This window comes from Sarcophilus harrisii, chromosome 2 (assembly GCF_902635505.1).
Source record: "Sarcophilus harrisii chromosome 2, mSarHar1.11, whole genome shotgun sequence".
Classification (NCBI taxonomy): Eukaryota; Metazoa; Chordata; class Mammalia; order Dasyuromorphia; family Dasyuridae; genus Sarcophilus; species Sarcophilus harrisii.
In genome coordinates this window covers 347,390,033-347,534,211 of record NC_045427.1, presented here as the reverse complement: position 1 = coordinate 347,534,211, position 144,179 = coordinate 347,390,033, and the positions used below count along the sequence as shown (strand labels likewise).

General features: G+C 39.0%; 1 protein-coding gene across 4 annotated transcripts; it reads left to right on the top strand.

Moving 5' to 3' along the window:
- The first annotated feature begins 26,516 nt into the window (after positions 1 to 26,516).
- On the top strand, positions 26,517 to 142,226 carry TCF7 (transcription factor 7). 4 transcript variants are annotated; one of them, XM_031953059.1, is made up of 13 exons: positions 26,517 to 27,495; positions 27,844 to 27,910; positions 28,540 to 28,736; positions 113,329 to 113,437; positions 116,967 to 117,057; positions 126,184 to 126,273; positions 127,658 to 127,771; positions 128,965 to 129,127; positions 129,607 to 129,714; positions 130,880 to 130,928; positions 132,757 to 132,852; positions 136,729 to 136,801; positions 141,711 to 142,226. In XM_031953059.1, the coding sequence occupies exons 1-13, from the start codon at positions 27,280 to 27,282 to the stop codon at positions 141,961 to 141,963; spliced, it is 1,626 nt and encodes a 541-aa protein (XP_031808919.1). In that variant the 5' UTR covers positions 26,517 to 27,279; the 3' UTR covers positions 141,964 to 142,226. The 4 variants fall into 4 exon arrangements, with proteins under 4 accessions (XP_031808919.1, XP_031808916.1, XP_031808917.1 ...); XM_031953056.1 differs by lacking the exon at positions 136,729 to 136,801 and having other exon boundaries at positions 26,621 to 27,495; positions 141,711 to 141,876; XM_031953057.1 differs by lacking the exons at positions 126,184 to 126,273; positions 136,729 to 136,801 and having other exon boundaries at positions 26,623 to 27,495; positions 141,711 to 141,876.
- Positions 142,227 to 144,179: the final 1,953 nt, after the last annotated feature.

The window sequence follows — 144,179 nt, the reverse complement described above, 5'->3', positions numbered from 1 at the left end:
GATGACTTCACCCTTCAGCTATTTCTCTAATAGGTATCAACAAGGGACAGTTCAAAATTTCTAAAAGTTTGATAGACTGAATCCCTGCCCCTCATTCACCAATTCCCTACACTCTGTGACCCACTAGCATCAGTAACAATTAGATTTCACCTTCTGAGCAGAGCCCAGAGAGGCATCAGACTTTTTATGAAGCTCCCATGATATATCACAATAGAACAAGACAAAACTACTAGTGAAATTTGAGTGGGAGGTTGGAACATCCCAGCAGCTCTCCAGGCAAATACTGATGTCCAAGCAAAAATATACTCTAGAGATGATGGGAAGAGATGCTCATTTAGAGGGCACAGGATTATAATAACACTCCCTCTATAAGAGTCTTTAGATGTGGCTCCTGAATTAGCATTTATTAAGCGCTTACTAGGTATCAGGCAATCTGCTAAGCATCCCAAATACAAATATAAGCAGAAAGACAGGCCCTGCCCTAAAAGAGCTTACATTCTATGGGGGAAAGATAACACATAAAAGGGAGCAGAAAAATGGTAGAAAGGGAGTACCCAGATGAAAGTATTTGCTGGAGTCATGGTATGAGGAAGTCCAGAAAGTCCAGAAAAGTACAGCCAGGAGAAGAATGAATACAGTTGACCTGGACCTCCTCCCTAAAATGGAGGTTCTTGAAGGAATCAGTTGATCAAAGGGAGAAGCCTCAGAAGCAGAGAGTACTTCCAGTATGAGAAATAGTCCAAGAATGGAGTGAACTTCAGAATGCAGAGATTTCTATGACATGACAGAGGAAGTCTGGGGAGATAACTCAGAAGTGCAACTGGGAGATGAATGAAGACCAATGGGTTGGTAAGAAAAGACTGAGGTCAGGCTATGGAACAGCTAATAAAACTGTTGGTAGGGCATTCAGAACCCAAGCAGGAAGTGTTCTTCCTCCCCACTTAAGACTATTACATCCCTGAGAGCCCTTAGCCCATTTGGATATAGGGGACAGCCTGACATTATTAGGTAACTATCATTAAGATCCATAACAAATCCCATCATGGAGAGGTTTGGGGGCTATAAAACTGAATAAATTGGAAGCATGAGCTCTTATGACTCATCAGTACATCTAATAGGTGCTTAGAGCAATTTTTATGCCAGGTATTATACATTGGGACCAAATGGAAATTCTTGGAACTGCCCTAAGCCATCTTAAATAGGTAAAACCAAATTATACCAGATACCCAGACATGGAAAGAGATATTTCCTCTGTGGTAATGGAAATGAAGGAGGCCAGACTTTGCTACACTAAATTTCCTTATAAAAACTTATGATGAAGGCAGGTGGTATTTAAGGTTTACAATGAACATCAGTGAGCTGAACAAAGTTATCATACCAATTAGTGTTACCATTCTTGGCCTTGTCAATGTAGTGAACCATATAGCCTAGAGCACCTGGTGTATTGTAGAAAGTTGTTGATTTTACTAATTTTTTTGGTCTGTTTTGTGATTGAAACTAGTCAAGAGATATTCACTTTCTTTTATTTTCTTTTTCTATTTAATAGTATTTTATTTTTTTCCTATTACATATGAAGATAGTTTTAAACATTCATTTTTGAAAGAGTTGAGTTCCAATTTTTTCTTTCTCCTCTTCTTTCCCCCCTCCTCAAGATAGCAAGTAATCTGATATAGGTTATACATGTACAATTATGTTAAACATATTTCCATATTAGTCATACTGTGAAAGAAAATTCAAAACAAAAGGGAAAAACAAGAAAGAAAAAAAGTGGAAATTGTATGCTTCAATCTACATTTAGTTTTCTTAGTTCTTTCTCAGGATGTAGACTGAATTTTGTGACCACCTTGTGACCAGGGTAATGACAACTTCTGTATTAAGCACAGACATCCTTTGGATCATAACTGCAAACATATTGGCTATCCCATCTCTAGAGGAAGGCATGCAACTATAATGAGAGCTTCAGAATCATCTGGAGCTTCAAACAAATTATCTTCCAGTTGGCTAGCTCAGTGATTAAGAGGGAAATAAGAGTTGATGATCATTAGACATTACTGTGGTCTTTATCACCTGGCAAGGAATGATTCTGTGCATTTTTATAATTTAAAATAATGTGGACTTTCTCACAAAATTTAAGTTATTTATTTCCTTTTAACTTTTATGCAAAACATTTTCTTAATATTTCTAGTTAGACTTCTTAACAAGTCTATTGGAATTGTCTTGGAACACTGTATTGCTAAGAAAACTAAATCTATTATAGTTGATCATCACACAATGTTGCTGTTATTTAGTACAATATTCTCCTGGTTCTGCTCACTTCATTCAGTCTTTCCAGGTTTTTCTGAAATTCACATGTTCATCATTTCTTATAGAACAATATATTCTATTAAATTCATATACCATAACTTGTTCAGTTATTCCTCATTTGATGCATATTCCCTCAATTTCCAATTCCTTGTCACCACAAAAAGAGCTACTACAAATATTTTTGTACATGTGAGCCCTTTTCCCTTTGTTATGGAATGGAGACCTAATAATATTTGCTGGACCTAATAAATTTGCTGGATCAAAGGATAGTTTTATAGTCCTTTTAGCAAAGTTCCAGATTAAGAAGTCTTTCACTTTCATTTGGGAAGGAGACCTTCACTACTTAAGGAGTAATTTGGGAAGGAGACTACTTCACTATCTTCACTACTCTGCCTCAGAGATATATGAGTTTTACTTCATATTGCCATAGTCTACTATGTAGATACCTGAAAGAAGTCCCCCTTTCTGAAACCATTGATGTATATACTACAATATCAATGACAGAATGTTGATTATATCAGACAGTGCCATGATAATAAGAGTCATGTCAAAATTCACCTGAAAGCCCATCAGTGTAATAATAAGTTATATACCCTGAGCGTAGGAAGTTCTGTCAAGTCCATTTAGTAGATGCATGTGGTCCCCTTAACTAAAGAGGTAGATACTTCTATTTAATAGTACTTCTCATAGTAATTAGTATACATACTTTTAAAATACTATTAATAATAATAATAATATAAATGATGATAGCTAACATTTATATATTACTTACTATGTACCAGGAATTATGTTAAATGCTTTACAAGTATTATTTCATTTCATTCTCATAACAACTCTGGGAGGTATGCTCTATAATTACACCCATTTTCCAGATGAGAAAACTGATGCAAACCAAAGTCAAATGACTTGCCTATGGCTATACAGTCAGCAAGTATCTGAGACTGGATTTGAACTAAGGCCTTCCTGACTCCAAGCCCAGTACTCTATCCAATGTGTCACCAATTACAGACCTTCAGACCACCTGATTAACAAAATGGCAGACTAGACATTTTCTCTAATCCTCAAAACCACTCAAACCTTTTCAAATTAGAAATTTTGCATCAGATAAAGCAATTTCAGTTGTTTCTATTGTCTAGAACAACAAAAAACAAATAAGGTAACAACTAAATGAATGAGAAAAAGGGAATTGCTAGCCTCTAATATACTTAACACTCACTATGTTTGGGCATCAGGATTTCAAAACCAAGTTCCTAGACTTGCAAGAGAACTCAATCTTTCATACAAACTGACTCTCATCTCTAAGGGTCACCAAAAAAGACAGAACTTTGCTCAGATTGAGACAACAGTTTAGCAGTGTTCAATCTGAGAACTGAGGAAGAAAAGGAACTGGGGTAGCACAACTGCATAGCTGCACAGTATTCTACTAAACCCAAGAGAAAGAACCCAACATTCAGCTGAGACCAGCCCTGTCTTTCCAGATGTCACTTGGACAAAGGACTGAGGCCGTGAGCTGTGTTCAGCTTTAAAAAGACTGAGAAGGCTTTAAGATCCTGCCTCTAAAGAAAACATACTTAAAAGGGGAAAGAGTAAAAAAATGAGCAATAAGGGATTATAAGGGTGAGGGGAACACTGGAATTACCAAAGATGTTAGGAAAAAGAAAATTCCATTAAAGAAGCATATGTAGATAAATCTTCAAGTAAGATATTAATGACAGAAGGGAATATGGCCTTTTCCTAAAGATTAGAAAAAAAAAGTACAGAAACCTATGAATTAATATTATAAAAAAAGGAAATTAATCAATATGTAATGAGCCAGAGGACCCTATGAAACTCCAAGGAAGCATGGAATCACAATAGGATATCCCTTAATGGTTTAAAAGAAAAATAGGATTTGTGAAAGCAAAATTATAGCCTGCATATCAGAAATAATTGGCAGAATAGAAAAACTTGATTCTGTAGCAGCAAGTCCAACAAAAGAAATTATTTACGTGTATGTGCGCGTGTGTGTGTGTGTATTTGGTCCTCATGCATTCAAAACATAAAAAATGTTAATCTTGAAGACAGAATATGTAGAGACAACTTAAGATTCTCAGAAGAATACAAATCAAAATAATCTGAATACCATAATGCAAGAAATAATTCATGAATGGTATGATCTTGAACATTTTCATCAAAGTTTGAGGATCTCTCTCAGAATCTAAGATGAATCCTTTTCACCCTAAGAAGAGAAAAAGTTCTCTAGTCCATTAGATTTTTTTGATATGACTTTTAAGAAGACTTAACCAATAACTTTGTATTTTTTTTTTTACACATAATTCCAGTTGATCTTCTTCAGTCTGTTTTTATTCTGTCTCAGGTACAGAGTTGCCTGATCTGTAGGTTCTTGACCCTTTAGAGGGCTCCATATAGCCAGAGAAATATTTTAGTATCGCTTCAATCTACAGGTCTCCTTTCTCCCCTACAAAGGTTTGGGCAAGTCATTTTCCAGAAAGATTGCACCAAGAGTAGAATTTTTGGGAAGTGTCTTGTTTTCCAATAACACTGAGTAGAAAAACTGTTTCTTCCTAATTATGGTGAATGTGAATTTACTTTGAAAGGATTCCTTAGATAACTTGGCAGGTACTTTTGAGTCCTTGAGCAAAAGTAAGGCAGAATCCTTACCTGACTTCCTCAAAAGAAAAGGCCAATTATTCAACAGAAATTTCTAAAGTGTCAAAGATTTAGTATAACACCCCTCCCACCCCCTCAAATCCTACTTCAGTGGGGCTTCCAAAGAGAAGGAAGTCCTAGCTGGTGATCTGGGGAATCGGAGCTGGTGAGCTGATGATCTGATTGGTTGGTGGTACAAAGTGAATCTTGGTATCAACCCTAGTACCCAGAAAAACTGGGGGAAATGACCTCTTAGTTACTTTACCATGGATAGTTCTGATCCATGATAAGAATCACTGATTATGCTAGAGGCATCATCATTTTCACTGTAGTCCAGATGCTCCCAGCACAACTTGCTTTTACCATCAATACTTTTCATCAGTGAACTATAAAATTTGATATCATCTACCATATGGACAAAATCATTAAGATCCAAGACTTGACATTTTTTAAAAGGGGAGGCAAAAGTTGAGATTTTGGGGTTTTGTTTTCCTTCACATTCAATCTGATTTATATTCTTTTCTGGGGGTCATTACATTTCTTGTCTGTTTTTTTTTTTTTCTTGTTCTATGCTTCTTCTTGAGTTCTTCCTTCACAAGCTTTTTACATAGCTGAAGTCATGGCTATCCAGAAAAGGATCTAAGGCCACTGAAGTGATGTTTTGGGCCTGAACCAGAATAATCTAAGATCTCTTCCTCTCATACTCCTTCCATCTTCTGATACTAGTTGAAAAATAAATTCTCCTAAAAACATGATATCTCTTGGCATCCCATTCACAGCTGGCTGCCTCTTCTTTTACACTTCTTGATACACAAGAATAGATGTTAACAAATCTACTCATTTGCTCCCAATATTCACTTTGGGATTTTTTTAAACTACTACCACTTTTAATCCTTAAAAGTATATTCCCTCCAAAACCTTTTTTAAAGTTTATTCCATTCTGTCCAGATCCTGGTTGCTACTAAATATGAAGCTTCAAATTATTCCTCATCAATCTGTTCAGTATAGTTTATTATTGTCTGTTCTGTTCTGTAAGCTTATTACTGATTCTAAGCCTTTTCTCCTTTACATACTTTGGCTTCCTTGTTCCTCAACTTCTTCAGTTTTGATTACCTCCATTTCTAATCCATTTCAAATATAAACTTTAATAGTCACCTATCTCTGGCCAACCATCCATCTCCACTCAGATGAATTTGATCCAAGTGCCAAAAAAGGAGTTTGAACTTTATTCCAAAGGCAATAGGAAGCCACTAAAGGCCTTTGAAACAGGAGTATAGTGACTAGGTTAGATGCCCATATATGAGGAAGATTAATCTGGTAACAATATAAAGAATGTATTGGAGTGGAGACTAGATGAAAGCTGGATAGAGCTGGTTCCTCACAAAGATCACTTTGACCTGTAGCTTCAGGGACAAAGTTGTCAGGAACTGTGTGACCCAGATATCTCAGAAGGAAAAAGACAGAAGTGGGAAAGAGAGAAGCAGGATCTGGCTATATAAGCTTCCTTTCTCTCAAAATGAAGGAGAGGAAAAAAGGATACATAGGGAAATCACCTCATTTCCCCTACACATTACATATGCAGGGTTACATTTTTTCCATTTTTAAATGTTTCATTGTTTTATTGTCACTTTCCATTGTCCTCCCCCCTCCTTTATAACAAAGAAGTTTAGTGAAGCAAAATAAATCACCACATTGCCTGTGTCTGACAGTGTATGACTCATTCTCCACCACTTTTCTGCTCTGAGGCAATGAGGCATGTTTCACAATTAGTCATATAAGATGACAACTGGTCACTGAATTGATCAAAGTTCTGTTGTCTTCCAAAGTTGTTTTCCTTCACGTTTCTGTGCATGTCATGAAAATTGTTTTCCTTACTGTATTTACTTTGCCCTCTATCAATTCATACAAATCTTCCCACATTTATCTGAATTCTTCATATTTATAATTTCTTATACTCATCCATTTATTTTTCTACATCCATTGTTTCATTTGTTTCCTTCATGAAAGGAAAAGAGGGATTATACTTATTTACAGAAAAATTTCAAAGCTCAAACTTCTAAAAGATCTCCAATACATTGTATAGACTCTATTGGAAGATCCATGAGAGGAAAATAACATATAAAATGAGAAGACACTAATGGGTTGAGGTCTGAATTTATGAAAAGAACCCAATTTACAAGATCACCAGTAAGACACATTTAATTTTGAAAGAATTTGAAGAAGAGGAAACTCCTCATCTCATTCCGAACCCCAGGATGTTGCACAAACCCCATTCCTCATTTCCAACTGCCTAATCCCTTACTTTCATTTTCCTCATTCTTGGGAAATAACCCCAACAATGTCCAACTCCATATCTATAGGCTCTTTCCACTGTGTTCTCTAGAATGCAAGTTTCATGATTAACAAACTTGTTTTCATCTTAATTTTTTTCTTTTCATCCCTTCCTTTTGCCACTTATACTTGAATTTCTTCCAATTACACTCTATACCTAGGCACTCATTTCAGTATTCATTATACTTTCACTCATATCTTCAACTCTCTGTTTGAAGTAGGAAAATTTTAATACCTCTTCCTAGTCACTGTCATTTCCAAACTCTCCTTCTTTCACCATCACTTAGCAACCTCTCTTTGTTTGAAATTTATTTTATCCAAATTTATCGTGCAATCAAGATTCTGGCACCTACCTATCACCAATTCATTTTCCTTTCTTCTTCAGTGGTTCACAGTCTTTCTTTCCACCCCAAATCCTGCCTTCACACTAGATTTCAACAAAAATGTTGCTACTCCCTCAAATATCCTAATTTTTCAGACTTCAATCTACTCAGTCCCAATGACCTCTTGTACCACAGCCACACAAAGAAATGGTTATAACCATGATTGTGCCTTTGCCCATAAATGTATCATTTCCATGTTCATTAACTCTAAAATTCCTTTATCTCTTCATAAACTCTTATTACATTTTCCCCTTTGCCTTATGACTTCTAACCCTATTCCTCATTCTCACTGTGATATCCAACCCCTCTAACACTCAATTCTATCTCTGATCACTATCCCTGAACTGGCTACTCTTTCCTCTCTTCACTCTCTCACTCCCTTGGCAAAAGAGTTAAACTCTGTACTATCCTCTACACGTGCATCTCTTTCCCCTTGTCCTATGATCAATCATGCCTTTATGACATCTTGCCATTCATTACCTTCACTCCTATTCATGTGATTCTAGAGAAAACTTCATGCTTACCACTTACTACATCAACTATTCAAAACTACTTCATCTCCTCACAAATTTCCAGTGACTGCCTGTTGCCAAAACATCCCCATTGAGGCTTTGTGTCATAATTTATTGAAAAAATTGAGACCATTCACTAAGAGATTCCTCTTCTCCTCTGGTCATTTCACATTAAAATCCCAGAGGTTTTCCTTACAGTGTTCTACACTAACTTACTATCTTTCAAGAAGATACAATCAAGATGCCTTGCCAAAACAAACTCCTTTGCATGAATCTTTAATTCCATTCCATCCTGTCTTTTCCCGTATTCTAACCTTTCTCTCATTCCTACTTTGTCACTAATCTTCTCTCCCTATTTGCTAATTTTTTCTGTTGTCTACAAAATTTCTATGTCTCCTCTATCCTTAAAATACTATAACTTGATTCAGTCATTACTGATAAGCTGTTTACTTATATCTCTCTACCTTTCAGAGCTAAATTCCTTAAGAAATCTATCTATAAACTAAAAACCATTACATTGAATTCCCAATCCCTATATTTATGCCCACCTGCATTTTTTATTTCCTTCACAAGCTAATTGTACAATATTTCAGAGTCTGATTCTTTTTGTACAGCAAAATAACGGTTTGGTCATGTATACTTATTGTGTATCTAATTTATATTTTAATATATTTAATATCTACTGGTCATCCTACCATCTGGGGGAGAAGGTGGGGGGTAAGAGGTGAAAAATTGGAACAAGAGGTTTGGCAATTGTTAATGCTGTAAAGTTACCCATACATATAACCTGTAAATAAAAGGCTATTAAATTAAAAAAAAAAGAAAAGAAAAGAAAATAAATCTATCTATACTCTGTATCTTCACTTCCTCTACTTTACTCCATTCTAAGCTTCTACAATCTGATTCCTGACCACATCATGCAATCAGAAGAGTTCTCTCCAAAGTTATCAGTGATCTATTAATTTCCAGATCTAATGGGTTTTTCTCAAATCTCATCATCTTGACCTCTTTGCAGTCTATTATAATATTGGTCATACTCTTCTCCTAGATAACTTTCTTTTTGTGACACAATTTTCTTTTACTGTTCCTGTATTTCTCCATTCCTTCTCAATCTTCTTTGTTGGATCTCGCCCACTAACCATTGGTGTCCCCAAAGGATATGTCCTGGGTTATTTCCTTTTCTCCTTCTTTATTAGCTTTATTGGTGTTCAGTAGCTATAGAGTCAATTCTTATCATTATGTTGATCTATTTACACTCTTTTCTTGAGCTCTGGTTTTACATTACCACCTACCTTGAACTGCATTCCTAAAAACATCTCAAATTTGACAGATTCCAAATTGGGTTGCATTATTTTTCCCTTATTATTATTGAAGGCACCACCATTCTACCAATTATTTAAGCTCAAAAGATTGATGTCATTCTTGACTAATCACTAATTTCTTTCTTACATCTAGTCTATTATCAATTTTGATAATTTCTACTGTCACAGTATATCTCATATATGTCTCCTCTGTATTCATAAAACTTACTCTAGTTCTAATCCAAGGCCTAAGGTTTTCTTCTCTGTAAAATGAAGGGGTTGAACCAGATGACCTCTGAGGTTCCTTAGATTTAGGAGTTTATGAACCTCACATACCTTTAGGGCCCCTCCAACCCACATTCCCTATGAGCTATAAGGGCCAGAATGAAAAATTCAGAGGAAGTGACCAACTTAAGGTAAAACTCCCTTTTTTTCCACTAAAAGGCTAATTGATATTCTTGCTAAGAACAACCTTGAGGAAATTAGGTGGCGCAATGTATAAGCATTCTGGAATCAGGAAGACCTGTGTTCAAATCCTGCCTCAGACACTTACTGGATGTGTAACCCTGAGCAAGTCATTAACCTTCCCTCAATCTTAGTTTCCTCACATGTAAAATAGGGATAATAATAGCACTGTCTCATAGGATTGTTGTGAGGATAAAATGAAATAATATGTATAGCAAATTGGAATGAACCGTGCGTCATCAGTCAGAACTCTTCAGAAGCTTTAGCTTTGTTATTTTCCTGAAGGAGAACAAGATTCTCCCCTATGAGTAAATGTCTGAAGAAAAAGACGACAGTGAAAAGCACTAGATTTTGAAAAAGAGAACCTAATTGGGGTGGGTGGGGGGTGGGGAGGGGAGTGGTTAAACCCTGTTACTACTTTGTGTGCCCTTGAGCAAGTTATTTTAAAAATTAGATCTCATGATTCAGGCCAATTCCAATGATCTTATGATGAAGAGAGCTATCTACGCCCAGAGAGAGGACTATAGGAACTGAGTGTGGATCATAACATAACATTTTCACTCTTTTTGTTGTTGTTTACTTGCATTGAGACATCCCTTCATTTTCTTCCCTCTGATAAGTTCCCTCCTTGTCCACTGCAGTCTTTGGCAACAGAAGTTGGAGATCAATAGGAGAAGGATATCAGGGGGTTTACTGTTTAAAAAAAAAAATACAAAGTCACAATAATGAGCAGGAGGTCACACAAGGGGAAGTCATCTCAGTGCAAAATTTCCAGAGGAGGAATGAGTTCCAGTGGTTAGTCTAAAAATCTTAGACAATTTGCTGGACTGGAAGCAAGCAAGTCCTGACTTCAAATGTCATTTCTGGGAATGATTTACTATTTAATCTCAGCAAGATACCTAACTTCTAGGAACCTGGATTCCCTTATTTAAAAAAAGGTGGTGGGGGTGGGGGGTGCAATAGAATATGTAAATTACCTTAGGTAAAATTTTTATTTTTATTATGCTGGCCCTCCCTACCATAAATAATTAGTATTTCTCCAACTATTTAAATCTGATTTTATTTGTATGAAAGTTTTTTTTGAAATCTGATTTATTTGTATGAAAGTTTTTTTTGAAATCTGATTTTATTTGTATGAAAATTTTTTTTGAAATAACTTTGTTTATATAATCCCTGAGTTTATTTCAGAGTGTATTCCCAGGTATTTTATGCTATCTAGAGCTATTTTTAAATGGAATAAATAAATAAATAATGAGAAAAAAGAAGAGGTTGGACCAGGGTGGTCATTCAGGAACTTTTCAGCTCTAAGCCTTTGTCCCTATTAATCCTTATACCCTGAGGAATCTTCATTCCTCCCACTTCATCTGCTTCCAAATTCTCTACTCTTTACAATTCACTCTTTCTTAATTCATTCAAAGGTCTTTCTCCCCTGGTCATCATCCAAATCTTTACTACTGAAGAGTTGACCATCCAACAGTACTATTATAGAAGAGAGTCCTATTCAGTTTTTGGATTAAATGATCTATTAGGTTTCTACCAAGTCTGAGATTCTATGATGGAGTAAGGGATTGGGAGAATGTTATAGAAATAGAAGGCTAGAATCCTTTGGTCATGGGTTTCTATGACCATTACTGTCATCATCAAACAGCTGTTCAGGGAACTTAGAAGCTCCCACTACCACAACTTCCTCATTTCTGATTCTGTTACTCCCAAGAGACTCAGCAACTTCATAAAATTTAGAACTAGGGAGGGACCTTAGCATAACTCCTCATTTTACAGATGAGAAAATTGAAGTATTAAGAGTCATTCATGACAAAGGTCTGATCCAAGATTTGAACTCAGATCTTTTGACTTGAAAAATCCAGGATTTTTCTCATTTTCTTAGACTATCTTCCATTCCTAATACTTTGTTCTGAAACTCAGGCTTCTAAGGTCTCAGTTTCATTTTCTTTTCTCATGGGACTTTGAAGAGGACTTTCATCAGAAAGTCATTTTGAGAGTCACTGTTTAAGAAGAGCCATAGAAGAATAGAATGTTAGAGCTGGAAGACTTTAACTATTATCTGGACCAACCCAGATTCTTACAAAATTGGGAGAATAAGTTCCAGAGAGATGAAAATACATGCCCAGGGTTGTATGATGATGAACGGAGTTTAAGATCTAGATCTCTTGACTGCCAATACAGGATTCTTCTCACAGCCATACAATGTTTCTCTTTCAGCTAAGATCTAGGCTATAGACTATGGTAGAGGAAGGGGGAAAGGAAAGCCATTAGGAGGAACTTTTATGTATACATGTGAACAATAAAAGTAAAGACAGCCATATAAAACACATCATCACTTCATCATGAGGCAGGACCCAGCCCAATATTTCTCCAGCTCAGAAGACCCCACAGTCAGGATTACTCAGTGTGGTAACAGGGCTGCAATTTGTAACCTGAGAAATATATAAAAATGTTCCAAAGAATTAGTCATCAATAACATCATCCTCACCAAGGGAAAGGAGGGAATGTGGAAACAAGTTCTGATTTGAGGGGGAAGCATCTCCCTCCAGAGTCTGTTCTGTGATTTGATTTGAGAAGTTAACTAGGAGTGGGGAAGAAGGAAGAAGAAGAAAAGGAGAAGAAGGAGAAGGAAGAGGAGGAAATGGAAGAAAAAGAAAATGGAGAAGGAGACGGGAGAGAAAGAAGAGGAAGAAAAAATGGAGAGGATACAGGAGATGGAAGAGCAGAAAGATGGAGAAAAGGAAGAGGGAAAAGAGGAAGAAGAAGCAAAGGAAAAAGCAAAGAAAGAGAAAGACTTCCGAGAAAGAAGAGGTGGAAGAAAAGATGGAAAAGGAGAAGGAGGAAGAAAAGGATGAACTAGAAGAGAATATGAAAGACAAGGAGGAGAAGGAAATGGAGGGAGTGAAAGAGGAAGATGAGGAGAAAATGTAGAAGAAGGAGGAAAAGAAAAAGAAGGCAATGGACATGAAAATGGAAAAAAAGGAAGAAAAGGAGGTGAATGAAGAGTAGAAAATAGAACAGGAGAGATGAAGTACCCAGATCTACCTTGCGGTCTATGGCTTTTTCCATTACACCACATTGTCAGGAAAAGGTAAAAGTCAAAGTCTGTCCCAGGATAAAGCCAAAAAAAAAAAAAAAATCATTAGACAAGACGATTTCTAAGATCCTTTCCCACCTTAGAAGTCAAAGAATCCCTATGTAACATCTTAGTATCCATTTAAAGAATTTCCATTTGAAGGGCTGGAGGAAAATTTTCCTTCTGTGTTATGGTTCTTTCTACCTCCTTTCCTTGTGACAGAGAGGAAAGAAAAAGGGAGAAAGAGACAGAAAGAGAAAGAGAGAGAGACAGAGAGAGAGAGAGAGAGAGAGAGAGAGAGAGAGAGAGAGAGAGAGAGAGAGAGAAAGATCTTAATTGAGTGATTACTACAAGTAAAGCATCAAATGCTTCTACCAAAGAGGGCTGCCTTATTGGTTGAGTAGGATTGTAGAAAGTGCCATTTTGTTAAGAAGATAGACCACTGTATATAGAACTGAATAGTACACTCAAGAAAATTCAAACTAGCCTCCTCATTTTAGGGATGAGATTTTGCTAAAGTCACATAAGCAGTAAAGAATGAAGCCAGAAATCAAATCCAATATTGTTTCTGTGACATAAATCTGTAAACTCCAAGCCTAAAAGATTACACAACAAGGCAGACTTGGGAGAACTGTGATTAAAATAATTTAGAAAGCTTAGGTACATCTACTTTGAGTTTGAATTATTTTCTTTTAATACTCTGCTAATCACTTTCTGTATTATTTCTGAATTTACAGATTCTTAGTTCTTTTGTAAATTAAACCTAGTAAACTCCCTCTAAGTCTTTACAATGCATATTAGGCAGGGACATCAGAATTAAGTGTTTGATAATGATAGTATGATTAGAAATTGAATGTAATTGATTATTTAACCCAGTTTAGGGGCCCAGAAGGTCAAGGAAAGTTGGTGCTTCAGTATGTACAAATATAAACCATTCAGTGAGCATTCATAGATCAATTTGGTTAATGGGAACTTAGAGGACAATCCCCAAGTTTATAGATTTAAAAAACAGGTGCAGAGAGATTAAGTGACCTAGAACCTTTGGCTACAAATTCAGTGCCCTTTTCACTATTCCCTTCTTTTCTCTACTCTTTTACTCCTTGGGCAGTCAGTCCCAGGGACTAAGTGAAGAAGACTAACATTTAGGCTATCTCATTTCTTTCAAGGAAAATTGTTCCATGCTTCTACTAAGTAATTCTGACTTCAGAAAAGAGTAAGTCTAAATACCTAGAGGAGTATTGAATTTATAGAAAGAGCACTGCAGCTAACTTTAACTGGCTTCAGCTGGCTGACTCCTGATCTCTTGAAGGGAACACAAACTATCTTGCTCTGACCATTGAAGTTACCTTGGCTGGCCCTGGGGATCAAAGATATGTCTTAGGGATCAACCACATATTTTAGTTCAGAAAATCCCATTTCATTGGAGGATAACCACAAACCACAAAAACAAAGCTATCTTTTGGAAGAAATTTAGGAAACAACCTGATGGCAGACTCTCCAAAATTTAAGGTCCATTTATATTTCCATTCTTATCTCCTATACTTCTTCCACATAAAATTTTCCAGATAGCTTGTTCTGCTCATTGTTTCCTACAGCAGTGCATAATAGTCTGACCCCTCCTTCCCACATTCCTATTTATTCTTCAAGATCTCAAGCACTAGCTTCTCCAAGAAACCTTCCTGGTTTATTACAGCCTACAGTGATCTCTCCTATTCTTTGAGCTTCTCTAGTACTATCTCTGCTACTCACTCACTTTTTATGCATTAATTTTTTTTCAGTTACATGTAAACCATATATGACTAAAAAAATAAAATAAAAATTAAATGAAAAAATTTTAACATTTAAAAAAAATCGAGTTCCAAATTCTCTCTCTTCCCCTCTTTCTCCTCTTTGAGAAGGTAAGCAGTTTAATATAGATTATACATATTTAGTCATGTGAAACATTTCCATTTCCATGCTGCAAAAGAAAAACATAAACCAAAAAAAATAAGAATAATAAAGAAAAAATTTCAAAGTATATTTTAATTTTTATCTGGATGTTATCAGTTTTTTTCTCTGAAAGTAGATAACATTTTTCATCATAAGTCCTTCAGAGTTATTTTGGATCATTGTTTTGCTGAAAATAACTAAGTAATACTCAACTGATCATCATACAATGTTATTATATACAATGCTACTGTGTTCAGTGTTCTTCTGGTTCTGCTCATTTCACTTTGCTACTCACTCACATTTACACACTACTTTCACAGCATTACAGATTTAGAATTGGAAGGGAACTGAGAAAACATCTAGACTAAGCCCCTCTTTTTACAGATTAGGAAACTGAGTCATTGAAACATGAAGTGACTTTCCCAGCAACATATGAGGCAGAGACGAGGTTGGAAGCAGGGTTCTCTGACTCCAATTCCTACATGATTTATAGTGTATGGTATTTTCTCCTCAACTATGCTTGAATATATGAATGAACAGAGGAAAAGGAAGCAAAGGGGAAAGAAAGATATAAGACGAGAGATCTAAGTTCAGGCATATAGAAAAGTCTAGTGATGAGGGTTCTGTCTGCACTAAACAGAATGTGGCAACATCCCAAATCAAACAGGGATAGTATGAAGAAAGCCTGACTTCTCCATATTTTGTGGAAGGACCTTTCTGAGCAAATTTTTCATTTGTAGCTACCCACAATTACAGAGAAGTGTGGCTTTCCTGTCATTCTGCTAGTAAAGGCAACGGGATTAGGAGGTCTCATGATCTTCTTTCTCTTCCTGATCCAAGCCTATGATAATGTCAGTATAGCCTAGAACTATATCTTCAAGTCCTATACCTGCAATGGCCTCCTAGAAGCACAGTATGTAAAGCAGAAGAGGTGCTTAAGGATGCCTTGGAACACCCCTCAGAGAGTTTAAAAGATTTGCTCCAGATCAACTAGAGAGAAAGTAGCAAGAGTTTGAACTTAAACTCCGGTTCTTTGACTTTGAAACAGTGTTTTCTCCTTATCCAAATTCTTCCCATCCTTCAGTACTCATTTCTATTATCTCTCCTTCAGGAACTCTTCCTGATTACCCCAGTCTATACTGTTCTCTGTAGTGAAATATATAGAGTATCAGACATAAAGGCAGGAAGACTCATCTTCCTGAATTCAAATTCAGCTTCAGATACTTCCTAATTGTGTGACCCTGGACAAGTCACTTGATCCTGTTTTCCTCAGTTTCCTTATCTGTAAAATGAACTGGAAAAGAAAAGGGAAAACCACTCCAGTGTTTTTGCCAAGAAAACTCCAAATAAGGTCAAAGAAGAGTTGGACATGACTGAAATGAATTAGCAACAATAACAACACAATGATCTCTCCTTCCTTTGAGTTCCTATATCATTTATGGTCTGTACTGTTCTTTTGGCATTTTATTCTCTTTTATTCCTTTTATATTCTAAAATAGGAAAGCAATATGACTAGAATGATAAGAAATGACTGAAGATAACTTTAAGTTAAGGGTCAAAAGTTTTGTATTTTACTCTAGAGGCAATGGGAAATCATATAGTCAGCTCATTGTTTCAGGAACAATATTTACAAAAATGAATTATATTGATATATTTTGTTTTTACATCACCTACATTTTCCTGTATTTCTGTCCCTCTCAGACAGCTATTTCATATAACAAATATTATTTTGATAGCTGTGTGGAAGATAGATTTGAAAGGACAGAATCTGGAGGAGAGGAAACTAATCAAAAAACTATAACAATAGTCTAGGTAAAAAGTAATGAAGATCTGAATTAGGAGAGAGACTATGTAAACAAAAATAAAGGAACAGACAAAACATTGTGGAGATGAGTTGAGAAGATTTAGTAAACTGATTAAATATGATTAAGGGGGAGGTAAGAGCTAAAGTTTCCTATTAAGGTGACTAAAGGGATGGTAGTGCCTTCAACAGAAATAGGAAAGTTTGTAAGTAGTGGTGGGTTTGATCTGCCAATGTTTGTAGATTGTAGAGAAAGAATAGATAAGAAAGCATTGAAGTAAGTTTCAGAGTAGACAAGGGGGAGTGGTATCAACAACATAAATGAAGGTGTTTTTTCTTGTCAACAAAAGAAATCTATTCAACAGAGACAAAGGAGGATAAAATTATGGGTGATTCAAGAGAAATGAAGTTTTAAATAAAAGAGAGAAAGAAAGGGGGGAGAGGAGAGACAGACACAGAGAGAAGAGAGGGGTGTCCAAAAGCTATAAAAACAAAAATAAAACATTTCTTGACCTCAAGGAGCTCGCTTTCTATTGGAGAAGACAACTATTCAAAAGAAAAAGTCTCTCAAATAAAACCTACAGCAATTTTTTCTCCTGATGCAATTAGGGTTAAGTGACTTGCCCAGGGCCACACAGCCAGGACGTGTTAAGTGTCTGAGACCAGATTTGAGCTCAGGTCATCCTAATTTCACCACCGGTGCTCTATCCACTGCACCACTTAGCTGCCCCAGCAATCTTTTTAAGTAAACCTAAATTTCTTGTATCAAATTAGTGAACTTTTGTATAGGGATTTTTTCCCCTTGTTTTTATTTTTTTCCTATACATTTGACAGGAATTAAAATTTCGGCTCTCAGACTCTAAACTCATCATCTACAAAAGGCCAGGTCAGAAGAACACAGACCACTTGGAAGAGCCCAGAGGACTGCAGAGTGACTGGGGGAGGGGCAGAGGACGACTCAGATTCTGCTTCTGCAAGCTGTAATTTACCAACTCCATCTGGTGGGCCTCCCAGCAGCTCTCTGGGCTCCACGCATTTCAAGGGTCCTCTTGTTAGAAAAGGTCAAAGAGTTAGCCTGGTCCTTTCATTTGGAAAGAACTTGAAAGAAAAAGAAAGGAAGTTTATATTTTCAGCTCTAGCCATGATTAAGTGAAAATGTTAAGGAAGTTCCATGAAGTAACTTTTATGCACAATCGACCTATCCTAGACTCTTCCTGCTCTAATAGCTATGAGAAGATAAATCTTGGGAGAGATATCCAAGGGCAGCTCTGCATTCCCTGTCCTCACTCACCACCCTGCTCAAGAGGAGAGAGTCTAGGCTCCAGTAATTTTCATAAAGATAAAAGTATCTCATTAAAAGAGCTGGGCCCTGAGCCTCTTAAGGAAGTTCTATTATCCTCCTCTTTTGTCAAGTATGATGCAGGGATTTGTGCTCCAGAATATTGTCCCAAGGTACTTTAATTCTGAAACACTTGCAATTTGTGATGCAAAGGAAAGAGCATAGGAGGAGAAAATAGAGGCAGTGGATTTTAATCTTATAGGATCATAATGACAGATCTGGAAGGGGCCTTAAAGAGTGTCTAGTCCTGGCTTCTTAACTATTTTTTCATCATGAACTCTTTGTCAGTGTGGTGTAGCCTATAGATCCCTTCTCAGAATAATGAATAAAAATAAAATACACAGGATTACAAATGAAACCAATTATATTGAAATATAGTTGTCCAGATTTTTAAAAGGAATTTTCAACCTCTCTGAATTCTGTGTGAACTCCAAATCAAAAAAAAAAAAAAAAAAGTCAAGATCTGGTACAGAAAGGTGATGGGTCACACAGATAGTAAGTAACTGGTCTGAGAGTCACATTCTCTGACCCTAAATCTATCATTCTTTCCATTATACCACACCACTTACACCACTAGCTTTGTTTTAAAAGAAAAAAGTTCATCTTCATAGTCACTTGAAATTTTATAATCTAATCCAAATCAACAATCTTAATTAAGCATCTACTAAAGTCAAGGAATTGTGCTAGGTCCTGGGGATATAAAGATGAAATAAAAAACAATCCCTCAGCCTCCATGATATGGGGGTTGGGGAGGGGTGTAATAGAGTTGGAGGGAAAGGAGACAAATATTAATGAGTATATAGAGTATAATTTCACAAGGAAAGAAATTGTATTAATGAATATGGAAAGATTTCTTGTAACAGATAAATCTTTGAAAGATTCTAAGAGGAATAAAGATAAGTCACTTTGTTTTCAAGAACCAAGGAACTTCAAGCAAAGTGAAATACACTATGTACAAATAGCAACGTTATGGGATGATCAGCTATGAATGACTTTTCTATTTTCAACAATATAATGATCCAAGACTACTCTGAAGGACTTATGATGAAAAATGCTATCCATACCCAAAGAGGGAACTGATTGCATCTGAATACAGACTAAATGTACTATTTTTTTTTTTATAACTTTTTATTGACAGAACCCATGCCTGGGTAATTTTTTACATTATCCCTTGCATTCACTTCTGTTCTGACTTTTCCCTTCCCTTCCTCCACCCCCTCCCCTAGATGACAAGCAGTCCTATACATGTTAAATATGTCACAGTATATCCTAGATACGATATATGTGTGCAGAACCGAACAGTTCTCTTGTTGCACAGGAAGAATTGGATTCAGAAGGTAAAAATAACCTGGGAAGAAGAACAAAACTGCAAACTGTTTACATTCATTTCCCAGTGTTCTTTCTTTGGGTGTAGCTCTAAATGTACTTAAAAAAAAACTTTTTGGAGCGTTTTTTTGGACAGAGATCTGTTTCCTTTTACAACATGACTTTAATGGAAATGTTTTGCATAACTTCATATATACCTTCTCAATGTCGAGGGGAGAAAGAAGAGAGTCTGGAATTCAAAGTTTTAAAAACACAAATGTAAAAAATTGTTTTGCATGTAACTAGGAAAAATACAAGTATTAAAACATGAAAGAAAAAAAGAACCTATAAGCTACCCAATGGAAGTATTATTACCTTAATTTTATGACCTATGTAACAGGGTTGCAGTGGGGATCAAATTAAATAATATATGTAACATGCTTTGCAAATCTTAAAGTCTAGATAAATGTAAGCTATAATAATTTACATTTGTGTAGTGATTTAAGGTTTATAAAATGCTTTACATGTATGATCTTATTTGGCAGCATCATTATCCTCATTTTACACATGAAATGACTTGCCTACAGCAATAAATCTTGTGAATGCTAAAAGCTGGCATTTGAACCTTGGTTGCCTTGTGTCAAGTTCAATACCCATAAAGGTAAAATCCTCTCTGTGGGCATTTTAAAACTATAAAGCACTATAAGATTATAGCTATTATTATTATTCTGACTCCTTTGGTACATTTGTGAAGTGGGGAAGCTGCAGATGGAGGAGTAAAACCAAAGAAGAACCAGTCAGAATGCACAGAAACTTTCAACAGAAGTTCAAATCCAATTTGGGTCAGTGATCATAGCTGCTCTTGAGGCATGAAAACATGGGAGTGATATGACTCTGGTTACAGACTGATTCTTTCACTAGAAAATTCATAAGGGATATGGAGAGTAAGCTGGTAGTCCTTTATGCCTGAAAGATGGGTTTCTTCAAGAGCCCAAGGAATCCATTAAAAGCTATATTCTCCTTGACTGGATTGAAGTCTTTTAAGTTTTTTTTGTTTTGTTTTGGTTTTTTTCTGGCTAACCTGAGACTAGCCAGCAACTAACTCTCTTTCCTGAAATTCAGGACTTTAGTTGTTTACAATTCTCAGCCACACCTATTGGAGGGAGGACCCTCACACATTTTAAAGACATAGCTTCCACAGATCATGACTGAGAAAGCAGTGCAAAAGCAAGAAAGCTGAACTGAGAATCAAGAGTTTTTTGCCAGGAGACCCTGGGTACATCAAAACATGTTTCTGGATGTTTTCCCTTCTCTCAAAATAAGAAGTTTGGATCAGTTCTGAATTTGGTTTGAGCAGATTATTGGATGTTAATTGTTATTCAATTGAATATTATTGAATTAGACTGGAATCACACATTAAAAAACCTTCATTCAATCAGCAAACCCTTAAGCACTTTGCTATGGACAGAGCATTTAGCTAGGTTAATTAACTCCATATCTTTCCATTTGAGTTCTATCAACTCTGCTCCTGCTCCCATCTTCACTATCTAGCCTCTTGTTTGTAGATCTCACATTAAAGGAATATTCGAAAGCAACTTTGGCACCAGTTTCTTGGCATTGGAGATGTGCTGAGGGTTGGAACAGTAATGAGTAGATCCTGGTCTTGATTAACAAGCATGACAATTTCAGTGTAATGTATACTATAAGAAGAGGTGAATACAGAGAAACATGGAAAGATCCACTTGAACTGAAATAAGCAAAGGTAAGAAAACATACACAATAACTACAAGATTGTGAATGGAAAGAACTACACATACACACATGCACAAATCAAAAGTGAGAAATGCAAAATTATAAAGAACAAGCATGAATTGAAAGAAGAGATAAAAGGAGAAACTTCCATCCCATCCCTTTGTAGAGGTAAGAAGTGTAAAAGTCCTGCATAGTACACATATTTTTTTGATATATTGATCAATTTTGCTGATTTTTTCCTCTTCCATATTTTTAGCTTTTAAAAATATTATTTTTGATATGAGATAGTTCTCTGAGAGAAAGAGAAAGGAAGCTGTACTGAAGGAAAGTGATGACTTTTTTTAAAGAAAAGATATCAAAATATATTAAAAATACAATTTCAAAATCTGAGAAAGTGTTAAAGTTCTGTGTATGTGGGGAGAAAGGAAGAAGCTGGGAGCTGATGCTGCTTCCTTTTTCTTCTTTAAAATTCACCATTTTCAAGAAGTTCTTCCTGAATCATCTTACTTAGCTTGGATCACTCCATTATTTTGTTTGTACCAGGATACTTAGATGGTTTTGTGCAAACTGAATTCTGTCAGTCTCTCTTCTATACTAATAATACTTCATCTTTGTTTATCACATTAAAGTTTCCAACAGGCAGGACATACAGGAAAGAGGACTTTGCTTGGAAGAGGCCCAAAGCCTGGAAGTTCAAGTCTTGCTTCTAATATATATTGGCTAAGTGACCATAGACAAGCCACTTAATCTCTTAGTTAACCCCTAGCCAACTTCCTAAAATCATAAATTATAAACTGTTACTAAACTGTATCAGTAGGAGTGTCCAAGGAGTCCCCCACTCCCACCATGCTGATAAAAATATAAGACTGAATAAAATGTTTTCTAAGACTTTTCATAATATACTTGACCCTTATAAGAACCCTCTGAGAGAGATGGGATAAATTATTATTCCCATTTTAAAGATGAAGAAAATGAGATGAAGAGCAGTTTAAATGACTTGCCCAAAGTCTTCTGGTAGTAACTATCTTTTTTCACTTCACCACACAACTATGGGGTTGTTACTATCTTTTTCCTAGTTCTGTGAGTCCTATCTCCCTGGATCTTACTCTATCTAGCATCCTGAGCAGAGACTTTTATCTCTTTGATCTTTCCCCATAGCCTTGTCCAGAGTTGGACACATGCTGCCTTCATCACTGTTAAGTCTCAAGGGACTGAATTCATAGGATCATAGATATAGAGTTGGAAAAATCTTAAAAACAACGGATTATTACTCCTCCTACCTGGTTTTGCAGATAAAGAAGTAGAGGCTCAGAATTAAGTGTCTTCTCTGAAGTCACATAACTAGTATCTGAGATAGGACTTGAATCTTTGTTCTCTATATTCCAAGCCCAAAGACCTTCTTAAAACCAAGCTCCTCCTGCCAAAGGGTAGAAATATTTAATTGTTTTCTGAAATAAACTTATTATGGACACCCTGAAAAGGTGAAATATTTATTAAGGTCCTTCCCTGGGATTAGGTGGGGATAACTTGGGAATTCATTGTTGTCAGGCCTTTCCTTGTGGTTGAACATACATAGAATGTCCCTTCTCTTCCTTTTCCACTATCCCTGCCTCCCAACAAGCCTGCCAACAGCAAATATGTGCTCCTACACATCTCTAATTTAATTGAAAGGTTTTCTCTGTATACAAAATTTCCAAACAACAATCCAAGTTGACCTTCCCACTTTCACTACAGCCCTGCTGGGCTTTTACTGAGCCTTTTTGGAGACCTTGAAGAAAGGAAGGAAGAATTCCCAGGGGAGTTTCTCAGATTCTCAAATCCTTCCTACATATAAAAGAATATTTTTAGCTCTAGGGTAATGTGGAATTTTAAAATTCAGCTTCATCTATAAATCAACTAATAAGCATTTATTAAGTATCTACTATGTGCCTAGCATCATTTCTGATGCTGATGATAAAGAGACAGAAATGAAAATCCCTGACCTTAAGGTATTTCCATTCTATGGGGGGGATAACATGGACACATATAAGTAAGCATAGACATATATGAGAAAAAAATAAAGGCATAATTCCTGCAGGTTCTAGGTTCTTCCTCAAGTTTCCAGATGCAAAATAATCTGTATCCCTCAGATACTTTTCTTTTTCTATAAGACTTATTTGGCAGCAGTTGTCTGAGGAAAGCTTAAAAGACTCTCTTGGAAGTGTGGTCTCTTCATGCTAGACCCTGGTCTTACAAGAAAATGTTTGGCTTCATTATCTTCATGTGAAAGAATTTACTTCATTCTCCTCAATGATAAAGATTGAGGCTGGGAAAGAGAAAAATGGCTGGGAAAGAATATTAAAGGCATGTAACTTGCTAACCCTAAGGTCTCCCAGGAGTTCAGGAAACCCTTTCTGTTGACCCAGGCAAAATTTATAAAGCTTAGCCTTACCCTAATAGGCCAAGCAGGTCACCCCACCCCACTCCCAGCTCAGTTGTTAGCTTTAGTAGAATGCCCATCAATGCAGCTATCTTCATGAACATCTGTGAAAGGGATGCAAGCAACATCTGGACTCCATGGTCTGGGGTCCTGGAAATAGGGAGAAGTGAAGTGAAACAGGACATGTCTCCCACTTCCACTTCATCCCAATCCAGCTGAATCTGGAATCTGGAAGGATCATGGGAGCTTGCATGCAGCCCTATGCAGGAAGCCCACGACCCAGGTGGCAACCTCTTAGTGCTGGACCTCCAAGGCTAGGGGAAAGGAAGGGCAATCCTTAGCTAGCAAAACAACAGCTCTCTTTTCAATACAAGTTTCCGACTGCTTAGAGGCTCTAGGTTGGGGATTGTAGGGCCAAGAAAGGACAGACCTCAGCCTTTATCTCTGGAATTCTTCCTCATCCAGTTCATACTTTCTTCTGGGTTTCTGGGGCCAGGAATTGAGAACCTTTCAGTGGCCCACCCTGCCCCCTTCCAAAGTTCAGGCATAGTCCTGGATGCATAGCCCTCCCCTCCCAGATACCCCATTTCCCCTTAGCACATTTGGTCAGCACCTCTGACTCCCGGGAACTGAACCTGAAAGGGAGAGGTTCTGGGTTAGTGCCTAGGGACCAAACCTTTCCCAGGCCTCTTTGATCTGAGGCCAGAACAAAAGGAGAGGGGGTGCCCTGGGGCTGGGGGAAGGAGGCGTTGTCCCTTTCCGGTTTTGACTAGTGTTTCTAACTGTGAAACAGAGTTGAGCGACTAGATTTGATTAGGAGTCGGGATCCTCTCTCTCCCCTGCCAAACCATGCTGGGCTCTGTCTGCATTGGGATCAAAATGTGCATTTAAAATAAAAAGATTGAGTTTTTATGGAGGCAGATTGAAGGAAGGAGTTTTTGTTTGTTTGTTTGTAAACAGGATCTATCGATGGAAATGCATGAGTGTAGACACAAAGGATATAAAGTGTAGGCGCTCCACCCTAGTGAAGTTTTCACCCGATATTTCAAAGAAAATTGAAAATACATAAAAATAATAATAGAAATATTAGTCTGAAGAGTTGAAAAGTACTTTAGAGATCATCCAACTTAACTCTTTCATTTTTTGGTGGTTATTTTTTCCACAAGATGCCAAGACTAAAGAATTTGTCATCTAGAGACCATCCTACTGATCTGAAGCCTTTCCATATTTTGCTTCAGACCAACTTCTTTCAGAGCACTAGCTGGTCGCTGGAATCATAATCGAAGCTTATGAAGTACAATAGATAGAACCCACTTCTATATCATGAGTCATAAGATCTTTGGAATCTGAGGTCCAGTGAAGGGAAGACTGCCATCACATGTGGCGATTGTCTCACAGCGATAATACTGTATAGAGTGCTCCCACAACATCATACTTCAGAGTCCCCACTTTAAAGAAGAGACTAGGGCTCCTGGAAGACTCTGGCTCTTACCCTGCTGTTTTGCACATCTCTAATCCTCCCACAGTTTCCACTTCTATACACCCCTTCTCTCACGTCCCTTACACACCCATACCCACTCCCATGGTTCCCGAGCTGGGAAGAACAAGTGGGTACCACAGCTGCAGGAAGTAGTCTCTAAGGATACTTTTCTAGGGATCCTGAGGTTTATTTTTATTTTTGATGATATGTAAGGGGAGGAGGAAGCATTTTCCTAAATCCCTCTTTCTCCCTCGTACTCCTTAGCTGGATTTGAGCCCTAGCAGCCAAGCGGAGGCACGGGGTGGGGAAAAGATGCGCATATCTGCTAGCCTTTCATTTTTTCCTCTCAAACGCTCGGGTCCGCGTCGCAAGTCTGTGTCCGGTCCTCGGATGGGAAAGGTCTAGGGTCACTGCCCAGGCGTGGATCACCAAAACTTAGGAAAGGCTAAGGGGAGCAAGCCCAGCCCCTAAGCCTACGCCCCAGCGTTGGCGGGTTTCTTTAAATAGAAACCTATACTTTGCTCCTCACTCGCCCAGGGCGAAGGAAGCCGGGACTAAGCTTTTATGAAGGTTTAAATGCAAATTGACGAATGAGTGACTGCGCGGCAACCAACATCAAAGGCTCCCTAGAGTCTCCGCATTAATGAGCCTCTTTGTTTCCCCCGGCGAGATTACAACAGGTTTCCCTCTCTCAGCCAGGGTTTTATCTCTGTTCTGGCGGGCGCTAAATCTCTGGCCCAGCTTTTCACCAGCAAACTCTGTTACAGCTCCCACGAGCCCAGGCCCAAAGCACCTACACAAGGTCACACGCACACACACCCAGATGCAGTCCCGGCGCGCTAGAGGTGGGTGGTCTTGAGGCAGCCGCCCCCAGAATGCTGGGGCACAGGAGGCCGAGCAAGCGCTGCCTAGCGGTCCATAAACCCTCCTGCCCCCGCCAGCACCTCGAGAATCCGGGCACGCAAGCCTTAGTACGAAGCCTTGCAGGCACGGGCCGTGCGGGGGAAACGGGGGGGGGGGGGGGAGAGAAGAAAAGGTGCCCGAAGGTACTTATTCCCACGTTTCGGGGGCGGGGAGCGGCCAGAAGACCCGAGTACTTTCTGCTGGCCCGAGAGCCGGAGCGCAGCGGGGACTGGGCGGAGGCTGGGCGGGGCCGAGCCCTGACTGGACCATTGGACCGAAGTCCCCAACAGATTGCTAGAGAAGGACGGCGATTTCAGGAGCCTGGGTCTTAAACCGTTACAAATTGGCGCCGTCTCTGCCGTCACCCCCGCCCCCGCGCCGCGCTGTGATTACGGGGCCCTAGTCCCCACCGGATCGCCGGGATGCTCAAGACCTTTTCGCAGCCTCCAGGTTCCGCGCGCGCGCACACGCACACACACACACACACACACACACACTCTCTCTCTCTCTCTCTCTCTCTCACACACACACACACACACACACACCCGTACTCATGACCCCCACGCACAGAAGGTTCGAGTAAGTGTCTGCATCTGACTCGCAGACACTCTGGTTCTGGAAGTCACTGCCTTCCCACCCACCTTTTTTCCAGTCCCTCATTAAGGCACAATCTCCCCCTCCATCCCGGGAGTGAGGAAAACTCTCAGAATTTTGGGAGGAGAGAGAGGTACTCAACTAGGGCAGAACTTGCCCCTAACGGTGGTCCCCTTCCCTCCCCAGCACACCTCCCACACATAGCCACTCCCAATCTCTCCGAAACCTCTCCAATTAGACGCTCTGGGAGCACTGGCCCTTTAAGGCTACTCCTCCCTTCCACCTTCTTTGAGTTAGTGTCCGGGGCCCTGGCCCCGCCCCTTCCCCTCGTGCCCCGCCCCACCTCTGTCAATCATCGGCGGCGCCTTTGATGTCTGGAGCTTCGAGCTCTCCAGGAGCTCCAGCAGCACTCCGAGCCTCCCGCGCCTCCAGCTGCTACCGCACCTCCAGCCCCTAGTCTGTCCAATCCTCCCGCTTCCTCGCTCGCAGAGTCCCCACTTCTTAGTTCTTTTAACCCTCCCCCAGCCCCGGGGGAGTCGGGCGCCGGCGTGGGCTAGACACGGGTCAACCTGGGCCCTCCCGGGCAGAGGAGCAGAGAAAGGAGCCTCCGCGCTACCCTCGCCCCGCAGGCCCGGAGAGTGCCCCAGAAGTTTTCCGCAGGCATTTCAGAGTGGAAAAGTGAGCCCGAGAGCAGAGGGACCGGGAGCCAGAGCCCCGCGGCTCCAGCCGGATCATGCCCCAGCTGGGCGGAGGCGGAGGCAGCGGGGACGACCTGGGCGCTACCGACGAGATGCTAGCCTTCAAGGATGAGGGCGAGCAGGAGGAGAAGATTCCCCAGGGAGGTTTCCCCGAGCGGGATCTGGCTGACCTCAAGTCCTCGCTGGTCAACGAGTCCGAAGGCGCGGGCAGCGGCAGCGGCCAAGCCGGGAGTGGTCCGGGTCAGACAGAGGTGAGAGGGAAGCCGAGGCGGGGGCTGCCGGGGAGCTGGGGGCTACCGAGAGTGCCTTTACGCCTCCTGAGCAGTCCTGGATGCTCCTCCGGAGTCCTTCTCCCCTCTTCCCCCCCCCCCCCCCCCCCGTTTCTCTCTCGACTTCTCTTATTCTTCTTGTCTCCCTCCCCAAGACAGTATTGGCTGTCTTTCCGTCTCATATGTGTGTATCAATTTCTTCTTTCCTTTCTCTTTCCCTGTCTTTCTGTCTCCTTTTACTCTGAATCCGTCTCTTTTCCTGTGTCCTTTTCTCTGAATCTCTCTTTCCCTTGGTGATTATCCTTCGCAATTTCTGCCCTTTTCTCACAGGTGCTCCGGAGAGCTCAGAACTCCCAGAGGCTGTACCAGGACAAAATCCCAGATGCCTTGGAAGAAGGTGAGTATGCGGACCATTCAGGCCTACCCCCTGACTCTCAAGTGATTGCCACCATCATCAACCGCAGCGCTTCTGGGCCCCTGGGAGGGGGCGGGGACCGCCGGAGGGATGTAGGAGAGCAGTGGCTCCTTCCCCCAAAATCAAAGTGGAGAGTTGTCAGAGAGGCTTAGATGGGGGACTGTTGGAGGCGGGCTTTCAGTCCTCAGGGCAGGCTCCCCCCTCGACCGAGTCATTTCCTGTCCACTGGCCTTTCTTAAGAATAAACAGACCCACTCCCCCCCAACCTCCACCTCAGGTGACTTGAAAGGCTGAGGTGCTTCTGGGGAAAAAAGTTGGAGACACGGTAGCTGGCCAGGGAGGGGATTGGGGATGGGTGATTAACTTGGGGATCCAAGTCTTCAGAGTTGGGTGATTTTTTGGGCTCCCCAAGACAGACATTTTATTCCTGGCAGAGTTCCCTCCCTTCTATCCTTCTGTTTCCACCAACTCCACACACCCCAAGAATCCACATGGCTGCTTCTTTTAAAAATATTTTTATCTTAAGAAAAGGCAGAAAGATCCCCTTCTTCCCTCCTTTCCCCTGACCACTTTCAGAGGAGCAGTGTGTCTTACAACCTCTGGTTTCTCAGGCCTCAAGGCCCAGGACAGCAGCAGCGTCGGGATGTACAAAGAGTCAGTGTATTCTGGCTACAATCTGCTGGTGCACTACCCAGGCAACGGAGTAAGTGCTGGAGCTGGAGCCGGAGCTGGAGCCGGAGCTGGGACAGGAGCTGGAGCAGGAGCCGGGACTGGAGCTGGAGTAGTCACTGGGGCTGGACAGTCACTGGTGAGTCTTGTCCTCTCCTCTCCTCTACTGCTTTGAGGTTCTTTGGCTAACTATGTTGACAGGTGGAGAACACTTGCTCACTGAAGGAAAGAGGGGAAAAAAAGCTTCCAAGAAGGGTCTTAAGTCCAAATTGGACTGGGAGCCTGAGGCACTTCTCCGTGCTGAGAACCAAGGCCAGTTTTCTGTGGGCTTTCTCAAATCCTATTTCCAGCAGAGGACTCATGGAGACAAGGAGCAGAAGAGAAAATTGTATCCCCAACCAGAGGACTTCTCCTATCCGCTATATATATATATATGTCCTATTTCTAGTGAGAGCATTGGAGTTAAACAAAATCAGAGAACTTTACCTCAGTATTAAATTCAAAATCTATCAAACCCTTTAAAGGTTTGAACAGAGCTGAAGGGTTGTGCCAAGAAAGGTGATTAAAAATTCCTCTAAAGAATTCTTTCCTAGCTCCACTCAGAAGGATCAGAATTAAAACTGGGAGTTACTTCTATCGTTTTTGAAACTAAAAAGGCTATATAAATTACAATTTATAGACTTTGAGGAATTTTACATTCTGGGAAACTTAGCTTTCCTATGGGGTCACTTTTGATAAATTTGGAGAGTGGAGCTGGAGAAGGATGGGAGCAGTTCTTGCTATGTCTGTGCAGGCATTAGTACTTACAGTGGAATCTTTGATTTGAGTAGAGCTTCAGAGATGTGCAAAACAGCAGGGTAAGAGCCAGAGTCTTCCAGGAGCCCAGCTATTATGGCAGAAGGCCTCTGCCAAGAACACACCCTTTTCCCTCAGAGTTAGGGCACCCAGGCTCATCCAGCTGCCAGCTGTTTGGGGAAACCTGGGAAATAGACCATATATGCCCAGCCAGTAAGATATATGTGTATGTATATGTTTCTATGTCTGTCAGCGTGAGGGACCCTTCTGAGAGAAATTTAATTTTCCCTGTCTTCTATTACTGTTCATTCCTTGGTATCTGGATTCTTTTTGGGGGAGGGACAACTAATTTGTGAAAAATCCAGCCCCCTTCCCATTTTCTAATCCCTATGTAGAATCTAGAAATTGGGTCTCTTCTGCTGGGATGGATTGAGCAAATTTGTTTGTTACTTTTAAGGTCTTTGGTATCACTAAGTGGAATACTTGTACTGTCATGCTGGACTCTGATATTTACTACTCTTTACTTGAGACAAGTCACTTGGGTTTTAGTTTTCTCATTTGCAAAAATAGAGGGTTAGACTAGAAGATTATCTCTAAAATGTCTTTACCTTATGAACTCGTATATATATACATGAGCTTATCTTGGTATAATGTATATATTTCTGCAATTTGTCTATAAATTTAATTTTCATAAATTGATTCCTGTTTATAGTGTACCAAAGAAGCTTATTATTTAAAGGAATTTGGCAGCAGGTCCTTTAATAACTAGGAATCTTCAGAAAAATTCTTAGATCATCTCCTAATTTTTGAACAATCAGGTTGCCATAAATCTTATTTTCTTAAAGTGGATATGTGCTCAATTGTCACATAATACCATAAAATCTCATTAATTCAGACTCCACTAATTTGGAATTAGTCATTCAGAAGAGCTTGATGTGACTTTCACTTTTCTTTATCCTAGATAGGGCATTATCTTGACAGAGAAATGTCAATAAACATTTTTTCCCTGAGGCAATTGGGGTTAAGTAATTGCCCAGGGTCACACAGGTAGGAAGTGTTAAGTATCTGAAGTCAGATTTGAAAAACATTTATTTTTAAACAGGCAAAAAATTCTCTTTGCTCTCAAGAATCTCACAGACTGTTGGGGGAAAAGATATGCTAACAAGTGTATACAAAGAGACAAATACAGTGCAGGATAAATTGAAGATCATCAACAAGGAAGAGGTGTTAAGGGATAGTAAAAGACTTTTTGTAAAAGTTGGAATCTTAGCTGGGATTTGAAAGAAATCACAGAAACAGAGAAAGAATTGAAGAGGGAGAGAATTCCAAGCAATAGGGACAACCAATGAAAATGCCCAGGGCTGGGAAATGGAGTGTTTTGTGTGAGAAGCAGCAAAGAAGTCAATATTAATGGATTTCAGGGTATAGAGTGGAGAGAAGAGGGTATACTGTATAAAAATACTGGGAAGATAGGGAGCCAGATTACAAAGGGCTTTGAAAACCAGAGGATTTTATATGTATGTGATCTTGAAGTAATTGATAACACAACTGAAGTTACAGGGAAGAATGTTTAAACTATTATAATTTCAATCCAAGGAACCACCAAATGATGATTATACATAAAGCCAGGACTCTGCTAGCGGATAACAATACAAGGACACCATCAGGAAGCATTTTATAAACACTATTTGCTTATAAACTACAGAATATCATTTTCTAATCCTTAAGGTGGTTACAATACCAGTAACCTAGTTTGAGCTAAATATAATTGAAAGAATATTATATTTATACACCTATATATAATTGTATGTATGTATGTGCTAGAGACATTTACATATACATATATACTATATAACCTGCTCAGGTAGCTGCGTGGTACAGTGGATAGATTGCTGGAGTAAAGAAGAGCTGAGTTCAAATTTAACCCACAACACTAGCTTCTGTGACCATGGACAAATCATGTTAACCTTATTTACTCTGTTTCATTTGTGAAATGAGCTGGAGAAAGAAATGGCAAACCACTCTAATTTCTTTGCCCAGAAAACCCCATGGATGGCATCTCTACTCCTTCAACCATTCTGTATTGTATGAATCTATGGAAGATAAATGTCTTTATATAAAACTTAGTCATAAGTAGCTACAAAGCAAAGTTCTGATTTAGAAAAGTTGGCGTAAACCCAGTACATTAGATAGATCATTTAAGAGGAGGTATGGAAGAACATGAGAAGAGGATAGTGTTGCGCACTTGAAAGAACTGTGGACCTAGAGTGAGGTGAGACCTTCAGAGTCCATCTCTAATCAGGTGAGATCACTGGCAAATCACTTGATCTCTCTGAGCCTGTTTTGTAATCTGTAAGATGGGTGATGAGTAATAACCATAGTCCTGACCTGACAGAACTATGCAGAACTACTACATGTGAAATGCTTTACAAACTTTAAAGAGCTATATAAATGTCTGCAATTATTTTAAGAATCAAAGAATGAGAAGGGTGATTTTGCCACTGGAAACACTGCTAAAATAGATAACTGAAGTCAAGACCTCTTAAAGGATTTTAGATTAGAACACTGAGTAGCAATTGTGCTACCTGGATGAGGATGAAAGCCAAGCGCAAGCCTTTAGGAAAGAATGTAATTCTTGGCTGTAGAGTCAGAGTTCAATCATAGGATCATAGATTTAGAGCCAGAATTGACCTCAGAAATCACCTAATCCAAACTCTTAATTTTCTAAATGATAAAATTGAGGTCTAGAAAAATCCCTTACATTTACCAAGGTGTTCTTGTTGTTCCATCATGTCTGACTCCTCATGACCCCGTTTGGGGTTGTCATGGCCTCTTCCAGCTCATTTTACATATGAGGAAACTAAGGCAAGAAGAGTTATTAGATGTCTTGCCCAGGGTCATGCAGCTTCTAGGTATTTGAGGCCAGATTTGAACTTGGGAAGAAGAATCTTCCATTCTCTAAGCCTGGCACTCTACCCACTGCACCTCCTAGCTCCCCATTACCTAAAGATAACAGAAGTTAAGGGGCAGAGTCCAGATTTTCTGAAGCTAATGTCAGCCAAATTCATCTCTTGCTATGCTTAGGAAATTGAAGTTGTCCACTCTTCCCACATCCAATGTTCTGGTAATGCCATTTAAACATAGTGCCTCTAATGAAAGTACTTCTTTGGAAGGGGCCCCCTAATGTGGATTCACACACTATACACAGACATATTTTATTGATCTCATCAGCAGCACAGAGTCTAATCTAGGGAACCAGGATGAGTTTAATCAACTTTTTCTGAAAATAACTTAGCCCACAGTGCCCTGGATTTGGATTACAATATTGCCCATGTAACCTTGGACCTAAACTTTCTGGGTCTCACTTTCCTCATCTTCAAAAAGACAAAGTTATATAAATATCTTCAAAGAGTCTTTCCATCTCTCAATTTGTGCTTCTATGAACTCATGGTCTCTCGAGTCTGACTGTGAACACATTAGAAAAGGCACAGTGGGGAAGTAAATAGAGCACTGGCATAGAGTGAGTAAGCCCCTAAGTTCAACTCCAGACTTGGATACTTAATAACTGTGTGACCCTGGGCAAGTTATTTAATTTCTCCTTGTCTTAGTTTCTTCAACTGTAATTGGGGAGAATAATAGCACCTACTTCCAGGGGTGTTGTGAGGATAAAATGAGATATTTTTAAAGTACTTAGCATAACATCTGGCAGTAGTCAGTATTATATAGATGCTAGCTATCATCATCATCACCATTATTAAGACTGAACCTGAAATACACTAGCATATATGAATGGGTTCGTTGGTCAGTAGTACCAATGGCTAGTGGGCTTACTCTATCTTTGATGGTCTGAAAAATATATTCCTTTGGCTATTGTCCCTATAATTATACTTTCTTCGCCTGAAATTGGGTCCTTGTGATCTCAGTGGGGGGAAGGGGGGGGGGGGCAAACAATGGAAGAGAAGAGATTTAAAGTATGGCTTCCTTCTGCTAGCTTTCTCCATTCTCATTTGTCTTTTAAATAAGACATATTTTCAGAATATCTATCAGCAGATGCCTCCCCCACTCTAGTGCTTCCCTATATCCTCTTGCAGAGATAAGTAGGTGACACCTCCTTTACTACAAAATTCTTATCAGCTTCTTTCCTCTACCTGCTCATTAATGCTATCAAGGAAAGGAGGAAGAGCTAGGGGCTTCTTGTCTGAGATCTTGAAAGTGGACAGGCATCTGGCTAAGAACTGAAGGAGGTCACCATAAGAAGCTGGGCAAAAAGTGAAAAAGGAATAATGTGTGAAGGAGGGATAGGGAGAACATAGGGTGAGCAAACCTTAATATAATAATGCTTAATTAAGTAAACCATAACACATTAAAATGCACATACCCTTGAAAAGCAAATTGAGTGGCTAGCTGATTATCTTAGGCCCTATTTAAATGGAACAGAAATTTTTCAAAAGTACTAGCTTCTTATTAGTCCATTAGTATTGCGAGGCAGCTAGGGAACTCAGTGGATAAAGCACTATGCCTGGAGTTGGGAAGACTAGAGTTCAAATCCAGCCTTAGAAGCTTACCAGCTGTGTGGTCCCTGTAAGTCATCATAATTACTGTTTGGTTTGGTTTCCTGGGCTGTAAAATGGTGTTAATAAACAACAGTACCTGCTATGCATAGTTTTTTTGAGGATCAAATGAAATGATATTTGTAAAGTGCTAAGGACAGCATTAGGCATATAATAGTATATGTTTATTCCTTCCCCTCCTCCTTCCAAAAAAGATAGGGAATTCAGAATCAAAAAAATTTTTTTTTTATATATACTACTTGAGTCTCATTTAGATATAGTAAAATAAATTTGCAAAAAGTAACTAGCTGAGACTAGTAACCATGTCTTAATGTTTTTCAACCTGACTGTGACCTAGGAAGAGAACTAGGACAGGTAAAGACAATTGTCACTTTGATCACTGGGACACGTTGATCTGTTATGAAGGAAAACCTTCCATTTATCTGGTAGGGGATTCTCATAGTTAAATTAAGACATCTGGAGACATTAGATGGAGACTGATTTTAGGAGAGGAGCTCTCTACATACTTTATTTGCTGTCAGGAAACTTAGCACTTTGTATTAAAAGTAAATTTCTTGATATTTGTAAGGTGATCATGCAGATAGAGGCCTCAAGTTCACACAGTATTCTGGGTAGCTGTGATCAACTGAAAAGAAAAGATACTCAATTATCTGATTTAAAGAGAATATTTCATATCTGTATGTTAGATTTTCTCCCACTCTATTTCATTTTCTCCCCATCTATCAACTATTTTCTGATTGCCTGCAAACATGTGCAGTTCTGCTCCATTCATTATGAAAAGAAAAAATAAACCTTTTTGCTCAACTTTGCATTACCCTCATACTAACATTCTATATCTCTTTTCCCTTTTCAAGCCAAACTTATAAAAAGAATCCTCTATATTTGCCCCTCACTTCCTTATCCCCTCCCCACTTAATTCTCAGCCCCTTGTAATCTGCTTCTCTACTTACCGAAACTGTTCGCTTCAGGGTTGTCAAAATCTTTTATTTATTGCTATATTTTGTTTTTTAATAGCACCAGAATTTCTCCCAGTATTCCTCCCCTTCCTTTTCCTTCTTCCAGAGAGCTATATACTATGTAATAAATAATATCTCAAAATTGAAATTGGGGGAAAACTCAGCAAAACTAACAATAAATTTAAAAAGTTTGAAAATATATGCAGTATGGGGCAGCTAGGTGGCACAATGGATAGAGCACCAGCCTGAAGTCATGCTCACTCTTTATTATATTTCAGCATTTACTTTTCTGATTTTGTTTGTTCTTTCCATTTACATTGTTCTAGTCATGCTGTTTTCTTGGCTCTGTTTACTTCAGTTTTCATCAGTTCGCTTAGGTCTTTCCATGCTTCTTGGTATTCACTATATTTTTCATATCTTACACTACAGTAACATTCCATTACATTCATATATACTTGCAGTTTGTTTTTGTTTCCAATTCTTTGTTACCATAAAAAGTGCTACTATAAATATTTTGATGTGCAGGAAGACTTTCTTATTATCAATAACCTTTTTGATGATTAAGCCTGGTAGTACTTTGGGTTAAAGTATTTTGGCATTTTAATTATTTTAGTTGTATAATTCTTATTTGCTTTTTAGAATTGTTGTAGTGATTAATATTCTTCCAACTTCACCATTGTCTTGTTTTACTTCTTTCCCTCTTAATGATGTGGAATATTTTTTCATATGGTTGTTAATAACTGAAAATTCTTCTTTTGAGAATCATCTTTGTCCATCATCCTTTGACCTATTATCTATTAGAAAATTGCTTTTAGTATTCAGTATATTTGTTTGTTGTCTATATAGCGTCAATACTAAAACTTTATCTGAAAAAATGAAACAAAGTTTTTCCCCCTATTGGACCACTTACTTTTTTAACAGAAAGCTTTTTTAGGTTTCACTTAATCAAAGTTATATGTTTTATCTTTTATAATTGCCTTTATCTGTTGTTTGGTTAAAAATACATCTCCTTTCCATAGTTATAAAAGATATATGAACTGCTTCTCTTCTAATTTTTTATGGTATGATTTTTAATATTAAGGCTATGTATCCATTTAGACTTCACTGTAGAATATTGCCTTAAATGTTGGTCTGTGCCTAATTTTGCTATACTGCTTTCTAGTTTTCCTAACAGTTTTTATCAGACAGTTCTTTTCTAAGTAATTTATGTTTTCCAACTTATTGAACATTGGGTTATTAAAGTCCATGGTTTCTGGTTCTCCCTTGTCTAGTTCATTTTATCGAACTATTTCTCTGCTCTTCAACTGGTACCAAGTGGTTTTGATGCCTGCTATTTTGTAATATAATTTGAAGTCTGGAAGTATTTTCTATTTCATTCCTACCTTTTTTCATGATTTCTCTCAATTGTCAAAATCTTTTGTTTCTCTAGATGAATTTTATTACTATATTTAATCAAGTTTTATAAAGTAGCCCTTTGATAGTTTGATTGTTATAGCGTTAAAACTGCAAATTAAGTTTGTTAGTTTTGGGGCAGCTAGATGGCACAGTGTATGGAGCACTAGCTCTGGAGTCAGAAGGACCTGAGTTGACATTTACTGGCTGTGTGAGTTTGTGCAAGTCACTTAACCCCAATTACCTTGCCCCCCAAACCGAAACAAACAGAAAACGTTGGTAGTGTTGATATATTGTTTTGGTATAACCCAGCTATGAGCAATGAATATTATTATAGCTATGTAAGTTGTTCTTTCTTTCTTAAAGGAACATTTAATAATTTAATCTGTACAAGTATTTTGTGTCCTTTGGTAGATTGAGCCTCAAATATTTTATACATGTAGTAGCTGTTTTAAATGGAATTTTCCTCTCTATCATTGGCTCTTAAATTTTGTTCTTATATAATGACTTAATTTTGTTGAGGCTTTGTTTTATAGCCTGTAACTTTACTTAAGCTTTTAATTGCTTCAATATCTTTCTGATTCATGAAAATTCTCTGCATAAACCGTGTTGTCAAAAAAAAAAAAGTAAGGATAATTTCATCTCCCCTTTCCCTATCTTTACATTTTTAAGTTCTTTCTCTAGTTTTAATGCTAATGCCGTCATTTCTAAAATCAAATAATAGTGGGGAAATTGAGTATTCTTACTCTACTTTTATGCTTACTGGGAAAGTTACCCCCATTGCATATGGTGCTTGCTTTTGGTTTTAGATAGGTACTGTTTATAATATATAAAAGTTCTACCATATATACCAATATATAAAAGTTCTTTGTAGGGTTTTTAACATAAATGAATGTGGTACTTTGTCAAATACTTTTTTCTGCATCTATTGAGATAACTGTAGTTTTGTGTGCTTCTTTTTTTTTTTTTTAACACAAATAATTCATAGTGTTGATTGGTTCCCTAATGTCAACCATTCTTGCATCTCTCATATAAAATCAAATTAAACTGGACATGGTATAGTTTTTGTTGTTGTTCAGATATTTCAGTCATGTCCGACTGGGCATAGTGGCATGCTGATAATCCCTGCTGCCAAGGAAATCTAGTCTGGTAGATTGTTTGCATTCAAGTAGTAGGGCTAAAGCTGATTGTGTGTCCACACTAATTCCAATAAACAATATAATAAGCCCTTCTGAAGTGGGGGGTACATAGGGCTATCATAGGAGAGTGAACTGTCCCTACTTGGGGGAGATTGAGATCCAGTCTCAAACATTTGATGAATCAGTCTGACTATAATGAATAAGACATATACACACAGGGTAGAAGTAGTGTATATATGATAAGTGCAAAAACAGTGTTATGGGAACTCAAAGGATCTTCTCACATTCTTACTAGAAAGATCAGAGGCAACTTCATGGAGAAGGCAGGAGTTGAGCTGGGGAGGGATCTTCAAGATTGGGTAGATTTGGGACAGACAGAAATGAGGGAGGGAAAACCAACAGAAGATGTTGTTAATCAGTTAAACAGTTTTACATCATCATACTCCCATAACTCAAAAAATGTGATTTACATAATCCATAACATATTTCATGAATGTCTTCATTTCCTTGGCTACAAAGAGCTTTGAAGAATCTAGCTAAATACTCAGTCGGAGGTTACATTATGATCTAAGGAGCATTCAAGCTTATTTCATACAAATTCCCAGGTAGTCAAGTCAAGTTAACAAGCCTTTATTAAGCTCTTTCTGTGTTCCAGAAACTATGCTAAGCTCCTGGGTAATGAAAAAAGGTAGGGAGGGGGAAAAGTTCTTGCTTTAAAGAACTCATTCTTATGGGGAAGAAAAATGCAAATAACTAGGTACATACAATTATACATACAATTATGTGTTCATAGTAGTTGGAAGGAAATAAGAGAAAATACAGTGTGGGGGAGATTAGAAAAAGTCTTTCACAGAAGGTGGAATTTGAGATGGTATTTGAATGAAGAAAGAGAAAAATTAAGAGATGAGGAGAGAGATCATTCCAGACCTGGAAACAGCCAATGCAAAAGCAAAGAAGGGAGATGAAGTATCATGTGTAGCAGAATGATTAGTCTGCATTCATCATATGAAAAGTCAAACAATTCTTCATCTGGCACTGGGGACTTTTGGGAAGTGGAGTTGGAAAGATGAGCTAAAAGAGGTAAGGCAAGAGCTTTTATAGATGATATTGCATGTTCAGTCAAGTCTCCACCCTAGCTAGACTACCAGGATCTTAGAAATGGACATCTACAATGGAAATTCTAGGTAACTCTTCTGTGGGGCCAACTTAGTTAATTAGATCTTACTCTGCAATAACTAAGTCACCCATCTTCATCCAGTGGTTATATAGAAGAAAGGAGTATTTTCTTTTCCACTCAGCACAACCTATTGGTTGAGCAACTTTTTAATATTAAAAAAATTGAAATGCAAAACAAATTATATTCAACAGGAAACAATAACCAAAACAATCAGGATCTAACCTAAAGGTATTTATCAGATTTTTCCAGGGCAAAAGAAGAGGTCCCTGGTCCTCTAAGATATACTTTTATCTTCTGACTCAAGCTTGCTTCCCATCTTAAATTGAATAAAAACTATACTTGGAGTCAGGAAAGAAACCAAGCTTGAATCCTCATTCTGATGGTTACTATTTTGAGACAATTCAAAAATCACTTCACTTTTGAGATTTAGAGATAATAATATTCAATTTAACTATGTTGAAACTTTGTAATGACCTTAGCCCTGCTATGTGAAGGTGAATTATTGCATTATTTTCCTTATTATTTTTCTCTCAAAGGAAATAATCGTGGCCAAAAACAAAATAATACAAAAACGTGAGAAAGATTTTTAAGAGTTCTGTAGATCTCAGTATCTCCCTTCCTACAATTCTTTCTTTCTTTTCTTTTTCTTCCCTCAATAGTATTTTATTTTTCTAATTACGTGTAAAGATAGTTTTAAACATTCATTTTTGTCAGATTTTGATTCCACATTTTTTCTCCTTCTCTTACTTCTTTCTTTCCTTCCCAAGACAGCAAGCAATATGATACAATTCTTTCAATATAAATTTAGGTCATTTTTACTTTGCTCTTTTGGATGGTGCTATGGGGGAATTAGTCATATTAAACTGCTGCTGGTGACACTGCCTTTCTATCCAATGTTTCTATATGATATCCCAAGAACCATAAAACTATTTAGACCTTTCTAATCCATTATTATGCCCATTTATCTCATTTTAAATATGTGCAAACTGAAGTACAAGGAGATGCTAGGAGAAGGAGTGCAGATTTAATGGGGGAATAAGGTATAGCCCACCGCTCTGCTGTTTGATAGAAGAAGTAGCAGCTGTGTCTGCTTGCCTCTCTCTCACACAGTCACTTTTCTCCTACTCTTGCTAGCCTTATGTGTCTGGCACAATTCTAAATGTTTTACAAATATTATCTCATTTGTGGTCTTGACAGAAGCTTTGCAATGTAGTTCGTAAATTATTCCCACATTATGGTTGAAGAAACTGAGGCAAACATCAGTTAAGTGACTTATCCAGAGTCATAGAGCTAGTAAGTGTCTGAAGCCATATTTGAACTCAGTTCTTCCTGACTCCAAATCCAGCACTCTAACCAGTATACCACCTATATGACTAAATACTCCAGAGTTCCCCTGATACCAATGCCATTTTACCTCCCCATTTCCAGATAGGACTGTCTGCCAAGTCAGCTGCAGTCACATTCATATAGTATGGAAAAGTTAAGAAGCAAAGGCTCCTGAGACCCTGGACCCTAAGAGAAGAGATGGATGGCAGGTCTATAGAATCCCTTTAAGATTCAGGAACACGTCATCAAAGGAAACAGTTTTCCTATCTCTATATGACCTGCAGTAGATAGAAAGGATCCTGTGTAGTTGCCAGTCTTACTATGAAGCCAGGGATTAAAATATAGTGTCTTCTGGCTATCTAGGTGGCCTTCCTCACTGAGACTATTTTAATACGAAGATCCAAATCTGCTCCCAAGCTGTTCATCCTAAGACAGCTCACCACAGACACAAGGGAGATGAAAGATGGAAAATTTATCTCAGGAAGACTCAGACCCAAAGCACATTTGCTCGGAAAAGAGTCTTTCCCTGTTTTTTGTCAAGAGTTGTAGAAAGAATTTGAGGCCTTCATTTTTGTTTCAATAAATAAGTATCCCTGTACAAACGTGATGCTAGAATATATGCTATATACATCCTGCTCTCAAGGAGCTTATAGGATAATAGAAGGACAGATATTCACAAATTATTATGATATCAAAGAAAGTGAGCTAAGTGCAAAGGAGATGTCCAGGCAAGGCACGTGAGACATTTGAGGGAGGGGATTCTGATCAGGGATTCAAGCAGTGTGTCACAGTGGTTAGCACAGTGGGTCTGGAATCAGGAAAACTTGGGTTCAAATTCTCCCTGAAACTTCTAATATCTGTGTAATCCCGGGCAGGGCACCTAACATTTCTGAGTATCCTTGTTTGTAAAGTGAGGAGAATATAACACTTCCCTTGTAGGGTTAGCTGGAGGATCAAAAGAGATAATGTATATAAATTGCCTTATAAACTTTAAGGTGCTATTTGTAAATGTCATTGTTAAGTGATAGTACCAAACAGAGATGGGGAGAGGCAAAAGAGTTCTTTTATTGTTGTTCTTGTTGTTCTGTCATATTCAATCCTTTGTGACCCCATTTGGGGTTTCCTTGGCAATTATATAGGGGGATTTTTTTTTTTTTTTTATGGAGAACTCACACATGTCAAGCCCTCACAAGATAATCGGAAAAAGTGATACAAGGACACTCTCAAAGTCCCTCTTAAGAATTTTAGAATTGATTGTATGACATGGGACACACTGACACAGGATCGCCCAGCTTGGTGCTCTCGTCAAAGAAGCTACTGTGCTCTATGAGCAAAGTTAATAGAGTCTACCCCAAATGTTCATAGGGACATGTGTCTGACCTATGACAGCATTCTGAGCTCCTATTGGTCTGATCAGTCATAGTCGGACACACTTGACTCTAACATAGTGAAGTCATTTTGGTCCTCTTCGAGAACAGGATAACAAACAATCAACCAATGAGTAAGGGAATGGAAATAGGAGACCATGAGAGAAGAAGAATAAGAGAATTAATTAATTTGACTAGAACATAGATTATATGAAGCAGAATAGCATGAAGAAGACTGGAAAGACAGAGAGGGGCCAGACTGTAAAAAGTCTTGAATATAAGGATCTGGGATTTATTCTTTATTTTGTAGATATTGAGGACCTACTGAATGATTTTGAATAAAGAGGCAATATGTTTTGAGCAGTGTATTAGAAAGATTATCCAGATATCTTTATGGTCGAAAGAATAGAAAGAAAGCAAGATTAAAAACAGGATGACCAATCAGAAATTTATTGTAATAGTGTATTACACTATTAATATTATACTAATAATCCTAATTAATACACTATTAATGTTATACTAATATTGTAATAGGTGGCAATGTGAAGATAAAGGAAAGGATGAATTTAAGAGATGCTACAGAGGTATATTTAATAGGATTTGGCAATTGATTAGATGTAGGCGATGATGCATATGAAAGAGTTTAAGATGATAATGGGATTTTTGAGTCTGGCTCTTTGAGAAAATAATGTTAACTATTTAACAAATTTCACTGTTCCCCAGTGAAATGAGGAAATTGGGGGACTAGAAGGCAAATTTTAAATAAAAATTGATGCACACTGAAATTTTTGGGGGGCACACTGAATTAGAAATGTGGGTGGGAATAATAGGATATTTCTAGCAGGCAGCTGGCAATATCCAAGTGGATAGCAAAGAAAGCAAGTCTTGAGGCTCAGTTTCCTCATCTATAAAATGATCTGAAAAAGTCCTTTCTCTTAAAAGATTGTTGTTGAGGAGCAAATGCCAGAAAGTATGAAAAAAATATTTTTCAAACCTTCAAAGTCCTTATAACTACTAGCACTACCTTTTCTGGAGCTCAGCACTTCCATCTGAAAAATGAAGTTCTCTTTAAACTCTGAATCTATGGTGTTTATTTGGAAGTTATTTACATAGAGATGTTGCTGAAGTCAGAAAAATAGATGCAGTTGCCAAGGAGGAAAAGTAAAGAAAAGGGTCAAAGACAGACCACTGGGAAACATAACACAGTTAATCAGTGAAAACAGAAGGATAGGATGACTGGAAAACCCTAAGAGATTAGAACATACAAGTAATGAAGAGAACATTGAAAAGGGAGTCAGCAATGTCAAATATTGTTAAATCATTAGGGAGAAAGTGGACATTAAAAGCCATTGAATTTAACCTTTAGTCACCTCAGAAATCTGCATAGAATGATGGGATTGGAAGCCAAATTGTTAGGAGTACATGAATGAATGGATGGTGAGGAAAGAGACAGCAAATTTAAACTTTGTGGAAGGTTATGATGGAAAAGGAAGGAGAATAAAAGGATGGTATATTGAAAGTTATGGAAGGTCAAGGGGAGGGCTATTTTGTTTTGTTTCTAGGACTAGAGGGAACAGGGCATGTTTGTAGAAAGAGGGAAAGGAGTCAAAAGCAAGGGAGATTGACACTACACAGGACCTAAGGGATCAATGCTAGAGTGACTTTGCAAAACAGACAGAAGGCGATGAGATTAAGAAAGCAAGTGGAAGTGTTAACCTTGCTAAGCAAGAGGGTCCCTCCTTTCAGAAAAAAAGTGGACACTGTAAGATTTAAAGAAGTAAAGGAACTATTCATCTTTTCTGAGCCTCAATTTCCTCATCTATCAAATAGAGAGATTGATCCTTGCCCAGTGTACTTCACAAGAAGGTTCAAATAAAATAATTGATGTAAAAGTCTACAAATGTAATGGGTGATATTATTTATCCCATTGCTTGAGTCCACTCACAAAATCAGAGTTGGCTGACTTGCCTTTTCCTTGGCCTATGTCTGTGCTGGGAATGACTTCCATGCTTGTTTTTTGCTTTTTTGACTTCAGCTACAGGGGGATGGAAGGTAGATGGGTAGGAAATAGTGCCAACGTTAGGATCTTTAGGTCACATTTAGAGAGAATCCCAGATAAGGGAAAGTCCCATAACTTCAAGACATCCACCTGCTGAAGCTGAAGTTCTGAAGTCTTTCCCCAGTAATAATTAAAAGAGTAATGACATTCTTCTAAAGAGAAGTTTTAGGTGAGGGGTAAAACATGTCTCCAATGTCAAAGTAATTATTGGATAAAAGATGTAACTAATTGACTGGATCAGAGTAGCCTCAAGAGAATGGGCTGGCAGTTCTCCTTCAGTAGCATGGGACACTACAGGTCCTTATAATTGTCCGGAAATTTCTCTTTGTCCCTAAAGCTATAAAATATCCTTTGTGATTATGGGTGTCCTGGGAAAAGTTTGCAATTAAGACATTTGTTTTTGAAAGCAGATGCTTTATCTGGTTACATTGTAATCACTGCAAAAATTTGCTTCTCAGTCCCACAGATCCACAGAATTTGGGAGCTAACAGGGGCCTTAGAGAGCATTTAATCTAACATCCCTCCTAGTACAAATGAGGAACCAGAAAGGCAAAGAGATAAAAAGACTTGCCTAAGTTACACAGTAATTGGTAAGACTAAGTCTTGAAATAAGGCCTCAAACTACCCATACAGTGCTTCTTTTACTATATAGCTCACTGCTTTTCAATGCTGTCATTTTACAGAGAGGTAAACCAAGATCTAGAAAAGGGAAGAGAGATGTTCAAAGTTACACAGGGGTAGAGTTAGAACAACTCCCAGTGAAACATATTGTTATTTCCTCTCAAGAACTCTGAGAGATAGGTTATTTCCATTTTAAAGCTGAGAAAACTCAGTCTCAGGAAGGGGAAAGATTACAGAATGGTAAGTGGCAGAGCCAGGAATAGAGAAGCCATTCATATCTTCTAAGTCTTGGTCTGGGGTTCTTTTCAATATTGTTTGGTCCCACATTTTCTAAAAACAAGGAAGGATACATATCTAAACCTCTGAGGCCAGAAATAAATTGAGGAAGGCAACCTTTTAAGTAAACTCAATATATTAAAATCCAAACGGCAACATTAGGGGATGTTACAAAGTATGGGGACCCTGAGTTCTTTGAAACAAGCCCTTCTCCCTTAAGGCAAGGTCTACAAGGGCCCCAAAGTCACCCACAGAGTTACCTCACATCTTTGGAGCTCTTCATGAGCAGGTACTATATCTCATTTCCACATACACACATATGGCTGCTGCTCTTCTCCCCTAGCCAGTGCTTCGTAAAAGCATGTTGATTAGTGCATATGGTCTGGCTGGGGAAACAGGATTTGAAAATGCTAAAGTCAAATGTCAGGTAAAAATAAAAAATGATGAATTCTGAGCAAAGACTATAAGTTTGGGTCCAAAAGAGGTTATAGGTACCCTTTGAGAGAACTGCCTCAATTAAGTAAAGGAATCAAAGGTTTGAAACAGGAAGTAGTAGCCGGGGGAAGCAATAGATTCAGACTCTATCCTCAAGAGGAAAGAAAAATGGGATAGTAGTGAGGCGCTAACAAGGTCAAATGGAGTTTCTTAAGATAGATTATTTGCAGATAAAGAGAAGCATCTGGTACAGAAAACTATTCTGTACTTTTCAAAGAGTTGTCACAGACATCTTATCTGATCCTTGCCACAGTTCCATGATATTGTTATATATCATTATTCCCATTTTACAGATGAAGGAATTGAGACCTACAAAGATGATAATTTTCCAAAGATCATGGAGCAACTTAATCACAGCACCATGTTTAAAACCCAGAACTCTGGAATAGTCGGTAGATGCTCGTTGAGGAACAGTATCTACACTTTTATTTCTGCTATTTCCTATAAGGATTTCAAACCCAAGCAGCAATTGAAACCTACTGAGGCTCCAGGAGCCCAAGTTGGGAGCTAATATCAAGGTCCAAAACAGAAACAAGGATAAAGAGAAGAGAGTAGTAAACAATATCCCAGACATCTTGTTCGAAGCAGAGCCAGTAGCTTAAGTCAGAATACATAACTAGTTTACCAATTGGAACTCAATTAAAATTCAACCAACACTTAAAGAACAACTGGTGTGTATTGCACACAATGTTGGGTGCCAGGTTTGGATTAGATGAAGTCCCTCCCCATGTATGACACACAAAGACTCAGAGTAATATATGTTCAGTACATTAGTAATACAGAGCAAAGACTCAGGTCTGGGGGGTGAGGAGGTTGTTGTTACCAATTAGAAACTGAGGAAGGTTTCAAAAGGAGGAATAGTATTTGGATGAGACTTTAAAGAACAACTAGGAATCTAGTAGGCAGAGAAAGAAGGAGGTCATTTTAAGCAAAGAAAATAGCATGAGCAAAGGCGATGAAATCACTAGTCCAGGTTTTTTGGATGAGAACAATATGAATTATGACCAGGCAGGTTTAGCAGTCCAGGTGAGGCCATATGAGGAAACTATAGGGATTTCTGTGGGTGGGTGAGGGTATGAGAACAAATATGACTAGGAGGCAAGGGATCATGTCAGGTTAATCCTAGTGAGTGTTGAAAAATCAGGTCTGGGATAACTAGGTGGCACAGTGGATAGAGCACTGGGGTCAGGAGGATTCTGAGTTCAAATCTGGCCTCAGACACTTACTATCTGTGTAACCCTGGATGAGACATTTAACCCCAATTGCTTCCTCCCTCAAAGAAAAAGTCAGGTTGATTTTTCTCATTCATTTTGGGAGGGCAATACTGTTGTTTTGCTTTTGCATTCTTTTTTGTATATATATTGGGGAAAGGAGTATTATGTACCCCTTTAGACACCAATGTTTTGGATCATTAACATATTTATCATATCATCATGTATTTTAGTTGTATATCACATTCCTGTGCTAGACTGTTTGCTCTCCATATAGGGAGGGGGTCATATTTTATCTAAACTTGGTCTATCTCTTGGAACCCAGCATAATGGATATATGTGTGTGTTCTAGGACTCTAAATGGCCTAAAGACTGGAAAAGTTTTAAGATCAATTTATAAAAATTTTATTTATACATAAAAATTTTTTGGTACATTTTGTTTTGAAACATCATTCACTTTCTAACAACAAAACCACCTCTCACCATCATTCTTTCCTAGAAAAAAGTTAAGCAAACATGCCCAATAGAGTGATTTGGGCTAACACTTTTGAAATGTTTTCTTGCTCTTTTTTTTACATTACTTACTTCCCACTGACTTTCTTTTTTTTTTGAAATTAGATATTCTTTTTTTTCTTTTATCTCATAGCTTTTTATTTACAAGTTATATGTATGGGTAATTTTACAACATTGACAATTGCCAAACCTTTTGTTCCAATTTTTCCCCTCCTTCTTCCCACCCCTTCCCCTAGATGGCAGGATGACCAGTAGATGTTAATATATTCAAGTATAAATTAGATACACAATAAGTATACATGACCAAACTGTTATTTTGCAGTACAAAAAAATAGGACTCTGAAATATTGTACAGTTAGCCTGTGAAGGAAATCCAAAATAGAGGCAGGCAAAAATATAGGGATTGGGAATTCAATGTAATGGTTCTTAGTCATCTCTCAGAGTTCTTTCACTGGGTGTAGCTGGTTCAGTTCATTACTGGTCCATTGGAACTGATTTGGTTCATCTCATTGCTGAAGATGGCCAGGTCCATCAGAATTGATCATCCGATAGTATTGTTGTTGAAGTATATAAGGATCTCCTGGTCCTACTCGTTTCACTCAGCATCAGTTCATGTAAGTCTCTCCAGGCCTTTCTGAAATCATCCTGTTGGTCATTTCTTACCAAACAATAATATTCCATTAATATTCATATACCACAATTTATTCGGCCATTCTCCAATTGATGGGTATCGATTCAGTTTCCAGTTTCTGGCCACTACAAAGAGGGCTACCACAGTCCCTTTCCCTTCTTTAAAATCTCTTTGGGATATAAGTCCAGTAGTAACATTGCTGGATCAAAGGGTATGCACAGTTTGATAATGTTTTGAGCATAGTTCCAAATTGTTCTCCAGAATGGTTAGATGTATTCACAATTCCACCAACAATGTATCAGTGTCCCTGTTTTCCCACATCCCCTCCAACATTCCGCATTATCTTTCCCTGTCATTCTAGCCAGTCTGACAGATATGTAGTGGTATCTCAGAATTGTCTTAATTTGCATTTCTCTGATTAATAATGACTTGGAACATCTTTTCATATGGCTAGAAATAGTTTCAATTTCTTCGTCTGAGAATTGTCTGTTCGTATCCTTTGACCATTTATCAATTGGAGAATGGCTTGATTTCTTATAGAGTCAATTCTCTATATATTTTGGAAATGAGGCCTTTATCAGAATCTTTGACTGTAAAAATATTTTCCCAGTTTATTGTTTCCCTTCTAATATTTTCTGCATTAGTTTTGTTTGTACAAAAGCTAATTTTCTATTTTGTGATCAGTAATGATCTTTAGTTCTTCTTTGGTCATAAATTCTTTCCTCTTCTACAGGTCTGAGAGGTAAACTATTCTGTGTTCCTCTAATTTATTTATAATCTCATTCTTTATGCCTAGATCATGAACTCATTTTGACCTTATCTTGGTGTACGGTGTTAAGTGTAGGTCGATGCCTAGTTTCTGCCATACTAGTTTCCAATTTTCCCAGCAATTTTTGTCAAACAGTAAGTTCTTATCCCAAAAGCTGGGGTCTCTGGTTCCCACTGACTTTCTGTCTCTCATCCCCTACTCCTCCCCATAGCCCACAAATACCTCCTTTTTAATAAATAAAAACAGTTAAGAAAAACAAATCAATGTATTAGTCCCATCTGACAAAGCATCTTCTTTCTGTACATAGAGTCTTCCAGGTATTTGCCAAGATTTGGGAGGCACACTCCACCATCAGTCTTCCAAATCATGATTGGTCTATGCATAAATGAAAATTCTAGTCTTTCTATTTTGTTTTCCTTTATATTATTTTACTCCTGATACTGAATATCTTACTCTGCTCATACAAATCTCCCCAGTTGTTCTCTTGGTTCTAAATATTTTATTCTGCTCATTTTTCAACTCTCTGAATCTTCATATTCATCCATTTTTACAGAGCAGTGATATTCCATTACCTTTCTTCAATTAATGGACATGCACTTTGCTTCTAGTTCTTTACTAAGTGTTGCTATAAATATTTTTGTACATATGAGATCTTTCTTCTGTATCTGATCTTGGAGTAGTGCTGTCAAAGAAAGGTATATATACCATTTATACACATGTATTTTCAAGAATACTTCTATTACAGGTAAAGCTACCTGCCTCAAATAGCTTTAGTGCTCTTAGAACTCTGAGCATAATTGAAAATATTTTCACCCCTTAATATCAAAAAGCTATGTGATGGTTAATTAGAAATGATCCTACTATTGACTACCTATGTGCCCTTAAGCAAGCCTTTTCTCCTCTCTGAAACTCATTTTCCTCTTCTGCAAAATGAGCATAGTGGTCTTAATGATGATGAGGATAGGGATACAAAACAGACTTGGGGATAGGGAATCTCCACCAATGCTAGTCATTACCTTCTCTGCAACTTTCAACTTTAGAAACCAGATTTACCCAAGGTTGCATACCTACTTAAAGGTGACATGACAGAAAAATCCTTACAAGTCCTTGGGTTGATGCAGAATCTATGAATATTTCCTTTGCAGGTTACAGTTAGGGCTGTCCTACAGTGGTGATGTTTTGGATCTAATTGCAACTGTGGTTTTCTCTTGTCCTGAAAAATGGTAGGTTTTTGGATAGTCTCATTGAAGGATATCTGGCTAGTTCTTTCTCTAAAACAATGTATAAAATTGTTTTGTTATAAGACCTAATCCAGAAGTTGGCAATTAAAAGTAGAGAGATTTATGACACCAATCCCCCCTTCCCCCACATACACATATACACGCACACACACACACACACACTCACCCATCTAATATAAACATCTCAAGATTTGGGGTCATAGATTTAAAGTAGAAAGCATGTTGTAGTTTATTTTGTCCAACTTTTTTATTTTACAGATGAAGAAATAAATATCCAGAGAAGAGACACAACTGAAAGGGTCATAATTCAAATTCAAGTCTTCATATTCTTAATCCATTTCTTTTCTCACTGTATACTTCACTGCTACTTCTTATCTTATTTTTAATAAGGAAAATTCCTCTTCTTGTTTCTGGAGTCATTGGTACCTAAACAGCCCAGAAAATATTTTTTCATTTGCCTGAGGCTGTGGATAGAACCCTAAAGGCTCATATGTTGTCCTTATAGATTTCCCATAGAAAGTTCTTCTATGCCACAAAGGATGAGTGTTTGTGTTTAGCCTGCCAAATGGGTGACTCTTGAGAAGAAATCCAGGAGTCAGTTATATAAGATCAGCCTTAATTGAGCTAATTAACACCATGATCTTAGGTAGATCAGTTTTCAATCTCTACAATGAAGCAGTTGAATTAAATGATCTCTAAGGTTCCTTCCAACTTTGATATTCTGTGACTTTGTGAAACCCTTACCAGCTCTGAAGGGCTATTAGTAAGTTCAAATTTATGAAAATGTCTTCAGCCCTTTCACAATTTCTCCAGCCCATCCTAATATCAAGATTATCAACACAATTTGTATCCAGTTAATTCCATCCATATAGACTATTATTGTAGCTCAGTGGATAGATTGCCTGGAATCAGGAATCCAGCCATAGACAAATCAAATTTCCTTCCTAACTGTATAACCCTGGGAAAGTCATTTAACCCTGTTTGCTTCAGTTTCCTTATCTGTAAAATATACTGGAGAAGGAAATGGCAAACCACTCTAGTATCTTTGCTAAGAAAATTCCAAATGGAGTCAGGAAAAGTTGAATATGACTGAACAACAACAGACCATTAAACCAAACCGTTTGGCCCAGGGGTCTGGGGACACTGCTTGAGCTTCCTTCTGGCCTGGGTGATACCAGCTGAGTTGTGAGCCTAGCCCCCTCTCATCCTGATCACGGGCCCCTTCCTTTTCAGAGAGAACTACCTGGAAACTGGAGGTGGGAGACATTCAACATTTCCAAATAAGGCCCTCAACCATCTCCTAGGGCAATTGAAGTTCATTTGTTCAGTGTCTTTATTGTTTTTAGCTTCAATGTCTAGAATAGCACATGTTTCTATCCAGTGAGATCATTTGTGGAAAAAGCATCAGTGAATAGAAAGTGTAGTGGCCCAGCACAGAGAATGGGAGAGGAGGTTGGTTGACACAACCCCTCTATGGAAAAGCCTTCCTTATGAGGGTCTCCTTGGGATGGGAGGACAAAGAGGAACATGGTTCAAGGCTGAATGTCTGGTGGCCTCCACTCTCTGTTAGCACAGTGTGTTTATTTGTTTATTTGGCAAATACTGATTACATTTTGATGATGATAAACATTGCTTCCCAGAAAACTCCCATTTCCTACTGAGAACTGTTTTTTAGTATATTTCATACCCCGCTCCTCTCCTACCCCCAGTGCTTCCCTGCCAGGGGGTTGAAGTTCAACATGGTATAGTGGGACCAGGAGTCTGAATGTCCAGCTTGGCCACCAAATAAAGCTTAACCTTGCTGAGCATCAGTTTCCTCATCTGTGAAATGGTCATTATTATTTCCGCTCCTCTGGTGATCTGGATGTGAAAGTGTGTTGGCAAATATAGATCAGTATGAAAATATCAGGAATTATTGTTATTATATCATTGCTATTATTTGGCTGTTTGGAGAGAGCTAATCCCTCAGAATTATCTCTTATGGATAGTTGGATTGGAAGAAAGAGTCAAAGGTGTCATAGTAAAGCAAAAATGATAAAACTGTATCCTAACTTTTATACTTAATATCTTTGTGCTTGTAACTAAGTATTCTAACCTCTCTTAGCCTCAATTTCTATAAAATGGGGATGATAATATTTTGGAGTACTGATCACACAGATTTGATGTGATGATCAAATGAATGTTAACTGTTGCTGTTGTTGTTTGATCTTTATCCTCAAAAAGAACCCAAATGACATCATGACTTGTATTTGGTAAAACTTTAAAACACTATATAAATGTCAACTAGTGTTTTTTAATCTAATGCAGTACCTATCCAAACTGAAATCCCCAAGGGGCCTTATAATAGATCTCCAATGACTAGAAAATAGTGGGTTGCCTATGTAGGCAACCTGTTTCATTTGTGGACAGCTCCAACCAATTGTGAGGTGGCTCTAAATCCACTTCTGCAATTCTAATTTCCTAATTCTACGGTGTGTGAAATAAGAACAAATCTAATCCTTCTTTGCCATGATGTCCCTTTAAATACTTGAAGGAAGCTCTGGGATCAACAATTCCCCACCAAGAGTTGGTACTCTTCTGCCCTGGGTTCCTTCCACTTCTGCTTGGATGTCATGCATCCGGGTTGCCCTCCTCTGTACACAGGCCAGGTTGTCAGTGTGTACCCAAACTGGATTAAAAAATTCCAGATATTGTCTAATCAGGACAAAGGGCAGTAGGCCTTTCACCTCCATCCCGGAAGATCATGTCAATTTTTTTTTTTTTTTTTTTTTGGCTGTTGTATCAGACTCTGAAACTCAAAACTTTCCCTTTAAAGTGGAAGAAACTGAGGTCCAGAGTGATTTGCCCAAAGTCACACCCAGAGCAGTAGGCTAAGAACTTGAACCCAGGCCTCCTGACTCCCATTTCAGGGCTTTTGCTCCTTTCATGGTGTTTCCTCCAAAACCTCTTTTTTCCTGTCATTGCTCCGCCTTAACTTTAGCCCCAAAGTTATTTCACCAGGACTCCACACACCATATGAAACACATTATAAATGCCTTTATAAAATCCACATCATGTAACCACATGAAAGGTTGTAGCCTAAAAATAGTTGTTCACAGAGCACACAGGGCAGGAGTAATTTTGCTGGCCATGAAATGATTCTGTGGAGACATATGTACCCTCCCCCCTACTCACTCTCTCTCTGTCTCTCTGTCTCTCTCTCTGTCTCTCTCTCCCCCCCCCCCCCCCACTCCCAACAAAGACCTCAATGATTCTGCTGACTGAGAGACATTTTCACAAAAATTTTCCCTGACATTTTCCCAGCAGCTTTCTCAGTCCTACTCTTATCTCTCTGTCTGTGTCTCTCCCTCCTGTCCTTCTCTCTTTCTCCCTTTCCCTTTCTCCTCTCTTCTCCCACTTTTCTTCTCGTCTCTCATTTCCTGGGCCCTCCTCTCTGTTCCTCCTTCCTTCCCTCCTTTCTCTCCCTCTCTCTTCTCCATCTCTCCCCCTTTCTCCCTTCCCTTTGTTCTTCTCACTCCCTCTTCCTTTCTCCTTCTCTTCTTTCATCTTCTCTTTCCTCTCCTCTGTCTTTCTCTCTCCCTCTCCACCCTCTTCTCTCTCTCCTCTTTCCTCTCCTCTATTCTTTTTCTTCTTCTCCCCTTCCCTTCCTTTACTACTCCCCTTCCCTCTTTCCATTCTTTCCTCTCTTTCTCCCTCCCTCCCTCTCTCTTCATCTCCCTTCTTTCTAACCCTCCTCTCTTTTCTTCTCTTCCCTCCACTTTCTTCTTCTCTCTCCTTTTCCCCAATTCTCTCTCTCTTTCATCTTACACACCCTAGCCAGAAAAACTAAAGAATAGAGAAGCTGTCTTTTTCCTCCTTTCCAAAGAGGCATCCGTTGACTGTTCCTCTCATGGCCCAATTATGAAAAGCAGCAGAGGTTCTATCTCCCAGCATTAAAAAGCTGAATGGAATTTTGAGGACACCTCCTTCATTCCTCTACCTTTGGTCTCTATCCTCTATAAATTCCTATAGCTAGAAGATGCTTTGGAGATTAATATCTTCACTATAGAGGAGGAAACTAGGGCCTAGGGAGAAGTTACTTGTCTGAGCTTATGCAGTGGATTCTGTTGATTAAAGAGACTAATGCTGAGCTCGTCAGGTTGATGCCTATATATATATAAGAGCCTGCCCTTCCATTTCCTCAATTACTCCTTTCTATGCTTTACAATAATAATTTTTGACAGAATCTGTGATTTCATCTGTATAGGAAACTTCCAGTAAGTAAATATCCTCTACTAATACAGACCAGCACCTTACAACTCAACTTGCCTACCGCCCTCAAATTGAGCGATTACCCTGGATTGTTACACTGGCAGTATATTGTTGCAGTATAGGTGTTGAAGTTGGGTCTTCCAAACTCTGAGGTCAGCTCTCTGTCTTCTCTACATGACAGCCTCTACTACTACTGTCTGACATGTATATGTTTGTGGTTTATAAAACTTGAATAGTGATTTCTATCATTATCTCCATTTTACAAGTGAAAAAACTGAAATTTAGAGAGGTTAGATAACTAAAGCCACTCAACTAGTAAAGATCTGAAGCTAGATTTGAACCTGTGTTAAATCCATTGATCTCTCAATCAACAAGCATTTATTAAGTACTTACTATGTGCTTAGCACTGTGCTAAATCCTTGGGATCCAACATACAAAAAGATACGCATTCAGTGTAAATGGGAAAGCACTTGGGAGAACTTGGGCCTTAAGGCTTCCTGCAGAAAGTGGGATTTGGGATGAGTCTTGAAGGAAGCCAAGAGATGAGGAGAGTGAGCATTTTAAGCCTAGAGGACAGCTAATAAAAAGGCACCAAGTTGCCAGGTAGAGTCTTGTATGCTAGAAATAGAAGGAAGGCTGGTTTCACTGGATTGGGGTGGGAAGTCAATGTAGGAAGACTAAAAAGGATAAGAAGGATTTTAAAAATCTGAGTTTTATATATTTGATCCTGGAGAGGGAGCCACTGGCATTGAGGGAGGTAAGAGCAGGTGACATGTTCAGAACTGTACTTTAAGAAGAATTTTTTGGCAGATGGATGGATTGGAGTGGGACCAAAAAGCTATTTCAACCATCCAGGCAAGAGGTGGTGAAGATATGTACCAGAGTGACAGATGTTTGAGTGCAGAGAAAGTCATGTATGAGAGCAGCACTATGAAGGTAGAAACACATATTCACTAACCCAAGAATTGTAGCCAATTCATTCTTAAGGGTAAATCCTTCCTATTTAAACCAATCTCTTGACTAGTACTGGAATTAGTTGGTTTCTACCTTTTGTTACCTTGCTCTTTTCTAGGACATATTTTATGAGGTTGTTTACCTATCCCTAGCAAACTAAATTGATTACAACCATTTTTACAGGGTATGAATACATATGTTCATTTTTTCCTCCCCCAAATAGGGTTCTTTTATTGACTGTTTTGATTTCGTTCATTCATTCAGAAAGATTTTCTCTAAACTACACTCAGAAGGCTCCAAACGTCTGAGAAGGAAAATAGGAGAAAAGACCCTGTCTTTGAGGAATTTGACATGTAGTTGAAAATATAAAGTTAACACAGAAATAGAATGATTCAAAGGTATCATACAGGCTTGTCTAAGTTTATGTGGCAGATTCTTTAAAGTCTGTGGGAATTTAAAGAGAGGAAGAAGCTCTAATAAGGTTTTTTGTGAGCATAGCCGGGGTATGATTCAGGTTAGACGCATGATTTGGGCTTCAGATGCAGAAGAGGAAGACAGACAGATACATAACATATAGAAATGCTTGTAAACAAAAACAGTTTGGCCTAGGCCACCCAGAGAGTTCCTCCAGCACCTCTGCTGTTAGGGTCTGGGTCATCTAAGATGACCTTGCCTCAATTTCCAGGACAGGCTCCTAACTATCATTTCTATGTCCCTTCACAGTTTCTCAAGCCAACTGGAAACCACTCTTTTCCCTAAAAATAAGTTTGCTTATGGGATTGAGGGAAGCTTTGTAGCTATCAAAGAAAATAACAGGGTGTTTAAGAAAATTACATTTCATTTTAAATAACTGGCATGAAGGTCATTAAATTTGAAGTTTCATTTGAATCAGATGGGACTGTGGTTTCCGTGGCACAAATACCCCATCTTGGGGAAGCAGCATGTTGAGGGCTTTGCTGAATGATTTTGATTCTTTTCAGATGGATTTTGAAGGTTTGGGAGAATCTTGCTACACACACAGCTGTAGCATTCCAGCCTTTTAATCAGGTCATTGAGTAAATTTCAGGATGGGCTCTCAGAGACTTTGAAGTCTGGAGTGAGGTCACAAACAGTGACCCCATTGCTCTTGGTCAAGGGCATGAAGTCTCCCAGGGCTAAAGCTTCTTCAGTTTGTGTGTCCTTGGCAGAGTTGTAACTAGCGTTTCTATGCTCCCACAGGCAAGCAGCATGAAAAGCACCCTCAAATCAACTTTTAGGGTAAAATTATTTTAGACAAAAAGGGTTTGGAAGAGAAAGAGAGAGAGAGACAAAGACAAAGAGAGACAGATGGAAACAGAAACACAGACCCAAGAACATAGTGAAATTGTTGCAAAGGATAGGAAAGGCCCTCAAGTGCCTTTCTATTACAACTAATTAATCTTGTTTACTGGCATAACTGGAAATAAAGCAGTCTTAGAATCAGGAAGAACTGGGTTCAAATCCTGACTCATACATATCGTACTGGCTTTTTTTCAATAATGATGAATGTGTAAATTATTTAAGTCAACATAACAAAATTTTAAGCCACTTTGAAGTTCATTCAAGCAATTTTTTTCCTGGATTGTTATACCAAATGGATTCTAATCCTTCACCCATTGTGATAATTCTTTTTTTAATTCAATAGTATTTTATTTTTCCAGTTACATGCAAAGATAATGTTCAATATTCATTTTTGAAAGACTGGAATTTTGGGAATTAGTCTGAAGGTGAGTCATCTTTTCTTCACCACCTTGAACAGGAACTGTGCTCCAGTTCCTCTCTCCAGAGATAGGCTAGCTTGTGTCTAGGAAGCTAGGATCCTTCCATAGAAAGGATTTTGTCCAACCATTGAAATAGACCAGATACCTTGTTGTAGCTTTTTCATGTTGTGGCTTTTATTTTCTTCTCATGACCAATCCCGAATTGAAAAATAAGCTAAACATTTGGTGTCACTGAAAGGGTGATTTTCCTGCTGTCTAGCCATGCTGTTCACTGGTCACTAGAAAGTATCTTTCTTAGAACATTTCCCTGAGAAAGAAACAACTCTACTTATTTTCCACTAACAAGATTGCTGGATCACAGATGTCAAGCACTGAAAGGGAACTTAGAAATCCAGTCACCTACTATATCCAGCCTTCTCATTTTATAGATGTAGAAACTGAGTCTCAGAGACGGGGAGGAATTTGCCCATAATCACACAAGTAGTTCAATAGCAGAAGCTAGGATTCAAACTTGGGTTCTGTCTTCATATCCAGTACTCTATTCGTTAAATCATACTAGTATTGTCTTTTTCCTGAAGGGACAGGAAGGTCTGGGAACACTGGAATATATCTGGGAGGGTCATTTGGAGCATAAAAGACAAAAATAACTGTACAGAAGCCTAGCAACATGGCATCTCAGAATTACTTTAGACTTTAGAGAACTCTCAATCCATTATCATTTAAATTTTATTCCCTTTTTATTTGAAAAGATTTTTATTAATATCTTATTTTAAGATTACTTAGATTTTTTCCATGGGTGTGATAGAATCAAAACCAGAAAGCTGATTGTTAAATTTTCAGGGTGAGCTCTTACACCTTAAAAATTTGCAAATATTATAAATCAGAGCTTGATTTGTTGTTGTTTTTATTTATTATTTAAGAAAATAATGGAGATTTTAATCTTATTTTTCTTGCGTGGCATGACAAATATGGAAATACGTTTAGAATTGCACGTGTTTAACCTATATTGGATTGCTTGCTGTCTTGGGGAGGGAGAAAAATTTGGAACAGAATGTTTTGCAAAGGTAAATGTTAAAAACTATCTTTGCATATATTTGGAAAAAATTTAATACTACTTTTAAAAAAGAAAGCAATGAAGAATATGTTAATAATAAAAATTAAATTTAAAGTTCTGTTCTGCATATGTTTTCATACATTTTTTTTTTCCTGGAGAGCTAGTTGTTAAATATTTACTAGCATACTTCTTTCCTCTTCCTCCCAGAGAGCCACCCCTTATAACAAAGAATTTTGTTTGTGTGTGTGTGTGTGTGTGTGTGTGAAAAATATTTATTTCAAAGGTATAGAAAGAATGAAATGTTAACATTCATCCCAGTCTCTAGAGGGAAGAAGGATTAGGTTCACAGCTTATTTTTTTCTTACATAGCACCAAATTCTATCTCAGTTCATCTTTTGACACCCTGGCTTCTCCAGGTGGTTGATTTCCATCAACATTGCTTGCTTTCCTGGTTTTTCTCTTTGTGTAAGTTCATGTAAGTCTGTGCCTCTGTGTTCATACAATTCACAGTTTCTCAACGCAACATATTCATTCTCGTTCCAGGACTTGTTTACCTATTTCCCAATCAATCTAAAGTTCTTTAATTTTACAGATGGCAAAACTGAGGCTTAGAATGGAAGAGATTTGTCCAGGTTTGGGTAACTTTAGCTTGCAACTTTAAATATTGTGATGTTGAGGTTTTGTTTGTTTATTTGTTTTGTAATATTTAAGAATCCCTTCTCCTTCCATGAGTCTGAGAGCTCTCAGAGAGCAGGAAACAGATTTCTTCCTCTTCTTACTCCTTTCTGTCTCTCCCAAAGTTCAGCTGTGAGAGCCTTCTTGTTTATGCTCCAGAAGCTCAGGATAGTGCTAGGCTTAGTAAAACAAAACAAAACAAAACAAACAAACAAACAAACAACAACAACAACAACAAAAAACCAACACCTTGTTAATCCTATTCAATTCATCTTCAGGGGTCCTCAACCAGATGCGGCAGCTGAGGACGATTATCCCCCTCACCCAGGGCTATAAAGTTTCTTTATTAAAGGCCCACAAAACAAAGTTTTTGTTTTTACTATGGTCCGGCCCTCCCACAATCTGAGGGACAGTGAACTAGCCCCTTATTTTAAAAGTTTGAGGACCCCTGCCTAGGGGATATATTAAGTGGCCTTCAGTCAGTCAATCACCCAAGCACTTTTAAGTTTCAGGAACTGTGTTGGTGCTGGGAGAAATAAATAAAAATGTGAAAATCTCTTACTCACAAGGAGCTTATTGGGGAGACTGAATATGCATGTAGAAGCATATACAGAATATATTAAAAGTGAATACAGGCTCATTTAGGGAGGAGGGTGTACTAGTTGCTGAAAATGGAGATCAGGAAAGGCTTCCTGTTAAGGTGGGGCATGGATTGAGCTTTGAAGGATGTCAAGAATTCCAAGAAGTGGAGGTAAGGAGGGAGGGGATTCCCAGCCCAGAAGATAGCCAGTGCAAAAGCACAGACGTGTAAATTGGACTTTGTGATGATCAACAGTTGGGCCATTATAGCTGGACAAGATAAAAGAGTGCATGGGGGAGGGGGGGGGAAGTAATATGTAAAATGAATGGAAAGGTTGGAAGAGGCCAGTTTGTTTGCCCTCCTTGTGGAGAGCATGGTCTATCTTGCTTTTCTTTTTGTATCCCTGGCACTTAACACAGTGTTTTGTACATAGTAGAAGGTTGATAAGTTCTTTTTCATTCAAGCATCCCAATAGAAGTTAGGAGTCAGTTTTATAGGACACACACATGTTTAACATGTGTCCATGAGTCACTTACCAGGTCCTTTCCCCACGGATAGTGGCAAGGGGATACCAGCACTGTGGGCACTCATCCCAAACTTCTGGATATGTCACTTAAATTCCCTGCTACCCAGGGGAGACCTGCTGGTCTTGGAAACCTTTTCTCAAACAGCTGTCTCTGGGAAATTGGATTTGTTTAATGCTGTGAAAAACTAGTCTATTACTCACACTAACTTAGGGCTGCAGCAGGGAAGGTGCCAGTAGCAAGGATTTGCACATTGGGAGGAAGTGCTAATGCTGAATTGATCTATCTAAACCTTCATTCAAGCTCTTGGGAGGGGTCTGGGGAATTCTCCAGATGGCTTTTGCTGTTGTGTTTAAGTGTGTTTTACTGACACCTTTTATGTATATATATGTCAGAATCATTCCCAAATATGAAAGCTCACCTTCCTATACCTCTTCTTATAACAAAGAAAAACAATTACGGAAAAACAATGAATACAATGGCCAAGTCTGAAATGCAGTTCCTTGCCCCTTTCCAAGACTAGGAAGGCATGTTTCCTTACCTGATCTCCAAGGCATTATTGTTTCTTTTTTTTCTTTTTTTTTTAGTATTTTATTTTTCCAAATACATGCAAAGATCATTTTCAACATTCACTTTTGCAAAAATTTGTGTTTTAAATTTTTCTTCTCTCTTTCCTCCTTTTCCTTCCCTAAAACAGCAAGCAATTTGGTATAAATTAAACATGTGTAATTCTTCTAAATATAAATATTGGCTCTTTTAGTTAATCAGTTCTATTTAATTTTTTTATTTCCAGTCATATTGCAATTGTTGTCATTGTGTATATTATTCTGCTTCTGATCATTTTACTCTGCATTGATTCACACAAATCATACCAATTCTCTCTAAATTCTTCAAATTCATCTTTTTTTACTGAATAGTAGTAATATTTCATTCCATGCACATTACCATTCTGTAGTCAACATGCACTTATTTTGTTTCTAGTTCTTTGCTATTGTGAGAAGTTTTGCTATGAATATTTTGGTATATAATGGACCTTATTTATGTCTTGAACCTACTTGAGTACATATACAATGGTGGGATCAATGGACCAAAGAATATGAATAGTTTACAGTCACTTTCCTTGTACCCAAAGGGAACTAGGGGAGTAAAATTTATTTCTGGGTAGAAAATGTATTAGTTTATTCATTTATTCATTTCATACATAGTGAGGAGGCAGCATTCATGGAATAGTAAAAAGGAGTCCAAATATCAGGGTTCTTCCATCTGTAAATGAGGTAGTTGGACTCAGATTCAAGGGTTCTAGGGTCCTTTCCAGTTTTTAGATTCTGTAATTATCCTTGATTTATATTTTGTGTTTTGTTTAGAAATTTTCCTATGTTACTGAAGAAAATGTTATCCCAAAGTGCCAGGCAAGATCATAAACATTTAGAATGTTTAAGAAGGATGCTTGGGGATCAGCCCCTTTATTTTACAGATGGAGAAGTTGAGTCTCAGAGAAGATAAGAAATTTGCCCAAAGTTATATGATAAGTCAGTGGCAGAACCAGAACAAAAAACCAAAACTTCTGACTCTGAAGCCATTGCTCATAGCAGTACATGGCTCATCATCTTTTCCCCAAACCCAGATAAAGGGCCCAAGAGGAAAAGATGATAGCTGGAATGGGTCAGGACTTATTTTCTTTCATCAGTGATCTCCTGATATTCTAACAGATCTTTATTGAGTGGTGGACTCACATTTTTAATAATGCTTTTAGATTTACAAAATGCTTTCTTTAAACAACTCATGAACTATATAGTATGAATATTATCCCATCTTCCAAAGAAGAAATTGAGCCTGAGATATTTTAATTGATTTGCCCAGGGTGACATAGCTAGCAAATAGTAGAGCCACGTGAACAAATTGCTTTTCTCCTCTCTAGGCCTCAGTATCTTGGTACCAGGTCTCCTAACTCCTAACTTCCACCTTGCTGTTCTATTAAACTTTCTCAACACTGGCACCATTGTCTTACCCCAGTTTCTCCTCTCAAATTTAACTAGCCAACAAGAATTTATCAGTGAATGTTGATTTCCCCAGTTAGACATGAACCTCCCTGCCTTTGGGCCGCAATCTGAGAGTGAAAGAGAAGTCTTTAAGGAGTTCACCTTATAGGTAAGATTAGCTTTATTAAGCATCTTCTTTACACTTGCCACCCTACCCAGAGGCATCATCATCTCTTGGCCTGGACTACTGCAATAGTCTCCTAATTGATCCCTCAGCTTCTGGCTACTCCCCCCTCCAATTTATCTTCCATATACCGGCCACATTAATATTCTAAAGACACAAGTCTGACATTGTCACTCCCTCATTCATCTTCCGCAGTTATTAGGATAAACCAGAAATGCCTCCATCTGATATTTCAAGTTTTATAGATTTACTGCTATGCATTCCTCCCATTCATGAACACTACAGTTCATTCAGAATGACCACTCTCTCTCTCTCATCCCCATGCTTTGCACAGGCTTTCACCATATTTGAAAGTCATTTCCTGTTAACTTTTACCTCTTTTCTGATTAAAAGCTCAGGTCAAATGTACTTTCCTATAGGAAGCTATTTCTAATCTGTAAACTTCCCACACTTTAATACTGTCTCCTATAAGTTATTTTGTACTTACTTCATTCTTTACTTTTTGAATCTCTTTTCACCCCAACCTCCATCCCTGGAAGCTTCCTTTGCCAATAATGTTCCCTTCGTCATCCCATCCCAAATTGCCATTACCTAGCACAAAGTCTTCCTTGAATATTGTAAGTGCATAGTAATTATTTGTTGAATAGAATTGAACGGGAGAGGATAAAGTCAAGCAGTGTCAGAAGTGACAGACAATGTATGTAATTGTATGCTCTGTGAGGTCTATAGAATATTGAAAAGATTGGTGTGAACACTCAGAAAACTTCTTTGTCTCTCCGGCATCCCTTCTTGCTGTAGGAGGAGGATAGCTCTCAGGGAGCAACTTATTGTATGGGGAACGTACAGACATGGGAGTCAGGAGTCAGACATTCTAATCTTGTTTTTTTTTCATTCATTGTCTGGCTGACTATGGGAAAGACCTTTCCTTTATCTGAGACAATTTCTCAGGTCTCTTATTGCTCTAATGATCTATGATTCTTCAAAAGAAATTAGTAGGATTCTTGGGTTTCTCTGACCTAGAAATTGCTCTGGGTTTGTGGAAATGACTGTTCCAGAGAAAACACTCACCCTCAATTTTGTGAGGTTCATGCTTCCAGTATTTACTAGGCCTCTGGCTCAAGGGGTACAGAGAAGGAAGGGCAGGAGAGCAGCCACAGCCTGAATTTTCTCTTATCTTGTGAAAAAGCCTTTTTGGAAATTTGGGAACTTCAGAGCCCATTTTTCATGTTTTGCTTCACTGGGATACTTCAGTTACATTTTGTTCAGCTGAATGGATTACCATCAATTTCAGCCTTTCTAGCTCCCCGCTCTCAGTTCCCTCTTCTCTCCCCTCCCCTCCCTTGTCTCTGGAGTTCAGGCTACTTAACATTCCAAGTAGCCATCAAAACTTTGGAACTGGTCAACACATAACTGACCCATTAGGATCCTCATGTACACTTCAGCCACACAGACCAACACTGGCCAGGTGTTCACAGTCTTGAAAATCAGACACTTTCGATTCCAATAAACTTGTGATGGACAGAGCCATCTGCATCTAGAGAGAGGACTATGGGGACTGAATATGAGTGACAACATAGTATTTTCACCTTTTTTAATGTTGTTTGCTTGTTTTTTTTTCTTTCTCATTTTTTCCCTTTTTGATCTGGTTTTTCTTGTACAGCAAGATAAATGTGGAAATATGTTTGGAAGAATTGCATATGTTTAATATATACTGGATTGCTTGCTGTCTAGAGAAGGGAGAAGAGTTTGGAACACAAAGTTTTACAGAAGTGAATGTAGACAATATCTTTGCATAAATTTTGAAAATAAAAATCTATTACAAAAAAATTTTAAAAGAGAAAATTAAAAAAAAAAATCAGACATTTGGTGGTGCAGAAAAGAAGGTATTGGCTATGGAGTTAGGAGGGCCTGAGTTCAAATCCACTCTCAGATGCTTACTAGCATCTGCGCAAGTCATTTAACCCCAATTGCCTCCAAGAGGAAAAAAAAAAAGTTTTGGTTTAAGAAAAATTAACTACCTATGCACTTTCTAACTCTCTATTTACAGATGCAAGGGAATCAACTTTTTATGTTATATTTTGTCCTAGCTATGAAAAAGTAGTTCACTGTTTTAAGGCTACTTTTATGAAAATCGAGGAGAGATTAATTTTATTTATGAAAATATTTAGTTTTAAAACTTAAATTTATATATGAAACTATTCCAGAGGGAAAACCCACCTGCACTTACACTGCATAACTTGCATTTTGTGCATTTGTTTGTTGATTCAAAACTTAAAGAGCACCTTCTATGTGTAGGAGCCTGTGGGGCAAAGTTCTTCCCTTCAGGAAGTTCACCTCTACCCCAGGACAAGACACTGTAAACATAGAACCTGTACATGAGGTAAAATACAGTAAAATAACATAAAGAAATACAAATCAGACGCTTTGGGGATTCCGAGAAAAGAGAGATCACAGTTTTCTTCATGGATAATTTCTCCTGGAAGCCTATATGGGGTGGGAGTATTGACTACAACCAGTGTGGGAGTATTGACTACAACCAGTGTCCATACCTTTGGAGTGGAAGGAAATAATGAGGGGAAACTGAGGAATGTGGTTTCATCAGTAGTAGGATCTTGTTTTAAAAAACATTTTAAAATCACTACTGGTAGCTAGCTTCACTTAGATCCCAGTTTCTTGATCAATTGCCTATCCTTGATCAGTACTGAAGGTTTTATTCCTCTTCTTGAATCTGGAGTTAGTGATAGCTTATCTTTCTCCCTCATCCTTCCCAAAATTAGTTTTCTCTTCCTTTCTCTCTGCCTGATCTAACTTTGGTAGCCTCAGACCATTCTGCAGGAGAAGAGAAGGCCCTTTCAGCCACTCCAGTTTCCTGCTTCATAGGTTTCTTTTATCATATTGACTAGAGAGTGAAGACATGGGTAAGTTGATTTTCTCAGAACATTCTCACCTTTTCCTCACCTGTAAATTGGGGATATTAATAATGGCAATAGCTATCCTTAAGGCTCAAATGAGACATGAGTAAAGTGCTTTTTATATGAGTAAATATGAGTATATGTGAGTAAAGTCCTAAGTAGATCAGCTATTATTACTTCAAAACATTCCACCAGACCCTAAATCTGAAGTAAATTTTCTTTCTTAATTCTTTTTACCTCTTCTACTATCCAGTCCCCCAAGACCCAGGACTCTTGGGGGCCAGAAACAGTGTTTGATGCCTTGATGTGTTGGGAACTGAGTACACAGTCCCACTTATTCAAGAACTTTTCATCTTAAAAGTGTAGCCTATATGTATTTTTAAAGACTTTACAGTTCCAATAGATTTGTGATAGAAAGAGCCATCCATATCCAAAGACATAATTATAGAAACTGAATGTGGATCAAAACATAGTATTTTCATATTTTTTGTTGTTGTCTGTTTGCTTGGTTTTTTCTTTTTTCTTTTCTTTTTCCTTTTTGATCTGATTTTTCTTGTGTAGCATGAAAAATATGGAAAAATGCTCAGAAGAATTGCACATGATAATCCTAAGTCAGATTGTTTGCTATCTAAGGGAGGAGGAAAGGTGAATGGAAGGAAGAACAAATTGGAACACAAGGTTTTGCAACGGTGAATACTGAAAATTATCTTTGCATGTATTTGGAAAAATAAAAAGCTACTTTAAAAAAAAAAGGTAGCTAAGCAGTTGTGATGCTAGAACTTTGAGAAAATTAGGAGGGTGCTAAGTATCTCAAAATTCCCAGAAATTACACACAGTCAAAACAGTATCTGGTCAACAATAGCACTAGGTTGTAAGTCAAGAAGATAAAGATGAGGGATTGCTGATGAAGGGAGGGCAGGAGGGGGCTAGCAAATGTTTAATCTGCATAATTAACAATAAAACAATCAAACCCTGATTCTTCCCCTAAAAAAATAAATTTTAAAAATATCTTAGGGAACATCTTTTGCAACTGTGGCATCAGGTAAAGAGTGACTCTGGAGTCAATCAGTCAGTAATTATTTAGTAAGCCTCTGCTCTATGCCAGACACTAGCCCTTAGACTCACATCTCATCTTCATGAGATTTTGGCCAAACCACTTTGCTTCTTCAGTTTCCTGATCTGTAAAATCAGGTTGGAGTGCATTCAATGGCCACTGAAGTCCCTTCCAGCTCTACGTTTCTAAACGCTCTCATTTTATAAATGAAGAACCTAAGGCTCAGAGTGGAAAAAGTTGTTTTGTTTAGTTGTTTTTCAATCATATCTGACTATTTGTGAATCCACTGTGGATTTTCTTAGCAAAGATACCAATGGGGTTTTTTCTATTTCCTTCTCCATTTCATTTTACTGATGAGGAAACTGAGGCATGTGGGGTTAAGTGACTTGCCTAGGGTCAAACAGCTAATAGATGTCTGAGGGCAGATTTAAATTTAAGAAGATAAATCTTCCTTACTCCAGACCTATTGCTCTACCCACTGTGCCATCTGACTACCCAGAGTAGAAAAAGGGACTTTTTAAATAATGGGAATAGTAGAGACAGGACTAGATGGTAGTGGTTAACTGATAAAGATTATAGTTCAGAATCTGACCCTGGGCTTTGATTTGGGTTTGCTCAGCTCCACACAACAAACACATCTTTAGAACTAACAGAATCATTTTCCCTTCTAAACTGGTCAACATGAAAGGGTACTCATTGATCAGAGCAGCATTTAACGACTTTGTAATCAGGATGAACTAAAGCAACTCCTCACACCTTTACCCCACACCAGAGTAAAGGAAAACTAAAGTACCCATTGAAGTGGTAACTATGAACATCTTCTGGTTTTTATGTTGATAATTTAACACTGATAACAACATTTGCTTTGCTTGAGGGATACTCTTTAGAGGTAAGTTTGGCCTGAAAACTCCAGTGCTAATCAGTGACTGTTTACTCTGATCTCTTTTATTTGAGGGAAGGGTCATAACTAACACCACCAGACTTCACACCTGAGTTCTTGGTATTAGGGAAATTGTTCATTGTAATTGATTTTGATGGGAGAGTTAAAAAACCAAAAACCAAAGACTTGACTCCTGCTTACTTTTGAATAGCTGCAAAGCTAAGGACCAGATAGAAGTCTTCTTTATGAACCTGTTCTTGATTCTTGAATAGCTTTAAGAAGCTCAGGGGTAGCTAGATGGTGCTGTGAATAGAGCATTGGCCCTAGAGATAGGAGGACCAGTTCAAATGTGGCCTCAGTCATTTAACATATTTACTTAGCTGTGTGACCTTGGGCAAGTCACTTAATCCCAATTTACACACAAACACACACAAACAGCTCAGCTTTTTTGCTTCAAACAAAAAAAGTTACAGGTAACTATCTCTGAAAGACACTAGAATATTGGTCCTTGCCCAATTCTTAGGAGGCTTAAGGGTAAATTAGGATCCTCTTTTATTCAGTCCATTATCATCTTAGTCTGAGGTGCTATAATGTGGCCTACAACCACCTGCTTCTCTACTGTTCCAGTTACCCTCTATCTTCTTAAATTTGTGTAACATAGTAGAAAGAGCTGTGGACTTGGAATCAGGAGGTCTGAGTTGCTAGAGATGTTCCATGTTTCTTTAACTGCATGGAGCTTTAGTTTTAGTTTTTGTTTTTGCATATGAGGAGTGAAAACAGTTGCCCTGAGGGTAGTGTGGTATAGTGAAGAGACTTTCTAGAAAATCTGTTCAGGCCCTGCCTTTGTAACCCTGGGCAAATGTCAATTCAATCATTTAATCAATCAACATTGGTGAGGCTCCTATTATGTGTGCCACGTTAGGTACTAATGAAATAGTGCCATGATTGACATTTTTAAGTTGCAGAATAAATTCCAACTTGCAGTGGTGGAAGAAATACCTCCCTCCTAATACCAATGAAATTGTGGGAAGGGAAGGGGGGAATTGTCATTATTATAGTCTCTTTGAAAAGCAGTATCTTTTGGGCTCCCAGATGGCTTGCTGATCTCCCTAAATAAAAACTGCTAGCTTGGTATAGTGGTGGTTGTTTTTCCTACGTTCTCAAAGAGGGCAATAATATCAGGGAGGTAATGCCATGACATGCAAGTGAACTGCACTTAAGTGAGGGAGAGCTGTGCAAAATGACCTACCTAACTTTTCCCTCCAGAGCCATCTGGGTCCAGTGACAAGATACAGATCAAGAGGAAGCAGGTGGTTTTAGGCCATAGTATAGAATCTCACACCAAGATGATAATGGACTGAATAGAAGAGGGTCTGATTTTGGATCCTTACTCCCATCTCTAAAATGGGAGTGGTAATAATTGTATTTCCTATCTCTATAGGCTGTAGCAAGGCTCAAATGAGATAATGTATGTAAAGTACTTTGCAGAAAGAGCTATATAAGTAAATATAATTACTCTAATTTCCAAGAAAATTCTCCCTAGTGTTTCTTGCCTTGCTCTCCATTATTTCAATACAGTTCAATTCAGTAAATATTTTTAAGGGCCTAATACAGATGGGAGGGAGCCTTGAGGCTATGAATTGTTTATTCCCTGGTTCCTCTGAGCTTCTTGGGACTGGAGGAAAGGCAAGGAAATTTGAGGCAGGGTATTTGCCCTCAAGGAGGTCACAATCTAGTTGGAAAAAGAGGTGACTTGTGAAACTTTTAGAGAATGCAGAATAAGTACCATTGACTCTCATTGGAAGGAGATATCTCAGGAATTAAGAAAGGTTTTTTTGAAGACAAGGGCATTTAAGATGAATCTTAAAGGATAGGTAGAATTTTGACTGTTAAGGCAAAGAAGGGTCCAGGTGCAAAAAAAATTTATGTAGAAAGACAAAGGCAGGAAAGAGCCTGTAGCATGAGGTGTCAGGGAAGAGATCAGCTGGGTTGCAAGCTGTAGGGGGAAGGAAGAGGAGTGGAGAAGGTCCTTTGGGCAATACATAAGCAAATACATACATAAGCAAAGGGAGTGGAAAACAATAGCATAGAAAGTGGGCTTTGCACACCCAGAGTTAGAAACCTTAGCTTTTTATTACAATGGGTTGTCAAAGTTGGAAACCTTCCTCCAGGGTCTAAGAGGGGAGGATAACAATGAAGAAAGGTGCTTTTATCGGCACATGTTTGATATGGACCATGCACTGGAGAAACTTATTACCGATCATGAGAAAGCCATATTGAAGAAGAAAGAATTCCTCTCCAAGAAAAACCTTGAAGCATACAAAACACTAAAGATCACAGCAGAGAAGTTCTTGTCCTGGAGTGGCTATTCGGAAGTGTGTCTCAGCAAACTCTTCTCAGATTGCACTGTGAAGCCCTTTAGGGAATCCCAGAATCGATGAGAGAGTAGTTAACAAATCATTTTGTCAGAACCTCCTGGGCACTCATGTCAGGAACCCTTCAAGGCCTCTACTCACCCCATGGGAAGATTTCTCTCCTTTTCTCCCTAGAGATTTCTGAGCAAGAAATTTCTGACGGGGAGGAATTTCTCTTAGGGAAACACCACTTGATATTTAGGAGGCCCCAGACTACAGCCCCTGGGATGTAGTACACACTGAGGACTCTCATGCCCTACTCTCTCCCAGTGCTGGAAACCTAATCATTAAAGCTTCAGTGCTTTGGTCTCAGCACGACAGTCTCACTCTTTTGTTGTAATGCAATTTCTCTACCCGGAAACATTTGAGTCAGGTCTTCAGGAAGGTTGTAAGAGAGCAGAGGTATAGAGCTTAGAGGGTTCTGAGGTACTGTATAGTTTAACTCCCTTATTTTCTAGATGAGAAAATTGAGATCCAAGGAGAATGTGATTAATTTATGCAAGATCACAATGAAAGTAAGTGTCAGAAGAAGTATTTGAACCTATTTGAAGACTCCTGAGACATTTAGAATGATGAGTTTTCTTAGGTTTGGAAAAGACTTTAGGGAATAAATGAGCTTTTACTTAGCATATAATTAAAGATGACCTTAAAGTAATAAAAGTCAGGCAGTCTTAATTCCTACCCCCAACTAGTAGTAATTTCCCTCCTCATATTTTATATATACTTACATGTAAATATCTCCCCCTGATTGAATGTAAATTCCTTGAATCCAGGGCTTTTAAAACTTTTTTTTTTTTTTTAAAGTCCAGACGCCTAGCACAGAGTCTGGCATATAGTAATAGATACTCAATACTTAATATATAATTGTTGATAGTGTAAATGATAAAATATAATCTGTTATAACAACTTTCAAATTATTTTAACAGCTAGGTAATGATGTGAATAATTAATCCTGCTGAAATGGTTGTGTTACTTTATTCATACTTTATATTTCCACTGGACTAGAACACAATTATAGGATCTAATAGTTTGAAGACTACTTTTGTGGGATTCATTATGCTCCCTTATTGGGATCGAGTTGTAGCTGTGTTTACTGTTGATCTCCTGATTCCTCCTCATGATGTAAGAGTAACCTTGGGCTCTTCAAGGTTCAGCCAAAGGAATCTTGAAAGTCTTGAAAGCTAAATGTGCTGAGATAGACTGTTTGATCTTTTTTCTTTGCATTTCCAATACCCATCAAAGTTCCTGGAGCCCTTAATAAATGCTGTTTGATTGACTCAGTTATCTACTGTGGGCCTACCATCATAGAAGACCTGCCTAAGTTTGGAAAGACTTGCTACTCTCAGGTTGGCCACCGGATGATAAAATTTGGGGGCACAGCCACTCACGTATGCTGCCCAAGAAGGTGTGGAAAAGCTATCATCTGTGTCAATGGAGGCTGCCCCCACACTGATGTAATCTCACAGCTTTAAAGTCTTGCAGTAAAATTAGAGACATGCCTCTAGCATAAGGAAAGATGGCACACACTCCTGTTCAACTAGGAAAAGATTGCACTACTAGGAGTGTGACCACCCACAGAGTCTCCACCCACCCTCGTTAGAAAGAGGGTAGCCACAAGTCAAGTATTTGGGTGGTTTGGGTTTTTATTATGAAGATAATTCTACTCACTTCAATGCTGGGTATGAAGGGAAGGGAGCAATTTGAATTGATACCTTAGTTGTGTCTCCTTCGGGCCCTGGGTGAAATGACATGGGATGGCTGAAAAAAGGCAAGTACCCATTCTGGGGCAGGAAGGAATAAAGATTCAAGAGAACAGTATAAAGGTTTAGATGGATAAAACATCCCAGCTGCAAGGAAACAGAGCCCCTTTCAAGGCAGGAATCCTGCCAAGTACACCGTGGAATTCCCCATGCACAGTCTTCAGCTGCAATTTGCTACCTACTTACTCAGTCTTTACTATAAGTCTGTCAGTCAGTCAATCAATAACTGTGCTAGGAAAATAAAGACACAAGAAAGGGAGAAGGTGTCAAAGGGAAGGTTCAGCTGAAAAACCCCAAGGAGTGCCAGAGAGGTTGAGAACCACTTGGTCCAATCCCCTCGTTCTATTTATATTTAAATGCTTTTGATGCTTTTTACTTTAATATCACAATCATTTCCCATCGCTATCCTTAGACTGACAATCCTCCCTTGTGACAGAGAAACAACTAACACAAAACATCTAGCAATGTCAATCCTAGTGTCCTCTGCTATTCAAGGAAGTGTTTTGTTGCCCCCTCCAGTCAATTCCTTCATTTGATTCAAGCCCAGAAAGGGGAAGATACTTCCTCAAAGTCACACTGTACATGAAGATCAAAAACAAGGCTGGATTATTCTATTATTCTGGTTCTCACTTAGTGATCTTTTCATATCCCTAAGTAATGTTGGTTAACTGCCTGAAGGATAGTATATGTCTGTGTTGTATTTCTTCTCCATGACTAAGCTTCTTGAAGCCAGAGTCCAATTCTACTCATCTGAGTTTCTGCCATAGTCCAGTAAGTGTTTTTCAAAATAATGAATGAATGAGTGGATAAAAGAAGAGAAAACAGAGTTTCTTAAAGACAAAGGAACTTCAACTTCTTAAGTTTGCCCCAAGTCTAGTTCTTCAGAGGTTGGCTCTTCTGGATGTGATTCCTACTCCCTAAATAAGATCTTGACCTTAGTTGGCAGAAGAAATAAAATGTTATATCTATCTTAGGCTCTTCTGCGAGGTCTATGCTGGTCCCCACCCTGCAACAGTAATATAATCTCTACAGAATCTCTACAGAAGTTCATATTTTCCTCTGAAAACATCCTATACTGAGGAAAAAGCAGGCAAAAAAAAAAAAAAAATAGACCAAAACCAAAACACATCCTCACTTCCGCCTCCCCACTATCACCAGAGAGGGTGATTCCCGCAGCAGCCCAGGATAGATATTGTGACTTCGCCTACTGGAGCATGTGGTTTGCCAAACTCCTCATACAGTAACCTCATCATCCATCAACAGGCGTGTGAAAGGGAGAACGAATGTGAAGCTGGTGGGCTGTGGGTGAAGTACCCTTCTTATCTGATCTCATGTACAGTTGGTGACAACATAATGTGGATGGGGAACAGTCAAAGGGTTTATAACCACATGCACACCTGGCACATCTCACAACAACATGGGCAAACAGTCCTTCCCTGGGGTCCCTTTCTTCTTGAAATATATGGTTCCATCAATTGCCTCTCATGTGTAAGATGATTTAAGACTCAGTGCTCATTTGGAACTATGCTCAAAAAGTTATCAAACTGTGCATATCCTTTGATCCAGCAGTGTTACTACTGGGCTTATATCCCAAAGAGATCTTAAAGAAGGGAAAGGGACCTGTATGTGCATGAATGTTTGTGGCAGCCCTCTTTGTAGTGGCCAGAAACTGGAAACTGAGTGGATGCCCATCAGTTGGAGAATGGCTGAATAAATTATGATATATGAATGTTATGGAATATTATTATTCTGTAAGAAATGACCAGCAGGATGAATACAGAGAGCCTTGGAGAGACTTACATGAACTGATGCTAAGTGAAATGACCAGAACCAAGAGATCATTATACACTTCAACAACAATATTAAATGATGATCAATTCTGATGGTCATGTCTCTCTTCAACAATGAGATGATCCAATTCAGTTCCAATTGTTCAGTAATGAAGGGAACCAGCTACACCACTGGGAAAGAACTATAGGAAATGACTGTGGACCACAACATAGCATTTATACTCTTTCTGTTATTTGTCTGCTTCATTTTTGTTTTCCTTCTAAGGTTATTTTTACCTTCTTTCTAAATCCAATTTTTCTTGTGCAGCAAGATAACTGTATAAATATGTACACATATATTGTATTTAACATATACTTTAACATACTTAACATGTATTAGACTACCTGCCATCTAGGGAAGGGGGTAGAGGGAAGGAGAGGAAAAGTTGGAACAGAAGGTTTTGCAATGTTGAAAAATTACCTATGCATATGTTTTGTAAATAAAAAGCTATTTAAAAAAAAGACTCAGTGCTCAATCTCAAGGAATTTATAGCTCACAGGGATGCACAGGGAATGATCCAATATATACACAAACAAATATAATAAAAGATAGAATGAAAAAGAGAACCAGGCAAAGTACTATGAGACATTTAAAAAGGAAGAGATCTCATTTATCCAGAGAAAGAAAGACTGTAGGGAAGGATTGTAGAAACTTCTGAGTTGAGCTTTGAAGGAAGAGAAAGACTTCAATCAGAGATAGAGAGGATATGCTCCTCTCTTGCTTTTTTTTTTTTTTTTTTTTGGTTTGTTTTGGTTTTGTTTTGTTTTGTTTTGCTAAGGCAATTGGACTTAAATGACTTGCCCAGGTTACACAGCTAGGAAATGTTAAGTGTCTGAGTCCTCATTTGAACTCAGGTCCTCCTGACTTTATGGCTGGTGCTCTATCCATTGCACCATCTAGCTGCCCCTCCTCTCTTTTTTAAAACAGCTTTTTCCAAATACATGAAAAGATAGTTTTCAACATTCATATTTATTGTGTTCCAAGTTTTTCTCCTTCCCTCTCCCCCTCCCTCAGGCAGCAAGCAATCCAATATAGGTTAAACATGTGTAATTCTTCTAAACATATTTTCATAATTATTATGCTGTGCAAGAAAAATCAGATCAAAAGGGGAAAAAACATGAGAAAGGGGAAAAAATGCAACAACAACAAAAGGTGAAAATACTATGCTTTGATTCACATTTGGTCTCCATAATTCTCTCTATGGATGTGGATTGAAATTTCCTTAAATGAAGATACTCTTCTAAGTTTAGAAAATATTGTTAAAAAAAAAAAAAAAAAAAAAAAGCTCAGAGAGGGAGAACAACATAAGAACTGGGAATGGCAAATTTGACTGGGACTTAAAATCTCTAAAGGCTGAATAGAGAAGGAAGGCAATGAGGAAACAATGAATTCACAAGTATTATTATCTACTTGCAATGAGCTAGGCCTTGTGCTAAGTCTGAAGATATAAATGTCACCTGCCTTTAAGGAGGCTATATGCTGTTGGAGGAAATTACATACATATGTAATTATATACAAAATATATACAAGTTAAATATAAGGTAATTTGGTGGGAGGAAGACATAAGCAGCTGGGAGGAGGGGCAAATTAGGCCTGATATAGGAGATGGAAGTTGAGTTGAAGAAGTTAAGACTCCTAAAAGGCAGTGAGAAGGGAGTACATTCCAGGAATTGGAGGGTGGGGGGGTAGGGAATTGAGGTAAGGCAGAACCTATCTCTGCACAGATGAGAGATGGAATATAAGGTGGAAGTTCAAAAGGTCAGATGGAGCATACCATACAAGGAGTCAATCAGAAAACTTGCATTCTGGTGCTGGTTCTGCCATTGGTTTGGTGGAAGTGTCTGTGTGGGTGCGTGTGTGTGGGGAGGAGTATATGGGGGGAGAGAGAGAGTGAGACTTTGAACAAACCACTTCACTTTTGTGCCTCACTTTCCTCCTCTGAAAAATAAAATGCTTAAACCAGCCCTGCAATTCTTTGATTCTGTGGTTCTGTAAGGTCAGGACAGTCCTGTACTAGGTAGTGTCTAGAGGCACAAGGTATTCTTTGAGTCATGGTGAATTAGCAAGAGCACTCCATGTGACTGGTGGGTAGGGATCAGTGTGGTCAACTTAAGAAGTTCCATGGGGCTTGATGACCATTTCCTCCAGACAATTTGAGCAGCACTGGAGGCTGTATGCCAGCAAACTTTTTAAAAGGGCTCCCACATGTTTGTTCGGCCAGTTGAGCTCTGTGTTCTCTAAGGAATAAGGAAGCAAATGCAGTGGGGAAGTAAAAGACAGATACCCTATGTAGCAAATCAACTCCAGGAAAAGACTCCTCTTTTTCTTCCTGATGCACCTCCACGTTCCACTTCTTTAAAAAAAAAAAAAAAATCCACTATATATTTCTTCTTATGCATGCCTTCAAGTGGGTTCCTAAAACATTGGGAATAAAAATCTTGCAAATTCAGTTACATTTTAATTGCCCTGGGAGCTCATTACATAATTAACAACAACAGTTAATAGTAACACTTATCTCACATGTTTTTTTTGGGGGGGGAATCAAGTGAGATGATATTTGTTTAGGGAAAAAAAGCCCTAAGCACAGTTCCTGGCATTTTTAGCAGGCAGTATATAATTGCAGTCTCCCTTCTCTTTGCCCTCCTTTTATTAGTTGAGGAATATAAAGTGAATAATCCTAGAATCACTGAGTTAGAAGAAATTTCTGAGCCTATCATCTATCTGGTCTAATAAGACCCTATATAAGAATTTCTTCAGAATCAATACTCTTCCTGCCATCTCTGGGAAACACAGCTTTAGTGAAAAGGAACTCCTTTTACCTGAGAGAGCCCATTTTACTCTTGGACAGCAAGAATTATTAAAGAACTTTTTCCCTTACGCTGAGTCAGAACCTGCTTCTTCCAGTTCTTAGACTGAGCAAATAGAATTTCTTACCATTAAAAAAAATAGTTTTTGAATGAAGGAATGAATCTAGATTTCTATATAATGAACTTGCTTAAAATGAGGTCCACTTATTCTACAGCAACCTGAGACTTACAGGTACAGAGCTTGAGACAAGGCCCTGGAATGAAATATACAGTTTCTACATTTGAAAAAGAGGAGCAAAGAAAAGATGATTAACAAACAGTAGCTCTCACAGGTTGAGAGATATGTCCATGATATACCACCTTAGGATTTGTAAGTAACTAGGAGTATTTAGACTTCACAATTACTCTTTATAGGTAAACACTAAAGAAAAAGGTATTATTATTCCCATTTTTCAGATATGAAAGTTGAGATTTAGGAAAGATGAATTTACCCATGGTCAGCTCTCTTTTGCTTCCCAAGCCTCTCTTTCTCTTCACTATGCCATATTGCTTATGCCCAAAGCAATGAAGCTCTTAAAGTAAAATAATAGGTATTGTAGCACCTGAATGAAGATATATTTGGGATGATTGAGTCTCTTAGGACCTCCCACATACATCACCCTACATAGGTAGCCATACAGCTGGCCCGGCCCAGAGGTTGGCTCAAAGCATACCGAGATGGAATTGGACATTCAGATTTATTATTGCTTAATGGGTTCTATAATTGGGCCTAGCCATCAGGCAAGATTCAAGAACCAGGCTTTGGTGGAGATAGTGTCCATAAGTTCTGGCTCTGACATTATTCCAGGCTCATTTGGAAACCAAGTGAAGTTCTGTACTCAGGGATGCCATGTGCTATGTCTTTTTTCCTCCCCAGGTGAATTTTGAAATTGAGTCAGGCCTAGGAGAAGTGGGGAAAGAAAAAGGGGGAAAAAGAGGTCACCTTGGCAGAAGGCTGAGATCCAAGGAAGTGAGATTTAGGTCCTAATTCAGATTGTCTGAATTAGACAATGTTTCTGCTGTTTTATCCCTCGATGTCCCTATCATGATGCAGGAATAACAACTCTTGTTTCTCCTTGCCTCTTAGGGAGGTTGTAAAGAATAATAAGATACAGGAGGGGCAGAATTCTTAGTTATATACACGGTGTGGTTGGATAAGAATATATGAAAATATAAGAATGAATTAGGACATAGTGAGGCCATGTATTCCAGGTATTGGAAAGAATGCCATACTAGAAATTAGACATTATTTCAACCCTTTGTCGTCTTTCAACTGGGCTATTGCCATAGCCTTCCATTGGTTACCCTGCCTCAAGTCTCTTCAGATGTCAATGAATACTTCAAACAGCCAGATGGATTTTCCTAAAGTACAAATCAGCTCCCTAATACCTCCAGGATTAAATATAAATTCCTGTTTTCCATTTAAAGCCCTTCCTATGCTGGCTTTAATTTACCTTTCCAGACTTTAGTCCAGTCAAGCTGGTCTTATTCTTCATGCATGGCTGTTTGTCTCTACTCTTTGCTCCCCTCCTCCAAACCCTTCCCACCAAGTGTGTGTGTGTGTGTGTGTCTCTCTCTCTCAGACTCCTTAATTCCCTTCAAAGCTCAGTTTTCATCTACATGAGGCTTTTCCTGATTCTCACCCTGCTTTCATCTTCAATATCACCAGATGCCAGTGCCTCCCCACCAAAATTACTTCAAATCCATTTTATTCCCACCTATATATGTACATGTTGTCTTCCCTTGCTATATGAACTTAAGGGCACAGACTATTTTAATTATGAACTAGAGTGAGAACAATCTCACTTTCCTCCCTGTCCCTAAAATACCCAATCATTCAAGCCTTATTGAGGGATAATCTTGAATAACTTGAGGTAAAAGGAAAGTTGATAGATCCCAGGATAAGTTGGACTATTCTTTCCCATTATCTGAAAAGACCACAGAACAGAACACTTTGAAGACAGCAGGGTAGACTGAAAGACGTCTAACTATTTCATCTGATTTCTTCTGAGATGACAGTGCATGGAATGTTGAACTTAAAGTGAAGAGAGCCTAGGTTCACCTCTCACCTATGACACTAGCTATGTAAGTCAAGGGGCAAGATACTTAGCCTTTCTAAGCCTCAATTTCTTTTTTTTTTTTTTTTTTTTTTTTTAATTTTTTATTTAATAGCCTTTAATTTACAGGATATATACATGGGTAACTTTACAGCATTAACAATTGCCAAACCTCTTGTTCCAATTTTTTCACCTCTTACCCCCCCCCACCCCCTCTCCTAAATGGCAGGATGACCAGTAGATGTTAAATATATTAAAATATAACTTAGATACACAATAAGTATACATGACCAAAACATTATTTTGCTGTACAAAAAGAATCAGACTCTGAATTATTGTACAATTAGCTTGTGAAGGAAATCAAAGATGCAGGTGTGCATAAATATAGGGACTGGGAATTCAATGTAATGGTTTTTTAGTCATCTCCCAGAGTTCTTTTTCTGGGTATAGCTAGTTCAGTTCATTACTGCTCCATTAGAAATGATTTGGTTGATCTCGTTGCTGAGGATGGCCTGATCCATCAGAACTGGTCATCATCTAGTATTGTTGTTGAAGTATATAATGATCTCGGTCCTGCTCATTTCACTCAGCATCAGTTCGTGTAAGTCTCTCCAGGCCTTTCTGAAATCATCCTGTTGGTCATTTCTTACAGAACAGTAATATTCCATAATTTTCATATACCACAATTTATTCAGCCATTCTCCAACTGATGGACATCCATTCAGTTTCCAGTTTCTAGCCACTACAAAAAGGGCTGCCACAAACATTCGTGCACATACAGGTCCCTTTCCCTTCTTTATAATCTCTTTGGGATATAATCCCAGTAGTAACACTGCTGGATCAAAGGGTATGCACAGTTTGATAACTTTTTGAGCATAGTTCCAAACTACTCTCCAAAATGGTTGGATTCGTTCACAACTCCACCAACAATGCATCAATGTCCCAGTTTTCCCACATCCCCTCCAACAATCATCATTATTTTTTCCTGTCATCTTAGCCAATCTGACAGGTGTGTAGTGGTATCTTAGAGTTGTCTTAATTTGCATTTCTCTGATTAATAATGACTTGGAGCATCTTTTCATATGACTAGAAATAGTTTCAATTTCTTCATCTGAGAATTGTCTGTTCATATCCTTTGACCATTTTTCAATTGGAGAATGGCTTGATTTTTTATAAATTAGAGTTAATTCTCTATATATTTTGGAAATGAGCCTCAATTTCTTTATCTATGAAATGGGAATAATAATGCCACCCACCTCACAGGAGATAATTATGCAAAGCCTTTGGAAAATCTTCAAGTTTTCTATGAATGTCAGTTTGTTTTTTTGTTTGTTTTTGACCTCTCACATTTAACTTTGGCCATGCCTTCTTACTAACTCTTTCCCCACTGAATTCTGCCTTCTCAGTGGCTTTCACATGGACCTCTGGGGAGTGCAGTGCTAAGCCTCACCTAGTGGCTGAAGTGTCTCATACATCAGACTGGCTTCAAGGCTGGACAGTGCAGGCAAAAAGGTTTTTAGCCCTCAGCAAGAATTAAAAATACCAGATGGAACCTAAAAGAAGGGCAGCTAGGTGGCACAAAGGATAGAGTGCTGGTCCTAGAATCACACAAAGATTCCTCTTTCTGAGTTCTAATCTGGCTTCAAATATTCACTAGCTGTGTGATTCTGGGCAAGACACTTAACCCTGTTCGCCTCAGTTTCCTTACCTGTAAAATGAGCTCAAGAAGGAAATGACAGAACATACCAAGAAAAGAAAACCCCAGATGGGGTCATGAAGAGTCAGATGCAACTGAAAAAATGACTGAACTAAATCTATTTAGAAACCAACATCCCAAGAGTGCCTCCTTTCTCCATGAACATCTCCATAGACCTAATACAGAGTTTTACTTTGGAAGCCTGGGGAAAGCCTAGGGAGTCCTCATAATAATATTCTTAAATTAATAAAAAGATTATTTTCAAAGAAACAAAAAATTAGTGAAAATAAAGATGTATAACAATAAAAAATTGGATTCCTCCCCCGACTCCAAGTTCTCTGTCTCTGAAACCTATCCATAGGCTCCACATTAAGAACCTTTGATTTTGAGGAAATGCCAGATATTGGATTGAGGGTTTTTTTTGGCGGGGAGAGGGCCTGATCTCATTTGAATCCAAGTGACTATGGGGACTTGCTTTTCTGCTGATGTTCCCAGCTGTAAAATGAGAAGCAGGCCTCTCCTTAGACTCTGTTAATTACTGGTTATAAAGCAGTTTGGGATGGGCAGTTGAGAAATTCTCTAGCACTTGGTATCTCTCTTCAGGAGATCTTCAGAATTTATTAGTATTTGATTAGCAATTCAAAGTCTGCAATTTGTTAAAAATCTAAGTCAGGGGAGGGTGGGTAGTGGAGAAGGGAACAGAGAGATAAACCAAATAACTAACTAGATTATCAGCTCTTTCATTGGGAAAAATTGGTTATCTCTCTTTGATCCTGTCTGGAAAAGTTATCTTTGGGGAAGAATGCTGGGTTTTAGACATTCAGTTGAGACATTCAATGTGGAAAATTGATGATCGTGGGGTGTACATGTTAGGAAAAATATAGGGAAATCTAGGCCTTGAATCTTAACCTATGTGATATATACCCAATCTTCCTAGGGGAACTATTGTCTAGGAGGCTTTAAGATAAAGTGAAGAGAAGCTGGTACTGGAAGAGAAGGAAAGTTAATTGCTTTCTATTTTCTACAAGATTTATCTTCTTTCTATTTCACTGTAGAAAGAGCTCTGAGCCAAAAAAAAAAATTGGGGTCTAATTCTCTCTGACTCTTAACACTAAGATAAATCGCTTTCCTTGTCTGACATTCATTTTCTTTACCTGGAAAATGAGAACATAATACTTGTGCCACCTGCTTCACAGGGTTGTTCTGAGAAAAGTGTTTCTTGAATAACTCTCAAGTACTTTGGAAATAAAAGTGATTCTCACTGTTAATAATAGTAATGGAATCTCTGCTTATTTCTATCTCTTGGAAACTGAAACCAATTTGGTGATCCGAGTTGAAAGGTTGCAAGACTTGAATTTTGCGAGGGATTGAGTAGCCTATCTCTAACCGTCTCTCCATCAGTCCTACCCAACATGGGCTATTCTGATACTCATTAGCATTTAGCCTCCAGAGCTGTTTGGCATCTCAGCCCCTGGTTGAAGGGGAGGTAATGATAACTTGGTGCAGTCGTGGCAGGCAGGCAAGCCCCATAAATAGTAGTTACCAGGTTTGCCTGGAATGTAGGAGGGCTGGGTAGAAGCGCCTGACTTTTTCTTCCCTCCCTTTATGTTACTCACAGTTGCTGCTGAGGGGGGTTATAGTTGCTTGGGAAAAGTTGACTTAGGAGCAATGGAGAGATGGGGGTGGAGAAGTTGGAAAACATCCCAGCCATAGCCTAGTCCATGGGATGGTGATGGTATTACAGGCTTCTTATGCTGACAACTGCAAGTGTTGGAATGGGAAGACAAGAAGAATTGGGAACACACTTTCTATATATTGTAGCAGGCTCTTCTAAAAGACTCCTACAGTGATACAGTCTGATACATCTTTCCCTAACTCCCAGCCCTTCTCTGTGACTTATTACTATTTATTTGGGGAGAGGGAAGAGAGATTCCCCAAAGAGCAATGAAAGTTTTAAAGGAGCAAATACGAGATTGATATAAGAAAGACTTCCTAACAATTGCAACTATCTAACAAATAGAATGAACTTTCTTATATGGTAGGGAATGCCCCATTAATGTAGATGGCTAAGCAGTGGCTAGATGGCTATTGTCAGGGATTCTGGAAAAGTACATTTCTGTACTCCCTAGGTATGAAATAGAGGAATCTCTTGTTATATAGCAGATACTTTTTCATTCTAGGATCCTATGATTATCTGTCTCCATGGGGAATTTGGCCTTTTCTGAGGGAAAAAAAAAAAAGCAGCAGCGTCCTCAGTTCCTAAATCCTCTGCTCTTTGACCTCTCTTCCTGGTGAAAGATCCAAATGAAAAAGAGGATTTCTTATTGGTTAATTAGAGGGCATGCTGAGAATAGGACATGGACTTCAAAACAGCCTGCCATCTTCCTCCTTATCATTGGCTTGGAGTTTGACGAGAGATCTTTATCTTTCCCCTAACTCCCAGCCCTTCTCTGTGGCTTATTACTATTTAGCAACTTAATCATGCATCACCCTGTTAAGATCTCAAAGCAGTGACATGCAAGGGTCGGTTGAAGGAAATGGGGGTGGCTGCCTTCCAATAAATGAAGTTGTCACGTGAGAAATGGATTACATTGTGCCTTCCAATAAATGAAGTTGTCACGTGAGAAATGGATTACATTGTGCCTTCCAATAAATGAAGTTGTCATGTGAGAAATGGATTACATTTGTTCTGCTTGGATCCAGAGGATAGAACTTGGAATAGTGGGTATAAGATACAGAGAGGCAGATTTCAGCTTGAGACAAATACTACCATATAGTGAGTTCCCCATCCCTGGAAGTAAACAGGCAGAAGCTGAATAATCCCTTGTTAAGGATATCATTGAAAAGATTCCTATTGAAATATAGGTTGTGCCCTTGGAAGTCCTTTCTGACTCTTGATAATTCTGTTATTTATGGGGGGGGGGGGGGGGGCTCTTTCTGGCCTCTGGGCTAAGGAGAGATCAGTTGCCTACAGGCCTTCAAACAAGGCTGTGGTGAGAAACTTGAACTTTCTTCTCTGAAAGTGTTTGAGGTATGTTTTTTTATTGTTGTTGTTGCCACCCCCGTCAAGCAGTTTGGGAGTGTTAAGGTTTTAACGGTAAAAGCCAAGCAAAGTAGAGTCAGGGGGGCGTTTCTGAGGGCTGTAGGTGGAAGATACAGTGATGCAGACTAGCCCGCTGTGGTTTGCTGGGGAAAATGCAGGCTGTGTTTATTTTTCACCTGGGCCACATACACACTGAAGGGAGGGGTGCTAGAGACCAAGTATCACCCAGAAAGAACAATGTGTGACACCAAAACAAGAGGAAATCCATTGAGGTTTTCTTCGCTCATCTCACTGCTACTTGCTTCATTCTAGAACCTCTACCATTGCCTTCAGGAAAAAGCATTATTAAGAGGGCGTCTGGGGCTAGTCAAGCCCAATTCTTTGCAATGACTGCTCATAACCTTGATCCATTCTCCTACAAAGTGATAAACTAAGACGGAAAGGCCAAGTGACACTGGTAGGCTAGATTAGTCCAGTAGGAATAGACACAGGCAGAAGCAAACATCCAAAGGCTAGAGATTAAGAAAAATATTGTCCTTAAGCCATAAACCTTAGACCTTAGAATTTAGCTAGTCTAACACACTTGGTTTATAGGAAAGAAAACTCAGAACCCATTTAATCTTCTCACCTAACTTTGACAGTGGTAGAACCCCAGCATCTGAGCCTCTAGTGTGATTGTCTGCTTTCATTTCACTTGACCACTCTTTCTACCACTTCTTCATGTTTCTCCTATGAAGAGCCACCTTTTTACTCACAGAAAGATTATGGATCTAGTTTCTCACTCTTTTAGTCTCATTAGATTTGAACCTGATGTTCCTTCATAGTCTTAACTTAGCTTTGGGAAAAGGTCAAAGATGAAAGCCCTTTCTCTGCAGAAAACCTTGAGCTGGGATATCCAGTGTCTGTCCCACTGGTGGAGGTGAGAAAGAGAGACAGGATTGTCAGGGATAGATAATTTCTGAAAAGAGAGAGTAGACTTTAACATGGCTAAGCTTTGTTCTTTGTCTTGCCTCCAGCTACCACCAGGCTCCTATAGACAGAAAAGTTCAAAATTCTATCAAGTATAAGGAGTAATATCATCAGATAGAACATCCAAATTCAATCTTGCCATTTGTCAGCTGTGAGCAAGTTACTTCCCTCTCTGGTTCTCTGAACTTCCTCATCTGTATGAGGCCGACATTGGACTGGATAGATTCAAAGCTACTTGCCTTGCAGCAGGAATAGCCTGTGAATCTGATTCCAGTTCAGTACCATAAATCCTTGCTGAGCATAAGTGCCCAGGTAAGGACTGGGCTGTGGGGGGAAAAAGGAAGAGAGGTTGCTGATCCTGCTCTTGAAGGACTCACATAAGCCAGAAATCAAAATAAGACAAGTTGATAAGCAAGTGATACAATATAAGCTACAGTTAAGAGGTATTCTGGGCAGATAGGAAGGGAGAAGTCTTGTGAACTAGGGAGGGAGAATTGTGCAGGGCTGGTGGAATCTAAGTTGAGCCTTGAAGAATAAGCAGGTTTTGGAAGGGAGAAAAATATCTCTGTAGATCTGGTTTCCCTTGGGGCTTATTAATTCTGCTGGGATTGTAGTATATTCCAGGTTCTGATATAAAGGATTCTTCTGGAAAACTAGTACACATCCAGGCCCCTGTGTTCCCCTACATATATATACATTTATGTTCTGGACTGTATCTTGTAGCAGCAGGCAAGCTTGTTGCTTCCGCTGGCTGACCACAGTCCCTAAATGATAGACCCAGAGACTGGTGCCAGTCTCACTCAACCCTCTTGCCAACCTCTAAGAAAATTGTCAGCTCATATTAGCAGCTTAAAGGGCAAAAACATGAAGGGAAACTGCCAGAGCTTAGCAAGTCAAACCCAAAAGTTCCCTCTTGTCTTCCTAGGGTGATGCTGGTGTTAGGACCTTCATACTGGCTTCTGAGGGAACTGTGATACTCCCTTTTTATCTGGACCCCAAAAATACCCTTCCCCACAGTAGTAGTCTGTTGTGGCCTTTGCAGTGGCAGGGATAGGAGAGGAGGAGGCAGAAGCAGTTCAAAGATGGTGGGGATCTACATGTGTGCATGATGGGGAAGTTGAGAAGATATATTTATAGGATTATAATTATTAAAGCAGATGTATCTGTAGCTATTAAATAAGATGTGCCGATTCAATATCCACGCACCAAACCCTTGTTCCCTAATATGAATGATGCCAATCTGGTGTTTTAAAAGTTGCCATTGTCCAAAGAAATCCCTTTGGCTGGTAAGCTCAGAAATTGGAATGTTGGTCAATCCTAGGACATTTTTAGGAACTGGAGGTGATACCTGGCCCTGGCCATTCTCCTCTGTAACAATGATAAAATTCTTCTGTCTGTATTAGGGCAGAAGATAACTCTGCTTGGGGATGGGGAAGAAATGGGCTATGTCCTTAAAGGGGGACTTTCTTATTTTACTATCCCCTGAAAAGGAGCAGAGACATTCTGGTTATTACCAATTCCATAGTGAGAGACCAGTCACTACTTTGAATTCACTTTGCAGGGCAGTGTGGTCTAAAGGAAAGAGCCCTGTAAGTGACATCAGGAGGGTTTGCCATGGTGCAAACTGACTGGGCAAGTCATTAACCCTAATTCTCAAGTTCACTATCAATAAAATGATGAAACTGAATTAGGTTGAAGTAGATGGTCTCTAAGCATCCTTGCAGTCCTTAATTTGCAATCCCAGTATCTTATAAATTCAAGACAACTTGAGGTAGTACAGAGAATTGGCTTTGGAATTGTAGGTTCAAATTCAAGCTCTGCCATTTATCTTGCCAAACTCTTGTCAAATCCTGCCTATAAATTATTGCAAAGGGCCCATAGGGTTCAGGGATTAATCTCGCGATTTTTAATGACTTCTCCATCTCTTCTGCTAGAATATTCCACTTAGGGAAATGACAGAATACTGAGGAAATGATTTAGCCATAAGGCTGTGATAAATATGAAACATTTGGAAAGGGAGGGGATTGGAGACACTTAAGACCAAGCACAGGGCCAAGTCTTGGAAGAACAAACAATTATGTACCATGATTATGTTGACATTAGCTCCATAAAAGACCTGTAATTATCAATTATTTGTACTACAGGTTGTGTGAGTGAAACCTCTCTGTACCCAAAACTGAGTACATACTCCTGGAATGCTTCAACAATAGTGGGCCCCCACTGATAGGTGATGTCTTCATGGGGCCCCAGTGCACTTATCCTCATCTGGCTTCCAAGAGAACAAAGCTTGTGTCTCCCTCTAGTTTTTCCTTTTCTCTCTTTCTTCCTATATCCAGAAGAACATTTTAGAGAGAGAACTCTTTGGAAGTAAGCTAAAGACACAGAACAGAGAAATGCCTTTTGCTAAACCTCTTTGCAGAGAGCCACTCCCAATGCTCATTCTTTTAGATCCAGAGGGCAAGGTAGTAGATGTGTGCCTCAAGAAAAGGAAGGTGCCCAAGTTCCTGAAAGAAATGACCGAGGCAGGCCCCCTCTTTCTTCTTCTCCTGCTGCCCTCCTTTGTTCTATCCAGTATAGGCAAAGGTGACTGTTTCTTGTTTAACCACCCAAGCGGAAGACATGGTTACTTCTGGTCGTTGTTTGTCTGGGTAACCACAAGTTTACATTACAGATAAGAGAAATATAAACAAGACTGTTGGCCTCTAACTGTGGATCCTACAGCTCAGAGAGTTGGAACCCAGTCCTTGCTATAGTCCTAGCAATCTCACTGAGGGGGATTGATTGGCCAGGCCATCTCCTTCATACAAAGCAAGGGGGTGGAACATGGGTGGATAATGTGTAAAGATGGAGCACAGCCTTCCTTGTGGCTTTGGGACAGTGCCTACCAGGTAGAAGAATGCAAGATTTGAGAGTCCAGTGTCTGTCCTAGGGCCCTTATAACTGCAAAACAATGCCTTCCTATCCTTTCCAGTCCAAATCAAATGCTACCCTCCCCAGGAAACTTCCATTGATTCCTTCTCTCCAGCCAAAAGGAATCACTTCCTTCTGAACCTCCATAGCACTCCCCTCAGGGAGTTTACAGGGTAGTAGAAGTGATAGAAGATATGCACAAATAACACTATAATATAAAATAAAGTCTAATAAGAACAGAGGAGAGATACTGTGTTTTATATATTTATGTCTCAGCATGGGACTCTGAACATAGCAGGTATTCAATAAATATTTGATGAATGAATAAATGAATGATTGCCAACTAATTCTCTGCCCCCCTACTTCCCACTGACCCTCTCAAGCTCCAGCTTGTGGGTTGCATCTTCAGACAAATAAGCAGATATTTATAGCACAGAGGCAGCAAATATTACTTACATTTTCATGACCAAAAGATTGGGTCTCCTGTGTACCAAGCTCACCAGATATCTTCAGCTCTGATATCACTATTAAAAACCATTTTAACTTATTATTTATTTATTTTAACACCTTTTTATTTTTCAATTTTGTGTTCCAAATTCTTCTATTCTTCTCCCACATCCACTGAGAAGGCAAACAATATAATACCAGTAACACATGTGAAATCATGTAAAACACTTCTATATTAGCCATATTTTGTATTTCAATTTGCAATCAGAATTCATTAATTCTGTTTCTGTAGGTGGATAGTACTTTTTCTTCATGAGTTCTTTGGAATTGTCTAGTTATATTGATCAGAGTAACCAAATCTTTCAGAATTGATCATCATTACAACATTGCTGATACTATACACAATGATCTTTCAGTTCTGCTCTCTTCACTTTGTATCAGTTAAGTTAGGCCTTTTATGTTTTTCTGAAACTATCCCCCTTGTCATTTCAAGTAGCATAATAGTATTCCATCATAATCATGTGCTGCAACTTACTCATCCATTCCTTGATTAACAAGCATCTACTTGATTTTTAATTCTTTGCCACCACAAAAAGAATTGCTGTAAATATTTTTGTACACATAGGTCTTTTTTCTTTTCTCTTTCATGTTTAGACCTAGAAGTGGTATTGATGGGTCAAAGGAAACGTACAGTTTTATAGCTCTTTGGGCATAGTTCCAATTTGTTCAGAATGGTGGGAGGCACAGTACCTTAAAATTGTTTTAATTTGCATTTCTCTAATCAATAGTGAGTTAAAGCATTTTTTTTTCATGGGAATATAGATAGCTTTAATTTCTTCTTCTGAAAACTGCCTGTTTATATCCTTTGATCATTTATCAGTGGCTAAATGGCTTTTATTTTTATAAATGTGACTCAGTTCAATACTCAGTATATTTGAGAAATGAAATCTTTATCAGAAAAACTTGCTGTAAATTTTTTTGATAATTATCTCTTTTAATTAGATTTATTTTTGCATTTGCTTTGTCTGAGATCATGATTGCTCCATGAATACATTTTCAAATGTCTGATAAACTTATTCTGCCTTAAAGTGTGAAGTGTTAAGACAAACTATTTGTTGATATTCTCTGAGTGGTTTTAAGGGACTTTGGCAGATCAAAAAGGTTTTGCAATATCTTTGTATTATTTCTTTAATTTTATCTTTATTACTTTATTATAAAGAATTATATCTTTAATACTAGACTTTTGGAGGTATATGAAAGGAAAGTGGAAGGGGAGTGGTAGTTTTTTTAAACAAGGTCCTACCCAACAAACTTCAAATCAGAACATATAGGGAAGGTGGTACAAGGGCAGAAAGAAATGGACTTTTAATCAGAAGACTTGAGTTTGAAACTTGATTCTATTGATCATTAACAACCACGGCAGCATGGAGCATACAACTCTAAGATTCTATAAAACAAGGGTAATACCATTGATCTCATAAGGTTGTTATGAGAATCTCATGAAATAATACCACATGAAGCACTTTAGTGATAAAGTACTATGTCAAACTATACTTTTTATTGTTGTTATAAATGGAAGGAGCACTGAATTGGAAGCCAGGAGATTCACTAATTGATGGTATAATATTGAACAAACTACTTCCCTTCTCAGAGTCTTAGTTTCTCTATTTGTAATTTGAAGGGATAGGCAAGATGATCCTAAAATGAGGAGCCTTCCCTCGAAGTTGAAAGAGATAGTAGTTTGAGCTAAATTGTGATATTTAAAATAGGGAGGAAACTTAAGGCTCTCATTAACTCAAACCAGCAGAAATCACAAATAGGGTCCAGATCAGGTTTAGTTAAATTCTCCCATTAGAGCCAAGACACAAGGGCACAAGAGGGCCTTACAGGGAAAAAACAACAGAACCTTAATTTTCTAGTGTTCCTTTTGGTGCAGGGGGCTGCATAGTGGACAGATGACACTAAGGGCCAGGGATAATATAGAAAATGAGAAAGAAGTTTCTCTAAGAAATCCCCCCCAAGTCCCCATTAAAGGCTAGAAGCCTTCTCCTCCATTTTCTCCTTCTTTTCCCCTCAAAACTAAAAGCTGCCCTTGTCACTTGGTCCTTCTGTGAAGACCAGGAGCCTGCCCCATGGCCTTTTATGTGGCTTGGCTGGAATTAGAGCCTCCCACTTTACAAGGCTTGCTCTAGGTTCCCAGGGAAGCCATGGCTCCTGAGCTAGGCTCAGATGGTGGGAGAGAGCAGTGAAAGGAAGACCAAGCCCCTCCCTCCAGAGAGTCTTGAAACACCCTCTTCCTCTCCACCATCACGTATACCAACAGGCCTACGGCCTTCTGCTAGGCAAATAAGCAGGCTGGGAAGCCTGCTGGAGCTGAGGCCTCTTTGGGAGTACCAGGCTGCAGGAACTAATAGGGAGCTGAGAGTAAGAGGGAAAATGAAGCTTTAATGCAGTTACAAACTTCCACGTTCAACTTATATCGTCCTCTAAACGCTGGAAGCCATGTACCTCTATCATATACATTATAGTTATCTTGGTATTATCCTTCTACTGAAACCTTTGAGAGTAGGTTCTGGGTCTTATTTATCTTTGTATAACTAGTCCATGGGAAAACCATAAACTTTTACAGGGAGAAGAGACTTTAGAGGCCATTTATTCAAGTCTCATCTGATCCAGTCCTTTTAGAGAAAAGAACATCAGTCCAGTGGAGGAACTACTTGCTCAAGGTCATACAGCAGAGCCAAGACTCCTGATTCCTGGGCCAGGACTTTTTTCTATTTCACCACTTGTCCTATTTCCTTGAAAATCTGCTGTTGGCTGTTTAATTATGCTGGGGAGCTCTTCATTCTTCTTCTCTCCTTCAACCCATTCCCCTTAACTTTCCCAGTTTCAAACATATTTCAAGGAATTTCATTCCCATTACTCTAAGTCTCATTTTGTTCAACTCACTTGCCAAATCCAGTCCTCAACACCCCCTCCCCCCCCAAAGATGGGATTTTGAGCTCAGATCACTTACCTCTCCCCATTCCCTGTCCATTATCTTATTCTTCTATAGAGGATTGGGGCTCCGCAGTATTGGGATTGAAAAAAGAATGGAATGTGGAAAGTATCTCAGAGGCATCTAATCTGATCTATTCATAAGCAGGAACCACTTCATGAAAGAGTGAAAACAGTGCTGGACTTGAAGTCAGAAAAATGTAGACCTAAATCCTACTTCAGATATTTATTAACTGTATAACCTTGGGTAAATAATTAAGCCTTTCTCAGGCTCAGTTTTCTCATCTGTAAATAATCGGGAAATAATAGCATTTTTTCCACAGAGTTATGAGGATCCAATGTGTTTTTATATATATGTAGCATTCTTCAAAGCTGAAAACTGCTATATTGTATTTATTATATATAATACATATAGTTAACTGTCATATGTATTATGTTATATATGTAATAGTTAGCTATTATTATACTGACAAGGAGCTCATTCCATTGTTTGAGGGCCCTAGAGCTGTGAGTGAGGTTATCAGACTGAAATCTTCCTCTCAGTGCCTCAAATCCATTGTTTCCAGTTCTGTTGTCTGAGGATTGGAAAAACTCCTTCTACGTGATATCCTTTCATACCTGAGTATAAGAAAATTTGAGTATTAGAAGACTTTTCTCAATCAAGTTTGCTCTCTCCAGTCCTCTCATGATTTTGGCCGCCTTCCTCTAGAAGTCTTTCATGGAGTTTCTGGAGTCAAAGACAATAATCCATCTTTGATCTGACTAGAACAGAGCACATACATCAGGAAAGATAGAATCTCATTGTTGAGAGAGATGTCAGAAGTCATCTAGTCTAACTCCTGTCTGATCAAAAATCCTCTCAACCACATCCGCAACAAATGGTCATCCATACTTGATTTGGACACCTTCAGTGGTGGGAAAGTCAATCCTTGTTGAAGCTGCCCATTCTACTCTTGGATAGCTTAAGTAATTGAAAATCTTATCCTTTATGTCAGGTCTATCAACTTCTTTTTTTCCTCCCAGTCTTGCCACCTAGGCCAAACAGACTGTCTAATTCATATTACTCTTTCACTTAATAGACTTTCAAACACTTAAAGGTAACAATTAAAGAACATCTATTATGTTCTGGACTCTAAAACTCAATTACTGCAAATAAAGATTGAATTTGACTATCACATGTCTTTTTATGACTTCAGATGCTCAGTAATAGAGAATCAGGGTAAATTCTTGAGCAAAGGATAGAGACAGTAGTGTTTTCTATTCAGTTTAATTCCCAAGGCTGCCTGCCTACAAACATTTTTCTCTCCCCATCCAGTCCAATGAAATATGTTTTGAAAGGAGACTACTGACTCCTCTCCAGGGCAAAGTTACAGTTATATCCAGGAGAAGCAAAGCAACATGTTGCCCAGATGTCCTGAATAAGCCTAGAGGAGAGAACCAGGATACCATCTGTACCTCAGCACTCTAGCCCAATGTTTACTTTTTCTTTTTTAATGTAATACAATTTGCAGGGTTCTTGACTCTCCACACACATACTCATATATGTATGCATTGCCCCAGGCAAGTCACTTCCAAGAAATGAGTCTCCAACATAGAAATAGATATATAATGTGTGTCTACTACGTTCTCGTGCTTTGTTGCACAGCTGGGCCAACCCAACATGTTCAAGTCTGAATTTTCAGATAATGGTTATTCACCTTACTAAAAGGATTGACCTGAAGGGGTCCATTAAATAGAAACCTCCTCTGCTGTATTTAAAATAGATTTCATTTGATTCAAATTAAGGAAAAGCTCAAACACTCCTAGGAAACTAGCCTAAAATGATGGCAGAATCAGAAATAGTGAGAAGCATCGAGGCAGATGGAAGGGAAGAGATATATAAGTCTGATGATATGATTTAGAGCAAGTCAGTCACTCTCTGTTAGCCTTAGTTTCCTTAGGTCTTAGCTAAGAGCCTAGGATCATGTCATGTCATGTTACCATTGCCTATCAAATAAAACCCCGATTTTTGATCCTGACATTTCCAACTTTCTATAATTTGATCAAAACATCTCTACAATTTTATCTCATAGCATTCACTGCCACACATGCCATGTTACACCCAGGCTTATTTTTCTCCCCAACCATGCTCATTTCTGTACTTTTTCATTTATCATTCCTCTACCCTATTCCTATCTATCCCCCACTACCAAAATCTTTCTACACGTATTGATATTCTATTCATTCCTTAGGACCCAACTCAGTTGACACCTTTTTCTCCAAGAGGTTTCCCTTGCCCACAATATCCCATAAGGATCTCTCCCTCTTCTGAATTTCCATAGAATGTACTGCTCATATTACCCCTTGTTAGCAGTTTAATAAAGTATGTCATCTTATTCTTTAATGCATATAAGATTTGTGTCCTTGACCAAATTATGAACTCCTAAAGGATCAAGACTATACTTCACACACTATATCTCTTTCCCCTAACTTAGAAAGGCCAGAGAGTAGAAACCCTATATGAAAAGGAGAAGGTTTTCCTCTCACTTTATTAAAAGCCACCTGATCTCTGATTCTTGACTCCTTCTATTGTCATTCCCAACAGAAAGAAAGAGCCAGGTCGCCTCTTGTCTAACTGGAAGGTTCAGTAGCTCCCTGTATTTGGTGTGAATCAGGCTATTACGACATCATTCCAGATAACTCCAGACCCCAAAGCAGGGAAATCTGAGGGAGAGCTTTGACTTTACTTCAAATTATTTCCTGATAAGTTATCCCAGGATCCAAAGTATATGTTTAAAGGGTGAGGAGGGTCTCTAAGTAAAACACTGTGAAAAAGAGCTCTGGGCTAGCGTAAATTTGATGCTCTCCCACCTATAAGATATCATTTCTGGTTATTCTAGTTGGCTTTTCTGAATGCCTATAACCCACAATCTATTGAGACTGGAAATGTTTTACATTAGCCCTTGGACTTTTACTGACTAGATCACATAAGGAACAGTCCCTGAGACTTTTCCTTTCTCCTTGCCTACACTTCTACTCCTGAAATTACACCTGAAAAGAAGCCTACTTATCTCTTTTACTTGCACATTTTTGTGTGCTTCAGTTGGTTGGGCATCAGTCATGTACTTTACCATGTCAGTGTTTAGAGAGTAGTTCCTTAGAACAATTTAGTATTAGTTTTGGGTTACCAATCTTGGGTTATTAAGACTTTGTGGGGAAGATAATAATAATAATACTATAGAGCTAGAGCTAAAATGGACTTCAATAATCCAGACCCTTCTTTTTACACGCGAGGACACTGAAGTTAAATGACCTACCCAAAATCATATAATGAATAGCAAAAGGAGCCAAGTCTGAGCAATTGTCTTCAGAAAGTTAGAACAGCTAATTTAGTCAAAAAGCCATATTAGTTTTCCTCAGATTTTTCTCTGGACAGGATTTCCCACCAAGTTTCCTAAAAATGTTGGGAGGCAGTGAGAGCAGTAGTGAATCTTACCATTAGGATTAATCTAAAGCTTCCCAGAGGGAGGACTAAATGGATACTTTTTTTTTTTAAGGAAGATCATTGAATCCTAGCATCTCAGAGTGAGGAACACCTGGGTTGAGAGGGTGGGGGGGAGTAGCCATGTAGATTCATCCATATCTGAGTAGGAATCCTATCTACAATATGCCTGACAACTAGCCCTTTATATCCTGTTAGGATACCTCCAGAGGCAGGCAAACCATTTTATTTTTGGCTAGATCTGTTTGATTCCAGCTCATCATGTCTTTTTGAAATCTCTACTCATGGGTCCTACTTCTGCCCATTAGAGACCTAAGAGAACAAGATCTTTGAGCCTGTTCAGTAACAGAAACATTTGCTCTTTGATAGCAGAGAATTTGTTGACTAAAATTTTTCTGCTGATTCTCTCCTATCTTTCCCCACCTTAGCCTCAGTCTCTAATCTTTCCAATGGCAAAAGGACAAATGACTACTCAGGCAATGGGAGCCACACAGTTTTCACATCTTTCTTTCAAGTGGTTGGAAAAGCGAGAAAAATGGAAACCTTCAGTATGTAAGCTGCTCAAAATAGTAGTTTTGGCAGCAGAGCTTGGTTTATGGATATCTTCCTGCTTCTGTACCAGGTTTCTACAGGAGATTGGAATGGAATCCTATGGGAGGATATGAGGTTTGATGCACTGGGAGAGTGGGGCTGACAAACCTATTCATACTTATTAATTCAGGAGTTGATTTTGTTTTCCCAGAGGAGCTAGCTCCCTCTGAGGATTTTTCCCTGGCAGGATTAGTAACTATGGCTTATTCCTAATCCTTTAGGCTCCTGCTCCATTAAAAGAAAAAATGGAGAGTCTCTCATCTGAAGTGTTGTGTTGTCAGGCTTGCTATACCCCAGAGAAGGAGGTTTTTGGAGTTCATAGGCATTTATTTCAACCAAGACCCCATAGTAATCTCTGCTTTCTCTGATTTTTCTGTATCTGTAATCATAGCTGCCCAACTTGAACCCTGTATAACCAATTCTAGATGAATGAGTCCTATCTTTACAGAACTCAGTAATATCCATTGAAGTACTGATTTATTCCTAAAATAAAAGTCAAAAGTTTTAGACTATATTAAGCCAATCCTGGCATTTGATAAATGATTATTTTCTATCAACTCTTCTTAGCTCTTTCTTTAACTTTCATAGGATCACAGGCCTCAAATCTGAAAGCAATCTTAGAAATTATCTAGCCCAAACTCTTCATTTTCCAAATGAGGAAACAGGTCCAGAAAATAGAACAATAGAGGTATTTTGTAAGTAGTAGAGCTAGGATTCAAACTCAGATCCTCTTACTCTTAACTGCTGCCCCTTTCTTTACTCAAAGAAACCCAGCCAGGCAATAACCCAAATTCAAGTTATGTTTTTTGGAATATCCCTAACTTTGGACCACTTATCCTTGGGATGCTACACCTTTGAGGATGGGAGAATCCCTATGGCCAGGACCTAAAACCATAAATGTAGAGCTGAAAGGGGACTCAAGGCATCTAGTTCAGGATTCTTATTTTAGATATGAAGAAACTGGGGGGGGGGGGGGGGGATTTGCTGAAAGTCACAAAGGTAATTAAGTGTCTGAGGTAAGTTTTGAATTCAAATTCTCTGACTCCAGAGCCTCTTTCCCCTATGCTTTCCAGTCTTCCTAAAATATTATACCTGTGAGAGACCTCAGAATTCAGAGGAGACATCAAGTTTCACTAGAAAGAACACTGAATTTGGGGTTGAAGGACTTGGTTTGAATCACAGCTCTCCTCCTTAGAAGTGGGAAAGTCACTTAACTTCTCTGGGCCTTAGTTTCTTCCAGTATACAATGTTGGGTTGAACTAATTGGTGTCTATGCTTCCTTTCCATTTCAAAACTATGATCCTACGGTTTATAATACGTTACCCTCTACTTTTCAAATGTCCCATTGCCCTTATTGTTGATGGTTAGAGCCAAATTTTCTCACCTAATGAACTTCTCTAGAGAACTTTTGGATCAGCCAAGGAAACACATTGCTACAACCTCACCACCATTATGTGGTTGGTGTTTCAAAAGCCACTAAAGATGTGGATTGTAGGTTGATTCTGCCATTTGAATCTCTTGTTTACATTAGGCTTACAACATAAGGCATCTGTATTTATGTTCCTGATTTCCATTAAGGGATAAATATTTTCAGAAGATTTTAAAGAAGTCAAGTGAATCCCCACTCCTGATAGTCATAGATGGAGCTATTTGCCTATTCTCAAAACCATAACCATGTTCCCATTTAGTTCACCAGGAGCAATCTTCATTTTACTCATTCACGTAAGGTTCACTTGAAGCAGCTCTAAAGTTATTAGTCAAGATAAAGAGCTGGACAAAGAGGCCATTATTCTACAGAATAGGAAACTAAGGCTTGGAGGAGTTAAGGGTCATGTGACCTCAGGCTCATAAAGCTAATGAAAGGATTATAACTTGAACCAAGACCTTCTGAACCCCATGATCAAATATACCTCACGTTTTTTTAAAAAATAGTAAACTCCTGGGAGTGATGATAGCTTTTCAAAAATATCCTTCCAAAGATTTTTTTAAATAGCTAATTCTTTTTTTTTCTTTTTCTTTTTTTTTTTTATTTTACCCATGCCAGGGTAATTTTTTTTACAACATTATCCCTTGCACTCACTTCTGTTCCGATTTTTCCCTCCCACCCTCCACCTTCTCCCCTAGATGGCAAGCAATCCTATATATGTTGAATATGTCGTAGTATATCCTAGATACAATGTATGTGTGCAGATCCAAACAGTTTTCTTGTTGCACAGGGAGAATTGGATTCCGAAGTTAAAAATAACCTGGGAAGAAAAACAAAAATGCAAACAGTTTACATTCATTTCCCAGTGTTTTTTCTTTGGGTGTAGCTGCTTCTGTCCATCATTGATCAATTGAAACTGAGCTAGATCTTCTCTTTGTTAAAGAAATCCATTTCCATCAGAATACATCCTCATACAGTATTGTTGTTGACTTATATAATGATCTTTTGGTTCTGCTCATTTCACTTAGCATCAGTTCATGTAATTCTCTCCAAGCCTCTCTGTATTCATCCTGCTGGTCATTTCTTACAGAACAATAATATTCCATAACATTCATATACCACAATTTACCCAACCATTCTCCAATTGATGGGCATCCATTCATTTTCCAGTTTCTAGTCACTACAAACAGGGCTGCCACAAACATTTTAGCACATACAGGTCCCTTTCCCTTCTTTAGTATCTCCTTGGGGTATAAGCCCAGTAGAAACACTGCTGGATCAAAGGGTATGCACAGTTTGATAACTTTTGGGGCATAATTCCAGATTGCAAATAGCTAATTCTTTACATAATACAAATAATGTTTCTCTTTGAATGCTTACATAACTCACTATCATCCACAGTGAGCACATTCAAACTAACACCCAGCAGTAGGCAGTGGGTAGTAGGGATGAGTCAGAGGAAAAAAAAGAGGGACAGAAAGGAGAATAAGGACTCAGGAAAGAATGGATCCTCACCAAACCAATTAATCACACAACAGGCATTTTTAAAGCATCTAGTATGTGAAGGGACTTAGGATTCGGAGAAAGATATGAAAGTCACAACCCTTAAGAAATTTACATTCTTTCAGAATTCTATATGAAAGGTGAACTTTATCACCTCCTTCATTAGATAAAGAGACAATTCTGGTGGTTTGCTGCTGTTCCTGCTCATGGCCGCAGTATAGTGAAAATGGGAAAGGATGTGGTGTATCTATATTGGTCAGAGCATGAGCTTGTGCTCATAGTGGAGAAATTCTTTCCAAAACTTCCAACTATCTTTTATTGGATTGTTTGAGATATTATGAGTTCCAAAGCAGCCTGCACAAATTTTTTAAATTCTTTTAAGTAGTGACACTTTTATGCTTTTCTTTCTCTTTTTTTGTTTTTCCCCTAAGAAGGCACATGAAATACTGACCCAATGGAAGCTCCATCCTCAGAGAACAAAGACCATTTCAACAAACAATGGAAACTGCCTGGTGAAAAAAAAAAACAAACGCAAAGAAATTTCATGGCTACCCCACGACTTCCTGTTTTCTATTGTTGTGCCAATAATTGTACTGAGAAATGTTCACAGACATTTGCATCATTTCCATCCGCTGGCCAGAGCCAAGCTCAACCAACTGCATCTATCTTTGTGGTTGCTGGCATGGGGTCCACTAGAGAGAGCTGGTCAGGGCCCTCCTTACCACAAGGAAGTTTTCTACTTAATTAGATTTACTTTACTTGAGCTGGTGTACTTGGCCCTGTGTTTGGCTACATTGTGGAGGAGACAGAGAAGGAACACATTCAGGCTCTGAGCCTGGGGAATTCATAATCTTGAGAAGAGACAGAGAAGTAAAAGTCCCAAGGCCTGTCTTCAAGGAGATCACAATGTGGAGGAGACAGAAAAAAAGCTGACCCAGGCCTTTCCCTTTAGGGATCTCCATTGAAGGAAAATAGAAGAGATGGGGTAGGGAGGTATCCTTAGGAGCCCAGAATCTGGGAGAGATGCGAGATAAATGAGCTCTCTGCCTTCGGGAATTCAAAGACTGGGGGGAAGATAAGACATTCTCAAGAAATGATTAAATCACAAAACAGTATAAGGAGACTCAGGTGAGCAGAATAGACAGGAAATGCTGCAGGAGTTCAGAGCTAATGGTAGCAAAAAGAAAGGGTGGTTCTTAATTCTGAAGTTGACCTAGGAGCAAGGAGCATATTTTAGGGTTCTCAAAGACAGGATATGCTAGAGAGATGTGTGGGAGCAGGGGTAATCCTTTCTCTCCTAAGTCCAGCTGCCACACAGCAGTACCAGCCTCATGTGGCTGGAGAATGATTTGAGGGTTGGATGGTGGGTAGGGTTTCTTTTGTGTGGTCAGTTTAATAACTGGTGTTAGTGAATTACCTTTCTACTGTGCCACAATGGGCTGGGTTCCTCAGGGTTACCTAAATAGGATCCATCCTCTGTAGGCCACAGTGACTGGTTCAGCTTAATTCCAGTCCTTTTACATCTTTCCTTGACTGGCAGTCACCTGTCTTGTACCTTGTCATCTCAACCAAGCAAGTGAAGTGAGGGATCAGATGAGGCAGCAGCATTTCACAGATCACCCTGCTGCCTAATATGTTTATTAGGCCCAGATAATTTAAGACCCCCCTTTTGCTTCCAGCCTTATCATCAGTCCAGTTACTGAGTTGGCATAAGCAGTTATGGTAACTGGTTCCTCTCCCCAATTCTCCCCAATCCTCTAAAGAGGATACAATAATCAGGGAATCAAATTCATTTTGTTTCTCATAACCTTAGTTCATATGAAGTATAGACACATATAATATGATAATAATGGACATCTAGGGCGTTAAGGTTTGCAGTGGGCTTTTATATACATTAGTATTCGCAACAACTCTGTGATTCAGGGACTCAAGTATTATAATTTACATCCACTTTAAAGATCAATAATTCTCCATTTATTAAGTACCTACTATGTGCCAGGCACTGTGCTAGGTACTAGACACACACAGAACATTAGGGAAAAGTTCTGCAGAAGTCTACTGAGAAGAAAAGATATACTCATAAATGTAAATATAAAATATATAACAAGAGAAGGTTATTTTTCCTTGCTAGCCACAGAGATTAGGAAAGGCCTAAGCAGGATGCCTGGCACATTTACTATTGTTAAGTTGTTTCAGTCACATGCCACTCTTCACCTTTTCTTCACCCCATTTAGGGTTTTCTTGGCAAAGCTACTGGAGTGATTTGCCATTTCTTCTTCAGCTCATTTTTTACAGGTGAGGAAACTGAGGCAAACAGTGTTAAGTAACTTACACAAGGTAAACAGATAGTAAGTGTCTGAGGCCACATTTGAGCTCAGGAAGATAAGTCTTCCTGACTGTAGACCAAGTGCTCTCTCCACTCTACCATTTAGCCGCATTGTCACATAGTAAATGCTTAATAAATATCAATTGACATGATGCTTGAGCTGAACCTTAGAGAAAGCTAGAGATGTTAAAATGAAAAAACTAAGAAGTAACTTGCCAGTACTCATTCAAATAGTACATGACCATGAAGAGGAACACAGATGAATGAGGATTGCCCAATAAAGGATGAGGATTGCCCAATAAAGGAATAATCCCTTTCCCAAAGATGATAATAATATTAGGGTTTAAGTGTTGCAAAGCACTTTACAAATATCATCTCATTTTCATCTCATTTTGTCCTTGCAACAACATTGGTGCTATTATAAAACTTTCTGTTTTCTCTCTCCTTACCTGGGCCCCAGTTTCCCATAATACTTCTGAATGGGCACTGATCAATCATGCTGGATCTTATAGGAGAAACATCAAAGAAGCTTACAATTCAATATATTTAGTCACTACCTCCTTAGGAGCTGACAGCCTGGATGGACAGGAAGACACACATGAAAATGTATTGTCACTTACAATCCCAGGCAGTACATGTGAAGTCCAAAATGGGTAGTAGAAACAGGAACTCCAGACAGATTATTCTCCCGCTCTTCCATGCCACCAAGAAAATTCTTGTCAAAAACCATGTGTTCAGGACAGTCTCAGATGTTTGATTTCAAACTCACAATGTATCAGGGTTAAAAGGGACCTGAAACATCTGCCTACTCCAAGTTCTTTGTTTAACAGACACAAAAATAGAGGCCTAATGTTGGGAAAGGGGCTTAGTATACTAAGCCCAAGATTCCCAAGCCCAAGTGTTGGTAAAACCAACCTGGGAGCCTCTTAACTCCCATTTCAAATTTCTCTCCTCATGCTAAATAAATCACATGCTTTCAAGGAGATGCATTAAGGATGCCCCACTGATGCTCTCACATGGACCATGAAGAAGATATGTGCCCCATAATGGTTATAGTAGGCTCTACATCTGAGGCTATTCACTATATTCCCTCTTCCTTATCCTATATTCCTCAGATTTCTTCTGCCTTTCTCTCTTCCTTGATCCATCTCCTGTGAAAAAGTGACTCTTCTCTCTGCCAAGGCAAACCTCTCTACATGTACAAGTGATTTCATCCCATTCTTTAAAAATCCTCTCGCCCAGTTTGTAGTTAAACTTCTTGAGAAGGCCTTCTATAATCGTCAGACACCTCTACTTCCTTTCCTCTCACATCTCTTAGCTGTGTGCAGTCTGGCTTTCAGCCTCATCTTTCAACAGAAATTGTTCTCTTTAATGTTACTAATGATGTGGTTAGTGGCAGTGCAGAGAGTTGTGGGAACCCCTCTGGTCGACACAGGTCCAACTTGAAAAGAATTCATGAGCCCGAAAAGTCTGGAAGGCAAAAGGGAAGTTTTATTCTGTTGGCACTGCAGAAGCCAGCTTTGTTAGGAAAGACAGACTTCTGAGTGACAAGGTCTTGGCAGAGAAATAACAAAAGATTTTCACTGAGAAAAGGGTTTCCTCATAGCGGACAGACGTCCTGGCAGACAGCTACACCAAGGAGAGAGGTTCCTTGACAAGGTATAATCCTGCTTCGGACATTCTGCAAATTGTGTTTTTTATAGGAAATCTGAGACTGAGGTTTCAATTAAATGAGATTCCTTCAATGTTGTCACTGCCCCTGGGGCCTAGATTTCCAGTTGAATGAAACCACTTAAGTTCTAGTTACTAGAAGTGGTCCTGGACTAATTTTTAGCTCAATAGAGGGTGCAGCTAGTCACCAACTAGATAACAGAATGAAGCCACTTATCTTGATTCCCTAATGTGGGCCTCTCCCAGAGGAAATTTCTCAGAGTTCACCTCCATTGCTCCCCCCCCCATAGTCAGGGACTACAGTTTCAGGGTTTCCCCCCTTTCCCCTGTCACTAACACTCTTAATTGCTAAATCTAATAACCCTTTCTCCTCTATTTTTATCTTTCTTGACCATTCTGCAACCTCTAACAATGCTGATCACCTTTTCCCTGATAGTTTTTCTAGATTTTTATGAACCTGCTTGGTTCTCCTATCTCCCTGATTTTTCTGGCTTCTTTATAGACAATATCATGGCCACTTTACCATGGGGGGGCTCCTAAAGGCTCCATCCTATGCTCTCTTTTCCCTATAATCCATTCCAGGATAATTTCAATTGTTTTCTCCACACAGATGACTCTCAGACCTGCTTTCTCCTGACTTCACAGCCTCACATCTCTGACTAGCTATTACCCTATTACCTCTGTCTCAAACAACATACTCTCTAGATATCAGCATGTCCAAACTAAACACTACCTTTCTTCCCCAATTCTCCCTCTCTTCTTAACTTCTCTGAATTATTGCGAAGGATACCATTATTCTCCCAGTTATGCAGGTTCACAACTTAGGTGTCATTCTCAATTCCTCATTCTTCCTCCATATCCAATCAGTTGTCAGTGCCTCTTGTTTCTCTACCTTCTTACCCTTTCTTAGGTCCTTTAATATTGCAGTCACTCTGGTAAAGACCCTCATCACCTCGTGCCTGGACTATTGAAATACTATTTTATTTTGTCCCCTGCCTTGCATTTTCTCCCCCATTCCAGTCCATCCTCCATTGTCAAATTGATCTTCCTAAAACATAGGTCTGACAATGTCATCCCCACCCTCACTCCCACTTCAGTAAACTCCAGTAGTTCCTTATTATCTCCAACTTCCTTTTGCTTTTTAAAGATCATCTAGTTTTCCAGTCTTTTTTATGCCTTACTCCTCTCTACATACTCAGTGCTTGTTTGCTATTTCTTGAAGATGACACCCACATTTTACAAGTCAGAGAATATTCACTCACTGTCCTTCCCACCTAGAACACTCTCCCTCATCTCTGCCTCCCAGCTTCTCTAGGTGCTTTCAAATCTTAGCTAGTTACCATCTTCTGTCTGACTGACTTTTACAGTTCCCCTTAATCTCAATGTCTTACTTCTAAGAAAACCTCCAATCATCTTGTTTGTACCTAGCTGTTTGTTTGCTGTTTCCTCCATTAGACTGTAAGCTCCTTGAGGGGGAGGGAACTGTTTTTCTTTGTATTCCCAGTGCTAAGAACAATGTATGGCATAAAGCAGGCTCTGAAGAAATGCTAACTGACTGATTGGCAAATTAGACAAATGATGACTATGTCTGGGAAAAGGAAGGGAAAAGGCATATAGTAAGCACTTATTACGTGCTAGAAACTGTTGAGGTAGTATTTAAGGCAAACATTTCCCAGAGTATTTTTCTCTGTGTTCCCATATTGTGCAAAATAGCATAGTGGACACTTCTAACACTTGGGATGTAATCATTTAACTTGTCTGAGCCTGAATTCATTCATAAAATGGGGATAAATGTCAACGTCCCAGTGGTGGTTGTGAGCTTCAGATGAAATCATCATGTATGGATTGCAAACCTTAAAAGCATTGTTTACATGTCAATTAACCTTTTATATTGTTGTCACAGAACATATTCACTAAGGCACAATTGTATCCATTTCATTCTTTCTGCTCAAGGAGAATGAATCACAGGATTTTCAAGTTGGGAGGAGCCCAAAGAAGCTATTACTACTGGCCAGATGCTTTATGAGGAGATTTAGCTATCTATTGGGTGATTTGCAAAATTTAGCATCAGAATACACACACACACACACACACACACACACACACCCCATCTCTAGATACATATCCCCTCCTTGTCTGTACATCCAAATATAGAGTGAGAGGAGCTCCCAGACACCTTTTCCCACCCACCCACCCACTTTCTCATTTGAGGATTTGGGGCCAGCAATGAGGGAAAGTTTGAAAGTGACGTGACTAATACATAGTCCTCATACATTATCTCAATGAGCTGAGATGTGCAAACCACAGGCAGTCAGAGCTTGAGAGCTCAGCCACTTTGTACAGTATCTGGTTGGTGACCGTGTCAGGTCAGTCATAACAGGACTTGGGAGTAGGGGGACATAAAGAGGAGTAAGGTTCCAGATTTGGCTCCATGGGGTTGCTGCAGATAGCTGAGAACTCCGTGGGGCTATCGCTCCCATCTGAACAGCCAGAGCTCAAAGAGAGACAGGGCCCTTAAATTCTTTAGAGAACCTGGGAAAGAGATGATAATGCTGATTTGGTATACAAATATCCCCGAACTTAAGAGTTAAGAATTTAAGTTCTAATCAGGGTTGTGCTGGGAAGCCAGCGCTGCTTTGAAAAACAATTATTAAATTTTCAACATGAGCATTTAAGCTTAATATGTGCATAAATCTAGGCTTGATGTGTTGTTTTGTTTATTGTCTAGAAGTTTAAAAAATGTTAATGTAGATTATATTTTAAAGTGTGTATAAAAGGTCTTTTTCCTTCTTTTCCTCCATCTGCCTCCGCCCTCAAGCTTGGTTATTAATATTTACTGACACACCCTTGGTTCTAACCATCTCTGCAACTATCTTTGCAACTATCCGTGCAATTATCTCTGTGTGACTTTGGGCAAGTCCCTTCTCCTGTCTAAGCTTCAGTTTCAGTTTTCAGTAAATTAGAAATAATAATGTTTATCCTGCTTCCTTCACTGAACCATAATAATCAAATGAGAGAAGGGATGGGAAAAGACTTTGTAAACTGTTACTTGCTATTAATGCAAAGTGATACCACTTAGAAGTCAGGGACAGTGACCTCTAAATCTCTTTGGATACTCAATTAATGATGCTCTTGGATGTCTGGATTCAACCAGGATGGCTCATCCCAGGGGAAAATTTTGACCCAACTATGTGGCAATTTAATAGATCACACATGTAACACTGGTCCAAATGGCCCATCTCTAGTGACATTTGTTCTTCACATGTGAGCTCTTCTCTTCTCCAGACAATCCACTTCTGGATTAAAAAGTCAGGAATATCTGAGCTTTATGACCACCTCAAATACTGACTAGTGTGTGACCTATGTATCGTTTAACCTCAGTTTCTTCATCTATAAAATGGGAATCATAATAGCATCTACTTCAAAAGGTCATGAGGATCAATTTTTTAAAATATTTTGTAAATCTTAAATTGCTATAAAAATTTGAGCTGTTATTATTTGTCTCCTTTCCCGGACAAATGAAGGGAGTTTTGTTTTTGTATAGATGAACCTGAACTAAGGATCCGGAAGTACATCTGTCTATTTGTCCCCAGGGTGATAAACACACAGTAACATAGGATTTAGAGCTTAAGATCATCTGATTCACACCTCTCACTTTTAAAAATGAAAATTCTTGGGTTCAGAGAGTGGAAGAGACTTATCCAACTTCACACAAGAAGTATGTAGCAGAACCAGGAATCACTACAGCTTTTTTGACTCTGGGTCCCATGTTCTCTCCACTTTGGTTCCTATGGTTACCCCTAAATAGAAAATTTGTGGGGGGGGTTTCCCTCTAAATCTTGTTTCCCAAACTGACTGAATCTGACCATTCCTGAGTCACAACAGTAATATGATGCCATGAAAAGAACACTGGATTTGGAATCCAAGGACCTTAAGATTGAACTGCAATCTTAGTCAAGTTTTCTGGCTTCAGTTTCTTCATTTGTAAAAGACTAGATGACTCCTAAGGTCCCATCTAGGATTTAAATCTCAGGCTCCTCCCTGATAGGGGTCTATGATTATTAAAGACCAAACACATAAGTTTCTCCAAATCTACTTAATAATTGCTTGATTAGCAGATTTATCTTTAAAATGGAGATAATAATACTGTGCCTTCCTCAAAGAACTTTTGTGAAATTCACATGAAGAAATTATGGAAACGTTTGTGGCAGACCTTCAGCTCTTATATACCAGTTGTTGCTATACTATATCAATTCAATTCCATTCAATTATAATTCACTGTAGACATTTATCTTGTGCCAACTGTGAACATATATAAAGTTTAAGATATAGTTCTTGCCTAAATGAACCTTATAGTCCAGCTAGTTGGTGCAATGAATAAAGTGCTAGGCCTGGAGCCACCAAGAACTTGAGTTCACATCTAGTCTCAAATGTTTACTAGTTATGAGACCCCTTGGGTAGCACTTAACTGTCATCTGCCTTATCCACAAAATGAGGATGGTAATAACACTTGGATTATTGTATTTAAATAAGATACTATTTGTAAAATGCTTTGATGCTTAAAGCGTCATATAAAAGCCAACTAGTATGTTATATAATGTATGTGATAAATTTGCAAGTGATTGTAATAAAAAATAATCCATAATAAGTGTATTGGAAGTACAACCAGTATGAGGCCTATTGCTTGTGTCCATGCAATGCCAAGGGATCTAGGAAAAGATGCTGAGTTCTTTGGACAAAGGATTCATGGGAGAATGTGTAGAAGAGTCATAGGATGCAAAAGTGTAGATGTATCATGACCTATACTAGAGGAAGGGAATTACAGATCTATCCAAGCTTAATGCATCAGAGGCACATAAAACAGATTGCTATTCAATGTCTGAAAGAGGAAGGGCCATAATTAAGGGAGAAATAGGGGAAAAACTAGAGAAGGTTTCATGGAAGAGGTGGCCTTTGACTTGGGATTTAAAAGCAAAATAGAAATACAATTTTTTTTTAAAGACTTTGAAGAGTAGAGCATTAAAGGCTGTCCTCAAAGAAAAAAAATGGCGTCTCTCACATGTATGTTTAAATCACACATGACTCAATAGCATATATCCTTATGGAGTTTTGTTCAGTGATCTGATGAGGGGTCATTATAGAGGGAGATGCATTTATCTCAGGTGTTTGCTAATATCATGTAGCACGTGTCCTTTGTGATCGCCCAATGAAAGAATTCTTTTTAGATGACAAGAATCTCAGGAGTCCTTCTCTCTGTGTCTCAGGATTGGCTAATTTGTTGATATATCACTCATAGTTCTCCTTTTCAGAGGAAAGCAATTTTTTAAAATTAAGCAAACATTTATTAAGTACCTACTGCACAAAACTGAAATAAGTCCCTGCTTTCCTGTAGGAAAAATCAATTCAAAGAGCATTTACTGAGTACGTATTTTCCATAGGGTCAGGCATTACAATAACCACTAGGGATACAAAGACAAAAAAACAATGGAGTTTTTATTTTAGTGGACAAACTTCCACCCAACCACAACTCTTGGTGATTTCTCTAAGCTTCTCTCGTGGGCATCTAGGTCTGGCTCAGTAGATAGAGCACTGAGTCTGGAATCAGGAAGACTTAAATTCAAATAAAGTTCAGACACCTGTAATACTGGGCAAATCACAACTTCTGTTTGACTCAGTTTCCTTGCAGTGAAATAGGAATAATAATAGCACCTACCCCCCTGAGTTGCCCAAGGGTTATTGTGAGAATCTATTAAGAATATTTATAAAGCATGTTGTAGCGTAGTGCCTGGTACATAGAAGCATTTGACAACTGCTTCTTTTCTTTTTTAATGGACTGTACAAAAATCCAGCATGGAAAGAGGAGACCTAAAATCTACCTGAACTTGGATGTCTGTAGGGGCAGGATGACTTCAGGCTTTTTTCTCTGGAAGCTTGAACAAACCTAACTAATTTATAAATTCAGTTTCTGATAGGGCATCTTCCGTGGAAATCTTATCATCTTCTCTAGGATTTGAAGCCCTTGGAGGCTTCAATATCTCACAATCCTCTCTACCAGGAATTACATAATCAGCAGAGAGCTGTGGAAACTCACCCCTTCTCTAGACAGGGGCCACACCCACAGCCCTAGCAGGCTAAGTTCCTAGTTCCTTCCCTAGTAAGGAAGCCATAGTTAATCAAGGCTTTATGGAAAAAGCCTCTTCTTCGTTCCACCATTAAACTTCTGTTGTAACCCTTTCTCTGGTTCTTAGTCTCTCTCCTAGTAAAATGAGAATGACCAGTCCTCATTTTTATTGAAGTTTCCTCTGTGAGCTAGAATGAAATTATCACCTGTCTGCCTTTACAGATGAGGAAACTGGAGCTACCTTGTGATATTCTCTGGATTTAAGCCTAGTACTTTTCTGTTAGACCACAACTGCCTCTCTAAGGATTGACTACTAAGGCTACTTCCAAATCTAATATTTTAAAGACACTGACTGAGCATGGTGACTTCTATAAAGATCTTCCTCAAAGTCTTGAGGACTAGTCTCACCCTCATTAGATGGAACCCTGAGGCTGAGTATCTAAGGGACTCAAGCCACCTCTCTCTAGGAAAGAGTTACCCTTCCCAGACTAGTGTTTGATAGAACAATGGAACTTGATTAAGAGAGGATAAGCAGGGGAAGGAGGAAGAAAGAGCTCTCTATCCCACGAGATCCACATTCTTTCTCTGGCTCCACCATCTGTCCAACCTCAGTCCAATTCTCTAAGCATCAGTTTTCCCAAGATATGGATGATAATCTTTGTTCTACCATCCTCTCAGGGCAGATGTGGACTTACACATGGCAAGTGCTCACAAAGTGATCAGAAAAAGTGATAAAAGGACACTCTCAACGTGTCTCTTAAGAACTTTACAATTGGTTGCATGACATAGGAGACACTGGCCCAAGACCACCCAGCATGGTGTGCCCTCATCAGAGGTTTCTGTGCTCTGTAAGCAAAGCATACTTGAATTAGTCCAGAAAAATTGTGAGATGACACAGTTAGAGAAACCTTCCCAAATGTTTATAGGGACAACTTGTGTCCAATGTGTAACACAACATTCTGAGCTCATGTTGGTCTGATCAGGCACAGCTGGACACACTATATATAACTCAATGCTAACATAGTGATGTCATTTTGGTCCTCTTTGAGAGTGAAAGACACCAACCAACCAACCATTTTGAATTATGAAATAAATTAATGAAAGTATAAAATACTTGGGAAATACTTTATAATAGAGGGCTCTCTTTCCTGACCCATACCTTAATTTCTTGAATCATAGGTCACTGGGGTTTGAGCATTAACCTCCTATGAAGGCAAATGTGGCTAGAGTGAAACCTCTTTCCTCTTGGGGAAGCTAAATAGCACAATGGATAGAGTGCTAGCTCTGGAGCAGTACATTCAATCTCAGACACTTACTGGCAAGTCACTTGATCCTGTGTGCCTCAGTTTCCTTATCTGTAGAATGAGCTGGAGAAGGAAATGGCAAACCACTATAGTAGCTTTGGCAAGAAAACCCCAAATAAGGTTACAGAAAGTTGGACAGGACTGAAACAACTCAACAACAATGAAAATCCCCTTGGGAGCCTCTAGAGCTCCTTCCCCATCTGTCTTTCACCATGGACTAGCGTTAGCAAGTGTTACTTGGCTGAGACTAGTTTCAACTCAATAGATCAATCAGAAATCTCCCTCCAGGGTTTATAAGGCTGGTACCTCTGAACTTTTCCTAGATGAACTAGGAAAGCAAGAAGAAGATCATAGTATCATGGAATTTAGAAAAGGATTTTAGAGATTATCTGGTCCAAAACCATCATTTTATATATGAAGAAATGGAACCTTGAAAGGTTAACCTTAGTTCAAGGTCACAGAGATGACAAGGAAGGAGACAAATGGTAGGGACTAGAGTCTAGTGGTTTTTCTATTTATTGAACTGGCCACATTCTGGGGCTACTCATTATGAAATAACCCCATTTTGCAGATATAGTAAATGAAGCTCAGAAAAGTTGTGATGGTGTGGTACTGTGGAAAGAGTGTTAAATTCAGATAAATGTGATTGGTATTCAAAGTTTGGCTTTATCGCTTAGAACCTATGATGTCTTAAGCAAGTCATTAACTTGTCTGCACTTTAGTTTTCTCATCTGTAAATGGAGTGTTTGGGTCAGATTACCTTAAAGATCACTCTCAACTCTACATCTGTAATCCTGTGACTTCCTTATAAAGCAAGTCAAGTCAACTATTTGGTGGTTTGGGGCAGGCCAACATAGGGTTACAGCAAAGGGCCTTGGAAAGGAGCTGATAGGAGAAGTGAAGTCTCTTCCTAGTGAACCCTCCTACAGGAAAACCACCACCTTGGCCCTGGGACTTGAGAGAACAGCCCCCTCCTTTCTGCCTCTCCCCATCTTCATATCTCAGTGAGTCATGAGTCATCTCTGAATGCCACTATAGGCCATTTCTACGAAAAGTAAGAGTGCTGTGGCCTCCTGCATGAGTGAGACAGGAAACTTGGGTAGTTTGGAAAGCAGAGGCAAGAACCCAGAAAACATCCAATAGCTCTATTCAGAAGACTCTCAGATCTAGAGGTGGTTTGGGGGAAGTTATCCCCCAGTCCTGCCTGTGGCACCCAGCTCTGCAAGATTCTCCAGTCTCTATTCAATAAGTAAATTTTTTTTTTTATTGATCACTTCTTCCCTCTCCTCCCCGAACCATGTTTCTAGCCCTGTGCTTTGTCCTGTGTGAATAAAACAGTGTCCCTTCCTTCAGGAATCTCATAGTCCAATGATGAACCAGGGTCAGATTCACAGGATCATGGATTTTATAAGCTGAAAAATCTTTTTGAGGCCATTTTATCTTGAAGTTGAGAAAATTTAAAGATTTGCCTAAGGTCACACAATGGTAAAGCTCATGGATCATTTGGTCCAACTTCTTCACTGATGAGAGAGCAAAGGCTTCTCCAAGACCTGCCTAAGGTCATAGCTGGGATTCCAACTTCAAAGCTAGTCATTTCTCCACCACACCAGAATCCTCTACAACCATTACCACCAATTTATGAGAATCCCACCACTCTACTAGACACCATACAGCGCTTCCCTCAGTTACAATCTCCACCCCCCCAGAGCTTATAGTCTAGCAGGGAATGGGACAGCAATCCATGCTAAATGCATTGGAGATGTACAAAACCAAGTGATGTGCTGTCTGAGGAAAAAAATTTTCTATTAAATTAAGGAGAATGAAAGGAAACAGATTAGGGAAGGTCCCCCTGGAGAGGACAGCATATCAGTAGGATTTTAAAGGAGGGTGGTGGTTGTGGTGTTCAAATTGATTCTTTGACAGTAGATCATAACAATGCTGTTCTTGGGATTTTCTTAGAGTGGTTTGTCATTTCTTTCCCCAGTGCATTAAGGTGAACAGAAGGTGAAACAGCTAGTAAGTATCTGAGACTGTATTTGAACTTTAGTTCTTTTTGATTCCCGGCAACTAGGTAGTACAGTGTATAGAACACTGGACCTGGAATCTAGAAGATTCATTTTCCTGAGTTCAAATGTGGCCTCAGAGAATCACTAGCTGTGTGACCCTGGCAAGTCATTTAACCTATATGCCTCAGTTTCCCCATCTGTAAAATGACCTGGAGAAGGAAATGGCAAACCATTCCAGTACTTTGGCAAGAAAATCCTAAATGAAGTCACAGAGAATGAGACATGACCGAACAATAACAATTTCCTGATGCCACCAGGTGCAGCACTAGTCCACTGAGCCATCTAGCTGACTCTTAAAGGTTAGTAGAAATTCAAAATAGCAAGAAAGAACTCTGGGTGATGACTAAAAACCATTACATTGAATTCCCAATCCCTATATTTATGCCCACCTGCATTTTTGATTACCTTCACAAGCTAATTGTACAATATTTCAGAGTCTGATTCTTTTTGTACAGCAAAATAACAGTTTGGTCATGTATACTTATTGTGTATCTAATTTATATTTTAATATATTTAACATCTACTGGTCATCCTGCCATCTGGGGGAGGGGGTGGGGAGTAAGAGGTGAAAAATTGGAACAAGAGGTTTGGCAATTGTTAATGCTGTAAAGTTACTCATACATTTAACCTGTAAATAAAAGGCTATTAAATAAATAAAAAAAGAAGAAAAAAAAAGAGAAAAAAAAATTCAAAATAGCAAAGTATGTGTGAAGAAGGAAACTAGCAGGGAGAACAGGATCCTGCATCTATATCTGGAAATGGTTTTAGAGGCCATCATGTCCAACTCCTTCATTTTAAAGATGAAGATCATGACACCCAAAGAGAAAGGGAAGGGATTTGTCCAAGAATACATGTAACTAGTAACTGGCAGAAACAGAAGTCACATGCAGATCCTTGTGACTTCATGTTCTACACTTGTGAAGTGAAGTGAAGTGAGTAGAACCAAGAAAACATTGTAAACAGCAACAAGAAGATTATGTGATAATCAACAATGACAGACTTGGCTCTTTTCAAGAATGAGGTGATTCAGGCCAATTCCAATAGATTTGTGATGGAGAGAGACATCTGCATCTATGGGGACTAAATGCAGATCATAACAATATTTTCACCTTTTGTTATTGTTGCTTGTTTTTTTCTTTTTCATTTTTTCCCTTTTGATCTGATTTTTCATGTAGCATGATAAATGTAGAAATGTTTAGAATAACTGAGCATATTTAACCTACATTAGAGGCAGATTACTTGCTGTCTAGGGAAGGAGGGGGGGAAGTAAGGAGGAAGAGAGAAAAAATTGGAACACAAGGTTTTGAAATGGTGAATGTTGAAAACTATCTTTGCATGTATTCTGAAAATTAATTTTTTTTTTTTTTAAGAAAAGTAGGTTGTCTATTTGTACAGCAAAATAGCGGTTTGGTCATGAATACTTATTGTGTATCTAATTTATATTTTAATATATTTAACATCATGACCAGTAGGTCATCCTGCCATCTGGGGGAGGGGGTAAAATTGGAACAAGAGGTTTGGCAATTGTCAATGCTGTAAAGTTACCCATACATATAACCTGTAAATAAAAGGCTATTAAATTTAAAAAAAAAAAAAAGAAAGAAAGAAAAGAAAAGTAGGTTGTGACCATATTATAGAGGGCCTTGAATGTTAGGCACAGAAGCCCAAATTTTGTGAAAAAGCCTATGCTAAACACTAGTGGAGAAGTGTGGATAATAAATGCCAGGAAGGAGAGATAGGTAAAGATTAGGGCAGTTGGTGAAGTCTTCCTTAAGATGGAAGGTCTGGAGGCATGGATGATGGAGAGACTTTAGATATGCAGAAAAGGAAGAACTGTGAGCAAAAATACCAGAAAGAAGTGATTTTGGTGGCAGCATGTGTATGCACGTTGGAGCTGTGGGAGTGAAAGTTGTTATCAGATAATGAAGGGCCTTGACTGCTCGAAGCAATCATTTGGAACTTGAATTCAGTAGGACTCAGGGGCTCTGTCATCTTTTGCTGCAAACTGGGTTGTCCCCAGATCCTCCCCACTTCTGGATATTCTGGCTGGACTAGCTCTTCCCTGGAGAGCTTGGGGTGAGCCAGTGGCTTTGCTAACTAACAGCTTTTCCCTTTAAGACCCAGCTGCCCCACCCATTTGGCTATTTATGGGTCTCATGCATCCCCTCTACCTTCTCCATACCCTTTTATTTGTGGCTTCTCATCTTTGCTGGGGCCCTTTAGTCAACTTCCCACACCAGGCTACCACCAAAGGGCTTATTGGTTGTGGCCCTAGTTTCAGTCCAAAACAAACCCGACAGTCCTGTTCCATGCCAAACCCTGCCCTTTTCCCTTCCTCCTTCCTTCACTTCCAAAACTAACCTCATTTAGGAAACCCTCCCAGAAGAACCCGTCAGAGCTCCAACAACTCTCTCACTCCCTTCTATTCTACATCCTTCCTCTTTCTCCCTTCTCCTTTCCTCTTTCCCTAAGGAGGCTGGAGGGACAGAGGGGGAGGTAGTTCTTTTTGAGTGTTTTGATGATGTTCACTTCAATACAATTTAATTTTCAAATCAGCAAACATTTCTTACACACCTCCTCAGGATCCTTATACTGGATTCTTAGGACTACGAGTCTTTATGTTCTCTGACACAATTATGTGAGGTTCAAAAGGTTTATAGAGGAGGTGATATCTTAATTGGGTATTGACAGAAAGGAAGGACTTTAGAAGTCAGATTTGGAGAAAGAGTTTGTTTCAGACTTGGTATATTTATGCCTACTTCCCTCTATCTAGGAGGGGCTTTAGAGGCCACCAAGTCCAACCTCTTCATTTTATAGATGAAGACCATGAGATCCAAAGAGGAGGGGAAGGGATTTGTCCAAGAATACAGATAATGTGGTGGTGGTGGGGAACAACAGAGACAGATTACATGACTCTTAAATTCTCTCTTCTACTCTCACCCTACCATGTGTTAGTCAATAAAATCATGATCAAAAGAATAGGTACAGCTGGTAGCTTTCCAGAAATATGAACTCCTCTTCTTTACTAGAGAAGGAACTAATGTCAGCTTGGAGGAAGTACTATGAGTCAACCTTGGGATTCACAATTTAAAACTCTACCAATGCAGGTTGGCGCTTATTTCTTCAGTGTATGTAGTTTCTTTCTGTTTGAGTCTGAAACCACTGGCCTAGAGTACTGAACGGCTAAATTAAGATTTGTACATGTTCATACCATCAGTTTGTGTCAGGGATGCAATTATAATGCCTCTCACAAAATAGAATTCTGAATACCCAACCTCTTAGAGATCCAGCTGTGGGAGGCAGTGGGTTAGGGTAGAAAGAACCCTGAATCATAGATCAGGAAATCTGGATCCAAGTATGTTGTAAGGTTCAAATGAGATAATGTAAAAAGTACTTCGAAAACTGGTCTACAGTAGCCAGATCTCCACCGTGGTAATAACTTCATTCCTTGAGCCTTCTCTGGTAAATCTTCTAGATTCAATGTTTATAAAATGGTGTAGAGGTATAGGCACATACTTTTAAAGTTTAATGTGCTTATTAGCACTCCGTCAACAAAATGATAAATCAAGGTTGATACCTAGTGATTGCTTATTTCTGAGGTGCAAATGTTCATGAGGTGCAAATGTTCACATTGAAAATTTAACAGTGGACTTTCCCAAAAGGGTTGGAGCTGGCTCCAGCACCCTCTTGCTTGGATCTCAGCCCTGATGTGTTGCTTGGTGAATTAAGATCATTCCTTTTCTCCCTTCTTAGTCTCAGTTTTCCTATGTATTAAAAAGGACTAAAAATACTTGCTCTTTTCACCTTGTTTCCCAGACTGTGAGAAGGCTCCTTTGAGACCATGAAGTTTATTGTCAAGCTCAGAAATTCTGGGTTGCTGAGGGTGGATTGGATCATTTTCATGTTTATAAGTGGGTGGCTGGGGGCTGTCTCTCTCATGTCTTTCAGCACGCCAAGCCTGGCCAGCCCTCCCATGGAGTTACACAGCTCACACCCCTCTATGAACATTTCAGCTCCCACCAGACACATATCTCTGCTGACATCAACCAGAAGCAAGGTAGGATTATATGATTTTTTTCTTCATTGTTTTCAATTAATATGCATTTCGTTTTCTTACCCACCTTTCCCTCACTGAACAACAACAAAAATACAATCATTATAACATATGCATAGGCAAGAAAAGCAAACTGGGGATGTGGAGACCAGGTACACAAGAGAAGGTGACAAGCAGTAGATAGCACTGAATGAGAGGCTGCTTTCCTAGAAAAAGACTAAGAAGTGTTTAGCAGCGGCAGCTAGATGGTGCAATGGATAGAGCTCCCTGGCCCTAGGAAAATCAGACTGCAAATCTGGAGTCAGATGCTTAACACTGCTACCTGGGCAAATACTTAACTCCAATTGCCTCATCAATAAATAAATAAATTTTTAAAGATTTGACATTCTTCTTCTCCCTCCTCCCCCCAGGATATTTAGATGTTCCAATATCCAATATGCTCCACCTTAGAGAGAAAGTGAGAGTGCTACATACATTTTACAACTAAAGAAACAAAGGCAGGAAAGATTTCTATCAGCATTGGGAATTAGCACAAAACCTGAAAGGAACCTAAAGAGGGGGAATAGTCAGGGTTCAGGCTTGATTGGCAGTGGCCAGCAGGGCAAAGGGTGAATTTAGGCCAGATTCAGCTTGCAAACCATAATCATGTACTTTGAGAAAAATAATTAATGGGACTGTTTGAAATGCATGGCTAAAGATAGAAGAGAGAGAGTCAAGCCTGAAGGAGCTGGGATAGGGGTTCATAATGCTTAACACTAACAGTAACATCAATGAGAATGATGTTTTGTGTAAAGCACTTTCACATACATCAATAAACCCTCACCTCACCTATTAAAGCAGGAATATTGCTTCAGTAATAATAACAAACAATAGGTAATATTTATATAGTACTATGATAATCACTTTACAGTTATCTCATTTGATTCTCACAACCACCTTGAGAAGGTACATGCTAATATTATCCTCATTTTACAGTTGAGGAAACTGGGGTAAAGATTAAGTGACTAACCTATGGTCACACAGCTATTATCTGAGGGCAGATTTGAACTCAGGTGTTCCTCACTCCAAGCCCAGCATTCTATCCACTGTAGCAACTAGCTAATTAATATATCATCTTTCAACTGATTCAGATAGAACCCTACCCTCCGTCAAAAGATGATTCAGTAATCACCCTTCCAGTGACAGGTTTCTCCTAATTTAACTAGCTTGGGTTTCAGATGACATTTAATTTCTTGCCTGGTCTTCATTGAAAACATTTCATCATGGTAGGACCTACCAAAGTCAGTGCTCTAGGAACAGACTTCAAGAGCCCAGAGTGTCATCATGATAAGGTATCAGAGCAGGAAAAAACTGAGGTTGAGAGAGTGAAAGTGACTTGACTCACAGCCCTACTGCTAGGTTTCCTGATTGAATGTAGGGGCTTCTCATTATGGCACCTGGGTCAGCCTCTAACACCTTCCCTGTGGAAAACTGCTCTAGAGACACATTCATTTCAGCTTTCCAAACCTCTGTCTCTTATCATTGCAAAATAAGTATAAAAGTCCTTGCTGCTCTCAAGCTATTGGACAGTGCTTCTTTCATTTGGCCTATAGTTTAAAAAGTCAGAATTTTTTTTTTTTAATACCTCAACAGGAACTTTTCCCCAAGAGGGCAAACCCAACTTTGCCCCAATTTTAAGCCAAACCATAAAAACCACTGGTGGTTTTCCATTGCTTTGTCCATAGTTACCTCCCTAGGAAGTGCAGGGATTATTCTCTGAGAGAGAAGGGCCAAGTTATTCTTAGTGGGTTTGAAGTTTATCTGAAGCAGGCCAGAACTCTGGTCCCTCTAGGCTCTTTCCCCTCCTCAAGACTTCCAGCCCAGATCTCTAGGAACCCAGGGCTGCTTGTCCTATACCCCCCCCCCCCATCACCAGCCATTCCACACACCCTCCCCTTACCCTAACAAAAGGAGGGTGGGGGAAGAAATCAAAAGTCATACACCCTCTGAATCACTCCCCAGACATACTGGAGGAAAGAAGCCATTCCTAGAAAACAAGTATTGTCTCTAGACAGAAATGCCCAGATTCAGGCCTTACCCTTGGATAGCCCCTAGATCCCACTGACTTTCGATTTCAGGGAGTGGTGACTACTCACCAGGCCCGGCAAACTCACTACCTTTCTCATCTCTCTGATACCCTCCTGCATCAATTGCTGTCAGGACTATGCTTATCTTTGCAACTGGTCATTCTTTTAAGGTTCCTGGTCACTGCCCATGATGATTGATACAGTAACTAATCCTGATTTATCTGTTTTTAGGAAGTTCATTTGTTCAAAGGAGAGAGATAAGGGAGGAGAGGGAGGATTCCTGGTGCCTCCAGAGAGGAAGTTTGAGACAGCACAGGCCTTATTGTTGGGGTTTGTTGGGGCAGGGGTAGGAGGAAGCTCAGGAGCAGGCTCAAGAAAATTCTAAATCCCTGAGTTTAGGTCTTATTCACATTTTGTCCCTAATGAGATTTTGGAGGCTGAATCCACCTCACTTCTAGGACCTCTTACAAAGTCTGTGGTGTCAAAAATCTCACCTATTCCTCCCCCAGCTATGCTTCCCCTCTGATAATAAACTGGATCCTCTTCTCCCCAACTCAGCCTGAAGTGTTAGAATCTAGGTACCAAATGGCTGCTTCTCTAGGAGTGAAGCAAATAAGGATTACCCCCTGAAGCTAACATGGTGACACCCAATTTAAGATGGCACAATGATGCATTTGGAGGTATGGGAGAGCTTCAGTTCTGAATACATTGTTTCCAATAAATTGATCATGTCGACTCCAGATCATTTAGATAATTCCAAACATGTACAATCCTTTAAATCTTTTTTTTTTATGCTTTAGAATCATAAAATGTGAAGAGCTGAAAGAGATCATAGCCACCATCTAATACAACCCCTTCATTGTACAGATAGGCAAACTGGGAATCAAAGAAGGGAAAAGGACTTAGCCAAGATTCTGCCAAAAAACAGCAAATTCCTGATAACCAGCCTTCACAAGGGTACATGCTTGGCTCAGAAATGCTTTTATATCCATTATTTCATTTGATCCTGTAACAGCCCTTAAAGGGGAGACAGGGCAGAGATTATCATCCCCATTTTACACATAATACTGAGAACCAAAGGGGTGAAGGGATTTTTCTCAAGAGAAGCCCAGCATAAGAATATAGTCTCCATCTCCTTCCCTATGGCATAATATTTCTCTCTAGACTGGTGGTTTTCAAACTTTTGTTCTCAGTACCTTTATTCCATTAAATTCCTTTGATTTGTGTTCAAAGAATTTTTGTGTGGTTTATGTTTATATATATTTACCCTATTAGAAATAAAAACTAATTTTGAATTTGTAGACCCTCTGAAAGAGTTTCAAAGATCCCCAGGATTCTCTGGACTACACTTTTGAGTACCACTGCTCTAAACCAAATATAGATCTTGTGGATGGAAATTCTTCACTCAGGGAAGCTGAGGTCTCTTCCCTATCTCTTTCCCTAATCCATCTTGCTTTTCCGTCCAGGTGTTCATCGCCCACTACAGACCACTGACATCTCCAGTTTCTACTCTTTATCTCCAGGTGGTGTTGGACAGATCTCCCATACCATGGGCTGGTGAGTATCACCAGAAGTGTTGTTTCTGAACAATTTAAGGCATAATAATTCTCTGACCTAACACCCACTGTCTGAGTATTGGGTCAAAGAGCCAAGATCCTGGATGGCTTAATCAGCCAGCACCACAATACTACTAAGATGAGCTACCAAGCCGCTCCTGTTCCAAGAAAACACCATTTTTCCCAGGGGTCCTTTCTCCTTTCATCGTGAAAAGTAGCATTTTATTTCACTCAGTCTCATAATCTAGCACAGAAAGTTGCCCACTACCAATTCTGAGGTAAATGGTATTTAAAATTATAAGGATGTCTTCATCTCTGTAAGGGAACTCCAAGAGAGTCACATATTACTCATGGGATTTACAAAGCATTTAGTTCTCCTTATGGTGCTGATGAAAAATGAAAGGTGCTGACCGTAGTAGCTCTCTTCCCATTCTTGAATTTGTTTCATTTGGTGCAGTTGCCTTTTGTTTAACCCCCGAAGTAGTTGGGGCTGGCCAGTCACCATCATGTTTTCTCAGTCTGTAGAATCCATTATCTAGGAAAATGTTATTTTCTCTTTACACCAAACCACACAGTCTTTCAGAAATCAAAGCAAGGCAGGCTAATTTCAGTAGCCTATTGGAAAGGAGGAGAGCTGGGTGGAGAGGAGCTTGGTTTTTCTCTGGGACAGGGAAGAAGTCTTGGGGTTGAGTGTCAGAAAATAAACTTTGAGTTATTACAGCCAATACCTATAGATGGATTAATTAATCACATTTTTGGTGCATGGAGAAAAGCTTATCATTGGCCCTTCAAAGGAAAAAAAAAAATGGAATTAGGAAACAATTTCAGGTTTTGATGGTCCTGGGGTAATTGAGAACTTCTTGTGGGAGGTAGAATATAATCAAATGAAAAAAGAAATACTTAAGGAGGTATTGTATGCACTATGGAATTACTGGGATAGGGACGTCCAAACTAAATGGACTTGAAGCAGATTACTTTCCCCTTTGTTCCTGAGAAGCTCTGGTATCTAGGGGAAAAGGGAGAAGCTGAAGTGAGTATATAAATTAAAGGAAAAGACCTCTGTTAGGGAGTACTCGGAACGGGGGAGAACTCCCAAGTTTCTCTGACATATCCAGTCTCTAGAGAAGATGATAAGGGAGGAAGTACAGAAATGGGAGTATTTCAGAAAACTATGCCAGTAGAGGGAATTTGCTAAAGAAATCTGAGGCAGCCAGAAAGTCCACTAGAGGCCTGGAGTCAGGAAAATCTGAGTCCAAATATAGTCTCAGCTGGTTAGACAATTTGAACATTTTCTGCTTCAGTTTCCTCAATCGTAAATGGGGATCATACCTCAAACTGAGATATTTGTAAAGTGCTTATTAGCACAATTGCCTAGCACATAGCAGGGGCTTGATAAGTGCTTGTTTCTTTCATTCTTTACTTCATCATAAGGAGATTGAACCTAAAAGTAAAGAGGCAGCTTGGCAAAATGTATTGGGTGTCATGATTTAGAATAAAAAATACCTGAGTTCAGATACTATTTGAACATATTTTCTTGAGTTGTGTGACCTTGAAACTCATTTAACCTCTCTGGACCTGTTCCTTCGAACTCCAAGGTCTCTTAACTCCTAATCTCTGATCCTATAATGTATTTTAAGCAGAAGATTCTGGAGAAAGGGAAGAACATCCTGACGATGATTGGTGTTAATCAGACAATCAAACATTTTCTGAGTAAGGGCTTACTGAAAGTGTTTGTGCTTTTCTCTTGCTGCTGTTTATGTCCTATTCCTTGCCCTCCAATAGCATTTCTCTGGGCATAAAGAATTTACACATGTACAGTTAACCAGATTTGGCAATTAAAGAGAAATTCCTGTGGGGTCTGGAGTGGTCAAAAAAGGTGCAACTATTCAATTTACCCTAGGAAATAAAGAGCCCAGGGCATAAAGGGGGCAGAACTTGTAACTGAGGACAAAGAAGAGAAGGGACCCTCATGGAAGCCATGAATTTTTAATTATACCATTAGCCTGAGTTCTGAATTTAGAGAGGAGGCCTTGAGACACTGGGAGAGTCAGGGCAGATAGTGGGTAGTCCCCCAGCCCCTGAGCCCCTATGGTTTCCTTAAGAGGAATTCTAGTCTTTGGAAGATGATCTCATTCATGATCACTAAACCAACCTGGGGCCAACATACCTCTTCTTAAACTACCTTATCCATCTTTCACTACCCCTCTTCTTGTGTTATCTTGGGCAAGTTTCTTTTAATTCTTTGGACCTTAAATTAGCAAATTGGGCTAAAACTAAAAATCTCCTTCTGGTTCTAAATCAATTTAAGTCAGGTGCTCAGACCAGTATATTTCAGCAAGCTTAATCCCGTAACTTGTGTCAGAGTCTGATGTCCTCCCCTGCACACATGCCTGCAGAATGCCCATCCCTTCTTTGCCAAAGCGCTCCAAACCCCTATCCTTTATTCCTCCAAAACTCTCCTTTGGGTTCCTCTGACAGTACTGGTGTAGAAGATACATCCAGGGTCTAAAGTGCATTCCCCTATTTCCAGGCCTCAGGCTGCCTTCCTAGAAGCTCTGCTTACAGTGTGGCCCATTGCCAAGCCCTCCCATTTGGCACAGCTTATCCCCTGAGAAATGGTATTGCCTCATAGTCCTGACCCTCACTATCCTTGACCCAGACAGGCTGTGGTGCTAGGCAGGGTCACCATTACCACATCCTGGTCAGCCCCAGCTCAACTACCATTCAACCAACAGACCTGGAGGGGCAGCTGGCTCCAGGCTCCCTTTGTTCCTGAGGGATTGGGAGGGTTGGACAAAGCCTGAAGCTGTGATCTGTGGAGTATGACTGTAGAGGTGGCCCAGAGCTTCAAGGTCCAGGCTTCTATTCTCTCCTCCTCCAATATAGCAGGAGGAGATAGATCATGCCAGGAAGGAGCTTTATTAGATTCCCCCTTTCTTTTGATCCTGTGAGGGTGAGAAAATCTTTTAGGCTGAGGAGACTGTGAATGGATCTGAGAGCCCAGGCCTCAGGAGTAAAAATGTCACTCTTGAGATTAACTCCAGCAAAGGATTTTCTCATCCAATGTTAACAGGAATGCAGAACTTCAAAAGGCTGTTGAGGTTTTTTTTGTTTTTGTTTTTGTTTTGGGAGGGGGGGGAAAGGAAGGGAATGAAGAGAGTGAGTGTAGCCTGTCTGTAAATACTGCAATGGGTCAGATTGTTTTGACAGATTATAAACATATCTTTGCACCACAACCTACAGGAAGGCTAGGTACTAACTATCCAGGGGACTCTTACTTAATTAAATGCCAATTTTCCCCCCACATACATGGTGAGCCTATGGTTTCCTTCTCCTCCCTGCTCAGTGCAAGCCTGGAAAAGAAAGGTTTTTGGGATTTCTAAGGATTGAAGAGAAGAAAATGGCTTTCACTCTCTTAGATATTGTGTGGAAATTTTGAAATTTTTATTAATATATTTTTCTTTTTTTACATCTCAAGTCATTTCTGGATATAACCCTTTTGTGGGAATTGAATATGGCCTTTATCCTACAGTTTGTTTCTACCAGTTCTCAGTGGGCATAAAAAGATTTGAAGTTGGGATGAGAAGGGGTAAGAACAGGCCACAACCAGATGCTGTGGACAGCACAGTTGCCTTTGTCCCAGCTCATCTTCTTCTTCCACTAGAAACTAACTTAGCTAGGTCAAGAAATTTCTTCCCCGATTCTGGGAGTTCCCTGGATGTAGGGTCTGTGAATTCTATAAAAAATTTTTTCTTCAATAAATAAACATGTCTAAGCTCTAGGGAGACAAATATAAAAAAAGATGAAATAACCCCATTCTTTTAAACTCATTCTTTTTTTAAAAAAAAAGTTATTTTTTCTTTTTAATTAACAAGCATTTTATCTCCCTTTATTTTTTCATACCTACCCACCCCAAACAAAAAATAAAATAAAATGAAGGGGAGGAGAGAAGCAGCTTCATCATAATGCAAAACAAATTGTCTCATTGGCTATGTCCAAAAATGTGATATGACCACTTAAAAAGTCTAACTCTATACACAAATTCCTTAGGCAAACTGCAGATAACATCCAGTTCTCCAGAGGACTAGAAATGTGTCCTCTAGAACCAGAAAAAGGGACAAAATAGAAGGTAGAAAAGAAACAAGCCCTGCTTCTGGCTCCTAGGCTTTTGTGGCCTGTTAACATTATTACCGCAAAGGGCCATCATGGTATGGTGAAAATAATGCTGGTTTTCAAGTCCCTTCTCCAACACTTACTGGATTTAAGCCCAATTCCTCTAACCTCAGTTTCTGAATCTCTAAAATGGGTAATCAATGGAAGTGTAGGTACCATCAATTTATAGAGTTCAAAGGGAATCTCTTTTGCTCCAGTTGCTAGCCTAAGGTTCAGATAAAGACTAGTTTAAGTGGCTAAGAAAAGGTTTAGTGAAGGATGGGTTAAATTAATCCAGGAAAGGATGTGTAGGCCCTATCTGGTCAGCCTACAAACCATATGATCACTTTCTAATGTTCTATAGTTTTTTCAGTTATCATTTGCATTTCAACAATGCTTTAAAGTTGATTACAAATACTCACAAACTGGGTCCCATTTGCTAATTCTCTCAAAACTCTTCATCTGTATACTTTAGAATGAATAGGTTGGAGAAAAATGCTTCTTTCCACAATGAGAATATGCAAGGTGGTCCCTCAGTCTGGCTTGGTCCTTGTCCTCATTCTCTGTTATCTCTTGGTTTGTAATGGAGATCCCACAACTACTGAATCATAGTCCCAACACAACCCTTTCCTTGTCCCTTTAATTCTAACAGAAGTCAAGGCCTTTTTAACACTTTAGCTAGGACCCAGACAGGAAAACTAAATTCTGCAGAAGCCCCTGCTTGTCCCGGTAGACTAATTCCTTAGGGATCATGGACAAAGAGAAAAGGGAAACTTTTTTTCCCCCCCAAGAGTGTCCTTTTGAATCCTACAGTCTTGAAATCTTGTCCTAGGCCAACTAATTCTTTCATTCATTTATTCACTCACTCCACCTAGCAACTGTTACTATGTTTAAGACAAAGACAGAATCACAGAATGTCAGAGGTGGGAAGAACCTTAGAAACAGGAGTGAACGTGTAAGCCCCAGTTCTCTTCCCAACACTGTGTAGGAATTCCCAAAAGACAAGATTTGGTTCTGTTTCATCTGTCTCACTCAGGTTGAGCTCCCCGAGGGCAGAGTTTGGGGTCTGACCCATCTCTCTCTTCTCCTAAAAGGAGGTACCCTCAGGGGCAGGGTTTGGCCTGAAATACACTTCTTTGCCTCTCATAGTCCCAATCTTGGTCTTTTGAGTTTGCCTCCAGTTTGGAGGGGGAAATCCTTCTGTGCTGTTCTTTGCACCTGAAGAAGGGCCCTTAGGATGAAGGATGCTGCCTTTTTTTTTTTAAAGAAATGCAACCCATTCCTGTATCTCCAGATTCTTGTCTCACTAAGAATTACCTTATTCAGTTTGGTGGGCATTTGCTTGGTGACCTTAATCAGGTCCCTTAACTTTTCTGGGAACTGGTTGTGACTATTCTGTTCTTTTGCAAGGGTTGCAGTTGTACAAGTTGAGGTCAAGAATTTGAGAGCTTCGGGGGGAGTGTCCTTGGAGGAGTGTCCTTAATAATCTTCAGTAGAACTCCAGAAGACTGCAGCTGCTGCCTGAGCTAGTCAGCACTGGCCTCCCTAGCTTAGCTCTAATATTTCCCATAGTTTCCTCTCAGACTGGACTAGGTCCCATTTCAAAATAAGGATGGGAGGGAGGATTATCCTCTCCCTACAGACTTTTTGGTTTCCAATTGAGAATGAATGGGTTGGCAATGCACCACCTAATTAGTAGTCTATTTGAGCTCTAGAATCCCCAAATTTACTTCCTAGATCTGGCACCACTGAGGAAGAGCTCAAAACAGGAATCTGGTATAAAGGATTTAGAATTGGAAACTTGGATTTGAGGCTCTGCTCTAACACTTTGTCTTTGTGACGTTAAGCAAATTCCTTTGCTTGAGTTGTTTCCTCTTGGGCTTAGGTTTCTTTATCTGTCAAATGTGAGGGTTAGATTAAGACTAAATCTGTGATCCTCCAAACCCAAGTGCACCCAGTCTCAAGATTTTATTCCATTAACTTTTTCTTTTCATAAATGGGAATATCCCTTTCCCATATTTCTCAGGGTTCCCACCTTGATTTTAGGCTTCCAATCCTCTACTTCACAGAGAGACCAACTATAATACACATCAAAATCTGTATCCGAAGAGCAAATTTATTTGGTTCTATCCTGAAATACACAGGATGTGGCTTATTTACCACCTCCCCCAAACTCTGGACCGCTTATAACGATAGGCAGCTTCTCCAGAGCCCCACCGTGAAATCACATAGCCTGAGTTCAGGGCTGCCTCCCATCCCATACAAGTATAAAAAAATCTCACCCTGAATACTAGATCTAGAGTTGAGACTCCAAAGCCATCTAGTCTAACTCCTTCATTCTAAAAATGAGGAAACTGAGGCCCAAAGAGGTTAAGTCCCACAGTAAAGTGTTCTGTGACTGTTGTAAAATACTCTCTTTAGGGTTTTCTACTTACTCCTTTTATAATCCTGTATTGGTATAGTGTAAGCAGTAACAGTCCAAGTCTGGAAAGTTTAGCTCCTGTCTATGACCCAATTCTTTCTTTCTCTTATCCTCCTCCTTCTCTCTTCCTCTAAATATAAGGTTTTAAAAAAAAGTGCTGGATTTGAAATCAGTACCTGTATTCAAATCCTACCTGTTACAGGTTTAGCATAAGTGACCTTGAGAAAGTCAATTGTTTCAAGGTATGTTTATGTCTTCGTGAAAAGCAGGTAGATCAAATGATCTTATATCTAATCTTCTTTCTTCTTCCTGGAAGAAACTCTTCCAGGAAGGAACAATTTTGGGAATATATAAGAGACTGAGGAGATTTGGAGATGCATATTTGAACGGAATGGCCTGGGGAAGAGGCATGTTGATGCCCAATGTGAGTTTCCTTGGGCTTTCAGGCACTGTGGCAAAGGCATTTTAGGTAGGGGCTCTACCTATGGACTGTGTCCAGAGTCTGAGGAAGAACTTCATCCTTACTCACAATGCCTCCCTGCACAGTCTTTATGACAGATGGGAGGGGACTGAGAAACTCTGGAGTTAGAGAAGGGGAACTGATCCTTCTCAGGCACAAGCAATGAAAAAAGCTAACTGTGTTTAGAATCCTGGTCCTCTTAGTGGGAATCTGAGCTCTGCTCCTTACCTTTGAGCCTCCAGAGCACTGGACTTAAATTTGATGACCTTTCTTCCAAACTCTTTGTCAGCAGTAGATAGGTGTGATGCCCCTTGTTCTCTAATAACATTTGCAACTCAGGGAAGACAAAGGAAAGTCTCCAACTTGTATAGAATGAGTTTGACTATCAACTTGACTTCTGCTGTCCCCTTGTGGTGAAGGGAAACAAGGAAAATACCTGATCTCTACATAGGATCATAGGCTTGAGTTTATAATCCTTAATCTTAATGCTTTTCCTCTGAGATTAACACCACTATCATCAGCACTACCACCACAGATTTTTCCTGTTTATATTATTTGTACTTGTTATCTTGTCTTCTCTATTTAGACTATCAGCTCTTTGAGAACAGAGACAGGTTATTTTTGCCTTTCTTTTTTATTGCTAGTAAGTAGTAGTATTTGCAACACAGTAAGTACTTAATAACTATTTGAAGACTGGCTATATTACCCCCTCTCTGTCTACTAAAGTTACAAAAAAAATTTTTTTAATTTTCTTTGAATTTTTTTTTGTTTTTCATATAACTTACATTTCCTCCTCTTAGATAGCTATCATCCCTTATAATACAGGAAAATATTTTAAAACAAAAAACAAAAAACCTGCAGCAAAACCATTAAAAAAAAAAAAAAAAAAGTCATCTTCATTCACATTAACAGTCAATTAACAAACATGTACCACAATGGTACAATAGGATATTGGATTTAGGGGGACAGGGAAGCAGGGTGTCTTTTGAAGTAGAGAGTTCATTATTAATTGTCAAGTATATGTTCCGGCAGTGGCACTACCATTACCTTATACTCAAAGCATTGAGGATTTCTTTCCAGCTTAGCTCTCATTTTTAGTTTCAGCCCTTTCTTTTCAATTCCACCTTAGCATCCTTTTCTATGTCCTCTCTTCTCCATGTGTCTGTGTGACCAACTATCTTTGCTTCTTTCTTTGTCTCTTACACTCCCCCCCTACCCCCCGGCCTCCCACTCATCCTTCAAATTGCTGCTTAGGTGACTCTTCCATTGCAGGGATCTTATGTTACTCATCAGTTGAAAAAAAATTTTTTTTTAAATAGCATCCAAATTTTGCTTAGCATTCAAGATCACAAATGATCTGATGTGATGGTGCCATCTTACTTTTTTAAACTATAATTCCCATCTACCCAAATTTATGTTCTAAATCACACTGTGTATTCTCTGCACATATCCACTTTGCTCATCTTGTTTCCCTATACCTACAATTTCTTCTTTCCCCTTTGTTAAATCCTTTATAGCCCAAATCAAATGAAGTTCTTTGATTTCTTATTTTCCAGTTCCAAATCCTGTGATTCTTCATATCTTACTTTAAGTATATTTTTTGCATGTTACAGTATACTCTCAATTAGCCATGTCTTCTTATCCAGTTCTACACACTGCAGTGGGAGCAGGGACGATCTTATCTAAATTTATTATCTTCTCCAATACCTAGCATGGTGATCAGCACACAGGAAGTATTTACATGAATAAATGAATATAATGAATACAACCCCAGACTGTAAACTGTTAAGATCAGTCCAGAATAGGTCTGATCCTATTCAATTTTCCTCCAGACTGGGATTTCCCTGAGAGATTCTATAGAAGGGAAATTAGACTATATATAATTTTTGACTTTGAATCTAGCTCTTAGAATCTATGTTGCAAAATGTTTCTAGAAAGGAATATTTAGCTAGTATCCCTTGGAAGCCCTTCCCAAATGTCTAGCTCTCTCCATTGTCCTTGCTCCACTTTGAGCAAGCTTCCTCATGCCCTTTTCTGCCCACCCTCAGCAGAGCCAGAGCAGCTGCTGAACTCTCTCTCTTCCCTGATCACAGGGCAAGCCCGCCTCTCTATCCCCTCTCCCCTTCCTGTGGATATAGACAGCACTTTTCGACTGCAGTCTCCCCGGGGGCACCTTACCCTAGGTGAGTATGGGCCATTGGTTCCATGTGTTCAGGGTGGCTCAGCCAGATACCTTTGGCTTTTTCCATGTGGTGTCCCGCCTATGCTGGCATATGAGCAATAGAAAGGGCCTTGTCCTGTCCGTCCATTTGTCTGTCTGCCTCAGAAGCAGACTTTAGCTTGCAGTGTTGTCTGTCCAGCCTTTCCATCCATCTACCCAACTGATGAGTATTATACTTCCCCCTCCCAACTCCCCCCCCCCCCCTCCCCCCCCCCCCCCCCCCCCCCCCCCCCCCCCAGGGCAGGGAAAAGTGGTTTAGCTAATCCATTCCTAGGTCTCCTCTTCGGTCATATACTGGAAATGGACAGATTTTGGCATCTCTGTGCCCATCTCAGGGTAGACAAGCAGAAGGAAATGGACCTCAGGGAGATTTTGCCTCCATATACCATCCTATTATGGTGCTTAAACAAAGGAACACCAGCCCTATTCCATCTCACTCCTGTGAAAGGGCCTGGAAATGGTCCAAACTTCTGTTTCCAATGCATGTGTTGGGCTCTTTATATGCATACATCTATGTGCACATATCAGCTCTTATGTATACTTGCTTTAGCTCCTGCTTCTGCTCCATTTTGCAATAGGTGGAAAGAAGAACCCAAATCTTCTGGGAGAAACCTGGAAATTGTTTGAGGTAGTGGCAGGAAGATTGCCAGCTTTCTTCTCAAGCCTCCTGCCTTAATACTCTTAACAGTCTTCTAGATTGAGTTCAGTAGAAACTGAGCCTTCTCTGCCACGATGGCTCTAAGCACCCAAATACTGATCAACACTGATCAGTGTATAGCCTCCAAACACCATGGTGCAATGTAACTTTTGGGGAGGAATCAAGGAAATGAAATTTAAGCTTTAATCATTAAAAATGCTGTGTAACAGCAATTGAGTCATTTGAGTCTGCAAATGGAAGCAAATTTTCACCTGCACTATCTATCTACCTCCCAGGTCAGTGGTGAGGAAAGTAGTCTATCTTAAAGCACTACGTAAATGTGAGACAGGCAGTGTGCTCCAATATGAGTTGTTGGATCTATAGTCTGGGAACAGGGGTTCAAATACTGACTCTGCCAATTACCATCAATATTGACTTTGATTTGAGCAAGTCACTTAAACTTTATGAAATTTCCTCATGTGTATATATGTGTGTGTGTGTGTGTGTGTGTGTGTTTTCGGGGGGAAGGGGGAGAGAGGAGTGATGAGTCTTTGCTCAGTGTTGTTTGGGAATATACGTATGTCTCACTCATAGCCTCTTCTCTCTGGCATTTTTTCCTTGTGCCTCCTGATTCAATAAACCCTGTGAGTGCTCTGGGCTAGAAGTCCCAACAGTCAATGATCTTTCTTTCTTTCTGTTCTTTCTCTAGGTTCACCCATCCATCTCTGATGCTAAGCTCAGGTATGCACACCACTGGCATCCCTCACCCTGCCATTGTACCCCACTCAGGAAAGCAGGAGCTACAGCATTATGATCGGGGCCTGTAAGTGAGCTGGGAGCAGAGATTGGGGGTGATGTAATCCTCAGTGCAGAACTAGAAGATTTGGGTTCAAATCCCAGCTCTCACCATTTCCTTGCTATGGCAAATTCTGTCTTTCCAATTAGTTTTCTCATCCATAAATGGGAATAGAACTATTTACACTAAAGAAAGTAGTTTTGAAGAAAGTACTTTAGTCCTGACTTTTTTGTTAATGGTATCTTTTTCCTTTCTGAGTCCCAGTTTAACCTTTTACAGTGAGAATGACTAGAATTATGCTGTGACTGAAATATACATTTAAGAGTCCAAGATCCAACAGGATGAATCCTTAGATGATGGTCTTAGGAGTACTTTCTGACTTTGCAACACCTTAGAGATCCAGGGCTATATATAAATCTGCCTGGAACCTTTTTAGTATATCTGGTCTATTACGTCTCGGTGTTCTATAGGTCTAAAAGAAGAAGCTGAGAGAAGGGTCAGTCTTCAAGTGAGAGTTTGCATTGGAAAGGAGATCAGGGATGTAACATGGTAGCTGTTATATCTCATTTCACCTTCAGTTCAATTTTCAGTTTAGCCTAAAGTGACTTCCATATTCACCTCTAAGGATCAGTTGTAGCTCTGATATACTCATTTTTGGCCATATGCTGCCCCTCTGTGGGCTAGAGTGGCAAGTTCATCCTTATTACTATATGCATTAATCCCCTCTTAATTTATAGAAACCTGATCCAAGCAGAAATTTGTTTTATGCAAACAATAAGTTGGGGGGGGAGATGATTCACCTTAAATAAGAACTCATCTCTCAAAAATATTCCTGTAAATAATAGCCACTGTCCTCTGTGAATTTTTAATAGCATCTGATTATAATAAGCCTAATTACATGTAAATTTTCAATATTTACCATATAGCATGAGCTACAGCAGCAATAACATCTTCTGTTTGTGTTGTTGTATTCCCTGCAAGGAGTAGGAATGATTCTCATTTCATAATGAAGAAATTAAAACAGATATAGGTCTGGAAAACCAGGTCTCTCAGTTCCTAATAGGTTAGTTCTTTAGGGCAATTTGGCAAAGTTGGGGGAGGGAAAAGGGATAATTTAAATGCCATGATGTTGCTTATCCCCCACCTCATGCTGTCTTTATTTAATTCCACCCACTCATCCTTACCCAAACTACAAAAAATCCTCCCTCGGTCTCTGCCAGGAAACCTCCATCAGAAACCAAGCAGGAGAAAGAAGCTAAAAAGCCAACCATTAAAAAGCCCTTGAATGCATTCATGTTGTACATGAAGGAGATGCGGGCCAAGGTCATCGCAGAATGCACACTCAAAGAGAGCGCAGCCATTAACCAGATCCTAGGGAGGAGGGTAAGAGCCAGGAGGCCCTTGAGTCAGAATGGTTTGGGCACCCAATGGGAAAGGAGATGTAAGGGAGGGAAGGGGGGGAAAGGAATCATCTTTAGAAAGTGTACATTTTCTAGCCACCCCTAATTACTCCCAGACTTATCCCATCTTTCTTACTGTCTCTTCCCCCCCCCGCCCCCCCCATCTCCATCTATCTGGTTTTTTTTTTTTTAATTCTGTATCTGTTGTAGTCTTTGTTCCTCCCTCCCACCTTGTAGTGCATTCTGCACTAAGCAAACTGGGTGAAGCCCCTTGAGAACAGGATGCTTTTACCCATCCAAAGGTTCACAAGTAGTAGAGGTGATGATCACAATTATAGGATTAATGTGGAGACTATAGGAGCAAGAAATATAATAGGAATCCTCCTAAGGAGATGGATTAGGGAGGGCTCAGGCCTTCAGGGGCCTGGACCAGGTAATCACAGCACCCATGTTCCATTTCAGTGGCATGCGCTATCTCGAGAGGAACAGGCCAAGTATTACGAACTGGCCCGAAAGGAACGGCAACTCCACATGCAGCTCTATCCTGGCTGGTCAGCTCGAGACAATTATGTGAGTGTTGAACTGCAGGAGACCTCATGGTAGATGTCGATGTGGAGTACACTCTGAGTTTTTCCTATTTGAACAATTCATGATTGGTCAATTGCTCTCTTTCCACACTTGCCCATACCTTCTCTCTCAGTGAAAGCCTAGTAGGCCTAAGGATTTGAGTATCTCTTCTCATCCAACATCCAAAAGTAGATAAGGGAGGGAAGAAAAGAGAGATGTTAGAAGCACACAGAAAAGAAATACAAGCTAATCCAGAGATATTTATAACATGTAACAGACACATATAATATAGATGCCTGGTAGTTGGAAAAACAGAGGAGATATGACAATCAGATGGGAGGTGAGATGGTAGAAAAAGCCCTCCCCTGCTGTAGCCTTCTTTAAGAGGCAGTGGTGAGTAACAGGGAACAAAGAGGAAAAATATTCAAAAGTGTCCACCATATGTATAGCATAATAACAATAGCTTTAACAACTTTAATCTAAAGCCTGCCTGAGAAAATAGCATAAAAATACTAGAATATTAGAGACATGTAAGTTAAGAATTTAAAGATCATTAATCTAATGATCAAACAAGACTTCCAGAAATGGAGAACTAAGTGCATCCAGGCAGTGAAATTATTACATGCCTTCACAATTAAGATACACATTAGCTATTTTGCCTGCAATTGTATGGAAATTGTGAATTCAGTGAGATTAAGTGTGCTGAAGGCAAGAATGCAAGAATAACACTGGTGTAACAAAAGACCTGGGTTTGAACTCCAGTTCTCAATTGATTTCCTCATCCATAAAATGAGGAGGTTGTACTAAGTACTAAGTAATCTTAAAAGTTCCTACTACCCCTAAATTTTTTTTTTAATTTTATTTAAACAAAATAAACTTATTTACCTTAGAGAACAGTCTAAACATGAAAAGAAAAAGAACAGACAAAATGTTTGGGAATATGTTTGGGAAAGATGATGTCTTTTAAACTATTGATATTTGCTACATATACTGTCCCAAGAGATTCCCCACTCAAATTAAATTTAAAGTACAGTGATAGAAGAAGGATTAACCAGTGTTTTTCTTCCTAGATCATCAGGTAAGGCCTTAGGAAGAGGGAATGTGGCTAGAGAGCAATTGTCCCTTCCTAGCATTCACATTTTAAGATTATGTCTTCTCTCCCATACAGGGGAAGAAGAAGAGAAGGTCAAGAGAAAAGCATCAAGAATCAAACACAGGTGAGCATGCCCTTAGGCAGCCAATATGCAGGATGAGTAAAGAAAGAAGGGACTAGAGTCCCAGAAGAGAAACAGCATTCCTAGTCCCAGAGGAATTAACAATTTGTTTATCCATTCTTATTTCTTAGGGATCACACCATAGCTAGGCTGCCTGGAGACAATTTACCTGGTAAAAATAACATTTAAAAAAAAGTTTTATGGATCCATCTATACCACTGCTGCTGATTTTGGCCAGGAAAGTCTTGTCTCAACTCAAATTGTGAAGTGTATCATAAGATAGGGTGACCAGGATCCATTTTCTTCCTTCTTCCCAGCATCACCATTCTCCGCCCCCCCCCCGCCCCCCCCAAAAAAAAACCCTGGTCAAACCTGTTTTCCGGAAGTTCTCTCATTGGGAAGACTCTAAATCAGCTTATTCAAAGAAATGAGCTAATGACTAAATAACTAAGGTCTTTAGAGTGTTTATCTGTATTCTGATAGGAAACAAATCCCTCAAAGGATAAAGAATTCCCCACTGATTAATCCCAAAGTCTCTAAGTTCTAAGACTCTAGAGCTAAAAGGGAAGTCCAATGCTTTCAGTTTCACAGATAAGAAAGCCTCCTCCCCACCCCCCTAGGAGAAAAAACTTAGTTCTCGCGGTTCAGTTAATGGGAGAGCTGTCCCCCTGCCAAAATGGTTGTATAGAGTTGAAATTATATTGATTATCATGTAAGCCTCACAAATCCCTTACAAATTTTCATTTTAACTGGATATGGTCATGTTGAGAAAAAGATCTTCCTTCGAATGATATCACCTCCCCCTGCATTGGTTGTCTTTTGACCAGCTAAAATAAGAAAGGATATGATCATAAAAATGATAATGTTGATTAAATCTAGAGTTTGAATGTTGAGGGGCAAGTTAATGAGAACCTTCAGGTCTACGAACAGTTACTATCTCAATCCTCTATCTACAAGGCAGCGAAACTGGACTAACCTACATGGGGGATATCTACAAGAACTTGGGGGTTGTCACACACTGAAATGGGTACCAGACAATTTCTTAACTGGAAGAAATATTAAGAGATACTCTAGAAGCAGGTGATATTAACCTTTTTTTTGGGGGGGGAGGGGGTGTCTCATGAAGTCTTTGTCAGTCTTGTAAAGTTGAAAGACCCCATTCTCAAAAGAATTTAAATACATAGAATTAACAAGGAAAAAATTAGTTATTTTAACATTATACTTTTAATGTAATTTAATGTTATTTTTCATTAAGATTTAATAATAATTTAGTATATTATTTAATTTCAACAGTCAATGTGTCCTAAATATTGCTGATAAAGAATTCAACAATAATGAGCATTTATTAATCATCCAAAAGCACTAAATGCTGAGGATACAAAGGCAAAAAAGGAAACTCCCCCCTTTTCCTTCAAGCAGCTTACATTCTAATAGAGTTTAGTGGATTAAAAACATGTATAAAAATAATTGAAGAGTATAAAGGCTGCAAGGTAGGATCTGAAGGTAGCATCTAAAACAAAGTAAAACCTTGCTGAAAATTATTTTTCTGCTTGAGATGATGTCAACTCCTGTTGCATTATGGAATTAGAAGAAACAAGATAACTGCTAAAGATAGCTGGTTTTACTCAGGAACCTCAAGAAAGAGACAGTTTGCTACAAGAGTTAGCTATAATGCCAAACAAGAAAGAAAAGAGAATATCTGGCTTCCAAAAAGTATGGGAAACAAGGAATTCTTTGGTGACCCTCAAAACATGTACTAGATTTGTATTATTTCTGCTGGTAAAGAGTAATAGCTATTTATACACTAAGTTCAGGTCGGTCTTCCTCCTAGGGGAGAAGGTGAAAGGGCTGGAGGAATGCCTCTCTACACTCCAGGTTACCAGGGAGAATGAAGTGTTCCTTGAAAGCCTAGAAGAAGGGCTGCAAGGTAAAAACAAAGAAGAAAAATGATACAAAGAGGCAAAGGGGGTATGCTGTCCTCATAAGTTTGGAGAGTAGAAGAATGCAATACAAAAAAAGGAAGGGAAGAATAATTAGGCTTTGAACCTAATTAATAGACATGTAGATTTTCCCAAAAAAGGGGTGGGGGGAATTGAAGGGGTCTTGTTTTCCAAGGAGTAGTGATGTAGTACCAGGAAAGAAGTTACCAAGGCACAATCAGAGAAGTTAGTGGTGATTGGTGGCTTCTTGCTAAGGAGGTAAAGAGGTTGCTATATGTGAATAAGCACATGACACAGGGAGATTTCCAATGTTTGTCAAAACTTGACCTATAGTGAGATTCATGTAAAAACCAATGATACCACCAAAGGAATTTAGAAAGCTTGCTAGGAATTAGGAAATCCTAGGCAAGAAACTAAAGGAGCTTAGAGCTTTAGCATAGTGCTTTGATCATTACTTCAAGTGGAAAGTGAAGGTTTCCAAAGAGAAAGGCTGACTTAGGAAATGAATGTCTGAGAACAGGATCAGGATTTTTGGACTATAGTTAACAACAGAGGTATTATGACTCTTGGCCTAACAAGGGTGGGTAATATTATACTTGTCTGGAATCAAGAGAAATTTAAGTTAAAACATGAAGCAGTAAAGGGAAAATTACTCTCTTCTTTCAAGGCTTTGTTGAGTAGCAGGTGCAACACAGGAAGACAATATTCAAAGAAGCCAGCTAAATAAATTCATCACCTTAGATGTCTATACACATATGCACAAAATATTAATAATAGACACTGAAATAGAGATCCTAATTAAAGGAGGCAACTTTGGCTTTGTTGATATCAGTAAGATTTGAAGGGATAGTTCTAGAAAAAATAGAACTAATTAAAAACAGATCAAAAACCTTGCAAAGAGGCAAAATTGTAATTAATAGTGACAGATTTTTTACTGAAGTTCTCTCTGCCAATTATGATTTGCTTTAATAATAAATTGCATCAAAAGAAAGAAATGAAAAGGGGAACATTCTATTTTAGATCTAATTTTTAATTTGTAAGGAAGAACAACTGGTTGCTGAATGTCAAAGCTGCAAAATGTAAAACTGGTGATGAATACAGAAAAGAACAAAAAAGGATTTTTAGAACTGGGGGGCAAGATGAAGATCAAAAAAGGAATAATACTTTTAGTGAATGGATGAGAAAAGGACAATAGATGACTAAAAGAAGGCAAATTATTTATCTCATATTTAAGAATAACCTTCAAGATAGAACAAAGGTGGTTAACAAGAACTGAAACGCAAGATAAGGGAGGAGATGGTAGGAAAGCACCCAATTCACATCACAAGACTTGGAAAAATTAAATCCCAGATTACAGAAAAATTTGGCAATGTATGCCACAGAACTGGAAAAGGGTTAATGAATGTCCTGATTTGCAAAAAGGTAAGAGTACATTTTAACATATTTAATTTTCTAGAAATATTATTTTAAAGGACAATCAAGAGACTGACTATCCAAGTCTTTCTCTTAGTTATGAAATCTTTATGAAAATAAAGGTATGAAAAGGGAGTAGAGGCAGGATTACAAATTTTAAGTCACACATCTGGAGCAGCTAGATGGTGCAGGGAAGAGAGCACAGAGTCAGGAGGACCTGAGGTCAAATCCAGTCTCTATCTTATCACCTAACACTTACTAGCTGAGTGACCCTAGGCAAGTTATTTAACCCCAAATGCAAAGTTAATGCAAAGTCCAGAATAAAGAAGAATTTCTGGTTTTATCAAGTCCTGGAACACTGCAGATTACTGATTTCAATAATCAACCCCCCATGATCCACTAATAACCATAAAATAACACAGTGCCTTAAAGATTATTAAATGTTTTATACACATGAACTGATTTTAGTATCACAACCCCATGATACATATATCGAAACTGAGACTCAGACAAGTTTGTACCATAATCATACAACTAACCCACTGCTAGTGTTAAATGGTGAGATTTGAAATCAGATATTCCTATGTTACACTAAGCCATGCTGTCTTTCTATACAATGTCAAGGGATTTAGTGGCTAGTCTACAGTGTGTTGAGGGCGAGTTCCTGTGAAGATATTATGAGACATGGACAAGAATCATTCATAAGGCCCATGGACAGTTTTAATCTGAGCAACTGAAAGGATTACTCCCATGGCAAGAACACAGGTCCATCAAAATATTATAAGCCTTACACAAAATAGTTGTGAATATTTAGAAAAAGTAGGGATCATTAAAAACCAACTTAGCTTCATTAAGATTTAAAACCACCTTATTTGCTTTTTTGACACATTACTAGATCAGTATAGTAGTATCAGTATACTTAGTAGCCCAAGTATACCTGGATCACAGCAAAGTGATGTTTCATTTTATGTTACATTCTTGCAATGGATATAATAAACTGACTAGATAGATTCAAAACTTTCTAATGGGCACAACCCCACCAAAAAATAATCATTGATATATTGAGTGGATAAAACTTTAACAGTTTGACCGTGGCCCCAGGAAATTATTAAAGATTTGAACATGTGTTGATGGAATATTTACTCAAAAGTGAGAAAGTTAATTTCCCAAGAGAATCAAGACCCTAAAATACCTTAATAAACTAAAACCATGGATTGAATTTATTGAGTTTTAAAAATCCTACATATGATTTTAAAAATCTATTTCATAAAAGAGCTTAGGAAAGATATGGCTAGACAGAAATTTCCATGAAAAAGGTCTTGTAGTTTGGTAGATTTCAAGTTCAACATGAATGAACAGTGTGACTTGAAAGCCAAATCTGGTAATTTTATCTTGGAGGCTTCATTAAGGGGAGCTGGTCACTACTAGTACAATATTAGCCACCTGATTTTAGAAATGGCATAAATAACCTAGGATGTGTTCAGAAAAGCATGGTGAAAAACTAGAAATAGTGTCATCTCTCATAAAAGATCAATTTTTCCATGTAACACTGGGAATGTCCAACCTGGAGATAAGAATTAATGGTCATATAAGTACCTGAAGGGCCAGCCCTGTGGCACAAGAACTGATTTGTTCTCTTGGACCTCAGGTGCAGAATCAAATTTCAATTTCCTAATAAGATCTGTCCAAAAGTGGAAACGACCACCACTACCTTTGAAAGTCACCCTCCCACCCATGGGAAGGCTTCATATAAAAAAAAGCTGAATGGCCATTTGTTAAGGATGTTGTAGAAGGGATTCTTGTTCATCTAGATAACTTCTGAGGTCCATTCGGATATGTTTTGACTCTCTCTAATCCCTTTATTTTACAAAGCAGAAAACTGAGGAAAGAGGAAGAAAGAGTTTTTCTCAAAGAGTTACATAGGAAGTAGTGGAGTCAAGATTTGAATACAGGTCAACTGACTCCAAGTTCAATAAATGTGCTTAGTATATCACGTTATATTAAAAGCACAGAAAAATCTGCTCTTCTTAGTCCACCTGAAAGCAAGAATCATCTGACCCCTGTCCAGAGGGGCGAAAACCACTGACCTTTTATATTCCTCTTGGCACCAGGGAAATGGGCTCAGAGATTATGCCCAATGAGGAGGAAAGGACTAGAAATTATAGACTACAGGTTAAGGCCCCCCCATCCCTTTTCTCTGCTGTCCTGCTTGAGGCTCTGCTTTGCCTTACAGACTAACCTCATTTTTTTCAACTCAGGTTTCCTGCTGGAGTGAGACTGCTTTTGCAAAATGGATGTGTATAGTCTAGGTGTTTATATTTTTATGAGTGGCTAAAATAGATGTTTGCCTCTTCTCTCCTACTCCTTCCCACCTTTTTCTCCTGCCCCATTCCCATTGCCTTTCTGCCTGCTCTCCAAATTTGCCTCACCTCGCATGCTTGTGTGGGCAGACCCTGGCTCTCCTAAGAAATGTCGAGCTCGCTTTGGCCTCAACCAGCAGACGGACTGGTGCGGTCCATGCAGGTGGGTATCTCCTCCTCCCCTCCCCTGTCTGTATTCCCTGAAGCTGCTTTCCAGAAAGGGGTTGGGGGATGCATGATACCCTTTCCTAGGGCATCCCTAGAAAACTCAGTAATACACCATCCTTTTTAAGATTTCTTCTTGCTGTTCTCTTCTTGCTCCATGTTCCACCACCTGTACTACCTACCAATGCCTATCCAAATTTAAGGAAAGCTTACAGGCATCCTCATTTTCCAATATAGAATCTTTTATGAACAGAATCAAGTCTTTGATCACTGTAGGTTGAATAAGGCTTCATGGAAGAAAAGGGGCCTGAGCTAAATCTTTTAGAGTAGATGAGAAAATAAAGTGGGTAGGAACAAAAGCTGAGATGAGAGATATTGCATGCAGGGAGGGAGAACTGTGTGCAACAAGAATTAGGGCAAAATGTGTCCTGGCCAGACTGATGCAAAGAATGCATGGGATAAAGTGATAAGAAGTGTTGAGTCAGACTGAAAAGGATCCATCAGAGAATTTAAACTTGGCTGAACAGGCACTTAAGAGACATTTTAACAAGACAGGTGATACATTGTAAAAACTTTTACTGTAACCATTGGGTAAAAATGAATTGGAAAAGAGTTAAGTAATCAAGAAAAGGAAGTCACAAATCAAAACAGTAGTTCCAGGTGAGATGCAGAGGATAGCCCTTAGATGAGAAAGACAGAGGAGCTAAAATGCACAAGACTAGGCAGCTGGATGATTGAGGATAGAGGTAGAGATGAAAGCAAGGAAACCTGGATGGCTGGGAGGGTAATACCAAGAACAGATAAGAAAGTCAGATATGTGACTTTTGGAAAAAGTGTTCTTGGAAAGAACACTTTTAGAGAGAGATACAGACTCCATTTCAAGACTGGGCGTTATACTAGGTTATGTCTCTTGGGTTGAAACATAAACCATGTTCCCTACAATAACCACTCTATTCCAGACCAGCCATTAGAAGTTGCTCAACTGAGACTCTAGCCCCTCAGAAAAACCGAGGCTATCTCCCCAGAATTATTAAAAAATTGGTAGGGTACCTGGGTGATGGGGTGAGACTCTAGCCCCTCAGAAAAACCGAGGCTATCTCCCCAGAATTATTAAAAAAATTGGTAGGGTACCTGGGTGATGGGGAAAGGATCTAGTCCTTTGATTGAATCATAGTATTGATTCATTGACTCCCAAAACACTAACTCCCTCACTCTCATCTATTAATATCAGCTTGAACCCTAACCTCTGTCAAGGTTTTTCTTTCTGCCTTCAAACTTGCTTTTCTGGTCTTTTTTTCCTAATAATCGTCTCAGTTCACACAAAAAAGAAAATTGCACCACTATGACTTATCAACTTAATATCCCCAGCTATACAGTCAGGAATAGAAAATGATCAAGAAATAGATGAAAAGTTGATTAAGAACAGATGATACATTGCCAAGTAAAAGGGAGAGGAGGAGAAAGTCAAGGAGGTCAGGGCAAGGCTGTCCAAAAAGAGGACCATCAAGTCATACCTCCACAGATGCTTTACTGCCCCAACATAGAAATGGGATTTTTACCCTTGAAACAACTGCTAAGCAATTTGCTAAGCAAAAGTGGATATCATGGGATCATAAATGTAGAGCTGGAATGAGCGTTAGAGAGCCTCTATTCTAACTCCCTAGTTTTAAGATGAAAATAGGCCAGGGTATCTACCAAGAAACTTGCTTCTAGAATTATCTGAGTAGTAACTAGATTGAAATACAGATTCTCTGAGTATAAATTCATCTCAACTTACCACTACACCACATTAAGTGAGCCAAAATCTGGTTGTCAGTAACATTCTCTGAATCTTTCCAGAAATAAAGTGGGAAATTAGAAAAATACAACCAATAACTCAGGTTTGAATGGCAGGATCTTCAGGACCCAGGATTAATAGAAAAGCAAAAAGAAAACAGAATCTCAACAAGATTAGAACCAGCAGGCAGAAGTACTATATATATCTGTATTTTATATATATATATATATATATATATATATATATATATACACACACACACACACATACACACACAGCAGGCTCTTCCTTGAAGCTATAGATTAGGGACTAGATATAAGATGATACCTCATTGTCTTGGCTTTTTACTACAGAATCAATCTTTGACCCATGAGAGGGCAATTTCACGTTTAGTTTATATACACAGTGTCTAAGAGTTTGTGAACAAATGAAAGATTGAGATTTGTAGTCAGAGGACCTAGGTTCAAATCTTAAATCCATTATTTAATGCCTGTATGATTTGGGGCAAATTACTATCCCTCCCCCACTACCCCAGTATTTAGTTTCTTCTTCTGTAAATTGAGGTTAAACTAAGATGATCTCTGAGGTTACTTTCCAAGTATAAAATCCTACGACTAAGGCTCCAGAAATTCAATTCCATTTTTATTGCGCCCAACTCACATTTGTAAGTCATCCAGTTTAATTCTGAAAAGACTATGAATTACAACAGATCAAAAAGGAGTCTCTGACAAAATTGGAATTCCTATCTCGATTCAATTCCATGGACATTTCCATACAATTGAAAGAAAAAATGCTAGGGAAAGTATTCCTATCCTACAGGGTGCATCAGTCACTTAACTACCTCCATGTATGATCAATAGGAAAAGACTCTTAATGTGCTTAGCCCCAGAGGCTAATCCAATAAGCATGACACTTTCCAATGTGTCATGTGAATTAAGCTATGGGAAAGATCCAGTGACCATTAAAATGCTAATAGCCTAGCTGTAAAGACAACACTCAAAATAACTGGAGAATATAAGAAAAAACTGTTAAGACAGATTAGCATAATTAACACCTCAATAGGAGAAAAGAAAAATGTTAATAAACTTACAGGTCTGTCCCTGTAGGTAGAGTCAATTGTTAAACATTTGCTTTGGCCTTTGGTACTACAGAAATTCAGAGAAAGAATCCACTATGGATTTCTATTCAGAATGAACTTTTTAGAAGCAGACACAAGCATATATATTCCCATATATATGATATATTTTAATGCTAAACTCCCTTGAGTGAGGATTATTTCTAGGTCACTTTGGGTAATTTCTAATAGAACATTCCTGTTTCAACAACAAAGAGTGTGTCTGGTAAGTAATGGCAAAATGATAACAAAGAACAGACAAGACTCCTCTCTTCTCAGCATGTCCCTCTCTCCCTCTCACCTTCCAAAATCTCCAAGATCAAGTTCTGCAGCCAAGGGGAGATGTTTTCTGCCCAACTAGAAAGTCCAAAAGCCTTTCAGAGTTTTTGGTTGTTTTTTTGTTTTAAGCATTATTTGGAATGCACCAAATCAAAGCTATAGTATTAGTGGGTAGGCATATGAGGGGGAAAAACTAGGACAAACTACTTACTCTAGAAGAACTGCCTTTGGTCAAAAAAAAAGTCTTCCTTTTGCTCTTTATCTCTGTCAGGGTACAGAGAGCTCAATTACAGTGTGCTCCCATGCTGTAGGACTTTGCGTTTTGTACACAAGGCTTATCACCCACAGGCAACCAAGCACATTATATATTATCAAAGACCTTTTCCATTCCATACCACCATCCAGATTTATAGATCCAAGTTTACCAGCTCTCAGATGCCCTGGGACTCCAACAGGTTGTTCCCAAGCTGTTCTCCTTCCTAATAATGCTTATTATTGTTTCTTATATCAGATGAAATAACAAGTCTTATTTTTTCATACGAGGCAATAAAAAACAAGATTTCTGAGCAGGAAAAGGACTGGATCAATTGTTGTTTTAGGAAGATTTTTGGCAACTGGTGAAGGGAAGAGACTAGAGAATAGGAAGCTATATTACAATAGGCCAGGCAAGAAGAGGGAACTGGAGATGAGTGGAAGTATAATTTAAGAGTACACAAATAATTACAAATTATATTGAAGCATAAAGTGATACAGGAATTCTTAAAAAGAGTTTGTTTCCACCTAGGAAATGCTTCATGGAGCAGGCAGCATTTTCCCTGAGCTTTGAAGGATGGGTAGGATTTCAATTTATAGGAGGAGGTGGGAAAAGACATTTCAGGTATAAAGAAAATAAAAAGGCAAAGAAAGGGACAAGTAACAAACATAGGTAGGAGTGGCAAACAGTTCAAACCAAGTAAAGTTTGAAACTTAAATGGCAGACAGTTTGGAGCCAAGGAATAGTTTTAAGAATAATATGGTCAGAAGGGAGCATTAGAAAAATATGATATGAAAGTTGGTTGGAGAAAACTAGGGAATAAAAAGTTAAGACGCTGTTTGTAAACTAAATGACAATGGTAGCAGCAACTTAAGTGAGAAGGACTAGATGTAGATGCCAGTCATAGAAGAATAGTTGGGAAATTTCCTGGGGCTACTGAAAGGAATATAAAGCCAGGAGGAAGAATGGAATTGAGGGAGAAAGAGAATGAATTGGCTTTGGGGCAAAGAAAAAAAATCCGAAAGGGGAAAAAAATACCAAATTCTTCATCACTGCTACAAGTACACATCTGCTGTTAAGATGAGCATTTCCGTTATTACATTCTCCTTATGCATTCTTTCCTCAACAATCTGAATGAGGCAGACAAAATCCAACTTTTAGAATTATGCCCTTGGAAAGGCATACCCTTGAATTTTTTTAAAGCATACTTTTTGATGCAGAAAAACTGGGTCGGAAGGGGGAAGATTAAGAAATTTGTAGCACAGTCATTTAATGGGAAGGGCAAGCACGTTTACTTGCTAAACAAATAGAAGCTTCTAAGATGGCTTCTCAGCAGGTGGTCTCTAGGAGAAAAGAAAGGAACCAAGGATCTAGTTCCTGTAAGGTTTTGGCTTGGTGCAGTGTCAACAAACCTGTTTCAATCTGAGGTGTATGACTGTCAATTCAACCCTTTGCTTACAGATAACTCTCTTCACTATTCTTAGGAGGAAAAAGAAATGCATTCGGTACTTACAAGGAGAAGGAGAAGGACGCTGCACCAGCCCAGTTTCTTCAGATGGCAGTGCTATAGACTCCCCTCCATCCCCTCTGGATTCCCTCCAATACATTCGCCCTGCTTTTACCCCAGACCAGCTCACCAGTCCCACTGACTTCACACACAGACAACCAAACTGCCCTTTCTCCCTCTCTCTCCATCTCAAATCTACTCCTCATGGGGCTGGACTCCCAGCAAGGTGATCCTTAGCCCTCGGCTTCCCAACAGCCTTTCCAGCAGCCTTTCCATGAACATTCAAGCATCATGGTAACAGGAACACAAAAGGTCCTCTTCCATTAGGCAGCCATGTCAAAAGCATAGGACACTTTGCTTCCTCCACAGGTGGTCAAGAGCCAGCCAGCCAATCAAGCAAAACTGACCAGGAGCCTCATCCTATTTCTCACATAGTACCCAGCCCTTTTATACAACAAAATGACACAGAGCAAGCTATTCAGGAGAATGGTCAGTCCAATTTCAAAATGTCATCTCATCTGCAAGCCCTTTGTGTCTAAAGTGGATTTCAGCAAGGTGTAGTAGAAGATACATGCTGGACTTGGATTCAAAACATTTGAACTCTAGTCCCAGGCTCCTATTACTACCTAATGAGCTATACACTGTGATCTCAGGCAAAGTACTGCCTGAATCTCAGTTGCCTCATGCCAAATGGGAATAACATCTGTTCTATAAATAAGAAATAGGAAATACCATAAAGTGCTCTAAAATGTAAAGAAGTACTAATTAACCAAATACTCACAACTTCTTGGTTTCTCACTGTTAAGTATTAGCAAGTCACATGCCTGCTTCTAATCTTTTTCCTTTACAACTACTGCTCAGCACTGCCCTGTCAGCTTTCCCCTCACATTCTGTAAACAAAGAAACCAGGCACCTCTCAAAGATGTACATCCAAGATCTAATGCCACCAGTGACTAGCTGTGGAAGAGGGAGTCTTTTTCACAGCAATTCTTGTTCAAAGGACAGGAAAATACTGTTTAAAGATGTAACTGTTTTAGCCTGGCCAAGGGCCTTGTGTAAGCTCAGAGGAAACATTTATTGCTCTGCTTGCAATAAATTCCAAATACTGAGGGAAGTCCATAAGTTGTTCTTCAGGAGGGCAGGGAAGGCTGGCCACTGCGCCTAGTTTGAACCTTAACTATTCAAGATGTTGCCTAGAAACCCAAGTTCCTCAGAAGCATTCCCTAATGATCCACTGCAGAGCTCTCAGTTTTGCCTGATAAGCAAAAACTGTCCACATTCTTTTTAAAATAATTTTTTATACATTCCCATATCTAAGACTGCTTATTAAGAGTCTTGGCTGAAGTCTTGATGAAGAACTTTAGATTTGGTAGTTAAGTTAAAGAGTTTAGATATGGTATTTAAGACCCATAGATAACCCTTAAAACTTCACTTAAACCTTTAGTTTCAATTTCAACTTCCAATTCTGATCTAAATTTGTACTAGTATCCTCTCAGCTAACAGACAGTTTATGGGCTTTCCTCCTTTGGTGCTTCCTCAGTGTTTTCTAGGAGATAAGGTCCCACTGGAGTTATAAAGAAGAGGGATGATGTGCCTCCCTCCTCCCCCTCCCCTTCCAGGAAATCAAAAATTTCCTGCGTTATCTTTTCAGATTCACTGGTTTGAAGTAATAACAACAGGGCCCCAGAAAGGGCCTCAAATTTACTACAGTGGCTATTATAATCAATTTCTGAGCCTAACTTTGAGCCTTGGAATCTTACCATACTTTTTTTTTGGGGGGGTGAGGGGGGCCCTTCCTCTCCAAAGTATATGTTAACCTAGTTTCAAAAGGAACCATTCATTATAAAGGGTAGTCTATTTTTCCCTCCTATTCTACCCAACTTCTTATATACTGAAGATAATGTATTATTTTTGCTATAGCACTGCAAGAAATTAAGGAAAAAATGATTCTTTATAGTGTACAAAATATTTTTGTATTTTCTTAAGGCATCAACAAGGAATGCAACTTTTTTACATAAAAATAAAGATATAGGTTTCTATAACAGTTTGAACCTTAGGAGGCTGTTTACAATGCGAGCACTACATTTGATTTGCTTATTTTCCTTTATACAGCTATTACCCAGTAAAAGCTTGGAGTTTCTAATAATTTTATTTTTCCTTAAGGGATGCACACACACAAAATTAAAAAAAAAAGTTCCTGGGGCTTTGCACAAAAAAATTAGTCCGAGGACATAACCTTTTTTCTAAGTCAAAACACCAACTTACTAACCCCCCTCTCCTCTTTCCCAGCCAGGAACTTGTTGGAATCAAGGCCATAATGACAAAGGGGTTTCCCCACCCGCAATGGGGGTCAGGTTCTATAGATCATTTCAATATTTTTCTCTCTCCTAGGAGATATTTACCTACCATCCTTATTTTAAGACTTTACCTTAAGGGCCCCAAAGTT

Bases quoted from the DNA above. Each gene is read 5' to 3' on its own strand.
- TCF7 (XM_031953059.1), top strand. From the start codon at position 27,280: ATGCCCCAGCTGGGCGGAGGCGGAGGCAGCGGGGACGACCTGGGCGCT. The intron at 117,058-126,183 runs GTGAGTATCACC...CCCTGATCACAG, and splicing joins ATCTCCCATACCATGGGCTG to GGCAAGCCCGCCTCTCTATC. The intron at 127,772-128,964 runs GTAAGTGAGCTG...GGTCTCTGCCAG, and splicing joins CAGCATTATGATCGGGGCCT to GAAACCTCCATCAGAAACCA.